Source organism: Fundulus heteroclitus, chromosome 2 (assembly GCF_011125445.2).
Source record: "Fundulus heteroclitus isolate FHET01 chromosome 2, MU-UCD_Fhet_4.1, whole genome shotgun sequence".
Taxonomy (NCBI): domain Eukaryota; kingdom Metazoa; phylum Chordata; class Actinopteri; order Cyprinodontiformes; family Fundulidae; genus Fundulus; species Fundulus heteroclitus.
Window position 1 is genome coordinate 38,364,765 of NC_046362.1, and position 144,179 is coordinate 38,508,943.

At 42.4% G+C, this 144,179-nt stretch overlaps 4 protein-coding genes and 1 long non-coding RNA gene across 7 annotated transcripts; 3 read left to right on the forward strand and 2 right to left on the reverse strand.

Moving 5' to 3' along the window:
- The first annotated feature begins 2,644 nt into the window (after positions 1-2,644).
- On the forward strand, positions 2,645-4,292 carry LOC118565152. Its single transcript, XR_004932215.1, has 2 exons — positions 2,645-3,578; positions 3,771-4,292. It is a non-coding gene; the product is annotated as an uncharacterized LOC118565152 (long non-coding RNA).
- Positions 4,293-5,183: 891 nt separating this feature from the next.
- si:dkey-246g23.2 (solute carrier family 66 member 2) lies at positions 5,184-58,748 on the reverse strand. Of its 2 annotated transcripts, XR_002428186.2 has the most exons (6): positions 58,425-58,748; positions 54,957-55,202; positions 54,721-54,854; positions 18,261-18,477; positions 12,901-13,117; positions 6,532-6,617 (listed from the first exon to the last, which is right to left on the reverse strand). XR_002428186.2 is itself a non-coding variant. In XM_012862938.3 (5 exons), exons 2-5 carry the CDS (start codon positions 55,163-55,165, stop codon positions 6,443-6,445), a joined length of 735 nt encoding a protein of 244 aa, XP_012718392.2. In that variant the 5' UTR covers positions 55,166-55,202; positions 58,425-58,734; the 3' UTR covers positions 5,184-6,442. The 2 variants fall into 2 exon arrangements, 1 of the variants encoding a protein (XP_012718392.2); XM_012862938.3 differs by lacking the exon at positions 12,901-13,117 and having other exon boundaries at positions 5,184-6,617; positions 58,425-58,734.
- Positions 58,749-59,839: 1,091 nt separating this feature from the next.
- Positions 59,840-61,957, forward strand: hsbp1b (heat shock factor binding protein 1b). The gene is made up of 4 exons (XM_012862908.3): positions 59,840-60,002; positions 61,062-61,128; positions 61,209-61,335; positions 61,413-61,957. Exons 1-3 carry the CDS (start codon positions 59,958-59,960, stop codon positions 61,328-61,330), a joined length of 234 nt encoding a protein of 77 aa, XP_012718362.1. The 5' UTR covers positions 59,840-59,957; the 3' UTR covers positions 61,331-61,335; positions 61,413-61,957.
- Positions 61,958-62,567: 610 nt separating this feature from the next.
- zgc:173742 (DNA topoisomerase I, mitochondrial) lies at positions 62,568-94,756 on the reverse strand. Of its 2 annotated transcripts, none has more exons than XM_021316660.2 (20): positions 94,642-94,756; positions 94,298-94,425; positions 87,135-87,189; positions 86,814-86,860; positions 84,857-84,976; positions 84,687-84,783; positions 84,474-84,601; positions 84,281-84,396; positions 82,192-82,313; positions 80,029-80,151; positions 79,751-79,938; positions 78,523-78,667; positions 76,673-76,816; positions 76,348-76,533; positions 70,760-70,828; positions 68,231-68,345; positions 67,608-67,735; positions 64,688-64,782; positions 64,283-64,432; positions 62,568-62,906 (listed from the first exon to the last, which is right to left on the reverse strand). In XM_021316660.2, the coding sequence occupies exons 2-20, from the start codon at positions 94,411-94,413 to the stop codon at positions 62,804-62,806; spliced, it is 2,247 nt and encodes a 748-aa protein (XP_021172335.2). In that variant the 5' UTR covers positions 94,414-94,425; positions 94,642-94,756; the 3' UTR covers positions 62,568-62,803. The 2 variants fall into 2 exon arrangements, with proteins under 2 accessions (XP_021172335.2, XP_021172334.2); XM_021316659.2 differs by having other exon boundaries at positions 84,212-84,396.
- Positions 94,757-97,481: 2,725 nt separating this feature from the next.
- Positions 97,482-119,357, forward strand: mlycd (malonyl-CoA decarboxylase). The gene is made up of 5 exons (XM_012862974.3): positions 97,482-98,089; positions 106,691-106,803; positions 110,198-110,354; positions 111,092-111,244; positions 118,097-119,357. Exons 1-5 carry the CDS (start codon positions 97,544-97,546, stop codon positions 118,640-118,642), a joined length of 1,515 nt encoding a protein of 504 aa, XP_012718428.2. The 5' UTR covers positions 97,482-97,543; the 3' UTR covers positions 118,643-119,357.
- Positions 119,358-144,179: the final 24,822 nt, after the last annotated feature.

Below are 144,179 nucleotides of genomic sequence, written 5' to 3' on the forward strand. Positions count from 1 at the left end.
CTGCTGACAGACGGGTGGACGCTGCAACGGGAGAGGAGATCACAAGCAGAGAAACAGCTCCATTCGCTCTGAAACAGCCTGACTTCATCACAGGAGGAGCCATTAACTTTCTGTCGGCTTGGCAGAGAAGACGCACGAGTGAGAAAGATTGAACCTGCAGAGGGTTATTACCGGACTGGTGGTAAACTAATTCATGGCTATTATAGCCGCTCAGCCACACGGCCGTGAATCACAGCCATCTATAAAGCTCAGAAAGCCTCACTGTCACCACTTTAATGTTTCACCCTGCGTGCTGCAGGACGTCACCGATTCTCAGAGTCAGTGCGTGATGCTGCAGGAGACCAGAGGCGTGCAGACGCGTCATTATTAACCCACATTCATTTATTTCCCTCTGGTGTCCAACAGCAGAAGCATCGGAGCTCTGCTTCAACCATTTCCAGGATTTATTTTCTGCTTCGCCCTTTTAAATAAAGGACTTCAAGGTTTCCCCCGACATCCCCACTTTATTTCCCCGTCCTCATATTTCCACAGGGAGTTGCTGTTCAGACAGCTTTGATGCGCAGGAATGACGCCGCCTGTGATTCAGAGCTGATATTCCTGCTTCAGCTGATTCAGCTTTTATGTCCCATAATTTATAGATATTCTCTGAAAACTACTGAGTTTGAATCCCTGAATAAGAGCTTTCCTTCCCTTTTTCAACAATAAAATTACTCTTTTTACAAAGTCATAAATTTATCCTAGAGTGCTAATAAAACCCAGCGCTGCAACAAATACTGGAATATAAACGGTTTAAATTTAATGCTTAAAACAGTTAAAACATTTGAGCTCTGAGACTTTTTACAGATATTTACTGACAAGAGCTTCTAAGACAAGACTGAAATTCATGTTGAGAAAAATACATGAACTGATATGTTCTGATAAATGATTGATTGATAAATGATTAGAAACAGTAACATTTTAACTTGTTTTTCCTGCAACTAAATTATTACAACATTTTAGGCTGAACAGTGCAAGCAGAAGTATTCACACCCGTTTGCCACATTGCAACCACAAACAGTGTCTTTCTTCAGGATCTTATTTCATATAAGGACTGTAAAGGAAAATAATATGTGGTGTAAATGCAATCTGAAACGTGTATTTTCAGTCTGATACCCCTAAATAAGGTTTAATCCACAGAAGTTAAGCTATTAGATAACCAGAGTCCAGTTGTGTGGAACTGAACCAAATTTAATCTGGATCCAAACACAGCTGTTCTGTTTCTGGCCTCAGAACCCTGCAGCAACTAAAAGCTCAGAATAATAATAATTATTAAAAAAAATCCAAGAAGAAACACAAATGTTTAAGGTTTTAAATATTTCTGCAAAACTCTACAACAACACAGCCCAAAACCCTCATTTTAATGTTTTCAACAAGAGTAAAAACACATTTTGCACATTGTGACCTTTAACACGAATGGATTTACTAAACCAGAAAGCAAGCGTAACAATCTCTCGCTCTGCCCTTGGAAGGAAAAGACCACACAGCATCCAAATGTGCGGGTAGAGCCAGGGAGGCTGCTGACCTGAGCCGGCGCTGAGGGAAAACAATAAAAGAGATACACATCTGCCGATAGGTGTGCACAGAATACAGAAAACCGCTGCAGAACGACGAGACCTGAGCAGACAGCGCAGGAAACATGATAAATATGCACAGACCGCAGGAAGGAAAAAGACGAGCGAGCTGATGGTGTGAAGCACATCACTGTAGCTCCATGATTTAATACCTCACCAACAACGCTGAACGCAGTAAACGCTGCTGCTGACTTTTAGATCCGGTGTTCAGGCTGACCGTTCAGACGGATAATAAAGTGACTGCAGGAACCAGAAACCTCAAACCTGGATCACCCGACTGCGTCACGCGTGCAAAAACTGCTGATCAGCTGCAGGAAGAGCTCAGCTTCACATTGAGCTGCTGTCAGAGCAACACACAAATGATTTTAAGGCCTGAAACCTAAAGCCTGAGCCGCACCACAAACACGGGAATAAACGTTTGACCTCTGGAAAAAACGACTGAAATGTTCCTGTTTACCTGTAAAGGCAGAGATGAGGAATGTATGAGGAAAACATGGCTGACGACATAATTAGGCGGGAGGTAAAAAGATCTGAGCAGACGTCCTCGCCTCACTCAGCATCCCTCTTTGCACGCTCTGCAGCCTCTAGACGCCGTTTGTGAGGCTGCGTGAAGGAACAGGCGGCTTAGATAAACTCATCTGTTAAACGAAGGATTTCTGGATGAATAGGGAAACGTTTGTTTCATTAGAGCCGTTTCACAGACCATAAACAAACAGAGCCTCGTCTAAATGAGGAACAGTTAAATCCTGGAACAGTTTGGCTTCAGAAGAACGCGGCAGAAACACACCTCAGCGCTCCGGGTTCCTGTCAAAGCTCAGTTTCTTCCAGAATATTCAAATATCAGGATGTTTTTAACAAACTGACTTCTGCTGACTGCGAGGTTTCCTCATGAACTTAAAAATTTCAACAGGGGAATTTGAGCAAGTTTCAGCCGTCATGCTACCAGCCTGAAGGCAGAGATTTCCCTAGATAGATTACCAGTCCATCACAGCCCCCCCCCCCCCTCCTGCAGTACATGTTAAATTACCAATTAACCTTAATGGACTGAAGAAGCTGGGATAGAGACGACATCCAAAAGGACTAATTTTACTCCAGCACTGCGTTTGTGCAGGATTCTCGCTCCAACTTATCTCAGGGTAAAATTTTTCACGCCTCTGTTTAAAATCACTAAAGCTGAATATATACAGTAACACACAGCCTGGGACCAATTAGGGCAAATTAGGACGACATTTGCATATTTCTGTAAGACATCAGTCTGCAGGATGAATTCTTGATGTTTGGATATAATGAAATTATTGAATTTATCCCACATTTAAAGGAATTAGAGTTTATTGGGGTTTTTTTGGGATCACTTAAAACACTCAACGAGAAGAACTGTTTATCGGTGTAACGAATAACTAATTTTATTACCAACAAAGTCAGATCAATTAACCAATGACTTAATCACGTTAAAAAACACAACCAAACTAAAAGTTTAGTTTAACCTAAAAGTCCTTGTGACTAAAAGGGCAAGTTTGTGATAAATGTATTTAAAATATTACTAAAGCGACTAAAGAACCAAGTTTTTTTTAAAAGTGTATCTGCCATGGGGTCTAAGGAAAGGTTCTGGGGTCTAATTTAGAAGTTAATAGTTATTTTACTCTGAACCAGGACCACCAGAGACAGAACTGGTTAAAGCGCCTTACTTTGGTCCGCTGAGCTTCTGCAGCAGCGGCTCCTCCTGCAGCAGGTCTGGTTGGAGGCAAAGCCGGTCTCTTCTGGGTCTGGGCATCTGGATGTCCACAAATTCCACATTTGGAGTTTTGTGACGAGCCTAAAGGCAGTTACTATGTGGCAATCGGCACAAATAAGATCTTAAAGGAACTTAAAACACAGATTTGAGAAATGTTTCGAAGCTTTCAATGGTGGTAATAAACATTTACCCCGACCAAATCTGACAGTAGGACCCTGGTACAGACGTCTTGGGCGGTTGGCTGTTTGTTTTATTTAGAAATCTTTAAATCCTTAAATCCCTCACCAGACCTATGAGTCTTTGGATCTCACCACAGAGCCAGTCTGACTTCAACAGTCAGGAGCACCAAACTAAAACTTTCAGGTCTGAACAGGAAATGAGGAACGATGTTCTCATCATTTTATTACGCTTTACTAAACACTTTAAAGGTCCTTTTTTCAGTTGACAGATATCAAAATGCTCGTTAGATAGTTCCCGTTGTTTCATAAAGGACAGCTGAGACAATATTTGGTGAGATATGATATTTCAGACGCAGCGCATTGAAACTCTGATCACCAATAACATATTTGCACCGCTGGATGTTTCCTGCCTGTAACGCTGATTTAGCTGCTATACATCTGAATAACTAAGAGGCTAAAGCTTAAAACGGAGGTCTGGTGTTGGTGGAAAAGAACAGAGATAAAAATATAAGATGATGTAATGATACCATGCAGATATAATGTCTAAGTGAGACGTTATATCTACATGGAATCAGGAATACAATGTGCTCCTACTATTGTTGAGAGGAAGTCTTTAACAGCTCCTTAAATTATTTAAATGTAAACTATTGTACACAAAACCACACACCAGCGATTCAACCATGTCATTATTTAATAAACAAGTATATGCATTACTTAACAAATGGAAAAGTTTGTAGGAAAACTACAAGAAACGTACAAAAGATGTAAAAACCCTCACATTAAAATAGGGTGTACTTTCTTTTAACCATGACCGTACATCGTTCTGTTTTTAACTAACCCCAACCCCAAAGATAAGAAAGCTTAAGTTAATTTTCTTAAGTTAATTTTCCATTTCATAAAAATATATTTCTTCAAAATGTTAGAATTCAGTCGCCAAATGAACTCCTGCAAGGATGAGTGGGAGCAGATGATGGATGAATATCATCATTTATGTATCCAGTACAGGGGTGTGCAAACTTTTCGGTACATGGGCCGAAATCGTCAAGTCAAAGGAACACGAGGGCCAAAAAATAAATAATAATAAAAAAAACATAAAAATTATGTTAATTTTTTACCTGCTCTACAAAATATGATAATTTGAAATAAATACATTAGATTTTCTGTAGGAAATTATTGTGTAAATTATTGCAGATTCAAAGGTGAAAAAAGAGGGTTTTGCTCATTTGTTAAAAATAATAAACAGAAATCTTAGCCATAATAAACAGAACAGTATTTGGGTCCGTTGTTCTGGCTGTAATCACCTAATTTTAATAATTTAATTCAAAGGCTGATTTTAATGCACCAAAGTCTGCATTTGAGTGATTAAATATCATTGAATAGATGTTACTGTGAAATTAAAGAGAATATCAAAAGTGTGTTTATTAATAGATGAATACTTTTTGTTGTACTTAACATTTTCAATTGTGGGATTTAAACTTGTCTGTAATAATTTTGCCTAATTAAAAACTAAAATCTTCCATCTGCATCAGCCACCTGTGCTGCTGGACCAAACATTTATTAAAATACAGTTGGGGGGGGGGGGGGGTCTAGTAGAAAAGGTTCAATAATTCAATGGAGGAAAGTGTTAGTGTTATATACTATACTATATACTAATAATATACAAAGAAACATTCTGACCTTTTCCTCAGAAAAGAATAATAAAGCAAAAAATAAATCAAAACTCATACAGACGTAATAAAACTATAAGGAAAGCACAGATTACGGTTGTTAGGAATATTTAAACCACATTAAAGTAAGAGCCAATGAGAATTTATCTTTACAAACAAGCACATCCTGTTTATGAATAAAATGCAAAGGAAGTTGCTTGAAAGATCAAACATTAAACCATATCTCTGCTGGAAAATCTAACTTTAACTAACTTTAATTTAGTTTCACTCTTGGTTAAATACTTTATCTACACGCAAAGAAATGAAGGGCCCTAAAGTTCTCCTCACAGACTTTAGTTGACTAAAACCAGACTTTAAATGACTAAACTGTGATTTTTGACTGAATTACAATTAGTACTGAAAAACTTACTAAAGTAAAAAGTTGCAATGAAATTTAACGCTGATAATTAGACATTTTCAAACAACTTTTCTACGTCTGAACGGCTGAAATGAATAAAAAAACGTTCCTTACTGGTGTTCTTCTTTCTGAAGGAGCAGAAACTGGAGAACCGCATAAAAGAGAAATGCCACAAATACTAAAAGATACATTTAGATTTAGAACAAAGAACATAAATCGACCTTATATGCATTTATGTTGCATGTTAAATATTTTGTGATTGTGACTCAGTATGAAAACTTTCACATGGCCTCGGTTCAGAGACAAACCCAGAATTAGTCTGAGTCTGACGTTTGACCTGCAAACCAAGCTCTGCTTCGTCCCGGAGCCTCGGACTGATCCCAGCAGCAAACATGGATTTCAGCTACAGACCAGAACATCAACACGCCTGCAGCCTGATTTACAGGCGGAGAACAGTCCAGAGGAGAGAGGGCCGTGCAGCCGGAGCTCCATCAGTCAGACGGCCGGTTCCAGCGCCGAGGTTCTGCTGACGGACCGGTCGTTGCAGGAGCCATTACAGCAGCACGGCTGGTGCTGTTAGGGAGCTGCCAAGGTGATTAATACTTCCCTCCAAGGTTTCCTCGCCTAATAACACTGAAGGCTCCAAATAATAATCTGCAGCGGGCCAATAATTAGTAGAAAAATAACTAGAAATGCATTTAAACACCAGGTTCTGACTGGGTTTCCTCCAGGAACAATTTTAGTTTTGGCTGAGTCTCTGATGCTTAATCAGAGAAAAGGTACTAAAAACATTTACTTTGGCTTTTTCTTCTTATTCTCACGTCCCCAACACACTTCTTCTCCCAGAAGGGTCCTCTTTACCGGGGCCTGGCCCAGGGGTCCTGGCTGTAGAGCAGCACCTGGAGCAGGATGGCCACGTCGGTGAGGATCTGAACTGAGCCACAGACCCAGAACTGAGCCGGGCTTTCATTCATCACAAAGTAGGTGGTCTTGAAGACGTCGCCTGCCGTCCAGAGCAGAACCATCTTTACGCTGCAGCAGAGGAGACACAGAGACACATTCACAGTGGGAGATCTCTTCATCAAACTTATTATGCTTTAATATAAGAGCCGACTGGACCTCAGGACGCAGCAGACAGTGATGTTTCCTAAAGGTTTCCTGTCGCTTCATGCATGCTCAGTATGAGGGATTGCTGCAAAGCCATCAACAATGCAGACGACTGTCCACTGTGGCTCTACGCTCTTTCAGGAGGAGTGAATGCTGCTTGGAGAGACTTGATGCAACCTGCTGGTTTCCTTATAGAGGACATTTTTGACCAATCTGTATAATCTGACTAAACTTGACTTTGTAAAGTGCCTTGAGATGACATGTTTCATGATTTGGCGCTATATAAATATAATTGAATTGAATTGAACTCTTTAAACTAAAAAACATAATTCCAGGATTTTATTCTACTGTTGTCGTAAAGCTGCATGTAGAAAACTATTTTAAAGAGTTAAGTAAACGCTTACTAATATCTTTTGCTTTATTGTTTGATTTTTAATGTTACTAATGAGCTAATGTGAATAGACCAATAACACTACAGTTAACATTTGGAGTTGATCAACAATTCCTTTTTATTGTGTAATTATTTTAGGAATAAGGTGTACATTTATTCATTTATTGGAAAAACAAAACAATTACCAGGGGAAAGTAGATACCAGCAGACACAAATAAAAACGCAATAGAAGGTCAAGCAGAGCGGCTCCTTTGCTGGCTGTGCATGATGGGAGGAAATGCTAAACTGATGCTAATATAACTTAGCGCCATGTGGGGGGGGGGGGTTAGGACATGGCACAGGGTGGCTGTGGCTACCCCTGGCCCCCCCCGGTGGCGCCATTGGCAGCAGGACCACCGCCCACCTATGGGGCCCACTGTTTGGGTCTGAGACTTGGCCAGAGGAGCAGAGAGACTTTAGAGCATTTATCCAGGGTGGTAGGAGAGAGATGGAGTGAAGGCAACACATCCACCAGAGAAGGTCGTCCTCTGAAAGGAGAGGAGACCTCTGAGAGACAGCGGTGGAGGATGAGTGTGCGGGGGGGGGCAGAGGCAGCCTAATGACTGTGGGGACTCCAGCCCCACTCCATCCTTCAGTTCCCCTTGAAAAGTCAGATGAAAGTCCTCGGGGCTTCCTGCAGACCCAGAGGAGCCCCTGAAACATCGCTGGGATCCTGATAAGGTGACTGGGACGTAGGAGCAGAATCAGCGCTTTTCTTCCCTATAATTAGTTCTACATTAACATTAATTTACAAAATCTCAACATCAGAGAATCTTAACTAAAAAGAAATTTGCTTTATAATAAGTTCATAATTGCTGAATCGCAGCTGAATGTGCTGTATGAATCAAACTGGTTTTGATTATCTGGAGGTAAACTGATGGATTTGACTTCACCTGATAAAATGTTCTCTATGGTTATGTGTGCATGGTTGCTGTCCTGTGATTGGCTGGCGATCCTCCAAGTAAACCACACGTAAGGTGGAATGTAAAAGCAAACAAAACAGCAGGATGCGCCACAATCCATCGCTCTGTGTTTAAAAGTCGACTTTCTACCTTTACACAGCCTAGAGACGCCATTCAACCTTTTCTCTCCCCATCTATCCGTACCTCCCATCCTCCTCCTCCCTTCCCCCTGATGAGACCTCAGCTCTGCCGTTATGCTAATTTCTTTGCTCAGGAGACAATAAACACAGCTAATTAGGCCGAATCATTCACAGTAAAATCAGGGGGAGCTGGGAGTAGAGGAGTGGAGCCAGAGCTCCAGAGTTTAAGGTCGTTGAGTCCTGCAGACAGACGGGCGTCAGATTTTCCAGGAGTGTTTGTTATGCTGCTCTCACATGGCGGACACGCTATTTGCAGGGAGGCTGGTTGCTCAGTTCACACTTCATGAAAGACAAACAAGACCAGACATCTGGACCTGCTCCCCAGCAAAGCCCTGACTAACCAGTGGGAGAAGAGGCGATAATTGCATTGATCCAGAAAGCGTCTCAGAAACACCAACCAGGTTCTGTAAAAATACCCAAAACCGTCCAGGCGTTCGTTTTTTTTTTACTTCCTGTTCTCACCAAAGCCCAGAAGCAGGACGAGCAGCCACACACTCAGTCAGTGAGCTCAGCTCGGTTCAGCCTGTACTTGTTCTTTATCGATTATTCTGGCCTGAGCTTAAAAGGCCAGAGATAAAAGAGAAAGGAGTGAAAGATTTCTGAACAGGGGAACAGAGGACCCTGGAGATGGGAGGTAACGGAAAAAAGACACCAGATTGATGACAGTCAACAAGATGATAAATGTAGAGAAGCATTAAGAGTAAATCTCCCCAATAGCTGCAGAGTGAATGAATAGAAATACCTTTATTGTCCCACAATGGGGGAATTCAGGAGTGAAAGTGTCAAAACACACCAGATTAAATAATATGACTAAAAAGCTTCTTTTTAAGTTAACCTTTGCAGCAGAAGAGAAAGCCCTTTAGAAAGCAACAAGATATCGCACAATTATTGATAGCTAATATTCAGGGTAAATATATATATATATATATAAACACAAACGATGTAAGAAAACTGCAATATGCATGATTCTACATATAAACATTGCTAGAGGAGCTAAAGTACACGTGGCTTCATGTCTGCCGGTGGTTTTGTGTTCTGACCAGCAGGTTCTAAATGTTCTCATCCTCCTGAGCCTGTTGCTCCAAATCAAGTTCAACCTGCTTCCTCCTTAGACCATCATCTATCTCTGTTATCGTTTAATACTGCCTACTTGTCCCTGCATGCCATCCTGTCAGGACAGACAAAGATGGATGAGTGATGGCTGAGCGTCGCTTGCACAGCCATTTGGACGTTTCATTTCTGCCTGATGGTTAAATTCAGGATTGATATGAGCTTAAAGTGAACTATGTAAAAACCCAGCTGCAAAACTGCAACCTGAGAAAAACTGCTTTTTAATTTCCTAATGTGTTGGTTTGTTTCCTGCTAACATGTTCAGACAAAAGCTGAAGCGTTGCTCTCAGCATCTCTGGGAACATCCAGCTTATCTTCTGCAACTGCTGAGATTATAAATACACTAGTGATGCCAAATTTAATCTATTGCAGGCTTTACGCTGTATGTGGGACCTAAAGAGTCTCCAGGGGGGAGGATTAGACTACCCATGTAATTTCCAGATGATACTGATAGAAAGCTCCATGAACAGCAGGCGTCAGAACTTCCAACCCAAACACGTTTATGTCGGGGTGAAGGTTGTGCCCACACTGGTTGCCTAACGAGTGCACGCATGTAAGCGCCCACACATCAGGGCTGTGCATGAAGCGATTTTACAGCAGGGCTGCAGCTCTCCCTAAAGGGGGGGGGGGGCTGATAGAGAGACAGAAATCAAACGGCCCCAGCAAGAGAGGAGCCGAGCTGCTCTTAACCCACTAACTATGAATTATGCATGTTGATCGATCGCACACAGCCCAAAGTTCCCAACCTGACAGAGGAAAGATGGATTCTACATCCCGAAATGAAACTGAAATAAAGCGAGGAGAAAAGGAGCTAATACACAAAATGGGCTTTAGAATACTTTAAACACAGTCTTTCATTTGGAGAAACATGTAAACAAGTCAGAATTTACGATGTTTTGTTGGTGGCAGTAAGATATGTAATCCTAAACACACATTAAATATTTGATGAACCAGTTCTTTGTAAATATTGTTTTTACTAAACTTCTCAAGAAATGATTGCTGCCAGAAACATTAATAAAAGGAAGTTATGTAAACTGTTAACTAATCTAGCAACATGTTGCCCGCAGTATGCAAGGTTTTTTTGTCAAGCATGTCCTCGGCACCCTGGGTAGAGTAGTGGGTTCTTTTATAGCTTCTTCCTGATGATTAGACAGCAGGAGGTAACAGGAAGGCTGCATGGATTACTGCAAAGATGCTCTTTTATCTTTTTGAAGAATCCAAACTCAGTCTGTGCAGGAGCTTCCTGGGTTACAAAATTTAGGCAGTCTCTGAAAAATCTTAACCAGACCCTCACCAGATGGATTTCTTTTCACAGAGTTCCATTTATCCATCTGGGATTGCTCCATTTCAGAAGGAGGCGCCTCATCAAAAATACTTGCATATACACAGATAAAGATGTCCGTCATCTTTACTGACGTGCTACAACCTCAAACCCGGTCAGGAGAAGGGAGAAAACATCGTTTCCACTAACAAAAGCCTTCAAAGACGCTCTCTGGTGCTTTTCTAAAGAATAAATATTCGGTAGATTGGACACCACTGATGAAACAGCAGCATCAATGTCATCGCTAGCTTCCCTGCTGCGAGCCGCCATTGTTGTCTGAATCCAAGCGGTCGCTTAAGTCATGCAGTCCATGCTCTACAGGTTATACACACACAGACTGCTGTTCCAGTTAATAATGTAAACTACACTAATAATGCTAATTGCTAATATGAGAGGCTATAGATAGTTTAACATGAAAATTCAGTCTGATCACAGATAATAATGAAGTTATGTTTAACTGCAGAGCTGTGAATTCACCCAGTGTGACGTCTCCTCTGCTCCAAATAGAAATAATTAATAACCAACATTATGCCTCCATCTATAGATACAATATATAATATAGCTGAAAGAAACAACATCCTCATATTGTTATTTATAGTTGGTAAAGAGAAACTGGATCTGTTAACGTCTTAATCTCCATGTTAGAACCTTTCATTGCATCTCTACTCATGTTTAACTGATCTTCCCTGAATAATTAGAAGATTAAACTTTAACCTCGCCAGATATAAAGTTATCATTTTGCAGAAGACTGAACCCAGCGTTGCCCTAAATGTGTTCTTCAGTGTGGGACAACTGCAGAACAAAAATCTCTGCATGTAGAGTATCGCAAAGACAAAGATGAAGTGATGTGTCAGCGTTTAAATGAAACCGTTTGTAAAGCCTTTTCTAGAGCTCAGGTAAGCTTAAAAATGCCATTTCAGTTAATATGAAATGGCACTTTTAAGCTCCTCAGGGAATCACATGAAAAAATCTCCCAAATTCACTTTAGTATTATCTCTTTCTACTAAGGCCTTCCTCTTCTACTCTTCTCAGCCATGTTGAAAGTATACACAGAGAGCAGCGGAGCTACAATGAATAGTTAAATGCTAAGCTAACTGCTAAGCTAACCGCTAGCCTAGCCGCTAAGCTAACCAGATACATAAACACTAGAAATGCTCATGCGCAGACAGCAAGTGAAAACCAACAAGGAACGATGTTGGTTATGTGAGAATGACGGCATGTAGGACAACCAAGAACTTAACGGACAGAGAGCAGGACCAAAACTGACCAATCGCAGCTCATTGGACCGAACAGCAGTGATTGGTCAGAGGTTTTACAGGATTACCAACTATAGTTTTACATCTGATGTGATGCAAATGAAGAATAAAAGTACAATTTGATGAAATTAAATATACTGTATGTCACGGAGCCTGTAAAGGTGTAACATAGTTTGCACATAGTCTGACAAAGACTGCAATAAAGAATAAAGAATGAAGGATGATGTTGGTAATGTTGGAGTAAAAGAAATAGCTGCATGTAACTGACATGTTATCCCACAGGGATTTATTTTAATTATTTGCTTTGTTCAACTAATGATGTAAGAGCCTCGGTTTCTGAATCTAAGAAATATTCTTTTGGGGTAAAAAAAAGAGGTTTTTTTCTCATTAATATTATTCACAGGATTAATTAAGACACAGCTGTTATCTTTTCAAGCCAAAATGCCTAGTGGGAGATAGGCTCATGCCTCAATGTAAAAATTTAATAGCGTAAATTATTTTAACAGAAAATGTAGTATTTGTATGAGTTTGAGGTTTTAGTCTCAATTTCTACACAGTTTCATGCATCTTAGGCCCTAAATCTATTCACTGTTTATGCACTAAAACTTTCATTAATCTGAGTGCTGCAGTTATGACCAGGTGTATAAAAAAATACAAACTAACAATCCTTATATTACGACCACCTGCCAGATGCATGGATTACATGCATACATGTAATCTAGTTTATAAGAATTAAATTCTCTAGATCACATGCCACCTCTGGAACAACACGTTGGTCTCCTCTGGGAAACAGCTCTGGTCCAGAGGCCACAAATTACTTCAGGGTTAGCAGAGTGCCAGGATCAAATCCCCATGGGGGCAAAACTGAAAAGGTAAGAGGTAGCGGCGTACCTGGCCTCTAGCTAATGGCTGTGAGACCCCCATTAAGCTGCTGTCACAGAAACATGGAAACTGGACCACCATTAGAGCCTGAAGGGTGCCACCCTGACCTGAGAACGAGGCTGGGCCTGTGAAGGCGTCAGACTGGAACAATGGTGGATATGAAGATGAATATGGAGCAGATACAGGACAGATCATGTGTTGGTTTGGGTAGAGGCAGCAGTTCTTTATCTGTCAGCAGGCGTTACTGTCGGTGTCGCTCAGAGACTACAGTTATTGCTCATGTCCTGCGTTCTGTGTCGGTGCAGAGCTGCAGCAGGAGAACTGCTTTGGAAACAAAACAGATAAACTTCAAGGAGAAGGAGAAGAAACATCAAGAGGAGAGAACTGAGCAATAAATTAAACAAACTGTAACTGAAGCGTTTAGATGCTGCTTCCACCTGAGTAATATCTGCTTTAAAAAAAAAACTCAGAAACTTCCTAAACCCTTTTCTTCAGAAACACTGAGTCGGTTTTCCACACAGCTCCCCCCTGAATAACGCTTCCACCCATAAAGGTTGACAAGATCCACCGCAAAGAAGCTCAGCTATTATACAGATATACTAAAAATTAAACATAAAGCCCATTTAAGGCGTTACAGACACTGATTTGTCATTTTTATTATGAAAACATTTTAATTATATGCATCCAGAAGAACTTAATCCTCATTTGAATTTAAAGTGAACATATTTATCTCACAGAAATGACTTCATTCATATTAAATAAAGGATAAACTAGATTATTACCTACAGGAGCACACAGTCCTAAATGGATGGTGGATATTTTCTGCCATTTTGGCAAATTTAACAGAAAGATTCAATTATTCCCAGACATTTAATTCTCAGATATAAAATGCCGACTCTTCTGAAGAAGCATTAGCATAATATGTTTACTACGGCTGCAGATGTTAAATAAATAGATTTACATTTGTAGACATTTACTGGGGAAATTTGCATGCAAAAGATGCTTTATTTGCTGCATTTAGTTTTTATAACGGGGGGCAAATGTTATCATCCAACAAGCTTGGATGGTGAGCTCTGAGCTCATACTGACAGAAGACTATTATGGCTAAACTGAATCTATTTGTTATCCAGCGGTAGTTTTAGATCGCGTCTTACAGCCTGTCCCAGCCTCACAGTCACGTTCGTTCTACTTTACTTTATTTTCTGCAGTTTATGGAAGATTTCATCAGAACTGAGATTCAAACAAATGCTGTTTTTCACCAGAAACACAGTTTCCTCGGCTGAATCCGGCCATAAATCCCTCAACTTGGACAAGATTAACTAACAAACGTTTTTTTTTAACCATCTTCAAACATTACTTTAGGCTTTTTGCCCTGACTCTGGGGGAATGATTCTGTGCATATGGAGCCATTTAAGCCCAGAAACCATTTGGAGGGAGAATTAACAGACTGTACTTTAATACAAACTCAATCCCTCTGAGATTTCTTTGTAACCTTGTACAACTTCATGCAGATCAACAGTTTTTAATTGTGTGCACATTTCCAGATGCCACTTGTGAGCAGCCAACTCAAAACACCGGGGTTTATTTATTTCATTGTTTTAATTAAAGTAGCTGCAAGCTTTATTGGACTCGTGGTGTTAATTAGTTTTCGCTGAAGCCACCAGTGTTTGGGAACTTACTCTGTGAACAGATGAATAATGGAGAGAAATGAAGCAGATTTCTGTTACAATCCTAACTTCAGTGAATCGTCACGTAGAAACCCATCACTGCACAACTTCTACCTCCTGCAGGTGCAAACCTCTCCATCCTTTTCACAGTCGTGTTTTTCTGCACTTCATCCTGTTGCACCTCTATTGTTACAGCTTCGCATCACCTCTCTGCTCCTTCCTTGATTTCCCCTGAGTGGTGGGATGACTGTGAATGTAAGTGCACTTACAAAAAAGTCAATAGCAGCGAAGCTTTGGTAATCAGACTATGTGTAATTGGACATAGGTGAATGTACGCCGCCTCAGCTTTTGCACCGCATACAGGTTCCCCTGGAAAGGTGAGGATCGTCTGATAATATAGTCCAACAGTCACTGTAGGAATGGGCCTTTTGTGACTAAAGAACTTTATTCTTATCAAGAAGACATTAGATAAAGTTATTAGACAACATTTACATCACATATGTTAGATCTCTAAGATCATTTCTGTCTTGTGTGATGAATGCCTGCGTTCATGTGTGTAAAACTGAGAAATGATGTTCTGAAGCTCATCATCCGTCATGCAGAAGACCTAATTCAGTGTTATTGCGTGTTTAATCTTGCTGGGATATTCACTCTGAGCCCAACTGGCACTCATCAGAAGTGGAGGCCCGTCTGCACACCCTGAGGACATGTTCAGTTTGTTAAATTACTGCGAGAGAACAGGAAGTCAGCGCTAGACTAACGCTTCACTTATTTCTGCTGTGAAAAATGTGCGCAGGAATTTAATTCTGAGGAAACATGCGAGGCGACCTAAACATGACCGGCGGATATAAAAGAGAAGGAGACGAAATGTGCAGAGAAGACACTGCATCTCTTTCTGTCTCCTTCAGGCGAGGATGAACCAAAGTTTCTGATTAACTGAACGTGTTTTACTTATTATCTCCATCAATTATAACCATGGTTTCTTCTCACCTTTTCACCATTTTTCCTCATGCATCGCCACAAGTGAAACAGCAACATGGGTTGGAGAAATCCTCCCAGAATGAAAGCATTCAGTAAAGTACACCAGAGTTTCCAGGTATTTAAACTAAACTATCACACAGTTTAATAGGATCTATGTGCAACAGCTGCTGCTGCTGCTAAAAGAAGTTGTTACGCTTCAGAACGTTCCCCAGCAGATTTTATTTACTAAATTCTGGAGGCTTTATGACCCGGCCCATATCTGTAACAGAGCCGGACCGAGCAGGTTTAATTTACTCTGCGATCATGACATGTTCTCAGCAGGTCAGTATTTTAAAGGTGCACAGCGTAAGTTCCTGGGTTTTTACAGACGTCTGCCCCCTCTGACGACAAAATAAAACGACTCCAGTGTTGTGCACGAGAGAAGAGGAAAAGATTCTGCAGCTGCAGAAAAGCAAAAAGCTATCAATATCAAAGCTAGCCCGCGTTCTAAAGTTAATGCATTGATTACTACGGAGACTTAACAAAGTTGCCAGATGAATGAGAGCGTGCAGCGCATGTGCACGCCCACATGCACGCCCCCCCCCCCCCCCCACCACCACTCTTGGTTCCACAATCCCAGCTGTAAGCTCTGAAAGCACGCACGGCGCTGTGACCTGTTGGATAGAGATCTGGATGGATTTAATCTTTCTTCTGAGATCGTGAAATCCTTCAGAGCTCATCATGAGACACGGAGTGATAACAGGACTCTTGAGGAAACGGTCAAGGTCAGCAAATACGTGTTATAAGCAAAACTCATTTAGTTGCATGAGGTCAGAAAAGCTGCATTTGCAGCTGATCCAAACTGAGGTTCTGTACCATTAGACACGTAATTGATCCTAAAGTCATCTCATCTTTCCTTTCCTTGACTGACTTCCTTTCATTTTACTCCTTATAAAGAAGAAAGTTAATGTGATTGAAGGAGCAGAGCCAGGAAATGATCTAAATCATTCATGGTTTTGTTCAAGCCACATTAAAGATGCGAGGGCATTAATCTAAGTGATAGTAGAGTATGTTGGCTGGATTATCTCTGTGAAAATAATAAGAAGGAGCATCAAGTAGTAAAAGATAGAAATGTAGAATCCAAGCCTCATTTTAGCGCAGCTAAAGTTATCTACTGACCAACTTCTAACCTGCAGGTGAAATGCTGCAGCTCTTTGTGGCTTTTTCTAACCACAGCTGGATTTCTTCAGACGTCCAGCAGAGCATGAAGCTGTTCACAAACACACACGATAAGCAGGCATCAGTTTCTGCTGCCAACAGCTGAGCAGCATAATGAGGAAATAATGGTGACAATTAGCATGAGGTTCTGTCCCATTAGGGACTAAATTAACCTCCCAGATATCTACGTGAGAGCGGGGCCGACCTCTACACATTCTGACAGAACCGTCAGAGGAGAAGCCGTCTTCCCACTCTGGTCTCTCCTCGCCTCGGGGGAAGGGTGAACTTGAAATGATTAAATCAATGTCCCAGGACTCACCTTCAGATGCTGCATTGATTTTCTCTGTCCAATGTGTTTTAAACTAGTGTGTCAGTTTATATCGTCAATAATACATTTATAGATATCAGTAAATTAAAAAAATGGAAATTCATCGTTGTTTCAATCCCGATAAACTCCTGTAGACGTGCAGCACACATTCTTTTAGTAATTCAATTCTAAAAAGGGAACTCAAATATTACATATTAATTTATGTATGGCTTACAGCTAAAGAAAATCCCATATAATCTAAAAGGAGCAAACAGAGCGCTGTAATCAAGCATGTCAGAGAAGAGATGAGTGGAAGGAAACACTGTGGTAGAAAATGATGGATTGATGCAGGAATTCATGCAAACGGAGCCCAGACCAGGTACTGAGTTCAGATGGCCCAAAGTTCTGTACGGAAATCCCTTTTTTGAGGGTCTGATAAAATATTCTAATTATCCCAGAAATAGATTTCTGGGTTTCCACTCACGATACGCCAGAATCAGTTAACAGATCAGTATTATAGCGAGTGTAATAAATTAAAACAAAACGTCTTGATGATGCTGGATTCATTCTAGGGCTGAACGATTTTGGAAAATAATCTAATTGCGATTTTTTTATCTTAATATTGCGATTCATTTTTTCTGTTTAATTTATCATGTCTTTTTAAACATATACAAACAACAAATCAATCTGTTTCATCGCTGTGCAGATCAGGTGCTAAAAGAGCCACTGCGTCTCAACTCGGAGCAGAAATGATTGAGTTCTGCCTACAATATATTTTAACCAAAATTGCGATTGGATTTTGCATTTTCTCTGCATTAACCACAAGACTCAAAAATGGTCTCTAGATAAAGATGTTTGTAAACAAGAACTATTTAAAAAGAGAACTTTTAATGTTTTTATCAATCAGAATATTACTCAAGAGAACAGATTTTTAATTGATTTGGACATCAATTCTTGTTGAACATAAAGTGCAACCAACAAACAAGTCTATGTATTAAACTGATTGACCAGAACTTAATGCTATGTATGATTATATAAACTCTAAAACAAGTAATAAAGTTAGATTATCTCACTGCTGCAACTCTCTTCCCTTCCATGTGGAGCAAACCTACTTTAAACATATTCCGACACCTAAAGGACGCGTCGGATCCATTAATTGTTACATAGCCAAAAATTGCAGACCTCTGCGATTCGGAAATTGCGATTTTTTCAATTGCGATTATATTGAAAATGCGATTAATTGTGCAGCCCTAATTCATTCCACATGAAATGTCTGTTTCCTAGACCGACAGCAGTGAGTCAGGCGGAGCCGTACCTCATTCCTTTGGTGGAGCGGTTGTGGAGGTTTTGCAGCAGCTGCGGGACGCCGAGCATCGCCTCGAACATCACCGCCAGGGAGCCGAGCGCCTCAACAAACATGGCGGAGTCCAGCAGCAGCAGGGTGACCACAGCCGAGGCCACGGTGAAGCCGAAGCAGAAGAGCAGGTAGTCCTCAAAGGCACTCCACCTCCAGAAGTAGTGCAAGTCCCAGTCTGGAGAAAAAGGTAAAGAGAGGAAAGAAATCATGTTTCTGGTCCAAGCTTTTAATCTGGATTGTTGACAGGAAAAAGTTAATATGAATACATGACAGGTGGAGCAGATGGAGGAGCGGGAGCGACGCTCTGAGGGGGATTCAGAGCGTAGCCATCAGACAGCAGAGCCTGTATTATGTTATAATGTGTATTATGTTATAATGTGTATTATGTTATAATGTGTAGAAACTGAAGCCCAGCAGCACCAGGAGCGTTTCAGGAAGGGATCAACATGAATCTGCAGAGCCAGCACTCCTAAATCAATCTGGTTTAAATGCAGAAGTTAACGGACCAAAGATGAAGTCAGCAGTGAAAAGTTATTACGTTTCTATTCTTTAACAGTTGGCCTTAGGGAGGTCCAGGCTGTATATTTATTTATGTTATTACCTCAGGTTTAAGCTCCTTTAGTCACACACATTGTCCTTTTCCTACCTTTGCAAATATGTTAGCACAGGTGGACAGAGAACTGCATTCAGACCATGCTCACCAAACAAACAGCGTCGGTAAGCATCCTGTGCAGCAACTAGAAAAGGAAGGATGTCGCAGAAACATGCCACATCTACCACATTAACATTTCTATCAGCCATCAGCGACTTTATCAATGGACCATAGCGTGAGGAGTCTGAACATCTCAGGGAGACGGAGTACGACCACTGAGCTGTGAAAACCAGCTGACATCAGCTAAAGGGGATTGATGGCTAAATAAGAGCACATTAGTTAGAGTGGTGACTGAAGCATGGCTACGGATGCTGCAGAGCTCCTGGCCGCTCCACATACAGCTGTTACTCTAATGCTGGGAAGACCTCGCCTGCATGTTGGTGATTAATGCATTCAGCGCCTAACCACCAACTGTTAATGGTTGTGTGCAAAGCATCACAAAGCAGGACAGCATGTGAAGCAGCGTTTTAGGTGAATGCTACTCGTCTTCCAGTCTGATTACACAGAAGATTTCTCACATTTAATGATCACAGACAGTCATTGGGCCAATTTCCCTTCTCACATCTGACACAACAATTCCCATTTTCACAGACTCGCAGTAACACAAAATATGCTTCTTGGGTTCTTTAAAGGAGCAAAAGTTCCTGTGTTTTTGCAGACGTCGCCCTCTCTGGTGACAAGCTGAAATTACACCAGTGTTATGCTCCTGCATGGGAGACGAGGAAAAGCATCCGCCGCTGCGACTGCGTGGGTCTTTTGTTTCGAGGCGTAACGTCTTCAGAGGTAAAAAAGCTGTAAATATTGAAGTTAGCCGTGTTCTCTCGCTAATAAGTCAGCGGTGCAGATATTCATTAAAGTAGCCTCATGAACCCTGAGGGTTCGGCTTACCTATCCACCACCGATCAGAACCCATGAAGGTAAAACTGATCAGTTCTGGTCTCCAGCTGACCTATTAGGGAAATTCTGGTTGAAGCAAAAATAATATATTGGATCTAGATTATGAGTGGAAGGCCAACCCAAAGGTCACGTCTAACAATAAGCTTCCAGTAAACCTAAATGTTTATTCGGTGTATTTCCACTATGGCGACGCGTCCTGAAATATTTCCACTGATGCTGAGAAGTTGGCTTCTGTTTGCTGTTTCTGACCTGAACATAGTAAAACTAGCAGCTCTGGCACAAACACAACAGTGAAACCTTTCCTGTTGTTCTGGTAGGAATATCTGTTCATGTCTGCAAACATGCAGGCAGCGTCACAGAGCTGAAAAGATGTGACCGCCTGCAGGACCAGGAGACAAAGAAACCGAGCCCGGTGAAGCAGTGATTTATGACTGCATCACAGCAGTTACAGTCTGAAACACGAGTTTAAACAATAAAACCTTTCTGGAATCTTTGACAGTAATAGATTTGGAAATTAACTGCAGCGATGCTGGGGTTATGTTCAGCCGCTGAGCGTTTGTGTGGGAGAGGGAATAAAAGCCAAAAACCTGTGATTTTCAGCAACAAAAGTAGAACCAGTGATCCGTTTACAGCGGCCTGACTCTATAACCTGCATGAGATTCTCCCAGAGCAATAACTCTGAGAAGAAATATCCTGGTTTGTACACAAAAAAAACAGAAAATGAACTAAAATAATCCTTTACAGCTCCACAGAAGGGAAATCTCTGCGTTTAACCCATCCCTTCAGGGCGCAGCGTGCCGCCATGCTGAGCGGAGCACAGCGATCAATCTGGGGTCAAGGGTCATGCTCGGGGACCCAGAGCGACAGGCGAGTATCGAACCACAGACCTTTGGGGACCTTCAGCAAACGCCGGCTCTCTAACCACAAGGCCAGCACTCCTGCATCCAAATTAGCATATTATCATTCTACCGACAATAATCACCGGTCAATCTCTCCATAATCTGGCATCACAGCGTCTGAACCAACAACTGAACCCCCGCTCAGCACAACACCCGTTAGACCAATCAGATGGTAACTGAGTTTGGGGAAAAATAGACTTTCTCCCCTGAGTTTTGTTGTATTCGTGATAATGTATACAGGATAATCTATTCTATATCCTTTATGTCTGACAACAGGTCAAAACTGAAAGAAGTTGTTTTTCTTTATCAGTGAGGGAAAAGGAAACAGGTGGGGGAGGGGAGAAGTCCCTGGCCACTGCAGCACCGTCGACATTTGTGTCAAGGAACGTAAATTGTTAAAAACCTGAAATCTTTTTTTGACTGGAGGATTTATTCCCTCTGGCCCCATGACAAGGAATGTTGAATTCTGTGATTTAAACAGTTAGAAATAACATGAAATCTGAACTTTGTAGGAGTTTAATCTGGGAAAGTTAAGGTCTATTGCTGGGGGGGAAAAGATTCAGGGTAGGTGCAGAAGTACAACCTTCTTATCCAGGAAGGATACTGGGATACATTTCCACCTGGATTATCTGTTTTTATCCAGGTAGTTGTAGTGAAAAAGCAGCGACTAAAAAGCTCCAGAAAAACGTCTCTAAATCCTGTAAAATGTTCCTGATGTGGAAATGGACCTTTAAAGTCACATCAAGAGAAAGACCTGGAAGGCAGAATTAATTCAGGTTGTTTGCAGAGCTCGAACATTTAACATAAACATACTTTGAGCACTATGAGCAGAACAAAAATCATTTTTTGTTACATGCAAAGCCTAAATTGGTGCTTTGTGCACCTAAACGGTGTAAACAGTCCTCCGCTATCCTCAGAAGGTCCGGTGGGCCAGCAGCCTGGAGAGGAAAACCTTAGAGAGAGGGCAGGCCGTCCGCTTCAACACGGCTTTCAGTCGCTGACGCCGTTTCTCTCACAGACATCCAGTAGCTATGTGTTTCCTCTCCACTGTCGCCTCATGCATGCTCAGTATGAGGGATTGCTGCAAAGCCAGCAACTGTCCCCTGTGGCTCTACGCTCATCCTGCAGGTTAATGACTGTTGCAACCTGCTGGGTTTCCTCAGATGGAAACATTTCACCAGCCTGTCTGGAGGATTTGATTGAACTGACTTTGGAAAGAGCTTCATAACAACGACGCGTTTTGTGAATTGATGCTATATAAATAAGTCTGAATTGACTAACAGAAGACCCTGAAGGTGTGCTGTGGTGCCTGGCACCAAGATGTCAGCAGCAGATCCTTCACCTCCTGGAGGTTCTGCGGTGGAACCACCCTGGATTGAGATGTGGGGAACATTGGAGGTGTTCTGGTCTGTGTCAGGGAGCAGGAATCAGCTGGAGGAGGAAACAGCCATCAGCAATCACCGTTTCTATGAAGGGTTGAACCTGATGCTTGATCAGATGTTATGTGTCAAGGTAACATCCACCTGGGGGCCCTGTAGTCATAAATATCACATTATCCATGCGTTGGTCATTTGCACCTCGTGATGAAACGTCCGGTGAGCTGCGGCGGCGGTTTCTCACCGGGAGTGAGACGCGTCGCATCGAGTGCAGAGCAGCATGTTTGCAGCAAACAGCCGATGTGATTAATGGATTTATTGCCTGCAAACGACACATTGCCCACAGCTGACAGGCAGAACAAGGTGTGAGGAAGGAGAACAACACACACACACACACACACACACACACACACACACACACACACACACACACACACACACACACACATACACACACACACACACACACACACACACACACACACACACACACACACACACACACACGCGCGCGTTCTGTCACAAATGATGACATGAACTGAAGCTGCAGACTGAATGAAGACTCTTTACCATCCATTCACAACACCTCTCTCCTCTGCTGATGGCTCTTTACTTCAAATCACAATCAGAGTGGATGCAGCCGCTGGCAGCAAGCAGAGGGGGGGCTGCAGAGCCTGGAGGGCCTCTTATTTAGCCGACAGATAAAAGCTCCATGGGTTCTGAGGTGGTGGAGTTCTGCTCTGCTGACAGCAGCAGCAGCTGCCGTGACAGCAGAGATATTTTGAAATTACAACCAACTTCCAGAGCATTAAAACTTTCCTCTGAGTCTTTAACGTGTTTCATCTTCCCTTCTCGCCTTGGCTTACTCTCCCCCATCCTTTTGTAAAGCCTATCACCCCCCCCCCCCCCCACACACACACACACACACACACACTCAGATGTTGGCGACACTCTCCTCTTGTTCCTTTTACTTCAGTCCAATCTATTTTCATAGGCGCCTCAGCAGCATCCCTTGGTTTCACGCCCGCTCCCTCTCCACTGCGTCTCATCCCGTTTCATCTCTCAGCCACGCCGCCTCCTGTGTTTACCTGCATAATTCAATTGCCGGAAGACTTTAACAGAAGAGAGAAAGCTCTGCATCATTCATGCAAAGCATCCCTGTTGATAATGTCCTGCACTCGTGTCCTGCATCGACCGGTTCCCTCCTCTAAAACTCGTCGTTAGTGTTTGGGTGGCTTTAACGACGACACGCGGCTCGGCCTTCTGCAAACTGAACCCCTCTGTCTGACGGGCATTATTACTCTGGCCACACGGACGACAGCGAGGCCGTCTCCGCTTACATGGACCTCATTTAAAATCAAACGGTTCAATTACTAAACCGGCCATGGAAGCAGCCTGGAGGACTTCAGTACCTGTGAACAAAGTTAGTTTAAGAAGTTACCCAGCTGGGAGAAGGGAATGAATTTGTGCAAGTCCAAGACGCTGGAAGTCTGGAGCTGTAATAGATTTTGCATTTGCAGTTGTGAAGCAGAAAAGTCTAGACCCTAAGTCAGCAGCGTTGGAATCTAACGAGCCGTGGAAACGAAGGAGGAGATGAAAAAAAATTGAAACACGGAGGTTTAAATGAAGGGAAGGAGGAAAGTCTGGAGTCAGAGAGAGGCTTTACTCATCAGGCCGAGCAGAAAGAAGGGAGGAAGGGAGCAGACAGATGGAGAGATGGAGATTGCTAGTGACAGCCTGGAGATATGCTGACTCAGCACAGAAGGAAACGCCTCAGTTCTCTTGAGCTCTTTTTGTTTTTGAGATGTGTGAAAGTGGCTTTTTGTAGTCTGTCTGTTTCATGCTCAGTTCACTATTTGCAAATAGACAAGATCTGAAGAGGCACATGAGCAATGCAACATGGCCTTTAAACCAGCAACCAGCAGATCACGAGGAAGAAGGAGAGACTAAGGTGAGCATTTGTCTCTCCGAAGCTAAAAATGAACTCTGAAAACTTCACATGGGACGAAACGCGCAGCAATCATCAAAGGAAGAGAATCAGAGATGCACCAACAACTGGAACCAACTGGCAGATTTCCTTTCCACCATCACCACATGCATGTTCAGGAGGAGTGATTGCTGCAAAGTTAACGAGTTGATGCAACTGGCTGTGCTTCCCAGGACAGGAAACTTTTCACCAACTGGAACAATAGACTAAAGTGTTTTACGACTAAGATAAACGGACCTGAGAGGAATTCTCAGCTTGAGAGAGAACGAGACTTTCAGCAGATAACAGGAAGGCTGAACAAGTCCAGCAACGATGCTCCGTTTTTATCTGGTTAAGCTTCCCACCTCCGTCTTTCACTGAACATGATTGGCTTTGAAATCTCTGCAGCTTTTTGGAAATCTCAGAGTTAAGGTATGGATCCGTATTCTTAAAGGAACATACGAAGCAAACTGACGTTCCAGCAACGCTAGTGGTGCACACTACTAATATAAGAATATAAGGACAATTTAAAATGAGAACTCTGCCATAATCTTGTCTTTGTCTTAAATTAGTAAAAGCCTGTTCAGTAAATATTATGATTACTGTTCTTCTATCTTTTACTATCATAGTTCCTGAAGACAAATCTGAATCTGCCTAGATTAATGTGAGCAGGGTTAAAAATGGCCTGATAACTGTGATCGGTGCGTCTCTGTGACACACAGCTCGGTTAAACAGGTCTGAGGGAGGACAGGAAGAAAAGGTCCAGATAATATACTCAAACCTTCTTAACTTTCTGTGTTCATTCTGAATTATTAACAGCATAGACAGGATTGTTCAGCCATTACCTAACACTAAAAGAGACCGTCTGACCTCTCAGTGAATGCATCTGGTTCATACTGGCCCAACTGGAACCGCACACACAACAAATCTGCCTCTTCTATTAAAACATTTCGGTTTATTAGAATAACTCAAATTTTTACGCTTGTTTTTTATGTTTTGTGGTTGTTGACCCTTGAAAGGTGCTATGAAAAGAAAGTTTACTTACTGATTAAAACTCATTTCATTTCTTTAAACTTCAAAGCTTTTTCAGAAACTAAAAAAGTCAAAAACGTTTCATATCTATTGCTGTTCTTATCGTCTACTCCAATGTACGTTCCTCTTATTGTATTCTTCCTAGGAAAGTTCGTTCCTCCAGCGGATTTTGTGGTTAAGTTAACGCACAGGTGTCAAACTCAAGGCCCGTCAAAGTAAGTTATCTGGCCCTCAAGAGCCAAAAAAAAAAGGCATATAATGTCATAAAGTAGAGGCATATATCCTTTTAAAGTGTATAAAGTGGCTAAAACTGTGCCTCCTGTAAGTGTAACTCACCCCAATATCAACTTTTTTTGCAGATAAACTGTATAAACCAGGCCTAAGGTTGCTACTTTTATGTTAATGTGCATTTTTTTATACTTCTATCTGAACTGGAATGAAATTATGAAATGAAAAGTATCGTCTATACACGTGCAACCGGCCCTTTTAATGACTTCATGACGCCAAAGTGGCCCCGTATAGAAATAAGTTTGACACCCCTGAGTTAACAGAAGGACCGATAATTGCTGCTCTGGGTGAGTTTTATATTAGAGAGGTTACTTTTGATATAAATGGCAGCAACTCTGGCAAACTGTGCTCGTTGAAACAAAGAACAGCGTTCCCCTAATTGGCCTTTTCAGAGCAGCAAAGGCTCCAAGTTAAGATGTTCTAGCTTGAATTAGCCGAGGAACGGAAGCACAGAGAACCGTGTCGCGTTTAAAGGAAAAGTTAACGGCAGTACAGAAAACGCCTCACAAGTAAGTGAACAATTAAACATTGTTCACTAAGTGCAACAGAAGACTGGTGTAATTATCAAATATGATTCTAATTTCTACGCTTGCACAAGATCATTGCCATTTATTGTGTATCAATAGAGAAATCTTTTAAAAGAAAAACATCCAGATGCTGTAGGATCAGTGATGAGACCATTTCCAATTCTGTAAAACTGACACAATCATTCAAAGTTTTTAAGTCAGGTTAAAGAGAAATAATATACAGTATATGTATGTTTTACTACCTAAGAAGACATATCTGTGTTTCTGATTATATGTGTTCATCAGCTGCTGGATGAAAAGGTTTGAAAATGTTAGAAAATGGCCAAAAACAACAATAAATAAAACAACAGTTCTTTGTTTGGCTCAGATTTCTGGGTCATGTTAGTTTTAAAACCGCCTCTCTGGTTCCTGTTTTCTGCTGGTTTTGTTTATCTGGGTTTGGATTTGCTGGAAGTGTCTCCCTCTGTCTTTAGCTTCTGTGCAACATAAACTAACAAAAGGAAATGAAGTAACAACAAACCACAGTGTTGCTCTGTAATTACAGCCACATAGCAGCCGCCTCAGTCATCACGCTTTGGACACATCTGCCGTAAAGTCTGCCAGCAATCTGTCATAAATAAATATTTACAGAGAAAAAACGAATATTTATTAACTTAATGAGTCGCATTTTATAAAAGTTATTCTTGCTGAACATTCAAACGACAAATCCAAATGTTACAGGTTTGCCTGAATGAGGGGAGGATGGATGGATGGAATGAATGAATGAATGGATAGATGAATGGATGGATGGATGGATGGATGAATGGAAAAATGGATGGATGGATGAATGAATGAATGAATGAATGAATGGATGGATGGAGTGATTGATGGATGGGTGGATGAATGGATGGATGGATGATGGAATGAATGAATGAATGGAGAGATGAATGGATGGATGGATGGAGTGATGGATGGATGGATTGGTGGATGAATGGATATATGAATGGATAAATGGATGGATGGATGGATGGATGGATGGATAGAGGGATGATGGATGGATGAATAGATGGATGGTGGATGGCTGGCTGGATCCCTGCCTGCCTGCCTGGATGGATGGATAAATGCCTGGCTGGCTGGGTGGCTGAATGGCTCCGTGCCTGCCTGCCTGGATGGCTGGCTGGCTAAATGCCTGGCTGGCTTGGTGGATGAATGGATCTCTGAATGGCCCCTGGCTGGCTGCCTGCCTGCCTGCCTGAATGGCGTGCTGGCTGGCTGGATGCCTGCCTGAATGCCTGCCTGAATGGCTCCCTTCCTGCCTGCCTGGCTGGATCCCTGCCTGCTTGCTGGGTGGCTGGCTCCCTGGCTGGCTGGATGGATGGATGGCTGGATGCTCGGGCTGATGGCTGGCTGCCTCGCTGCTGGGTGGCTGGCTGGATAAATCCTGCCTGAATGGCTGGCTGGCTGATGAATGAATGCCTGAATGCCTAAATGCCTGAATGCCTGAATGCTGCCTGCCTGGCTGGCTGGCTGGCTGGCTGGGTGCTGGCTGGCGGAATGAATGGATCTGGCTGGCTGCCTGGCTGGCTGGGTGGCTGAATGCCTGGATGCCTGCCTGGCTGGCTGGGTGGCTGAATGCCTGGCTGGCTGGCTGGCTGGCTGGCTGGATGGATGGCTGGCTGGGTGGCTGTCTGTATGGCTGTCTGGCTGGCTGGATGGATGTCTGGCTGTTGGGTGGCTGGATGGCTGGCATGGCTGGATGGCTGGCTGGCTGGCTCGCGGGCTGCTGGCTGGCTGCCTCGCTGGATGGGTGGATGGCTGCTCCTGCTGAATGCTGGATGCTGGATCCCTGAATGGATGGCTGGTGGCTGCATGGATAAGTGAATGAATGAATGGATGGATGGATGGATGGATAAATGAATGGATGGATTGGTGGATGAATGGATATATGAATGGATAAATGGATGGATGAATGAATGAATTAATGAATGGATGGAGTGATGGATGGATGGATGGATGAATGAATGAATGAATGAATGAATGAATGAATGGATAAATTAATGAATGAATGGATGGATAAATGAATGGATTGATGGGTGGATGAATGGATAAATGGATGGATGGATGGATGGATGGATGGATAGAGGGATGATGGATGGATGAATAGATGGATGGGTGGATGGATGGATAAATGAATGAATGAATGGATGGATGGATAAATGAATGGATGGATGGGTGGATGAATGGATAAGTGAATGAATGAATGAATGAATGAATAAATGAATGAATGAATGAATGAATGAATGAATGGATGGATGGGTGGATGGATGGGTGGATGGATGGATGGAGGAATGAATGGATGAATGGATGGATGAATGGATGGATGGGTGGATGAATGAATGGATGAATGAATGGATGGATGGGTGGATGAATGAATGGATGGATGGATGGATGGATGGATGGATGGATGGGTGGATGTATGTATGGATGGATGGATGTATGTATGTATGGATGGATGGATGGATGGATGGATGGGTGGATGTATGTATGTATGTATGGATGGATGGATGGATGGATGGATGGGTGGATGTATGGATGGATGTATGGATGGATGGATGGATGGGTGGATGTATGTATGGATGGATGGATGGATGGATGGATGGATGGATGGATGGAGGGATGGATGTATGGATGGATGGATGGATGGGTGGATGAATGAATGAACGCCTTACCTGTTTGCGGTAAGGCGTATTGCGTCACTTCCTGTTGTTGCTGTGTGAACGACGGAGCTCTGCTCCAGGCTCTCTCGCTTTTTATCTTTAAACCTCTTTGCTGTAACATCTGTTTCCAAACATAAGCACTTTTAAAACATTGTCTGTGGCTGCTCATCACGTTTGGGAACTCCTCGTGTTTCACACGGTTTGTTCTTTGGCGTGATAATAGGGCGTTAGCCTAGCTTTAGCCTAGCGCTAGCCTAGCGCTAGCCAAGCCTTAGCCTCATAATGGCTTCTCCGGCTCTGACTAAGTCTCCTATCTGCTGCTCTCTGTGTCAGATGTTCAGTTATTCCTCTGCCTCCTTTAGTGATGATGGTACATGTAATAAATGTAGTGTTTTTGTAGCTTTGGAGGCGAGGGTGTCAGAATTGGAGACCCGGCTCCGTGCTGTTGAAAAACCAGCTGATAGCCGCTCTTTTGCTAGCGCGGAGCCGCATAGAGTAACTTCACGTAGCGAACCTAAAGCAGTAGCACCCGAGCAGCCTGGTAACCAGGCTGGCTGGGTGACAGTTCGTAGGAAGCATAGCTCTAGATTACAGACCCCAGATCACCACCAACCCATCTGCGTTTCTAATAAATTTTCCCCTCTGAGCGACAATCTCGCCGAGGAGCCGACCTTAATTATTGGCAGCTCCATAATAAGAAATGTGGCACTAAAGAAACCAGGGACCATAGTTAAATGCCTACCAGGGGCCAGAACAGGCGACATAGAATCCTACCTAAAACTACTGGCTAAGGATAAGCGTAAATACCGCAAAATTGTTATTCACGCTGGCGGTAATGACACCCGGTCACGCCGATCAGAGGTCACCAAAGTTGGTGTTGCTTCGGTTTGTGAGTTTGCTAAAACTATGTCGGACTCTGTAATTTTCTCTGGTCCCCTGCCTGATCTGACCAGTGATGACATGTTTAGCCGCATGTCATCATTCAACCGCTGGTTGTCTAGGTGGTGTCCAGAAAACGACGTGGGCTACATTGATAACTGGAGAACTTTCTGGGGAAAACCTGCTCTGATCCGGAGAGACGGCATCCATCCTACTTTGGATGGTGCAGCTCTTCTTTCTAGGAATCTGGCCGGATTTATTAGTTCTCCTAAATGCTGACAACCCAGGGTCCAGACCAGGAAGCAGAGCCGTAGTTTAACACACCTCTCTGCAGCTTCTGTACTGTTACCCACCCATTACCCTATTGAGACGGTGTCTTTCCCACGGCCAAAACTTAACAGATCAAAAACTGATCTAAAAGGAACAAATCATAAAAACCTAATAAAAATCAATATGGTTCACCTTGAACCTAAAAATAAAATAATAAAATGTGGTCTATTAAATATAAGGTCTCTCCCTCCAAAGACTTTGTTAGTTAATGAATTGATTTCTGATAATCAGATTGATTTGTTTTGTCTCACAGAAACCTGGCTACAAGAGGACTACGTTAGTATAAATGAGTCAACCCCCTCCAGTTATTCAAATTTCCACATTCCCAGATCTGTGGGAAGAGGAGGAGGAGTGGCAACTATCTTTCAGTCTGATTTATTAATTAGTCCCAGGCCAACTAATAATTACAGTTCTTTTGAACATTTAACCCTCAGTTTCCCTCATCCACACTGCAAAGCAATAAAACCTCTTCTGTTTGTTGTTTTGTATCGTCCACCAGGCCCTTACACTCAGTTTTTGGATGAGTTGTCAGATTTCTTATCTGATTTGGTGTTAAATACTGATAAGGCTATTATAGTGGGTGATTTTAACATCCATGTTGACACTGAATGTGATAACCTTAGTGTAGCCTTTAAAACTATCCTAGATTCAATTGGTTTTGCTCAAAATGTGCATGAACCGACGCACTCTCGGCTCCATACTTTAGACCTTGTGCTGACATATGGCATTGATTGTGAAGAATTAACAGTATTTCCTCACAACCCTGTCCTGTCTGATCATTTTTTAATAACATTTGAGTTTAATCTAACTGAATTCTCCACCCCCAAAAGAGGGTTCCATTATAGTAGATTTTTATCGGATAATGCTGTATCAAAACTTAAAGAGTCTGTCCCCTTCTTAATATCCTCAGTATTGCAGAAATGCCCTGTAGATGGCAGCATTGCTGTTTCTTCCCATTCACAAATCGATACCTTTGCTAACAATGTGACTTCCTCATTGCGTTCTGCATTAGACAATGTAGCTCCCTTGAAAAAGAAGGTGATTATTCACAGGAAGCTGGCTCCTTGGTTTAATTCAGAGCTGCGTTCCTTGAAGCACAATGTTAGGAAATTGGAGAGAAAATGGCGCTCTACACACCAAGAGGAATCCTACTTAATCTGGAGGGACAGACTATTGTTGTATAACAAGACCCTCCGCAGAGTTAGAGCAGCATATTTTTCATCATTAATTGAAGAGAATAAAAATAATCCTAGATTTCTCTTTAGTACAGTTGCCAAACTTACCCAGAGCCACAGCTCTGTTGATCCATCCATTCCCTTAGCTCTCAGTAGTAATGATTTTATGGGATTCTTCATAAATAAAATTGATGCCATTAAAAATAAAATAATTGGCATCCTCCCAAACATGATTACCTCGTCCTCAGTAAGTGAGGCAGCATTGGAGGAATCTTTAGAATCTGCGCAGTGTTTGAACTGTTTAGAAGCAGTAGAGCTTTCTGAGCTATCTAAAATTTTAGCTTCATCTAAACCTTCTACCTGTATGTTAGACCCAATCCCAACCAAGTTGTTTAAGGACATATTCCCTTTGATCAGTGGCACTATTTTAGACATGATTAATCTATCCTTAGTAAATGGATATGTACCACAGGTTTTGAAAGTAGCTGTTATTAAACCTTTACTTAAGAAACCTTCTCTTGATCAAGATGAGTTAGTAAATTACAGACCTATATCTAATCTTCTTTTCTTATCTAAAATTCTTGAGAAAGTAGTTGCTAATCAACTTTGTGAACATTTACAAAGTAATGACCTACTTGAGGAGTTTCAGTCAGGCTTCAGAGCTCATCATAGCACTGAAACAGCTCTGGTGAAGGTCACTAATGATATTCTCATGGCCTCAGATAATGGACTTGTGTCTATACTTGTCCTGTTAGATCTCAGTGCTGCGTTTGATACAGTTGATCACAATATTCTCCTACAAAGACTTGAACATACTGTAGGGATTAAGGGGAAAGCATTAGGCTGGTTTAAATCTTATCTGTCAGACAGATTCCAATTTGTTCATGTTAATAATAAATCTTCCTCAAACTCTAGGGTCACTTGTGGAGTACCACAGGGTTCAGTCCTTGGACCAATTCTCTTTACTATATATATGCTTCCGATTGGCAAAATTATCAGACAGCATGGGATTAATTTCCACTGTTATGCTGATGATACTCAGCTATATTTATCCATAAATCCTGATGAATCCAATCAATTACTTCAACTGCAGTCATGTCTTGATGACATCAAAAGCTGGATGACTTTAAATTTCCTGCATCTAAATTCTGACAAGACCGAAGTTTTAATCTTTGGGCCAGAGTCCTCAAAAAATAAACTTCTTAACCAATCACTTAATCTGGGTGGCATTAACCTGGCCTCTGGTAATAAAGTAAAAAATCTTGGTGTTATTTTTGACCAAGACATGTCATTTAAATCCCATATTAAACAGGTTTCCAGAGTTTCCTTTTTTCACCTCCGGAATATCGCCAGAATTAGAAACATTCTGTCCAGGAGTGATGCTGAAAAACTGGTCCATGCATTTGTTACTTCAAGGCTGGACTATTGTAATTCTTTACTATCAGGAATTCCACAAAATGCAGTTCAAAGCCTTCAGCTGATCCAAAATGCTGCAGCAAGAGTTCTGATGAAAATCAACAAGAGGGATCATATTTCTCCAATTTTAGCTTCCCTTCATTGGCTTCCTGTTAAATCAAGAATAGAATTTAAAATTCTTCTTCTAACATATAAAGCCCTTCATAATCAAACTCCATCATATATCAGAGCTCTGATTACCCCGTATGTTCCTAACAGAGCACTTCGCTCTCAGACCGCAGGTCTGCTGGTGGTTCCTAGAGTCTCTAAAAGTAGAATGGGAGGCAGATCCTTTAGCTATCAGGCTCCTCTCCTGTGGAACCAACTCCCAGTTTTGGTCCGTGAGGCAGACACCCTGTCTACTTTTAAGACTAGGCTTAAAACTTTTCTTTTTGACAAAAATTATAACTAGTGACTCATGTTACTCTCAGCTACCTTTATAGTTTTACTGCTATAGGCTTAGGTTACTGGAGTATATCAGGATCTAATTTTCTCACTACATTGAGTTCTACTGTTCTTCAATTATGCATTATGTGTTGTCATTTCTGCTTTAACTTTCTGTTCTCTCTCTTTTATCTTCATAGTAGGTACACCTGGTCTGGCGTTCTGTTAACTGTGACATCATCCAGAGAAGACGGCTCACCCGCTACTACCATCTAATGTAGAACAGATTACTAGATCAATGTGTGCTTCTGTGCTTTTTTGTCTCTCTTGTTGTGTCTCTGCTCTGTCTTCTGTAACCCCAGTCGGTCGAGGCAGATGACCGTTCATACTGAGCCCGGTTCTGCCGGAGGTTTTTTTTCCCGTTAATGGGTGGTTTTTCTTCCCACTGTCGCTTCATGCTTGCTCAGTATGAGGGATTGCAGCAAAGCCATGTACAATGCAGATGACTCTTCCTGTGGCTCTACGGTTCCCCAGGAGTGAATGCTGCTTGTCGGGACTTTGATGCAATCAACTGGTTTCCTTATATAGGACATTTTTGACCAATCTGTATAATCTGACCCAATCTGTATAATATGATTGAACTTGACTTTGTAAAGTGCCTTGAGATGACATGTTTCATGATTTGGCGCTATATAAATAAAATTGAATTGAATTGAATTGAATTGAATTGAATGGATGGATGGATTGATGGAAGGATGGATGGATGGATGGATGGATGAATGGATGGATGGATGCCTGCTGCTCTCTGAGCGATGAGTTCAGTGCAGAAGACAAAATATTATTGCAATGACAAATATTTTTTTCTTTCTAACAACAAGAGGACGATGAAGACGTAAATCAATGACTGAGATAAAAATACAGAGAGGTTTTCTTTTATTCTTGGTCTGTAACGTGAATCTCTGTGAGGAAACCTTTTTTCTCTGACTTCCCACTGTGGGCAGCTGTGACCTTGCCAGTGAATCACAGTTTGCTTCTCATATTTTTGCATCAATAAAAGCTTCTGAACTCGCCGTATTATTCTTCCCAGCCTCACGAATAAGATGCAGCTTCATTAATTAGCTCCTCTGGAATCTATAACCCAAAACAAACAATCTGTGACCACTTCACTTCTGTTCCATTATTTATGAATCCAGCAATAATCCCTGTTTCATGAAGATAAACAGGGATACTTGAGGGTTTCCTGTCAGAGTCAGAACCGTTTCCCTGACAGGGACCCTCCACCTTCACAGTCTGCATACCAAAGCAGCTACTTCTACGCAGCGTTTAGTAAACATGCATGGCAGAGAAAATGCAGAATGACTGATAGTCCACCACTGTGTTAGCATGAATGCTGATAGAACGCCATAAATCAGCCGCTCCAGTTGTCCTCACAGCTAAAACAGTTGTTTCAGCTTCAGATTCACAAAAAAAACACCAGCATACTGTCAGACTCCATCCTCCATCACCATCAAATCTACCTTTTAAAATTCATTCTCACTCCAGCGCTTCTGTCCATTTTTGCCCCAAACAGCCAGCGGCGGACGCCTGCAGCTCTGAGATAAATGAGAACGAGCGAGTCAGCTCCTGCTGTATGAAACTCTGGTACACAGATTAACTTCCTGCCACCGCTCCACTGGCCTCCTCAGATTTATTTACACGGTAGGGCTCAAAGTTGGTATTTCGGGAAATTAAATATCTAGAACAACACCTGCAAAGAAAAAATAAACTTCATCATTTCTATCATCACTCTTTTTCTGCAATTTATTTAACTGAAAATTAGCCTTAGTGAATAATTCTGGCACGCTCTGTAATGTGCATTGTCCCTTTTGAAATAAACATAATCAATAAGATGCAGCTCTACTTGGAAGTTACAAAGAAAAAAGAGCAAAGATGAAAATGTTGTTCAGTGTTCAGGTTCAGAATAAAACAAATATTTATGTAAAGCTGGTGAGACTGACGCTAAAGCTCTAAATTACCTGCATCTAAAATATCCTTTCACCTCATAAGCAAAGTTAGCCTTACTCTGGTCTCCTTACATCAGTTCCACATTCGGACACTTTGGAAACAGTTTCCTCGGGTGTTACAACATATCCTGGCTCTGTCAAACCCGATGACCTCCACTGTTGTCCATCTACTTTTTCTATCGGGTTTAAAGAAATGTAGCTTTAAGCAAATATTACCCAGCATCCTCTTTGCCTACATCTGATCTGGTAGCACATGGAATCTCATTCCCAGCTAAACCAAGCTGCCACTAGTGTTTAAAACTCCTCAGCATTAATGTGTCAACTCAAAGATGTCACACATATCAGATATACGCTCTACAACTTCTAAATGCTTGTAAATACAGAATAAATGTCACCTGATAAAGGCGTTTCTTAATGTCGTGATACACCATGCAGACACATTGTCTTCACTGATGAAGATTCACACTCCTCAACATGGCTCATTCATTAGTGTTTATCATGGTAGAATATTAAGCTTTATTTTCCCATTAATCCAGCTAATAATTAGCTGTGTCATCTTCTTCTTACCTTTCTTCTACTTGTTATGATGCAGTCAACTCTCACTGCTCAAAAACGTAAACACAGTTATCTGCATTTTTATCTGTAAACAGGTCGCCACTGTGTGATTCTAAACTTTTTACTTTTACTAATGTAACCACGCTTTCCAGGTTTATTTCCGGCGCCGCATTAGGTGGAAGGAGACCAGACTGGGAGCAGGACCTTTATTATAATTTTTTTATTAAACTTACTGCCTGACTGTCCTACGGCAATCCTCGAGGGACATTTAACCAGCATGTATAAAATAGGAAAACCTTGTTTCTAAACAGCAATGATGAAGCTGATTTTTATCTATGCTTTTCAATTAAAAAATAGAGCACATTAAATATAACAATATTGATATTATTGATGTTACAACAATAAATCTCATGATTTATTGGACTTTTGTTAAAGAGTCTGTTGTCAGGGGGAAAAGGACTTCCAGAAACGCTCAGCACTGTGTTCCAGGCTTCCAGCAGTGTTGCCACGGCCGCTTATTATCAGCGACTTTGGCCTTATTCATTTATACTGTTTACAAATTTGAGGTAATATAGCTGGTTGCTTTATTCTCTCACAAAAACTGACAAGACTCGCACTCAACGCTTTTTTCTATATGCAGTGTTCTCGGCACAGAGGGAAAGAATATTCTGCTTATAAACTTCCACTGCCGTGTAAAAGTTGAAGTTTAAAAGAGATTTCATCCTGAACTAAAACAGCGATCCCCTCAAACATTCAGCACCATGCGTTTTCGTTATGCTCCATGTCTGCTTGTGCCGTCTTTAGTCTGAAAACGTGTGACATCGACTGAGTGGCAGCCAGTGGTTATCGTTAAATGTTGAGCGTTATTTTCCTTGAATTTCCTTGCTTATCATCTGTTTAACAGTCGTGAAGCTAATATTTTTGTTTGCAGAATATGAGTTTGAAAAGCTAACTTTTTGGTTAGCTGTGCTCACCTCTGCCCCTTGAATTTAATTGATTTGTTTTATTTGTCCCACGTGGGGGAAAATACGTTTCACTTTTTTTATCTTAGTCCAAACCTTTTATTGCCAGTTTCATTATGTTGTCTAATTCTTCAGTATTTTGTGGCCTTGTGTGCCACAGACTGTTTTTAATTGGTGTATAAAGACGAGTTAATCAGAATCAATCCTTAACTTGCTGCTAGAGAAATTCTACAATCTTTCTATTTTGCTTTGCATTTGATTTAAATCTGTAAATATTTCATTAGTTCAAGATCAGAGGTCTAGTTTGTCTGCAGGTTTATAGCCTTCAGAAGTTTCTCTGTGAAGTTTATTACTTCTGGATTTGCTCTCTGCAGCAACATCAAAGTTTTATGTTACTTCAGAGAGTTGTGTTGTCTTCTGGGTGAAGCATTTTCAAAAGTTTTGACAGTATAACAAGTGAGAAGATTTGCTTTATGGTGTGAGCTGAGGGATCGTCTCACACATTGTTTTATTTCATTTACAACTAACAACCAGCAGATTACAGGAAAATGATCCGAATCTCATTTTTCACCAGGAGTAAAATAAAAGAGATTTAAAAACTTACTAACATCTCCTTTTTATGCCAGTGTTTTATCGCCTCATGTTGTCAGAGTTGCTCAATAATCCTGTACTGAAACTAAGGTGATAGTGAAGAAATCAAGTCTAATCCAGCAGGAAAAAAACTGCACTAACATCTATAAATAAGCCTTCACTGCCATCCTTACCTCAAGAACTATATGGGGATAAGTGCCTTGCGTAGGGGCACATTGACATGTAATAAGATAGAATCAAACCTACAACCATCTGACTGCAAGACAACTAGTCTACTGACTGAGCCAGAGTCGTTATTGTTCTCTATTTCATATTTGGGAACGTTAAGGTTTTTCTTTCAGCCACAGTGAAAAAAGCTTTATATATGGCACATTTCTCCCACTGCAATCCAACTTTATTTATAAGCACTTAAAACAAACACAGAGGCCAAAGGACAAATATAGAGAACACCAACAGAACCAATAAAATGCTAAACTAGTAAAAATAAAAACATACATGAACATAAAACCAACACTTTACTGGGTTTTAAAAGCCAGAGGGAAAATATGTTTTTAACAGAGATTTAAATACGGCCTGGGAGGATGCCTGCCTAACGTAAAGCACCAGACCAGTTTAGACCCAGCTACAGAGAAGCCCGGTCCCCTCTGAGCTGGGGCCTGATTCTTGGTACTGACACGAGTTAAAGGTCCAAACACAGGTCCTCTGATGTGATGTGATACCAAATACCATCTTTTTTTTTATTAAATTCTACAACATTACAACATCTAAAGCCAGAGGCCAACCTAACTGTCGCACATTTATGATGCCATCAAGTACAATTGGTGCACTGCATTGTCTAAACATCCAAACAACTCCAAGGTCGATTAAACATTTTTGTATTTTCAAATGTTAGAATATTCTCGTTCAGGTGTTGCTGTGCCATTTCTGGTGGTTTTACTGTTGTAAAGTCTATCACCTACATTTTCCCACTGTGAGACAATAACAGCATATTTCTACTCTATTCAGTTACAAGCTATACCTGATTATCCTTTATTTACTGCAAAAGAAAAATCTCACATATTCTGCCCATTTTTTAAAATCATACAAAATAATAAAATCCAATTATTTTCCAAAAGTTTGAAGCTTTACATTGAACCATGATCTCTGTGTACTGTTACACCTCCAATGTAGATAGCGGCTAAAATGCTATATTTAAGGCTACCGGTTGCTTTGGTCTTACATGCGTTCAGTCAAGAATCTCTTCATTTGGACTTATAATCATAAAGTCATTTCCATCACATTTAGAACCAAATAAAACCGACATCATTTCAAACCAAGGACACCTGAACAGAATCACGCTTCTTAAATAACCCCAATCCCACTTCCAACAGTACAGGAAATACGCCCCCTACCAGAGATAAGCACAGAGAACCAAGTAAATGGCTCCTACAGTAGAAGTTGTGCTCTTTTGCAAGAGTTTGTTCAGAAAACAAAATACAGAAATACTTTAGAAAGTAACTTTAACAGTCAAACATCAGTCGTATAGTTAAAAACGTCTTTGCAAAGGAAACACATTCCTAAAACAGAAACTCGAGGCAGACTGACTCGATCAATCCCTCCAAAACATTTTTAACATTAAAGAAATGCTGGAAATGGCCAAAATTACTCCAATCAGCCAAATCACAGCTGAGGAACAAATCTGTGCAAGTAGTCCCTCCATCAGGTTCGCTGCCCTAAAGTGGCGGGAGCACATTTTGTCATTACACAGAATAGAACTGATATAAAACGGTGCAGACAGGCAGAATTGCTGTGGTAGAGCATGAAGCCGGGTGAGTAATGGAGGATAACTGAACGGAGAGAAAAGCTGCTGTGACCTGAGAGCTGAGGATGGAGGAGTGGAGTGGATGGAGGTGAGGAGGTGAAGCATCGGTGGAGTGCTGCTCACATCCTGACACACGCTGGGAGAACAATGTCAGAGGAGAGAAAGATCAAATCAGCTTCCCTTTGTCCAATTGTTCACTCTTCCTTTGGCACTTTGTGTGTCTGCTGTGGCTTTTTGTCTCCTTATTGTCTGTTAGGCAAGGAGACACGATTCAAAGTCAGGTTCTCCTGTGTGAAGGCGATCCAGAGTGATAACCTTCAGCTTCCGACCAGAGGTGGAATCAGGAGGTCCAGATAAAGAGGGGGGGGCAAAGGGTCCGCACTGCTTAATAAGGAAGACTGGGACAAACGTCGTCAGTGTGGGGCTTTCATCCGGTGAAGATAAGCAGGTTTAAATCAGAGACAAGGTGACTATGGTGGGCTGTAGGGATCATTAAGGCTCTGATGAGATTCAGCAGGACACTGTGTGCAGGTCAGAAGATCTGCTGATCATTCAACATGACCTTCATGGGGTTAGTGTGGGAATAAAAAAGCCTTTTCACCGTGCAAATCACACATTTAACACCTCATTACACAGGCTGCATTTATTTCATATCATTTAATGAACCCTCTGCGTCTTAGACAGTGGAAGGTTTTCTGTTCTGTTCGAGCACATTTCATCAGACTTTACTTAAGCTGCCCAGAATTTTTCTTTGAGTATTCCCACAGTATTAAAGACAGATGAACTCAAAACAAAACCTGAATGATTTCATTACTTTGACCAAACCCAGTCATGCCATGTGCAATCAGTAATTAACCAAAAGCATATTAATAACCAGAATAACCAGAAGGGAATGCGATAAACTGAATAACTCCTCTAATTTCAGAAAAAAAACCCAGTAAAAGAGTAAAAACAAAAGTGAATTTTAGAGGAGCATCTACATTAGAATAAATCTGCTGAAGATAAACGGAGGCAAACAAACTGAGTAGCAGAACCTGAAGTATTAGACAGAGTTAAAAAGTTTCAGCAGCAAAACTGGAAGAGGACCAGGTTTATGATAGCTTTAAAATAAGTTTTAAATTAGATTTAAATCTCACTGGATGGCATGTCACACATGGATGCTCATGGCTAAACAGAAACAGATTCATTTTCTGCTTCAGCGACAAAAAATAAATTGAAAACATCTTAGAGCATCACGACTTTAACTGGCAAGTGATCCAGAAAAACAGTGGTGGAAACACACACAGATATGTCTTCCTGTCTTTACAAGGACTTTGCATTGACTGCCATTCTTTTCTATGACCTGACCCTAACAATTACCAATATGTACCTAAATCTAAACCTAACCTAAACTCAGTTCCCACCGTGTCCTAAGGCTAACCACTAAACCATAATAGCACTTCTTCATGGGGCCCACGTTTTGGGGCCCATAAGGTGAAGTAAGTCCTCACAATGTAGCATGTTGGAAAACCGGGCCTTACACTGTAACAAATACCAGAACACACACACACACACACACACACACACACACACACACACACACACGCGCACGTCTTTGCCCTCCTGAGGGTATAATTACCACATTACCCAGCATGTCCACCGCTATTAGCATAAAATCAACTTCTTAAAATATCATTATTTAAATAGAAAGTTCATTGACCTCCGCAGATATTAATCTTTGTTCTCTTTTCTTTTATATTTCTTTTAATCTTTGTCTTTTTATGCTAAAATGACAATATGTGTCTACGTAAACAAATCTCTGTGTCAGCAAGAACATATCATCAAGTTTCTATAGGAAGAAAGAAGTTTACAATGCTGACAATAAAAACGAATGCTGCAATAAGCAAAACTAAGGCTACGTTCACGCTGCAGGTCTTGATGCCCAATTCTAATTTTGTTTTTGCTAAAATCAGATTTTTATGAGGTGGCCGTTCATATTATTATTAAATGCCGCCATCAGACTTCTGCCTGAATGGTTTAAGACCGCAAAGCGACCCGCGTGTGCAGAAACCAGAAGGAAATTGATCGGAATTTATCTTTTCATCACACCGCCATGAAAACGACGGATATGGGTCACATGTCCCTGCAGCGTGAACGTAGACTATGAGTCTACAAATATAGATTATATGACATTCCCAATACATCCGTCGTAAAGCTCTGCCGATACCAAGTTTACCAGAATCAGAAAAGAACAACAATGTATTTCAGGATTTCACTAAAAATTCACAAAAATGTTTAAAGATAAACAAAAATATTATGGAGCTGAAAGCTTAAAAAGCTTAAAATGCTTTTTAGCATCTTAGTGGGAAGCCCTGAAACGTAATTTCTGGTCAATCATCCCCTTTAGCTTCCTAAGTTACTGATTTAAGTCTGAATTATTTCCTGGATAAATGATTACATTAATAAAAATTAAGTGTCCTAAAGGTATATGATTTTTACTTAGCAAATCTTTCTTTAAAATGTTATTTTATCAAATAATAATTGTTTTAATCAGGATTTGCATTCTGAATGGGTTGAAACACATACCAAATGTTCTAAATTAGTTAAGCTAATTTAACTTCATTCCACATTCTTTAAGATGAACTTTAGTTCTCTAACTTAGATTCAGTGAACCAGGATTCACTGAATCATTCTGATGGTTTTCAACCATTTTATTTGTCCTTTGTTGCTTATTAGCTTTAATTAAGTTTCACTAGCCTAGTAGAGAGGATTTGTTGACTGAAATATAGAGTTAATTCAGATGAACAGCATTCTATAGTGATGTTCTCTGGATGTTAATTTTATTTCTGTTAATAAATTCTTGAACTTAAAGAGAAGTTGTCACTCATTTATTCTACATGTGTGCAGAGTTTGCTGTCAAAAGATTGCCGGCGCTCGAATCATTCCTTTTAACTATTTTCCTGATATCAGCTGTTAGGGCCGATATTCACCAAACAATACCCAACAGACCCAGAGTTATGTATTAAACAGTAAATAACTTAAAAACATACGCAATGGCACCAGATAAGCACAAAATTATTCGTACCCCTGGCACATTTCAGATTTCTTTATTCAACCTGAGACAAGTGTCTATCAGAAGAAAAAGGTGCGTACTATAAATTAATCTGAAACTGTCATACAATTAAATGAAAACAGCGACTTAATCACTTTTATTACTATTTGATCTCCATATTTCATCATCAGTAGTTATGGTTTTGTTTGTGGTGGGAAAGAGAAGCAGGCCTGGATGAAAATGCACCACATGGGTCTGAAATCAGAGAAACTGACCCGGAGCCTCGCTGCTGTCCTCCACATCTCCTCCTGCAGTTCCACGGCTGTCTGACTCTATGATGCCCTATGTTCTCTGTGACTGTGCAGTTTGTCGAGCCACATTTGTTTCATGGCTTCACTGCTCAGCAATGCATGTCTGTGTTTGGGGTCAGTCCTGCAGACACCGATGTTCTCAGGAAGCACAGTGTGACACGCTGGAGACAAATGAGAGCAGCCTGGGCAGGATTACTGTCTCACAGACGGCAGAGCGCCCAGGGCACAGATTCACCTCTCCAATTAGTGCAGCAGGAGAGAAGGCCCCCTGCTACATCCTCCACAAAACACACAGCCGTGGGTTTCTGGTCGGCTGCAAAACGGATCATTCCTGAATTTCTCACTATCAAAACTTTTTGACTTCTTGCTTCCTGACAAGTTTGAATGGTAAGTGGAAATTTTAACATAGTGCAGCTTAAACCAGGGGTGTCAAACTCATTTTGGTTTAGGGGCCGCATACAGCTTAATCTGATCTCAAGAGGGCCACACGAGTAAACTCTTTGCAAGATTATATAGAACTAATAAATGTGGAGTTGTTGTTGATTTTTATATTAAGTTAATTTCACTTTTACACAATATATTATGAATGACCTCAGCGTTTTTAAGAAAAGTATGTGCAATTTCAACAATACTTTTACTCAGTTAAACATTTACTTGTGCATTATGCATAAGAACTGATCACAGTGATTATACAATGTTGAAAAACATTTATTCATTTTTTTGGAACTTAAAAACACTGTCCTGCATGACAAAATACATCAAACAGATAAAAATTAAGAAATGATTTGAATTTTTCCACACCTGAAGCTTAATCTGCTAATTAAAACACAGCGCCCCTTGTGGAAAATATAGGAACTGCATATTTTCAATTAAACGAAGTAACGTTTTTTTCAATAATTGTTTTATCATTCTCTTCCTTTTATCTTGTCCACTTGTGACAGTCAAATCTGATGAGCTCTTATTGGCATCTTATTGCCACATTGCCAGATAGGACACTGGGAAATTTTTTATAATTTTTTTCATTTATAATGATAATGCATTTAGCCACAGGGCCGGACTAAATTGTTCGCCGGGCCGGATCCGGCCCGCGGGCCGTATGTTTGACACCCCTGGCTTAAACTCACATAAGGCATCACTGTGGTGTAATTGGTTATTTCTTCACTGATATGGCTAAAATACACCAATAATCAGTGATACATTCTTTATATTTCCTTTAAGGCAAGGCCATGTGTGTCAGTGCTGGATAGAACATGAGAGGGAAACTTTTCTCCTAATGAGCAGGCCTGGGGTGTTTTAAAGTTTCACTCCTCGGTTTCCCGTCTGATCGGCGCTGATCTGAGCAGAACAGATGCAGCAACAAAGCTCAGAGAGGCCAAGATCATTTTACTTCAATGGAGCAAAGAAATAATGAGCTTAAAACTCATACGGTTCAATATAATTCAGGCTTAATCCTCCACATGAACAAGTCCAGGACTAATGTGCAATAAACCGCCAGGAGAAAATATTAATAAAACAACCTAGCCACCAATATTCAGTAACCTGGCAGAGTTCAAGGAAAATTTAATACTGAGGTGTGATAAATATTTAACGGAATGTGAGAAGAGAAAAAAGAAGATGTAATAAAGTTGTAATAATAATGGAAATAAAGAAGAGAAAAGTCACAGTTGGATTTCCCCCACGTTTTCTTTCAGCCACGTCAGAATCAAACAAATCAAGCCAAGCAGCAGCTGATGGACGGTCTGGGCTGTTTTTAACGCTGCTCTCTAACGAGGAACACACAACTGGGTCAACTGGGTCGAGCCATGGATTTCTGACCCGCATCAGCGAGGCTATCAGGGCAGAACCGCCGGGACGGACTGGGATAATTTACTGAGCGGCAGATCTCCCGTCTGAGTTTCTGAACGGCTCAGCTTGACCTGATCAAAGCCATTAAGGTGAGAACACATTTATTTCTACAGCTAACATGAAACGTTTCATCAAAGCTGCTCTTGTTCAATATTTCAGCTCTGAGGCGGATATCAGACGGCGCCCAAGAGGTCAGAACCAGAACCAGCTTTATCTGCCAGATTCGAGGAATCTGACTCTGGAGTGTCCAATGCTCACAATGTGCTCACTTCAATAATGCAATAATAAAATCAATTAGTCTGCAGTGTAGAGCAGGGCTCTTTACAAAGTCAAATTGCTCCCTTTTTTCTTTAATTTCCTAACGTTGTGTTGAATGCAGTTCTAAATGAAACCAGGGAGCCATCTTCCTGTGAATAATCGCCTTCTTCTTCAAGGGGCCAACGTTGTCTAATGCAAAACGCAACGAGGAAGTGACACCATCAACAAGAGTTTTTGGTACGTGTTCTCATAAAATTTATTCTTGCAATTTTATGACTTTATTCTTGTAATTTCGAAAAATGAAAATAAATTAATTAACTAAACAACCCACCCCTCCAAAAAGGGGGTCATTGGTCTCTGGCGTCGCAGGTTTGTAAAGCCCTGGTTTAGAGGACACATGTGAACAAACTGAACGAAACAGACAGGAGAAGACAATATTACAATGATGCAATGAGCAAAGGATGCTGGAAAAATATTAATACTATTATTGTTATAAATGGTAAATGTCCTGTACTTGCATCAGAATCAACCCCCAAAATAAAACTCTATAATGTAAATACACATTTTTACACAGTTTCTACAGCAGCTTTCACCAAGAGCTGCATTAAAGGGGACATACACTTAAATCCTTCCTTTTCACATTTAAATCCTGCAGCTGTCTATATAAAGTGGAACTGCAAAGCTTTTGGTCTGAATTCGTCGGTAATTTACGTTCTCCCTTTGGTTTGGTTTGTAAATTCTCCTGCATAACGTGACGGCACACTGTTTTTGTCCTGCGCTGTTATATGTTAACATTTTGATCACTGCTGCACTTTATATTGCAATGTTGCCTTATTCCACCTGGAATCTGACTATACTCCTACAAGCTGTATGCAACAAAATGTCATTCTCTATGCACCCTGTACATACAGAATGACAAATAAAGTTGTCTAAGTCTAAGTCTACCCCTGTTCTGAGGTTTGTCTGAGAGCAACTGGTTTTGGTGCCGTCTCTTTAAATCTAGGAGGGACTTCACACCTCGCCCCCCTACAGGTCGCAGAGCGTTCCTCTTCACCCTGTTCGGACATTTTTTTAATCTGCTGGAGGTGGGGGTGTGATGAACAACCAAACATTTTGATTTATTCACTTATAGCTTCAGCTTGGACTACAAAATCGCTAACAGAGATGAAAATGGTGGATTTCACAGACTAATAAGCTGGAAGTCCATGACCTTGTTTGGCTGTTTCACAGCAAATACTGTGATGTAATTGTTCGAAATACATAATAGAAAACAGAGAAAACTGAATGGCTTGTAAAATATGACCCAAACAGAATGTAAAGATGCAGCTCCTGGAGACACTGCATTTAAATATTATTCATTCCTAGAGACGCCAAGGAAACAACTAAATGTATTTAAGGGCTGAGAAAGTGAATATTGCATGATATGTCCCCTATAAGGTGTTGTCACGTGTTATATAACACACTTTATCAGCCATAGCACCTCAGATAATTCATTTCCCGTGTGAACAAGTGCTGAATTAGTTGTTATTTTTATTTTTTTCCAAGCCAAAAGGCCACCAGTCCTCCTGCGCCTTCATCAAACACAAACCCAGCAGGCAAAACACCGACTCATGAAAACAACCTTGCCGATTCGAAAGGCAATTATAAAACTTATCTTTATATTAGAAAACTGTTTTGCTTCCCTTCTGAGCGTCTATATGAATACTAACGAGTAAAATAATTATCTGAGCAAATATTCCCTCTGAGGCGCGTTGTTGGGCTTTTCCTCGTTTGAATTTCATGAAGTTCTGCAACAAGCCTGAGTGCTAACAGAGCACCTCTCACCTACCAGGCTTCATTTGACTTGCTAATGCAAATGTCTGTTATCAGGAGGTTTAATTAAAAATGCTTCATGATGAAAGTCAGAACGCTGTGTTTGCTGTAGGGAAATGGAAGCAGTGTGCGTCTGCTCTTATTACGGCGCTTTGTCCTGCTGCAGCGCTGTGGACTGCTGCAGACACGGCGTGACGGTGCCGCCGTCGAGGCTCCGGGCGGCGGCTCATTTAACCTGTCCGTCATGCCCCGCTCAGCGCCGGCGCCGCTTTTCCACACTGAGCCCAATCCCAGCTGGGCGTGAACCAATTTGTTTTAAGTGGAGAGGTCCGAATGTAGAGCTGTTAGAAGGGTGCTGCTGCCTCCGCTTCCCTGACAGCTACGCATGGAAGCAAAGAAAGTGGCGCCCGTACATGACCTTTCATGACCTCATCGCGCTGTAATTCCCATTTCTGCAGCTGAACGAACGCTCGCTGAATCCTAAATGAGAGTAAGTGGGTTCTATGATACCGTTAGAGAAAAAAAACATTTGTTAACCTGTGGAAATACTGGGTTTTACACGAGATTTTACAGCAGGATGTAAAACAGAGCCGATTCAAACATCTTAGGCTTATTTAGTTTGTGATGCAGGGTTTTTTTTGCACAAATTAGCAATATTATTCCATCCTGACCTACTGGGTCAGGATGATTAGCCCCTCAAGAAGTGAACTTGTTCTAGAGCGCCAGCACCCACCACTTCTGTGCAGTGTTAACTTTAACTTTGTAATGCTGGCTGAGCGTTTAACACCTGGTGTTCAGAGAAAGACCATCATCCCCACAGTCAAACATAGTGGGAGGTTCTGAAGGTCTGGTACTCAGAATCTGGTCCAGCTGGAAAGAATCATGAAGTGATCTGTGAAGATTTAGTGAGAAAACCTAAAAACCCTCAGCAAGCAGAACTGGGTCTGGATCATCACCTGGTCTTTCTACACGACAATGATCAAAATAAAGGTCTGTGGCTTCAGGTGAAGAACTACCTCCTGACGACCAACATTTGCTCTTCCTCCAAACTGAACTTCATGTTGAGGATGTGTTGAGAAAAACTTTGCTCTTAGCCTTGGAGTATGATTCATATAATGTTATTCATCGATTTTGCACCGCAGCTTCCTGAGGCGTTAATGTCTCTGTTTAGTCTCAGAGAGGGAGAGACGCCGGGACGTCGGGCGGTGAAGGCCATTGCTGAAAAACGAGAAGGTTTAACAGGACATTCCTCAAATAACCGGAGACAGCCCGGGTTTCCTGGATGGTCAGACAAGCAGAGCGCAAACTAGAATGGCAACAACCGCGATACTATTCATTATGGAAGATGACGACGTCCCAGGAGCTTAAAATCCTCGGAGTCTGCTTCTACACCTGCAAAAAGAGAGATAGAAAGAACAACAGAACAAACAGAAAAAGTAACACAGGTACAAACAACCAACACCTTCATACCATAAAAAATAAGCAGCGCTATTTAATCAAGCCAAAGCTCACTATAGGGTTTACCTGTAAAGAGGTGCATCTGTGAACACCTTTAGGTGTCTGACAGAGAGCGCTTGTCTATGTAAGGTTTATGCATAACAAAAATGCTCAATAGTGGTTATGAGGAGCCAAAGACCCCCCCCCCCCAGAGCACCGAGGCTGTGTTAACGAGGTGTACCTAATGAAGCGGCCTGTGGACATATAATGTAGAACTGAAGCTGATCCGGTTTATTGTGTCTCTGCATCAGAGTGCTGCTCCTGCATACGAAGAGTTTCCTGCAAACTGAAACCACAAATTTAAAAGATCTACTCGGATTTTTTGTGTCTGCCTGTCTAGCCTCTTCTTGGTCACACAGAGCAAAAGAAAGTCACTTTAATTACAAACACTATCAAGACTTGCTCCTAATTAGCGCTCTTACAAACAAGACTCCGGCTGTTTTTTTGTTGAAATTCACAAACAGGAGCTTAAAGAAAAAATTGTTGAGTGGTTTCAAAGAGACAAAAACTTAACATCAAAAGTTTAGACAAAGTTTATCCTAATTTAAATTACCCTATTGTTCTCTTCCCACTTCAGCCAGTAGAGGAGGGTGCTGTACCATCATTTCACATTTTAACCTTTTAATGAACTTGTGGTTATTCATGAGCTGATTCAGCTCAAACCTCCTCAATAATTCTGCAAAATTACGCTGTAATGATCATCAACATCACATTAGCCAGTTCAAATTTTAATGGTTTTTAGATGTGTTCTCAGCTGTGTAACCTTTCATTTTCACTTCATTCCACAGTTTCATTGCACAAAGCCTGGGGTCACATTTGCCTTTCAACCCCAGCCCCCCCCCTGCTGCTGTGTATACGCCCAGGACCGTGGGCCCGCAGGCCGCCACTGTAAGTCACTGCAAAGTCATAACTGTAAGTCAGCTCAGTGACAAGATCATTACAAAGATCCAAGGCTTTATGATCTGTTAATCACTATACTTAAAGGAGCAGTAAGTGAAATGTCACTATTTTAGATGTGAAGGACTAAAGGTATATTTTTAGATTGAATATGGTATGACATTCTACACCATCTGTGTTGTTCTCATGTCTTTTGTTTACAAAGCCTGGTGAAACAAGCACAGCAAGAAGAAGAAGAAGAAGAAGAAGAAGCCCTGGGAGACTGCTTCAGCTCCACTGTGTGGGATGAACTCTGCTATCCTCATGGAGAGCACATAGGTTCAATTTAATTTGATTTATACAGTTCGTCACAACACTTGTTATCTCAAGGCTCTTTCCAAAGTCAGACTCCATCAGATCCTCAGGTTGGTGAGAAAGTTTCCTCTCTAAGGAAACCCAGCAGGTTGCATCAAGTCTCTCCAAGCAGCATTCACTCCTCCTGAAAGAGCGTAGAGCCACAGTGGACAGTCGTCTGCATTGTTGATGGCATTGCAGCAATCCCTCATACTGAGCATGCATGAAGCCACAGTGGAGAGGAAAACTCCCCTTTAACAGGGAGGAGAACCTCCAGCAGAACCAGAACCAGGCTCAGTGTGAACGGTCTTTTCTATTCTTGATTTAACAGAAAGCCAATGAAGGGAAGCTAAAACAGGAGAAATATGATTTTCTCTCTGGTTGATTTTCATCAGAACTCTTGCTGCAGCATTTTGGATCAGCTGAAGGCTTTGAACTGCATTTTGTGGACTTCCTGATAGTAAAGAATTACAATAGTCCAGCCTTGAAGTAACAAATGCATGAACTAGTTTTTCAGCATCACTCCTGGACAGAATGTTTCTAATTTTGGCGATATTCCGGAGGTGAAAAAAGGAAACTCTGGAATTTAATATGGGATTTAAATGACATGTCTTGGTCAAAAATAACACCAAGATTTTTAACTTTATTACCAGAGGCCAAGTTAATGCCATCCAGATTAAGTGATTGATTAAGAAGTTTATATTTTAAGGACTCTGGTCCAAAGATTACAACTTCTGTCTTGTCAGAATTTAAATGCAGGAAATTTAAAGTCATCCAGCTTTTGATGTCATCAAGACATGACTGCAGTCGAAGTAATTGATTGGATTCATCAGGATTTATGGATAAATATAGCTGAGTGTCATCAGCATAACAGTGGAAATGAATCCCATGCTGTCTGATAATTTTGCCAATGGGAAGCATATATATAGTAAATAGAATTGGTCCAAGGACTGAACCCTGTGGTACTCCACAGGTGACCCTAGAATTTGAGGAAGATTTATTATTAACATGAACAAACTGGAATCTGTCCGACAGATAAGATTTAAACCAGCCTAATGCTTTCCCCTTAATCCCTACAGTATGTTCAAGTCTTTGTAGGAGAATATTGTGATCAACTGTATCAAATGCAGCACTGAGATCTAACAGGACAAGTATAGACACAAGTCCATTATCTGAGGCCATGAGAATATCATTAGTGACCTTCACCAGAGCTGTTTCAGTGCTATGATGAGCTCTGAAGCCTGACTGAAACTCCTCAAGTAGGTCATTACTTTGTAATTGTTCACATAGTTGATTAGCAACTACTTTCTCAAGAATTTTAGATAAGAAAAGAAGATTAGATATAGGTCTGTAATTTACTAACTCATCTTGATCAAGAGATGGTTTCTTAAGCAAAGGTTTAATAACAGCTACTTTAAAATGCATAACAGACTGTATCAATACTCTGCCTTTCATGACAGTTTGTTGCTTCTCCAACGGCAAACCAGGGATGAACTGTGACATAAAAGCTTTGCTAAAGGAGAATAAAAGAACCTTCAGGTCAGGAAAGAAAGAAAAACAGAGCTGTACAGAAAGAGTTGAGAAAAAATATGAGGGGGGAAAAAACAACTAGAGAAAGAAAGGAAGCGAGAAAAGTGAGGCATAACGTTAAAAGGAGAGAAAAGGTGAGAAAACCAGAGCAGAGAAAAACAACTAGAGAAAGAAAATGGAGGCATCGCTATGAGAGAACAACATCAGTTATGTTTGGAAAAGCCTGAAAATGATTTCAGGAAACAAACAGAAGTTCCAGGCTGTAGGTGACTACGCTGAGTCAGCGCTTCCTGATGTTTGCTACTATCACACCTGAATTTTCTAATTTTGGGACAATAAAGGCATTTCTATTCTATTCCATTCTATTCTATTCTATTCTCACCTCCCACTTGGTAAACTCCCTCTTTGATAACGTTGAGATACCACCTTCCTCCCAATCCTCAGCTCAGAAATATCACAACATATTCATGACAATAACCACCCGCCTGTCTCCTCAGTAACGTCCTGGAATCGCTACCTGGAAGGACTCCTTACCTTTTCTTTTGTGTTTATATTTATATTAATAAAAAACTTCCATGGTTGCTGCCTGCACAAAAGCTACAGGGTGATATTGGTAATTATATTCAGTATTCTTATGAGTATCGATATTGAGTTTGAAAATGATGTAATGTGATGTAATGATGACATTTCAAACCTAATTGCTAACAAGCTCAAAATAACTTCATTTGAACAGTTTTTCAGAAAAAGCAACAAGACTATTCTCTATTATGAGCTAAAGCACAGGAGCAGGAGGAGCAGCTGCTCCAGGAACTAATGGGTCGTGTCCAACTATCACAATAATTAGGACACGTCAGCATGACTTCAACTTTAAATGGATTTCTGCTTCTCTAGGATACAAAAAAGAGGAGGTGACAACTCCTAGCAGCAAAGCTTAATACTATAAACAGCTTTTCCCTTCCATCTGTCTCCATCTATCTTCTGCATCTTCTGCTCCCACACCAGCTACCTCCATGTCCTCTAACTCCATCCATGAACCTCCTCTCTGCTCCTCCTCCAGGTTCACCGTCCGTCCTCTGGACACGTCCAAACTGTATCAGTCCGGCTTCATCTCCAGAACATCTACCATGATCTGTCCCTCTGAGGAACTCCTCCCTGATGCTCAACATCCTCGTCTCTTCCAAACATAAACCTCAACATCGTACTTGAAGTTAAAACAGCAGAAGAACATTGTAAGCCGGGAATGAATCAGATTTTATACTTCAGATAACGTCTAAATGTTGATCTCAAAACTATATTTCGTCAAAGAATAAACAGGACAGCGAAGCACGGCGGCTCCAGGTTCATCAACACAGAAAATAAACAGCCTTTCCAATTCAATAACATTCTGCTTCTGTTTTGTACCTCAGCTTTTCAGCAAACATGCGATTTAAAACCCAAACACGTACTTCTTATTCAAAACCGTCCTTAAGAATGAATTATTCAGAATTTAGTAAACACTATTCTGTCTCATTGCTGAGCTTCGGAACAATGGCTTCTGCTGCATAAAAGCATTCAGACTCCACAACAATCCGCAGTTCTGCAGCTTTATCTGCAGGAAAGACGGGAAAACGTCGCTGGTTTTAAAGCTATGAAGCATCTTCATCTTTGCTCTATTAGTCACTTGGTTTTGCTTGTGTCTGGCTCCAAAATGTAGAACGTGAGTAATAAGTAGAGAGCAGGCGTTGGATCAGGGAAGACTCCAGCGTGGAAGTTGGCATTCACAAATGTCAGGCTGCAAAGAAATGTTTCTGGAGAGGAAGATCTGGGCTCTGACGAAGAGGCAACAGGAGGGCCAAGAAGCAGGACGGCTGAGCTCTGGAGGAAGGTGTAAAAAAGAAGTTAAAAGAGTCGGTCCTGAGTTAGTGACTCAGAAACAACAAGAACTGAGAATGAGCAGGAAGGCAGCATGTTTAAAAACCTTTGTCCACGTGGATTCCCTCAAATCTGAGCCTGATCAGCTGGAAACAGAGACAGATGGACGAGGCGGGGACAAGATCCTGTCCTGGTCCATCTCTGTCCACATGCTGGCAGCCATGGCAGACTATTATAAAACATCACTGCTGGTTTCTGCTCAGTAGTTTTATATCAGAGAAATCTGCAGCTGCAGAGGAACAACATGTCCACCAACAACAGCCTTCATATCTGGACATCTATAACAAGTTCCAGGTGATTCACTATTATCACTTAGAGAAAGGAGCCCAGCTCCAACAGTTACAGCACATCAGAAATCACCTGGAGATTCAATACCTTTAAAAGTGGGCGGGGCCTGGTGGGCAGCATGGTTCCCCGAGGTTTTCACAACCAGATCAAACGCCAGATGTTTCTCCCTGAAAGCTGGAAAGCCTGACGGCGTTTCGTCCAGGAATGCTGGGTTGAAGGTGCAGCTGCTTTTATCCAACCATCTCTTTACTTTCAGCGCTTTGCTTCCTACAGACGGGCTTTTTCAAGGTAACGGCTAAAGATGCATCGTCTCTCTGTTTCCATACTTCATACAATCATGTACCCATACGCACAGGAGCAGAACATTTACAGATAAGAACTGTGTGAAGTTCGACCTTCAGAGAGACGACTCGGCCCACGACCAACAGGAGACGCATTAATCTACTCACCGCCATGAAAGAAGGAGAAAAACTCTGCGATGTGGAGCTTCGTAGAAATAGGAGTTCATGAGAAATTTTTCAGCTCCTCACAAAGACTCAGAGATGCCAAGGAAAAGGATGACGGTCTCTTTCAAACCTTATTTAAATACGGAGACGTTCCAGTTTCCTACACAAAGAGCAATATTCCATAAGGCACAACATATACAAAATAAATTTATGTTTTTAATAAAACAGTTGCTGTGTTACAGGCTTCTTCGTCATCATCATCTTTATTCATAAAGCGTTTTGCCACCAGCTGACACAAAGTGCTGAACATTAAAAACAATAAAATGACACCAAGGGATAAAAACACAACAATAAATTAAGAAAATCGCTACAAAACACAACAAAACAATTTAAATACAGATAAAAGCCACACCAGTAAAAAGGAAGTGGAATCAAATCTCAGTAGGGTTGAAGGCCAGAGAGTAAAAGTTGTTTTTTAAACGAGTTTTAATGAGGGGGGGTGTTGTAGGTGTACAGGTAGAGCGATCATAGCTCAGGGGCCCCAGCAGAGAGGCCCCGTCTCCTCTGGAGCCACCAGCAGACACTGGTCAGTGGACCTAAGAGACCTGATTTATCTCCGTTAGGATAAAATAACAGCAGACAGAACTTCAGCTCAGACGCTTCCTCAGTATTTGGCTTCTACACTGAATGACGTGGGTCAAACATTTTGCTTTGCTTCAAAAACCTTCTTAACATACTTTGCTGGGATTTTGGCCCATTCCTCCTGACAGAACCGGTAAAACTGAGTCAGACCGGGCCCCTCCTGATGTAACGGCGGTCATGATGGTCAAACGTTTCAGTTTTTCTCCTCACACCAGAGGAGACGTCCTCAAAAGGCAGGCGATGATTTTGTCTTTAATTGTTTAAGAAAAAGAACGCGGCCGTCTGCCGGCATCTGGAAACTGGAGCCAAGGCTGAACCTGACGTGATGAGCTCCACGGTTTTCTTCCTGATATCTTTGCATTTTTCTGAGGTGTTTCCTTAACAAACATCCACTCTCTGCCAAGTGTGGGAGGAGTAGGAATATTCGTTTTTTCTTAATAACGTTTGTAATAAAACAGGAAGAGTCTGATTTAACGTCAGATGGTGAGAAAAAGAACGACGATGCGTCTTTCTAAGGCGTATGTAAAGATCTGGTTTCAGCTGAATGAGCTCACTGACTCAGCTTAAAACATTACGGTTATTTCATGGATTGACTCTGTTCTGCTGCACATTTAGTGTGAATAACCCCTTATTTTATTTATTTACAGCGTTAAGACTGAAGAAAAACCCTGAACTGTGGATGTTTATAACGGTGTATTTGATTATTAGTGGTATTATAAACACAATAATGTAAAAACATTAAAATCATGGTCTGTCAGCTCCATTTGCTGTGTAAGCTGTTCATATAGCGCCCTCTTCTGGTCACCTTTAGTACTAGCCTTACACTTAGACAAACTTTGTTGTCATTTTGTACACACAGAGTGTATACTAAAGAACAATAAAGTTTTGTTGCATACAGCTTACGACAACGTAATGAGATTGCAACTGAAATAAAATAACATTACAGTGCAGCAGTGATAAGAATGTAACAGTGCAGGAGAAAAGCGTTTTTTAAAGTGTGCAGAAGAATGTTCCACCATGTTTTTAGTGCAAAGATAATGGTGCAAAAAGGCATTCATTTCTCTCATTACATCTCTTAGTTTTAAACCTTTTGACAAACAGAAAAGAGAAAGCTGCATGCCGCAGCGTGAGGAGCAGACGGCGGGTTACCTGTGAGCCGATGCTGCTTGGTGCTCACTCGGTTGGTGCTGTGGACGGTGCAGCAGAGGTGCAGCATGGCAAACATGGTCAGGATCATCACCACACTCTGGAGCAGCAGCGTCAGCTCAAACTGCTTCCCTATCCTGCAAGAGCAAAACCCTGAAGATGTTACAGCAGCGCTGCACCTTTAATCAGGAGTGATTAAAGGTGCAGCGCATGAGGAGTGATTATCTCCTCATGTTCACCAGAAGAAGATGCGCAGGATGTTGGCTATGAGCAGAACCAGGCAGACTCTGGTGGAGAAGCCCTCGGTGTTGCTGCTCCTCTGGATCTCCTGATACTGAGGGACGTACGGCAGGGCGCCGCCAAACACCATGAGGAGGGACGCCGACAAGGACAGCAGCGTCCAGGAGCCCTCGCCGTCTTCCCCCTGGAGAACCACCTCTGCATCCATCACTCTGGAGGAACTTCAGGGCTCTCCTGAGGAGCACCTGAGAAGGTGACAAGCCTCTCGTGTCAGACCAATCACACTTCAGCAGTGATTTCTAACCGGTGTGAAATTAACTCTTCCTGAGTCAAACAGGATTAAATGCATTAAGCAGATTAAATCTAAGCAGCTGTTATGTCCAGACCACCTCATTTAAACAGTTGCCCTCACTTTAAAGGGAAAATATTGTCAAATTTTAGTCATAAAATGTCAAAATATTGAAAGCATAAACCAAGCAAATCATAATTATTATTAAAATCATTTTTTAAATGTTTTATCATTCATTGTGTTCAAACAAAACAATTAAATATAAAAACAAACAAGTCCTCAACGATAAGGAGCAGAAAGAAGAATAATCTTATTATAATAAACTTATTTTATGACAACAAAAAAGCATTTTATTCATTCCTCTCTGTGAAAGAGGAGCAGAGCAGCACATTAGTGTAGATGATGACATGTCAGGACATTTTTAAGCTGAGGGACGAGGACGCGACCAGATTTATGCCACAGACACACAGCTTGAGTAGGGCAGGCCATTTTATATACGCTAAATGTAATTTAATTTTTACACATAAAATTACAGATAAAGGCTCACTAATAAAGTTAATTTATTGAACAGAAAAGATTCACATCAATCCTTTAATGATCTAGCAAGGACCACCAACACTAGATGGTCTATCTACCCAGCAGAGCGTAAACGTAACGTCTGCATTTCCAGCGTTCTGATTGGACGATCAGAGCGTGGGGCCGTAGGATTTGTGCCCCACAGCTGTCTGCTGAGAGCGTACTGGGCATGCTCACTGTGATTCCAGATGTTCGTTATTTAAACAAACGTTGGTGGGTCGGCCCCAATATCAAGAAGCCTCAGGAGGATTTAGCTGCTGAGCTCGTCAGTTTTCTGGCAGACTTAGATATATAGACACAAATGTTTATAGACACAAATGTTTGTTGTTAAGGTAATATGTGATTTTTACAATATTACTATATAAAGAACGATCCTGTCCCGCTGATTATTACATAGAGCTGCACAGCGACATCTTGTGGCCCCACTGGACCCGAATGCAGAGACGCTGCAGATAAAGAGCAAACCAGTGATGCTGTTTGTAAGAATTAAGCTAATTAAGGGGAAAAAACATCACATTAATTAATGTCTTTTAATTTGTCCTGTTTCAGTACAAAAAGTCTCCTGGTGTCACTGAGCTCAAACAAACTGGAGCTCTCTCCTTCTGCAGTTAGCAGCCATGATTAGCTTCAGCTACACTTTTCTCCTCCGTCTTAGCTTTACATTAGCCATCCATGCAGGGATTGTGCCAGGCTCACTTTACTCACAAGGTAGCTGCCAAAAAAAAAAAAAAGGAGGACATCTTTAAATCAGCCAATTTAATAAACTTACACCCTAAAAGTTGATTTACAAGCAGTTTCTGGTTTCTCTGGTGCTGCTGGCCCGGCCACACCAGAGTAACAATACCGGCCAGAATCTGAAGGATACCAAAACGTCAGCGAATCAAATCACATCACTGAGCGCTCCAGTGAATTACAGGCCATATCCCTCCATAGTGTGCCGGTTTGCTAGGTCTCCATCTAATGCCCTCAGACATTTCTCATGATGTCCTCCTTCTCACATATAAAGATTATTCCCTCTCTGAGGTCCAATCGGACACTTTAACGTCTCTTTCCGTGTCCTGGGTGGACATTGGGTGATCAAATATCTTTAGTAACTTTCTGCAGCGCTCTCCGCTGCCTTGCGCTCACTTATTTGACTCATTTCTGGACTTTAGACACGGAGATGAACGTAACTATCTAAACGGCACCAGGCAGGCCCCAACCAGGCTACACCTGCAGGTCATTGCCTTCCACTTTGTCACGGCCGTATTTAAACGTTGCAAACACACAAACAGAGTTTTCTCAGTCATTTGGAAATTGCTGATGAAGACAAAATTAAATAGCCGGTGAAGTTGGTTTCTTATAATTAAGTCTCTAAATATAAGCTCTTATTTTAAACTACAACAGGACTGGGAGTAACACAAGCAGGAGGAAGTAAACTGATTATATCCAGAAATTACATAATTAATTGAGTTAATAAACCTTAACAGAGCAGAAAAATGCTTCTCAGTTAGAGAAGATTAGTCTCTAAAAGTATATTTATCTAAGTCTAAAGCATTATGTTTCTGCATTTTGCAGATGTTTCTACCCAGAGCTATTCTAAATAAGGATTTAATGATGCCGTTGGTATAAAAGCTACTTGGAGAGAGGACTAACCAGGTTCTGTCAGGGGTGACGTTACAGAAATGGGGTTCAGGCATAGAGGGAAAAGCAGAAAAGATCATTTCAGCAGCGTTAATACAGGCGGGAGACGTTTGATGCATTTCAGGACTGAGCAGCAACAGCAGAATAAAGATGACAGCTGGAAATAGAAGTCACAGATCTGGGAAAGGAGAACGTGTGAGGCAGCATGGAGGGAAAGGTCAGCGGGCTGACAGTCGGGTGGGGGGGGGGGGGGACCATTGCTGCTGTTTACAGAAAACTCTGAGCTGCAGATTCTATGAGAACTCTGGGAAGTACAGGAAGAAACCTGAGCTGTGCGGGGCCAGCACACACATGCCTGCTGGCTTATTTTAGATTTCTGCATGACAGGGGAAGCTTAAAATATTTTTGTTTTTTAGTCATGGTAAAAAACAGAAGTCTTTCCACACTGAGCTGCAGGACAAAAGGAATAATAAAAACTGTTCTTTAACCTGAGCTGTGAGCACACAAAGACAAGGCAAGGCAAGGCAAGGCGGGTTTTATTGCAGGTAAAAAACCTCTAAAGTTATTGAGAACTTTAATGTCTGCCTGTAAAGAAAAACATGTATAAAGATAACAAAGCGCCTTCAACCCTGCAGCGTGGATGAAAACAGCGAGAACTTTTCTTAAAGTTAAATATTCTCCAGCTTTCTGCTGAGAATAAACCCGCAGCAGCAGCGCTGGCCCTCTGAAGGTTTCTGGAACCAAAGCATAGTTTGGAAGGGAAGGGCCAACATGCCTAAACTTCTTCCAACACAGAACTGCAGCACACCAACTCTGCCGGGCGCACGTCGCAGAAAGCAGAGATATTTTTATTTTTATCTGGGTTAAACTGGTAATAGTAATATTAATCTGTCAGTCTTTCTGCGGCCAAGGATGAGGGAACTTTATCTCAGGAGGAAGATTTCCAGGACCAGTTCCTCCAGTCAGCAGCTTCACTCACCTGTCCTCTTCATCCACCTTCCTCCAGAACCTCTGAGGCTTTTAAACCAACCGGGATCTTCTGCTCCAACTTTCAAATCTCAGCTCTCAGACTAAAGACGCGAGCGCGCGCCCCGGCGCACACGGGCGCGCGCGCAGACCCCCAGCAACGTCTGTTTGGTCTAAAAACGGCAGTTTTTATTCTTTTCTCCGCCGGAAGCCATTCCTGCTGCAGCAGGAGCGATTTACAGGAGCCGGACCTCATATGAGAATAAACGCTTCAGGGACGGGATGAACAAAACTAGACTGTACTTGTTCCTTTACCAAAACTCCATCTTCCACACATAGACATAGAAGTCTAGATGCTGCGCTGCCACAGCGTCGCCATATTGAGAGTGGCGATTTTTGTTGGTGTATAAAAAAATATCTGCATAAGGCTGCTTTTGGATCAAGCTGTGGCTCTGTAAGGCTCTTCTTCACATTAGAGAGGAAATAAAAAGGGGAAAAACGGGATTAACATAAAAGTATTTTTTGTTTATTTTGTTGATTGTTGATTTTTCCATAAAAAGACCTCATTGTGAAACAATATTTTCCTCTTTTTTACTTTTTTGTCACACTAAACTGTTTCAGATCATCAAACTTTTAATCAGACCCGGGTAGATAAAAGACTAAAAAATGTAAAAGAATAATTTATTTATTAAATGGTAAAAATCTCAAATCAACCATGGCACAAAGTGAAGAGCCATAAGTCTAATAACTGGTTGTCCCACCCTTGGCTGGTAACGAGTGTCGAGCATCGCTCTAGAGGATTATTCCCCCTCGGCCACCATATAGGGTTCCCAGCATGACGGTTATTCCAAAGCATCTCTATCAGATTGATGCTCAGACTTTGACTAGACCTCTGACTTGACAGCATCTCAGTTATTGCAGATCTCCAGTGACCGTGTGCAGATCATTAAATGATCTGGTGAATCTGGAGACCAATGACACCTCAAGAACTTATTATGATGTTAAATAAACCAGTTTAAGAGGATCTGAGCTTTGTAACATGGAGCGTTATCCTGTGTAGCCTCAGGGTTCTGTTCTTGCTGACAGGAGCGGTACCTAGTGTGGTCTGCTGGAACGTTTCACATGTTGTCAGTCTAAATATGTTATTCTGTTGATATTAGAGTTACTGTTGACTAGCATCAAAATGCCCTGGCCCCCACTAAGGCAATGTCCAAGTATCTATCTCTCTGGTGTGCCCCCCATTGAACTTAGTCGTTAGTGGGGTATGAACCCATTGAATCCTGGTACAATGGCTCTGAAACAGTCCAGCACATATGTGCCACGGATGAAACTTTGGAACTTGCCACTCACAACATGGCGGACGCGCTCTCTTATCGTACCGCACTCTTGTATTTCTAAGCTTCCTGACGAGCATCGCGACCTCGCTCTTCTCGCGAGACCTTGTTTGTTGTGGAGCGACAGAGCGGGTGACAGTTGCGACCAGCTACCGTGGCTTTAACGCTGATTTTTAGCCCCGTGAAGACTTTGTTTCTACGCGTTTACCACCATGGCTGAGACGGACCCGAAGTCGGTGCAGGACCTGACCAATGTGGTGAGTCGTGACGTAAGGCGAGCTAGCGCTAGCGACGTAGCGTTAGCTGACGCTGCTAACTATGCTAGCGGAGGCAGAGCTAGGCGGCGAAGTTTAGCCCCAGAGTGACACATCCGCAGCATTTAAAGCGCCTTAGCGGTGGTTGTTGACGCGGTGAATCTGCTTTTTATTTATAAGAATAACTGTTTAATTTTATAAATTCATCTCTTCGTGTCATTTGTTCCGACCCAAACCCGGTAGCCTTGCGCAGCAGCCAGTTTATTCTGCGGCGGGGTTCTGCATTCGTGTGAAAGTTTTGATTTGATGGTTTTAATGAGTGAAAATCATCTGTAACGGCGGTTTGAGCGCGGACGGACCGGAGTTAAAGGCGTTTATTATATATTATATTATAACGCCCCCGCGTCAAACATCCACCCTGACCGGAACACGAACATGTCAGAGTGAGGAGAACAGATTCAGCGATTAGCATCCGCCTTTCCTCCAGCTCTACACACATCTGGGTGATCTAGATCTACGTCAGGGGTAAACCGCAGTAAAAATTCAGGCCTGTTAACTGGAATATGACCAGATAAACGCTTTTTTTATTATTTTTCACTTTACACAGCAGCTTTAATCTGTTCTGCAGGCTGGAGAGACTCTCCACAGAAGCTGCAGGCTTGGAGGCGCTCCCTCCCTCCCAGGTTGCTTTGGCTTCCTCTTAAAGTTTAAATCAATTTACTCTCATTTCATACCACAAACCCTACAGGCTGTGATTAGGAACACCTTCACTGTCTTAAATCACTACAAAACCTCTGAACCTCACATCTTCACACAATTAAGGAGGAAAAAACAGTTTTTTAAGAAGCGACAAACTGCAGGAATGTGCCTGCTGCTCTAAACCGCATTTTAAGTGAATTATTACAGAGGCATCTCCATGGTTACCCATCTTTTTCAATTGTTGGCATGGAAACAAGGAGGAAAACGGAAATCTGACCCCCGGATCCGACGCTGTGAAGTGGCAGAAATGAGACGAGCAAATATTTCTGCAGGTTTATTGCAACTCTCGTCTTTTTCCTTCAGGTCCAGACTTTGCTGCAGCAGATGCAGGACAAGTTCCAGACCATGTCAGACCAGATCATCGGGAGGAATATCCTGTTATAGCAGCTTTTAATGCACAGCTAGTTTTATCTTTAAGACACTAGACACTGACCTTAACCAGATGATTACTTGACGAGATGAGCACGCGCATAGACGACCTGGAGAAGAACATCGCTGACCTGATGACGCAGGCGGGGGTCGAAGAGATCGAGGCGGCGCCAGAAAAGCCCAAAGAGAGTCAAGGGTCATAATGAAGGTGAGCGGGGAGCCGTGCGTCCCTCCAGCCGCCGTCAGGACCTCAGGTTTTAACGGGATGTGTCTTCTGTCCCTCAGGCTCCTGAAGACGGCGTAAAGTTGCTCCTGAATCCCGGAGCGGCTCTTTTTCCACTGAAAACGACTCGTTTTGGTTTGGTGTAACGTTGTGTGAAATGCTTTTTCTATATATCGAGTGTTGTGACCCGGTTCCAGTCCAGACGCTGTGAGCTAGACTAGTTTAATGTGTTCCTCTGAACTCAGACCCGGAGATCATCGAGCCGCCATCTTTTAACGGTTTCAGCCCAAACGCCTGCAGGCTCACCGGGCCGGTTCTGTACCAGCCGGGCCGGTTCTGTACCAGCCGGGCCTGCGCCACCAGAACTGTTCCACCACGCTGTGGGCTGCATTCCACCAGTACTCTTCTATTAACACTGAAGTTTGTAACCTGTGCTTAATATTTAACTGTTTGGTAATGAAGAAACGTCGAATACAGCGACTTTAAGGTGCTTCTGTGTCTGTAATGTTTTACCTGCTGCCAAGGAGACAAACCTCGTTTCCTTCAGAGTGTTTTTATGCATTTTAGTCTGCAGAACGTTTAAGATTAAAGCCACTAAACTCCTGTATTAATTATTCACGGCTGCAGGTAACCTACCGCTGTTATACGGCTTTAAATCACGATTGTAAATGTGTCTTTAGGGTTCGTCAACGTTTCCCTTTACGGTCCAGCACAGAGGAAACGTGTCTGTAGAAAAAAAAAAGTATATCGGTAAAATAAAAATCATGTATCGATATTTAACAAATTCAAAACATTTTCAGTGCAGCCCTGGGCATTTTATGCTGTTGCTTAGCAACCTATTTTTAAACACAAACACTGAATTCAAACTCAACCTTTTATTCAACCAACTTTTTACCAAAAGAAAAAAAGAACCCTCTCTGAACTCTGAAGGGGGCGGAGCTTCCTGGGTCTGCGTTGTGATTGGTTGGATGTAATGATGTAAAATGAACCTACATGATGGGCTAGAATGCAAAAGGAAGGAAAACTTATTCTATTGAACTTTTTATTAACCCTTTGTGTTACCATATATATTTTATTGAAGTATTAAGCAACCTGGTGTCTAACCCGTCCCTCAGGGAGCAGCAGTTTGTGCTCAGGGGCCCAGTGACAGACCGAGTTTCAAACCAGGAACCTTTGCAGCCTCCCTGCCTTCATCACGTTTGCACGTTTCATCTTCATCGGACCCAGCAGCACCGGCCCGTTTCCGTCAGATTCTGTTTCATCTGAGAAATGAAACATTTTCCAACGACGACGTTAAATTATCTACGAGGCTTTGATCTACAGCAGAAACCTTTATTGACACGAATCCAAACAACCAACAGCAAACAAATTAATTATAGAGCCACTTAACGTGCTAGAACCGGGATTTTACAGAACCGGTTCTTCAGGTCCGTTTCCTCGTCCGGCTTTAAAGCTAGAACTCAAAGTCGGCCTCCGTCATGTCGATGGCCCAGGCAAACTTCTCCCGTTGGGTTTTATTGTAGATCTTCTCTATCGGCACATCCATGTTCTTACACCTGGACCAACAGAGGAGAACAGGCAGAACGTCACTTTAAAACCTGCGTTTCATTACGGCTTCTCTGAGCGGGTCTGGTTTGTCCAGAACCTTGTGGGTCGGTGCCTAGTTGGTCAGTAAATCAGGTCCGTTTCAAACCAAAAAGCTCAGAATCCAAACATAATTCTGAACTAAACCCGCAGAACTTCACTTGGCTTTAAGAACCAAACGTTTTCATCAAGCGGGTCCGCTGTGGTCAAAGGTACCGGTGACGCCATTAAAACAGCGGTTCTGAACGGATTCATTCAGAGCAAGTTGTTCATCTGGACTGAAATGTTCCTCAGCCCTCATTTGGACCATCCAAGACGGAACGGTTCCAGAACGTTCTCCAAAGTCCAGAATTTTACAGAAACAAATTTCTAGACTTCTCTGACAATTTTTAAGGCGTGAAGACGGAGACGTTCCCTGTTGGGTTCTTGGTTCTTGGTGACCCGCTGGGTCGACGCTTCTTTGGCATCCGGGTCAAAATCCATAACGGATGAATCTGAACGGATCGTCTGCGACTAAATTCTGATTCTGATCATTGACGCTTCCTTCTCGCAATAAAAATTCCTAAAACGATTAGAACTGGTCTCCTTGCACCAGAACCACAGGTCTGGGTCTACAGGGTCCAAAGCGAGGCCCATGGGCCAATTGTTGGACCCGCAGCGATAAGATGGACCTTTATGCAAAAAGAAAATCATTAAAATGTTTTATGAATCTTTTTTTTTTTTGTTCTCAAAAGGAACAAATATCCAGAGGTTCTTGCTGGAGAACCGACTCGGGTTCTGCCACTCAGTGACCCAGGCCCGGTTCCTGTTGCTGATAAAGAATTAGACTTTTATTAACGAGGATGCATCAGCTCTACGGCGCTTTAAACAGTAAATCGCTGCTTTGTTCAAATATTGCTTCATTTATTCTTGTTCTTTTAATTAAAAAAACCTTTCAGCCCAAATTTTAAATTAGCCAAAAAAAAAGGTTTTGGCACCACTAGTCTTTACGTTTTAAAACTGATGTGAAAAAATATTGATTTAAAATTAAATATTACTGGCACTTTTAGCATCATTCTGTTGTGAAAATGAAAAGTAATTATTCCAAACCTGCATTTATTATCATTATTACATTTAAGTACGGTAAGTTATTAGGAGCCACTGTGGAAGGTCCAAAGAGCCACTTGCGGCTCCAGAGCCACAGGTTGCTGACCCCTGGTCTAGAGGGAATATTTACGTTTAAACCGACTTTATTGGACTAAAGTAAATCACTGAAAACAATCTTTACCTTCATAGAAAACCAGATTTCTCTGTTTCAGAAGGATGAGAAACACTGAATAGGAACCAGAACCTTCTGGGTTTCCCTCACCAGGCCACGCTGATGCGAGGGTCCAGGTAGTTGAGCTTGGAGGTACCGAGAGCGATCTGCTTGTTCTCCTCTCTGTCTGTGGCCTGGACCTCCATCTTCAGCAGCTGCTCCTCACAGCGCTTCACCGCTGCCTTCTTCCTCTCCACCAGGCTGACGAGACACAGACCAACACCGGTACCGCTGAGCCCAGAAACTCAAAAACTGCCAGGAAACTACGTTTAAAGGTCTTATAGGAGGAAACGCCAGCAGGTCATTAGTGAAAACATCTGAAAGGAGGAGAAACCAGCAGAACCTTCTTGGTCTCGTTAGCGGTTCTGTTGAGACTTTTAAAGCAGCGAAGCGTTTCTCTGACGCTTTCTGCTCCTCCCGTCTTTCTAAACGTCTGAATGTTGCACGGAGTCGTACCTCTGCAGCTTGGGGTCCCCTTTGCTCTTCGCCTCCTTCTTGGCCTGTTTCAGTTCCGTCTTGGCCAGAGCCAGCTGCTCCTTTCTGGCGTCGATCTGAAACGGGACAGCAGGAGCAGCGATGACACGTGAACACATGAACACGCTTTAAAATAACACTGGTGTGTTAAAAACTGAATAAAGCTCAATATTAACAGTTTCTGCTCCTAAAAACTGCAGATAAAGCTGCTGATTCTGATCCACATGGGAGAAAATGTGTCTAATTGTTCCCAGACCGCAGAAAGTGAGGAAAATGCAACGTCAGTGTTTTTCTGGCTAAACTTCCACGTTTTGGTCCTGCTGGTCGCTGCTGGTGTTTCTGGGGAAGTCGTCTTTTCTAACGTTTCAGGGCGATTCCTCCAGCCTGAGGTAACATCGTCTATGTGAATGTATCCAGGCTCTCTGGTAAGAGAAAAAGGCTTGACAGCAGATTATGAGCAACGTCATGATGCCTGCTGAGCCTCAACCGTTTACTGAGACTTTAAATCTGAGTCGGCCTCTGGATTCTAGACCCAAAATTAACAACTTTGCTCCCTTTAGAGTTTCAGCGAACGCTAACTGCTTCATCCAGGACTTAGTAACTGCAGACCACACGTCCACATGTGAATCAGGCCCTCCAGAGCCAAAAAAGGCACAACATGTCATAAAGTAGAGGCATTTATCCTTTTAAAGTGTATAAAGTGACTAAAACTGAGCCTCCTGTAGGGAATGTTGATATTTTTTAAACTGTGTAGTAACAGCATCCTGCCACTAGATGTCAGTTTTCCTACAACACATTAAAACCCAGAAATGTCCAGAAAGAGAAGAAGTGATGCAGAATGATGAGTTTAAACTGTAACTCACCACAATAACAACTTTTTTCCCCAGATAAAATATAAACTGGGACTAAGGTGCTACTTTTAGGTTACTGTGCATTTTTTATATTTCTATGTGAACTATAAATCTATACAGGTGTAACCGGCCCTTTTACTGATGCCATGATGCCAAAGTGGCCCCATGTAGAAAGGACACCCCGGCTGCAGCCAATCACAGCCTCTCATCTGGCTCTGATCCATTAGAGTCGCTGCCGGCTCCTTTCCACACGTCTGTAGTTTCTACTTTAAAGCATCTTTCTCCGTTTTTATCTCCATCGTCATTGTGAACGTGTTGCTTTCCTGGCTGAGCCTCACAGAACCAGCAGCAGACATGTTTGGTTTTCTCTAACTTCATCACAGCTACTGGTTTGGTTGCAGGACCGATTCCTGTCAGAACCAGAGTGGATCTGGACCAGACCCGGCTGCAGAAACAAATTACAGGGGGGGCATTCCATTTTTTTAGGGGGGCACACTTTAAAAAGAAAAAAAATTATATATATATATATATATATATATATATATATATATATATATATATATATATATATATATATATATATATATATATATATATATATATATATATATATATATATATATATATATGCTTCAGGCTGAACAGTGGCTCTGTGACTACTGTAACGCACAAACAAATAGTAATAGTGTAGTCAGTGTTGCCAAATTTGGCATCCAACCAATTAGGCTTTTGAACACATTGAGCTGGAAAAAAAATAGCTTATGGGCAGATAAAAAATTTCGGAAGCTTTTCATAACATTCGTTGGGCTTTTAGAAAGAATTACTAACAAAATATATCAAAATAGTCATTATCTATTTTTTAAATAAGTTGAATCTGTCGATCTGACATAATCAATGAATAATAGTTATAATGAATAATATTGTTATAATAAAACAAGAAAAGAATAATGGTTAATCAAGTGTTTCGTCAGTGTAAACACCCAAGAGGGGTTTAGTTCTACTTATCAACTTAAAAATATTTCATGACTGCGTGTAAGAGAAATGTTTAATTGAGCTATACTGAGAGAAATTACGTTTATATTAAGGTAGATTTACAGCTCATGTTGGGAAGCTATTTCTAACTTATTTTTTTCCGGTTGATATATCCTGATTGTTAAAGAGATCTTGTGTGTTATTTGGTTGTCTGATTGTACATTTTGTTTGTAGCCCATATGCGCAGTTTTTTTCTTTGCTTCGGCGCAGTTGTGTGCTAATGGCATGTTCTTATGTGTTTAATAGTTCTGTGCTTTTAACATGAGAGAGTTTGAGATTTGGGCTTGTTTTTTTATTTTAAGTTGGGCAGGTTTTATGCTGGTTTGGGTTACTGGAAACTAACAGTGACATTGGGTAACCTGTAGCACTGTGTCTTAAGTTAAAAGTCCAGCATAAGCTACACGCTAATAAACATGAACACTGGTGTAAGGCTGAACACTGACTGAAGTAACAATTCTGACTAGAACAGGTTCTGTAATTGCAGCAGCTATGGAACAAGGTGCAGAACAGCTTGTGCTCGTAGCCGTCCTAGCTAACCCTGCTAGCTGTCTAGCTAACCCTCCTAGCGTTAATGTTTACTCCAGTTTAGACTTCAGTGCTGGCATTTCAAACAGAAATTAATAACGCTCCTTCCAGCTCGCTCTCTGTTTCGTTGTCACTTCCTTTAATTGTTTGGTAATCAGACCAAATTTTCATCCCGCTCTACCGACACCAACGGTGACCACAACCGAACTGCGGCGGCGGCCGGCGGGCGGCCACTGAAGGCTATGACTCGGTGTCCCGCCCCACTCCAGCTGTGATTGGCCAGCATGCTGCAGTCAGTCGTTGATTTGATTGGTTAAATTGTATGATTGGCACATCAAAGATAGTACTAAAAGGACGATGGCCACTCCGAGGTAAAAAAAAAAAAAAAAAAAAAAAAAAAGACAGCTTCCAGTCCAGGGCGGGCACAGCTGTCTCACAGGGCGGGCACGGCCCCCCAATGCCCGCCCATGCCGCCGGGTCTGATCTGGACTCACCTTGGCCTGAAGGTTGGCCATCGACTGCTCAAAGGTCTTTGGCGCCGCCCGCTGGTGGTTACAGAGAATGGCGACGGCTCGGTTTGCCCTGTTGTAGGACAGCAGCTTCTCTGCCACGTTGTCCGACTCTGGAGGAACAACGAATCTCGTTAAAACACCTAAACTGAGTGGAGAACACTAAAATCCTGCTGACCACGTCACACGATTCCATTTATTCTCCATGTCCTCGCTTCACCTCCTGGACCTGTTTTTAAGTGTTACTGCTGCAGATTTAAAGGTGGTTTGTCTCTCCTGCAGCCCCCCCACCCAGCAGGAGCACTGGCCACCCAGAAATGAGCCGACTGACACTTCTATCTGAGCTGATGCGGGCCGAGGAGGCAGCCAATGGGACCCTGATAAGGGCTGCAGGCTGGGCTGGGGTGCGCGGTTCTGACAGCGGCGATAAAATGCATCTGCCAGGACAGAAAAGGCTGACTGACAGCAAGATATCGAGGAGAACGCTAAAAATAAATGTCTCAAGTGTGAAGGTTTGAGTGATAGGTGGAGAGATAATGAGCCCGTTTAGGGTAACGAGCGTTTCATGTAGGACGGCCCTGTTGAACGGTAATGAAGGAGCTACTCACTGTTGGTGAGCTCTTTGAGCTGCTGCTGCAGGGTGATGGAGGCGTTATACGTCCTGAAGACCTTCGCAGTGAGGCCAGGCATCAGAGAGCTCAGATGTTTGTTCAGCAGGGCCGTCTGTAATGATGACAAATGGCAGCTCAGCCCAACACACATCAACATAATCCCCGCCACCAGGTGGCACTGTGGCGCTGCGCTCCTGGAGCTGGGTTTGAATCTTAGCAGATAAAACATCAGAGCAGATTCAGGAAAATCCCAGTAAACGTCCTGATCTGCAGGAATTACAGAAACCAAAGCGGCTTGTTTGACCGTCAGAGACGTCTAGAGAGGCGGAGGGACAGAATCAGAACCACTTCCTGCACACCAGAACCTCAACAGCACATGTGCTGGAAAAGTCCAAATCTATTAATCTATTCAGTCCAGATCTATCCGCCCATGAAGCTCATAACGTAGTTAATAAAGTTTAGTCTCTGGTTATTTAGTCTCCTGGCTGACGGCTGCTTCAAAAACACGCCACATCTGGACCTTTAACGCGTATAAATGCTCAGAATCAGGCTCACCAAGCCATGACAGCTTTATCTGGGCTTTCCCAAATAGTTTAAAGGCAGAATTAAAATAAAATGCTGAATAAGAAAATGCAGAAACACTCCCCTCCTTATAACAAATTCTTTGACTAAAGTGCAAACGGCCCTAAAACAGGAAACGATGTGACCAGAAACAAAAAGATGTTCTAACGGCGTCTTTCATGGACGAGTCCCTAAAGCCAGTTTTTACTGAGACGTTTGTCTCCAGAAGGCCTAACGAGGGAGTCTGTAGTCCAAGGAGCATCGATGAAGACCTCTGAGCCTCCGCTGCGGTCCCCCCCACGCAGAGCAGAGGGCGGCGGTCGTCTGGAGGGCTTTAGTGGGCAGAGCGACTCCTGCTGTCCTCGTTTCCATCAATAAAACCAACGTTTCCGTTAAGATGCAGCAGAGACACTGAATCAACTGAAGTTACTGAGACGATGGTAAATCTTTATTTCACTGCAGGCGGTAAAGGTTCAGCGCTAAACCAAACGCTGAAGGTCTGATCGTTTGGACTAAACATTAATTCTCAGTTTAATCACAAAACAATCCACATCAGACCAGGAAGCCGTTAAAAATCAAACAGACTTAAAAATGTGATGAGGGAAAGAGCAGACCTGCAGTGAGGCTGATATAAAAGTCTCCGTAGACTTTATTTCAGCCTTCTACTATTAAACACTAGATGTTTATGAAAGGTTTATGTGTATTATCTAATGACGCGTAGGTTACCAATGAAGCCATCCTGCTTAATAAAATCAGAGCTTTAACTAAGCAGCAGCATCATGGCTGAAATCAAGAAAATCATTTCCTGCAGCTCTGAGCTGCTTTTTTTTTTTAGACCCTCGCCAATTTTAAACAAGTTAATTAAAACAGAAGGAAATCCCCAGCTCTCCTCCTCCTTGAAGAGGAAGACGTCCCTGTTGCTACGTTTCCATTCAAATGTGCACATTTTCACCAGAATCTACAGGATCTCAAAGAGGAGCATGCAAACATGTTGCTCTGCTGCCAATATGCAAATCTATGAAGATGGTTGTGATGTTCACAGCCAGAGACAGACGGAGCCATGAGGAGATGATGAAACTCAAAGCAAAGCCAGTTAATCCATCACCGCCCCGCACAGATCATGTTGTTCTTTTTTTAACCAGATTACATCAAACTATCAGAGTAATATTAATATTACTAGGACAGAAAACTGGATCTCATTGCTGACCGGGTCAGACGCTGGACCACTGCAGAGCTGTGAGATCTACAGGACCTCCAGGCCGTCTCCTCTGACAGGAAGTCAAACCTTCCCTCAGACTCTGTTCAGGTAAACCATGAATTTACTCCATTTGATAAAAGTTAAACCTTCAGAGCAAACGAAAACCTGAACATTAACGCTCCAACTCCAGGATTTCCCCTGAAGGGAAGCCATTTCTTGTTTTTGTCCTTTCTTTATTGAGACCTGATTGTCACCGTTAGCCGGACCAACCAACTGTTGCTCTGGTCGTCTGGTCGCCTGCAGCGGCAGCAGAGAGGATTCTGGGTGAAAATCCATCCACCCAGCATGTTCCCTGTAAATGTTTGCCCTCAGTTTGGTTTTTATCTGCCACAGTCCAGCCCCTGCCTCTTTTGAAACTGCTCTCCTGCTTTCAGCCTCTCTGCTCCTGATATTCTCGCTCCTCTCCTCACCTCCCGTTACCTCGCTTAAGCCCTTTCATCTCCCCACACCAGCAGCTCATCCTCATTCAATCTCATCGGCTGCACCCGGCAATTTTCTCCCTGCTTTTTGTCCATAGCAAAGATAGAGAAATGTAATTCTATTTTCCTTTCACCGTTCTCTCCACATTCTCTCTTTACACACCCTGAAGCCCAAAGTTCAGTTTGTCCTCCACTCAAAGGCAGCCATTATTCTGCCCGCCATGTTTGTTAAGCAGTTCGGTGGGGTTCTGCGTAGCGTTGCTCGGATTTTAACATCTCAGGACTCACGTTCAGACGATCAAAGAGTTCATCTCCAGGCTCCTTGTTCTCCATGAACAGTTTAAGGTTCTTAAAAACCTGCAAAAATCAGAGAAAAAGTTTCAGTCTTCAACCAAACAAGCATTTCCAGAGTTTTAATGTATTTAACAGGAAACGTGTCTGAGGAGTTCAAAGAGCAGAAAAGAGTCTGGCTGTTGGTGGTTTTCAGAGCTGCCGTTTGTCCAGAAGCCCTAAAACTGGAACGACGGCCGACGTGAGACTCACAGAATAAATCAGGTTCTCAGAATAAATTAGGTTCACAGAATAAAATCAGGTTCACAGAATAAATCAGGGAAACAGGAAAGACGAAGACGGACCCACAGTAGTCCTCATCCAGTCGACTTAGAGAGGTTTTCAAAAGAAGATAGAAAGATAGAAGAACTAGACCAAACCAAAACAATTACCTGATATCACCAAACTGATTGACATTTAACTCTAAATAAATAAATCAAATTAAAAGGTGATATTAGCTGGCATTAAATCATGAACCAGATGCTTCCCTGTTTATGATAGAGCTTAAGAGGAGGAGCCTCCATGGATCTGATTGGATTAAGACCCGAGGAAATTAGATACCAAGTCAATTCTTCCAACATTTTCTGAGGGGCTTCAAAGGATGACGTAACAACTGCACTGCATTGTGGGATACTGGGGCATCGGGAAACCGGCTTCTTCTTGTTTACAGGGCCTTCATCCAAAACGCTGTCTTTGTTTTCTGGTTTTAAAAAGTTAAAAACATGGTGCAAACCTGCTGTGTCATTAACTGTTCACACAATCTGTTCAGGAAAAACAATAATAGGTTGAGATTTATCATTTACCAGCATGGAGCTCTGAACTAACAAACAGATGCTGAATGGACTCTGGATAGCAGCCATTGAGACCAAACTTTCACTTTAAATGCCATAACCTGATACATGTGGTGTGTTCAGGGCATTTTCAGACTGCTAAGTTTAAATCAAAGCTTGTTGTGCTGTTTCACACGAAGCTTAGCAGGCTGCTAGTGCTAGCCAGTTAGCGCTAGCCTAGCCCCCTGAGACTAGCAAAAAGAGTTTGAGTAAAGGAGAGCCTCCATTGCCTCTATGAATAGATTAATTTAGACATTACATCATAAACTGTCCTGTGATATTTCATTATAGCTGAGCATTTAAAAGTAATAATGGGTATGCGTCTTTCTCAAAGCTTGTTATACCATTTTACTCAGAGCGTTTAGCAGGCTGCTAGCATAGCCAGTTAGTGCTAGCCTAGCCTACTGAGGGTAGCAAACAATGTGAAAGCAAAGAACATCCTTTGTGAATATTACCTGCTTCTTAAAATAAATTAAGTGATTAACCCCTAAATATTACCAACATAAATGCAGAATGGATGCGAGGCTTAAAATAATTTTAAGCACATTTGTCCGGCAGACATCGGAGCGGAGGAGCAGCGCTGTGAGCTGAAGCCGTGTTGTTTCCATATCTAAGAAATGACGAGTTTTCTCTTGAAGAATTCAGAGATCTGGACCCAAAGCTGCTTTGGTCATTTCTGAATTATTCGCTGGTATGAAAACTAACTATTGATGAGACAGAAAGCCAGCTCAGCTTGTGAGAACGGTGGTGGGCGGCAGCAGGTCATGTAAATCCTGTCTAGTTATTTCTGCTCATTTGAAGCAATCCCACAGATCGTAGACACTTTTTCACGATAACGAACATTTAAAACCGGGTCTAGCTTGTGTTTTTAGTATGGTTCACTTTCTAAGCACTCTGCGTCTCTAGTTCTCACAGCACAGCATCCGAATCAGCAATGTAGACAAAAGCCGTTGCCCTGGAAAATGGCGACTGTATCCCACAATGCATTGCAAAATCCTGTGCCCCTTTGAGCCCCAGTGGTTTCATCCTCCTCCTCCTCGAGTCAAACAGCCTGAAAGAAGTCTAATCAGATCAGGGCAGTTTTAAAACAATACCACCAGAGATTAAAGGTACAGCCAACATCAATATTCTGAAACATTATAGAAAATTAAAGTCAGCGGTTTTTGTTTCACTACTAATGTCCTCCCCCCCCCCCCCACTCCACTATTAACACATAATTTTGAAGAAGCCGTTGCTTCACTGTTAAACTAAGCCCAGTCGGTTCTGGCTTTTAAACAAAGGTTTTGATCAATAACTATTCAGAAGGAAAATTCAAAGAGACGCAGAGCAATGATGTATTGGCAGCTCATTATTCAGCCTATTGTTACCTACTTCCACAGGACCTGATCCATAAATTACACCCGCCGCACATTACTGGTGCTGCATTGTGTGCGTTTGAGACGTTCCCTTATAACCAATAATGTGTCCTTTTCTAATATTACCCCATGGTCACATAAAATATAACACCCTGTTCAAGCTTCTGGGCTTTCCTGACATATTCAGACATATTTCCTCAGTTAAAAACAACATTTTATAAAGTTATTTTGTTTAGTGATTGGAATAAAGGTTAAAAAGTGTTAAATGTGCCTCTTCGTCCTCCTGGATCTCGCTTATAAACTATTTACTAAGTCGTGATGAAGCGTCTGCTGGTGAGGCAGCGCCCATCCGGCCATGTTGGCCACAACTATATTCAGATTAAAAGGTAAACGTAATGTAAATGGCGATGAATGAAAGCTTTGGGTTGTAACTGGATGGCCAGTGTCATTTCCTGCACCCTGCAGGGGTTTTAATGTTCTGCCTGATTGGTGCATTCGGTTCAAGGGTTTTAAAAGAGCTAAATAGGTAAGAAATTGAAATTCCATCATTTGATTCTCGTTCCGTTTTATTCCAAGTGACATTTAGCAGCAATCACACTGATTTGCCAGGGAATTGATGATGCTAAAATATGCAGAGACTAATTAATTCCAGCAAATGTGATGCTTTTGAATGCACTCATTTGAATAATTATATGTTCTGCCAAGAAACAAAACACTTTGGCTGTCAGGTGTTAAAATTTCTCTGGAACAGAAGATGGCACGGGGCTGACATCAAACGAGGGGTTAGAAATTTACATGCAACCTGCCGATGAACAGGACCGCTGTTAACCAGCGTGGAAATAAAATGAGATTTTATTTCCGTTTTTGCCTTTAAGGCAGGAAAATCATAGCTGAGTTGATGTGTTTATTAAGAACAAATAAGAAAATTCCTGCAAATAAAAATCTACAGGGTTCCCATTAAAATCTGAGGTTGGATACAACTTTACAGCCTGGTTTCCTGCTCTGTATCAAACTCCCCATTCATGACTCCTGATGCCATTTAAAACGGCTAAATAAGGCTTTTCCAAGAAGGTATTACACAGAACACTATTGATTTTAAAAAAAAAGGGCAATTTAGAGAATTTCTTATTTGATTTGCTGCATACCTGCGTCTGCTTTATAATGGGTAAAGAATCTAAAAGCTATTAAAACGTGAATGCCTCCATATTACTTTATTCCCACTTTCATTTCAGTGATTTTAATCCGATGGGACCCAACAAAAAGCTTATTTCTCCATCTTTCCTGGAAAGAAATGCCGGAGGAAGAATGGCTGATAGAAACAAAGCAGAAATGAAGCTCAGCTAAAAGCTATTAAGCTGCACTGAGGACTATGAAACGTGTGAAGCAGCGGGGAGATCCTGAATGAGCTTCAGCAGCCTTCCTGTCATCAGTCTTACACTGAAAACAACCTTTGAACGGCTCAGAAACGTCGTTGGGAGAAGCACACGTGGTTCTGGATTTCACTACAGGGGAAGAAAAAGGTCTTTAGACACCAGCCTGGTGGCTGATTCGTCTGGAAATGTTGCCAACTGGGGGCTTTCAAGCTTGACTTATAATAATAGGCCTTTTCAAATTAATTCCTGCCTTTGTTATTCTGACTCTTAACATTTTAGTCTTTCTATAAGAACCGATGATTCGGATCAGAGGTCCAGAGTAGAGTTTGGATTACTTAAAGGAGACAGATGATGCTTTTTAACGACTTCCCCGTTAAATCATTCAGTTGTGGTCTTCATGAATTCTACATACATTTTACCACTTATTGTTTTTACCTGTACAGTGTCCTTGAGTGTTATGAAAGGCGCTTGAAATAAAATAATAATAATAATAATAATAAAATATTATTATTATTATTATTATTATTATTATTATTATTATTATTATTATTAATATTATTATTAATATTATTATTAATATCATCATCATCATCATTAATAATAATAATAATATTATTATTATCATTATTAAAGATAAAACCACATGAAGCCGTGACAGTCGTGTGAAGGAGGCACTTCACATAAAACTGGACCTGGTGGGCATAAAAAAAAACAGAGCCCGTGTAAAGGATTATTTCCTCGTGTAAATCTGACTTTTATTTTGAAATTATTTTACTTCAAAAGCAGCTGCTGCTCTGGTAGCCTCGTTAACGCCACTGGCAGCTCCAGCTAAAGCGGAACGACTGATTTAATGATAAATGGACCTATAAGTGATTATTGCACATTAATAATGTTGTTTAGAGTCTCAGGCTGAGGGAGTTCAGACCCCACAGAGTCTGGTGTTCAGCAGATTGGGAATATTTAGGCTCTGAAGGACCCGGTTATGTCAGAAAGCTGCGATGCTGCTCCAGGTGGGACCTTGTAAATATCTTCTCCAAGTTTAACTCGTTTTTAAACTATTAGCCGACCAGAATTAAAATGCATCACGTAAACAAACCGATCAGAATATTGTGATCAGATTAAGATGATTTATAATCTGATCAGTGTGTAAACGCTGGTCAGGATCAAGTTAATCTGAACGTGGCAATCTGACCTGAGCGCGTCTAAAGTAAACGTGATTTATTTCTGTTCGCAACATTAAAACAGCTAAAATGATTATTTATTCAGTAACGTTTCAGCCGTAATCAGAAGTTGGTGCAAGTCCAGCCTGGACACTCAGAAGACAAATTAACTCCTATAATATCGCTTTCTTTACTTTTCCTGTTCAGCAAAGACAGAAATTCTTCTTCTGTGTTTTTTTAGGGAAATTTACTAACTGCGCATGTCAGAGCGGTTCTATTCTGAATAAAGCCAGGTGCATAGAAAAGCACATCATGGTTGGATTAACTGTGCACCCATATTAACAGCACAATCCGATTATTTTTTGATTTTTAATCAGAATATTTTTCAATCTGATCATGAAATTTTGTGCATGTAAACATTGACCTTAAGGTGTTTTATTTCATGTTTCTCAACATTAAGCTATGATGCACATTTGCATCTTGATGCCTTTTAAAAATGTATTTTGTTTTAACCTCTTCCTAGAACCGAACCGGTAAGTCTGGCCTAAGTCCAGCTAACCAGAACCGGCCACCCTGTGCACTGTTGGCTTTATTACTCGTTTGCCTTCTAATGCTACATTAAACCGTTTGGAGTTTTGAAGATTTCATCAATCTGAGGGTTCAAAACCTTCAAGACCTTTTAAGATTGTTAAAAACAGAAAGCTTTGATGGGTCAGATCATAGTTCTGGTGAGACGTCCCGACCCACACAGACATTAAAGGTCATTTAAACCTGATGAATGACCTTCACCCAGCGGCCCAGCCACAGCTACTGATGCAGTCCATCTACCTTCTTGATGACGGGGACCTTGTTGTAGTAGCGAATGGAGTCTTTGCCCAGGAAGTCGAACTCCACCACGCACTCGTTCCCATCCAGCTGCTCGTGTAGCGTGATGTGCTCGACGCGCAGCGAGCAGCAGCCAACCGTGTCGGCCGTCTCTCCCTCCTCCTTCTCGTTTCCAGCCCTCAGGGCCAGCTGGTTCACAGCCACAACAGGAACGGTTTAACAAACACCTCAGCCACACTACAAGCACTCTAGTCTAATATAACAGAGCATTTGGTCCTTTAACATGATCAGAAAACGTGATTAAATGTAGACGAAGCTGCTGCGGCACCTTGTCTATGAAGTACAGAGCCACGGCTCTCTGCCTGGTGACCATCTGTCTGGACCGGAGGTCCTGGAGGTACTCGTTACGGATGCTCTCCACGCAGGACTTCAGCTTCCGCGCCACCTCGTATTTCTCCCAGTCCTTCTCTCCCTGCATGTTTAGTTTGACGGGAAGGGAAACAAAGTGAGTGAGAAGGGGAGATGGAGACGAGGGAGGCCGGGTGAGGTAAAGGAGGCGCCGAGAAAAAATGGAAACCAGAATGGAGGAAAAGGGCAAAAGTAAAACACCCTGAAAATGAAATGTTGAAAAACTTCAAAATAAAAGGTCAATCTTTATGATACTATCATGAATAAATAGCCTGAAACAAAGACTAAAGCTTTGATAAAATTCTCATTACCTCCTGTTTGCTCCGGCTTCTCAAACGTGACGAAGAAACAATTAAACACTGTTATTACGATGGGAACAGCCGAGTAACAACATTTCCACATGAAAGACGGAACCGATGGAGGACAGAACCCAGAAAGAGCTGATTTATTGGCTCCGCTGGTGGTTTCAGAGAAAATCTGCATTTAAAACCTACAAATGATGCCCTGCAGGTAATATCAGCCCCATTAGATGACTCGGTTTTCTGATAAAAGTGCGTCACTGGGAAAAGGAAGTTATTTTTAAGCCCACTTTACGCTGCCGCTCCTAAATGCAATCAAAGGCAACCCGCCGCCTTCAGCAGTCAAGCAATTATTAAACTACACCTGAGGGTGATTTAAGTTTTCACCCATTCCTGACCTCAGAGGTTCTTTAGAGAACATCCATGGAGAACAAGGAGCCCAGCAGATGGGTCAGGGAGGAAGTTCTGGTCCAGTTCAGCCAAGAGTCCGGTGATAACTCTGGGGCAGCTGCAGAGATCCACAGCTCAGGTGCAAGAATCTCTCGTTTTACAGCTACTAGTCGCGCACTCTGGCCTTTATGGCAGGAAGTCGTTGTTGTTGGAATAAAGACGCTTCGTTCAGATCAAAACAAATTTAACTGTTAGATCCCCAAGTTAGACACTAAAATTTACCGTAAAAAGACCAACTTCCCTGTGAAACACGGCGGTGGCAGCATCATGATGTGGAGAAGCAGAGAAAACCTGTCAGAGGCTGCAGGTTAAGGTTTGCTTTCCAGCAGGAGAACCACCCTGAACATGCAGCCAGAGCTATTATGGGATGGTTTAGGTCAGAGCAGATTCATGGGTTGGAACGTCCTAGTCAAAGTCCAAACATAAAAGTTGATGACCTGAAAACTGGAGTTCGCAGATGTTCTCCAGCCAATGTGACGGAGATCGAGCCGTTTTGGGAACGGTCTGTTTCTAAACGTTTGAAGCTGATAACAAAGATCAACTGCAGCAGGAGGGGGCAGAATATGCAAGCCGCACTTTTCAGATTTTTATTTGTTAATGCTTCTGGAAACCCTTTTCCTTCCACTTCCCAACTATGTGGCCATGTGTGTTGTTTTATGACATTAACTCCAGTAATATAAATAGTTTTTGGTTGTAATGTGAAAAATTTAGAAAAGTTCAGGGAGTTTAATCACTAATGTGAGGTTGTATAAAAACAGGCGCAGTCTGAAGCAGACTGGGACGCTGGGTGACCAACCATCCCGTGCTTCTTAAACATTTAGATATAAACTGCAGAAAACTGTAACAACAGACTTGCTCTCATTTCTTTAAGCATGAAGAAAATTTAAATCTTTCAACATAGCAACTATTTTCACCCTTAAAATGGAGCTAACACAGTCTTTAGAAGTGCGGTTGCTGCGAGTAATAATAGCATATTGATACAGATGAGTTGATTTAGCGCCGCTTGCTGCAGAGCGACTACCTTCAGCTTGGAGTTAGCATTCAGCATAATGTATTTAATGGAGCCCTGGATGTTTTCCGTCCAGCTGGCCAGCCACGTCACGGTGTTGTCATGTCGGACTTCCTTCCAGTGGTGACCAGCAGGTGGCAGCGGTGTGCTGGAGTCTCTGCCAAAAACACAAACATTAAGGTGCAACTTTAAGCCTTATGCCACTTAATCTCATGCTTAAAAAAAATGTGCCTGGAGGAGGCGGAGCCGCATTTATGCCAACATGGCAGTTTCTCCTGACAACAAAAAAACGTTTCAACCAATAGTTACACTGATCAGACATTCAATGCAACACCCTCGTAGGACCTGAAGAGGGCGCCACACAGACGGGTTTAGACACAAAAGCAGGATTTTAACAAAAATGCAGTAATTTGCGAAAATAATGACCAGGATATGTGGACAGCACTATAAGACCACCAGTTCATTAGTAAAAAAAAATAAAAATAGTTGATTTGGGGGAGAGTTACCCTTTAAAAAAAGGTCATGGCTGCAACTTTTTCCATCCAAACGAAAAGTTTTTCAAAAATAATACAGCCACAGAACATCTGGAGTGGTGCAGAATAAAAACACTATTTTACTGAAAAACAATTCACTCATAAATCTGTTAAAAAGTACGACTTTGGTTAGCAACAAAGCTGCTCCGCTCAGTGGATATTAGGAGCATTACAGTACACTGGCACTACCTGAGGACCCCTGAGCCGTCTACAGACTGCCTGACTGTAATGTCTAAACTAGAAGTGCATTCATGTCAGGCAGCCTGGAGTACGCGCTAGCAACAATAAACCTAGTAAGTTAATTCAATATAAAGTTTATTTTGGCCTGATGTTAGAAACAGGGCAGATTAGTCCAGCTACTCTGTCCTCCCACAGAGATGGATGGAGAGCTGTGGAGGTAGAGGAGTGATATTACACACTTGGGAAGAATATTTAGTGCGCCTTATCGTCTGAAAATACGGTATATAAATAATTGTTTTATAAATTTAGACAGGTAAAATTTATACAGGTTTACTTCTGGCGGAGGGGGTGCAGGGGAGGCAACGGTGATGAACCACAGCCAGGAGATCGTTTATGGATCATTTTCAACACTTAAACGATGTAAAAGTGTCGGTTCAGAAGGAAAACATTTTTAATTTTAATATGTCCTTTAAAAGGACGCGTGTCTCGTTCCGTCTACATTGTGTCACTAAACCAAAGCGACTCACTTGCCACAGTTGATGATGACGTCTTCAGGCTGGATGCGTTTCTTCAGCATGCCCTGCTTGGGATGCTCGCCTCGTCCCCGGAACAGACCTGGAGGCTCGATCTTAAAGTTCCCGATCCGCTCTCTGTGGTGATCCAGCAGGCAGTAGCCATATTCATCCACTATTTTCTGATTGGCTTCTTTTAGAGCCTACAGCAAATATCAAAGTCTGAACTGTGAGTCCCTCAGAGCTTCAACGCTGAGACTAATCAGAGGAGGGAAGGACAAACGACAGATTACCTGTTTCTCCTCTTTGCTCAGGTTCTTCCTGGCTTCCACCTTGGCTTTGTGCATGGCGTGAATTTCACTGAAGTCACACTTCTCAAGGTCTTTAATCAGGGACCTCTCGTCAGGAGTCATTTCCTAGCAGCCAACAAAGGTGTTACACTGATTTATGTCCTCACCTGAGCATAGAGGTCACCGACTCCCTGGAGAAACTTTTAACATATAATTCTACATAACTGATCATAAAACCTATATTGTGCTGCTAAACTACCTTAACTCGAACTATAAGGCGCACGTTAAATCCTTAAATCTTCTCAAAAATTGATGGTGCTCCTTATTTATGATCACTGATGTGTTTACTGACTGATTTTATGTGGTACAATGAGCTCATAAATCTGTTAAAATGTGTAAGTAAGACTTTGGTTAGCAACAAAGCCGCTCCGCTCAATGGATATTAGGAGCATTACGGTACACTGTGTCACTACCTGAGGACCCCTGAGCTGTCTACCAGACTGCCTGACTGTAATGTCTAAACTAGAAGTGCATTCATGTAAGGCAGCCTGTAGTACGCGCTAGCAACAATAATCCGGTGAATATATATAAAAGTTTTATAAATTTAGACAGGTCCAGAATTTATTCAAATAGATTTAATAGTAAATCTATTTGAGCTTCAAATAGATTTTCATCTGGTTCCGATGCCAACGTCGACACAAAAGGATTCTGTGTGCTGCTAAACTTGCTGTAAATTTAAGTTACTGCAGCAGCTGTGCTCTCAGTATTAGACGTTATAGTTCTTCTAAATGGACTTCTCAGTTCTTTCAGTCCGTTACATTTGGTACTATAGTGATGTAATTTAGGGCAAAATTAGCTTAACGTCTAAAAGGTCCAGAGCACAGACTGTAGCATCACAGCAACCAGCTCTAAACCAATCCTAAAGTGTAACTCAACCTCATGTAAAAGCATTTCATCACCAGGCGCATTTAAAAGACTCCAAAGTGGGCGGGGATACGCGGGAACGGGAGGAGATGTGTTTTTTTTTTTTTTTTTTAGATGGAGCTGCTTTTATGATCCACAGCAGCAGAGCTACCGACGTCACTCTTTCTGAATTACGTCACAGCGACCAAAACCAAAGTTAATTTATCAACCAATAGCAATACAGATTTAAAATTCAATGCCAGACCATCACTCAATGCTAGGAGGCGCCACACGGATGCAGGGTTTCATTAAATATGCACTAACTTGTCCAAATAATGACCAGGATATGTAGACAGCACTATTAGAAAACCCTGTTATCAGTTTATTGGCAGAAAATGTTGATTTGGGGGCAAGTTTCCCTTTAAGGTAACATCAGGATGCAGAGACGGCACCAGTTTATTACTCAGGTTCTCCATGATGGAATATCCTGAGTAGTTTCTAAGATCACCTTCTGTCATCAACAAATGAAGAAGTGTCAGAGTTGGGTGGAACATACATGCTTTAGCCAAAAGTATTCACGCCGGTGGATTAGGAATGGGAGCTCACTGAAGTTTAGACCAGAGTCAAGGCAGGGGAGCGAATACTTTGGCAGCGTTCAAAATGAGCAACGTCATGACAAAGTGTGCCTAATTAAGTGGCCACTACGGGGCGGTTCTAATAACCTCCAGGCACTGCTGCAGTTCAGCCGCCATGACGGCTCCGTTCAACAAACCACTGATTCCTCATAATAAAGCTCTTCACATCTATTTACACAGTAAGCACTTCTATTTCTATGCATGTTAGAAGATGAGATGCAGGAACAGTTAAAATGAGCGTTGTGCGGACACGCAGGCTAAGCATGAATGACAGCAGGCGGTGGGCGGGCACCGAGGGCAGTGGAGCGAGGAGGAGGTTTTTCCGGCTATAATAAAACACCATAATTGGATTTGTTCATCTGCAGGGAAGCTAGTTGTCTGGATTAGCATATCAATGCTTTCACATAAATCGTGTTTTCAAGAGCATTGAGCATTAAGCAGCACCAAATTAATTCGCATGATATGCCTGGAGGTTGGCACGATGTTTTCTCTACAGGGAGACGGCGAGTTCTGCACGCTCAGCTCCGCCTACGGACAGACAGAGGCCGCTCTGAGCCTCATCAGCAACCTAATGCTAGATCTACGTGTTATAGAAGCTGCACAGGTCTGAGGTTGGGGGGGGTCGTACCTTCCTCCAGTCTTTGAAGAAGTTCTCACGGAACACCTTCTTGGTTGTGTATTCGTGGTCCAGCATCTGGGCGAAGAAAACTGCCACCTCCTCGGCGGCCGGGCTCAGCTTCACCTTCTCTCCTGAACAGAACCAGACGTCTGGCCTTCAGTTTCTCTTTAAGGCAGCAGCTCTGAAGGAAACTGCAGCGCGTGGAGAGCTGCCGGACTAATGTGTGCAGCGCTAGACCCAAAGACGTTCATCCTGCCTGCAGGACGCCGGATGAACGGATCAAACCCGCTCCTGTTACGCGCCGTCGTGGCCAGGCGTGGTCACCTGAACCAGAACCAGAACCTTTAGGCCCGTTTACCAGGGTTCCTACAGCGTAAGGCAAGTTAAATTCAAGACTTTTTAAGACTTTTTAATGCCACTTGAAATAAAAAGTTAAGACCAACTTCACGATAAACAAGATAAACCTGGTTGCGACAACTTCACCCAAATGTTTATTTTAACATAAACCATTACTTTCTGGCTCAGTAGACATGTTAAAGATTTTGAAAAACATTCCATATAGGAAGAAAGCTAAAAAAAAAAACCCACAAATTACAGATATATTTTTAACAACTACTGAACTGAATTCACAAACTTTGTTTTGTTCCCTACTAAAATAAACTATAAATCAGTGCCAACTCTTTTTCACAGTTATGGTCCGGCCGCAACAGTTTTTATTGGTTCCGCTATCGGGACGAAACCAATAATGGTTACATTGAGCCGTTCGGTAAATTTAAAAAAATATAATTGTATCAATTATTTTACTGTTTGGTAAGGATTACAAAAATAAAATCCTATATATGACGTGGTAACAATTTTAAGACCTAAGAAAGACTGATTTAAGACATTTTAATGCCAATTAAGGCCTTAGTTTTAAGTTACAGAATTCAATGCCTTTTAAGACTTTTTAAGGATCCGCAGGAACCCTGGTTTACACTACACTTTTTTAACCGAGCTGAGCCGAGCCGAGTCTGAGCTTGGATCAGTTAACCAGGCCAAGACGACCGTTTACACACCACACTATCCCGGTTCCTTGGTTGCTCCTCGCCTCCTAGTGGTGATCTGCGGTACTGCTGCTCTCTGGGATTGAAGGAGGAAGCAGCAAATCAAAACAGCAGCGCCTGTGACATTCAGGATGTTATGCTTGATATTGTGATATTTCGGTGTTTGCGGAGAGTCAGGGGAAGAAGATTGGTGAATTTATTTGAGAGAGTCGGCTTTTGAGACGTGGATGAGACAAACAAACGTCTAATGAGGATTTACAGACGCAGGAAACAACGACAGACACTGAGGTTCATCACACTGCTAAGCAGAAAATCATCTCTGGAAATAGTGTGACACGGTAAGGAAGCTAGTATTATTATGAATGTCTGAAATTTGTCTGAATGGAGTGTGAATCGGGACGCGCAGCCAGACACGCCGGAAAACCCGCAGACAGTCAGCTGACTGTAAGGAGATGACGCAGTCTGCTCATGCGCTCCTCGTTATCAGGTAACCAGGATAAAAAAAAACAGTCTGAGACCTGCTCAGGAACTGGTCTGCAGTTAGCGCGGTCCGGTTATGTTTAGCGCGGTCCGGTTCAGTCTGCTGACCGTTTACACACAAGAGTTATCTCGGTTACTGAGCTCGGACTGGTCTCGGCTCGGTTAAAAAAGTGGAAACGGGCCTTTAGAGTAAACGTTGCAGGTCACCGTGGTCCTGCTAACGTCTCCGTCTCGTTACGACTATTTTAAAAACGCGTTTAGAACGACCAGACGGTTCCGTGAACACTTTAATGTCCTGTCGGGAGATCTGAGGTTCTGGAAAAACCCGTTTGGGTCCATTGAGAATGTTAAAGCTCAACAGACTTGGGTTTAGGAAGCCAGAGGAAACTAGGATAATGTGCTGCGCTTTGAAGCTCTCTGGGGAATAAAGATGCTGTAAGTCCTGCTAACTGCAGACAGGAGGAAACGGTGTCAGACGTTAAAAGCTCTGCATTCTGACCCCCCCCCAGGTCTGCAGCCTCTCAGCAGGAGAAAAGCTCGCTGGCCTGTAATGATGATAACTGCTCTGAGCGGACCTTTATAGAAGAAGTTAACGCTGTCGGGGAGAGGCTGGTACTCAGGAGGGAAGTAGGGCCCTTTGTGTTCCAGGAACTTCCATTTGACTCCATCTTCATACTTCTCTTCCTCCCACCTGGCAAAAAGCAACAGCGTGAGAAAAGCAGGAAGCAGGCGTGTCACGGCAGGATGAAAAGGGCAGGATTTCAAAACCATCTCCAGCGGTTCTGCTCCTCCTCTTCCTTCTTTTTTATCTTCAGCCGTCTGGCTTCTTCTATCTCTTCCCTCGTCTTCTTGGCTCTTTTGGACACTGGATGCTCTGCTTCCTCTTTCTTGACCGTCTGGGCAGAGATAAACACTTAAGATGTGGGTTCAGACGCTTCCACTGTCTGTAGAGATGGAGGAAGATTACAGGAACACCTTTACCTTCTTCTCCCTTTTCTTCTGGGCCTTTCTCTTCTCAGCTTCCCCTTCATCCTCTTCTTCATCGCTAAGGTGCCTTTTTCTCCGCTGCACCGGTAAGCTGCAAGTGATTTAAAAACCGAGAAGTGTAATAAAAATGTTTAAATAAAAGGTAAAAAGCCAGCTAGACTTACGTAGAGGATACGGCTAATTGTGCAGATTCTTCCGCCGGCTCTTCTTTCACCCTCTTCCTCTTCAAACCTTTTTTCTTTGCAGTGAAGTCTTGATCCGGCGGCTCTGATTTCACCAAGTCACTGATCACACAGAAAATAACAGGATTTATTTCTCTGAGCACCAGTCCACACAGTTTGTAGCTTCAATAAGTCACACATTTGGGTTAAAACGATCAGATTTATTACAAATACTGGAGCCTTAGGTCTTAAAATACCATTTCAACAATCACATAAGTAGAGTTTTCATTTTATTCCTCTGAGACTTCATTTAACATTATAAGATGAATGTATTTCATGTTAATTTGATATTTCAAAGAGAAGATTCATGGCAGCTTGATTTTCACCATTTGCAACATGACCAACACAAAATAGTTAATTATGGCATAAAATAAAAACAATAAGCACACAAAGATTTACTGAACACAAGTACTCACTCATTACTGGCATAATTAAACATCATGGAAACAGTCCTGGCAATTATATAATCACAGCTTTTAGACAATTAGCTTTTAATTTTCACAGCTAAGAAGAAAATAAATCGATGGGTACGGCAAGAAGAAAACGTTAATGCTGATCAGGCAGCTGTAGACCTGAGACACGGTGTAACGCCGTCATAAAGGGCTGGGAGGGAACAGACAGAAAAAAGCTAAAAGGCACATAATTGTCAAATTGGTTGCTGAAGTCCAGCCTGACGCAGCGACTGCTGCCCCTCCACCGCTGATGGCTTCAGATGGACGTAATGAGCCTCCATCAGATGTTTGGCTCTCTGGCTCTCTGGTTCTCCCTCCACAGCGGACCAGCTCAGACACACAAACAACGACAGAAACTCTACGTTGTCTAGCCAACGAAAATAAAACCTGCTACTGAAATTAAACTAAGAGGCAGGAATGTAACAAAACCTTTTAACAATGAACCAGAATTAAGGACAAAATGTTTTCAGGGCAAAGCATCCTGATGAGAGCAGACCGACGCCTTAGAGCAACCAGTTATATCGTATTTTCCTACAACAGGAAGTAGAATCGCTGTTGAATCCTCTAAAGTAGATCAGCTGGTTTCACCCAGAAACTCTGGTCAGACCTTAAACTTCTGCACCAGTTAAACTGAATAAACGTGTCCTTTAATACTAAATTCAACATGAATTATAGATATGATTTAGAGACAAGCAGCCAGATGCTGACACCTGGATCAGAGGTTCCCTCTGCAGCTGTCGGGCTTATTAAGGTCATTAGGAATAAGACAACGATCTTTATATCGTCACAAAAACTCAACCTTTGTCCAGCTCTCCAGGTCTAAGCTGTTTCTGATAAGCTCTAATGAGAATAAATAAAACTGGAGCGGTGCTAAAAAGTGACCAGTTCCTTTGGCTTTTACAGTCTGTGGTTCTAACAGCTTCGTAGTTCTCCAGGCCTTAGCCCCCCCCCCCCCCCCCCCTGCAGAGAACCACTGAACCAGAACATTTACCACCTGAAGCTCTGAAGGGGATTCTCCTCTGAAATGTGGCTTATCACGGCGGGTTTAGGTTAAATCTACATCTTCTAAATGATCCGCTAACGGCCCTGAAGGAGCGGCGCTGTGAGACGGATTAGCCGCAGCAGGCCTCCGGCCAGAGTCCGCCACTGAGGCTCCGCCCTGCTGAGGATGCAGAGATGAAACCGTGCACGCTCATTCATTACCTCCATGACAGGCCACACATTCCTCCTCAGCAGTCAGATTTAAGTTTAGACACAGCTTAACGCATTATACAGAGTGAAAACGTCTTTGTTCCACAAACATCTCCATCTCCTTGGCAGGGAGAAACTAAGAATCAGACATAGTTTAATAATCCCAGAGGGAAATTACTTAGAAGAGGGGCAGCGTAATCTTCTGGCTGCTCGTTGTCGGCCTTTAGCATCTTTTAGCGTTAAAACTGGTTCCCTACCTGGAACTGCTGACCGGCTCCAGGCTCTCCACCTCAGGTGTCTTCACCTGTAAGGAAGACGGTGAATTAAAGCTCAACAGACCATAATATGTTCACAATGTTCTGACCAACGTTCCACGGCTGACCGTGTTGCATCGCACTTTAACTCGTGTTGCAGTGTTTTATCGTCTAACAGAAAAGCTTCGTTTAAAAGCTGGAAGCTGCACTGCCGCTTTAAAGCTCTATGGCAAAACAACTCGACATAAAATGACGTCATGCGTCTCCGTAAAGGCTACTGCTGATTCACTGTAAGATAAAAACAGACAGAAATGAGGCTTTTACCTTCTTAGAGGACCCGGCAGAGCTCTTCTTCTCTTTGGACTTCGCTGACTTCAGACTATTTAGCAGAACATGAGGACAGAAGAAGAATGTGAGGAAAAGATGCTGTTAACCAGACTTTGTGGCCTTTATCAGGGAAAACCAGCTTGATTCTGGCTTTTATTATCCTTCAGCACCAGCCCTGGGTTTAAATCAAACATATATAGTGTTAATTCTGTCTGCTCATCCAAAAACCTGCTTGTTTTAAAGCATCCCTGGTTGATCCTGGTCACCTCCTGCAGGTGATAAGCAGGTTTTGCACCAACAACCTCAGCTGCGCTCAGTTTTAGGGAAACAGTCCCACTTGCTCTCATGAATTAAAACGGTCTAATGCTGCCTAAACATCATTAGATGTGCAGTTTATTATAAAGTACGCACAATTAAAAAAGTTGATGACAGCAAAATGTTTCGCTTCTCTGTTTTTAAAATAATTTCTGTGTTTAATTTGAGTTAAATGAATTTTTGTTTTCCTCTAGAAAATCCTGGCAACATTTCCTCCCAGGTGCAAATAATAAAAATCATCCTTTCAAACTTTTATGTGCAGAAAGCGATTAAGTCAGAGAAAATAATTAAGAAAACTAATTTCAACGCAGCACAAAGAGGTGAGGAATAAATGTTTGCTGAACTAATCCTGATCTTCAGCCACAGCTTCCATGCGTCCAGGTAGGCGCTCCACCTGTCTTTCACCTGATTGGCCAATCAGAACCAATCAGAAGGCGGTAAAGCAGGAGGTGAGGAATGGGACGGCAGTCACAGCTGCTGAGGTCCAGACTGAAAACACCTGCAGAACAAACGGATGTTTTCCTCCCACCAATGATCCAAATCACCTTTTGCTGATTAGAGAAATTCATTTCTAGGATTTAAGAAATTTAACCGTCTGAATTCTGAGGAGATCTGATGTTAGCGCCACCTGTTGGTGTTTGTTCGCCCTTTAAACGGTTAGTCTTTAGTCCTGTTCTGTGAGCCATCAGCAGGTTAAATGTGTTTTAGTCCTGAAATCAGCAGGAACCGGTTTGTTGGAGGAACTGCAGGTCTTGTGAAGCGGATCCTCAGCTGTAGAGGTCTGGGACAGTCGTCCTGCTGACTGACACAGAACTTTGCTCACTAGAAATTGTGGGTAAAATAAATTAGCTAAATAAATTAGTACCAGAACTGTTCCTCCAGGTTAACAAGAAACAGAGTCACTGATTTGATATTTTTATCATCCATATCATCCACTTCCAGCCGACCGGCATTCTGAGGATTACAGTCTGCTCTGTGTTTCTCACCTGAAGCCAGAATAACGCGCAGCGTGAACCAAACTGATACTTTGAGCTTCAAACAGAGCTTTAAAGGTGTTTTAGCTGATGTCAGCCTCTCTGCCCTCATTTTAGAAAATGTCTCCACGTTAAGCGTCAGATTAACGCACGCCTCCCAGGGCGGACGTGACATGAGCTACTCCACGCTACGGTCATGTGGACTTTATGTTTCTTTTAGCTAAATCTGAGTCCATGACGGAGGCATTAAGCCGAGAACGACTTCTGCAGCCAACCAGCATCACTAATTCAGTCAGAGAGCCGTGAAATACGACCAAGCTAGCCGTCAATAAGCCGCCTGCTGTGTGGTGGCAGCGCTGCTTACAGGTGTCTATTCATCCCTCTGCTCTCATCAATTACACGAGCCGATGACAGATCATTCTGCTTTCATTTGTCTGCTCACATATGCATGGCAATAAACGCATTTGATATCAAAGTAAATTAATTTATTCATATGAAGATGGAGTATGCGCTGCGTAATGAATGGAGGCTCTCAGCGCCACCAGCCTTTCTGACAGTGAAGCATTCTCTGCGTCTTCACGTTTAGCAGCATATAAATGATCTTATTTATCAGCGTTTCAAGCACATAGCCTCTAAAGTTAATTTGTCTCCACATCTGAACAGCCTGAGCGGCAACATGGATGTGAAACTGGGCTTTGATGTGAAGATACGGAACAGATGTTGGATGAGCTGCAGAAAGATCAGAAGCATCGGTTATTAGGGAGCTGCAGTCACGTCGCTGATTAGTTATCGCTTCCCGTCTAACGTCTCCTAACGGTTCTACCGTCTCCAACTGTCTCCAAACGTCTCCTAAAGTCTCCAAACGTCTCCTTAAGTCTCCAAACGTCTCCTTAAGTCTCCAAACGTCTCCTTAAGTCTCCAAACGTCTCCTAACGTCTCCTAACGTCTCCAAACGTCTCCTAACGTCTCCAAACGTCTCCAAACGTCTCCTAACGTCTCCAAACGTCTCCAAACGGTTCTAACGTCTCCAAACATCTCCTTAAGTCTCCTTAAGTCTCCTAACGTCTCCTAACGGTTCTACCGTCTCCTAACGTCTCCTTAAGTCTCCAAACGTCTCCTTAAGTCTCCAAACGTCTCCTAACGGTTCTACCGTCTCCTTAAGTCTCCAAACGTCTCCTAATGGTTCTACCGTCTCCTAACGTCTCCTTAAGTCTCCAAACGTCTCCTAACGGTTCTACCGTCTCCTAACGTCTCCTACTGGTTCTACCGTCTCCTAACGTCTCCTAATGGTTCTACCGTCTCCTAACGTCTCCTTAAGCCTAACGTCTCCAAACGGTTCTACCGTCTCCTAACCTCTCTAAACGGTTCTACCGTCTCCTAACGTCTCCAAACGTCTCCAAATGGTTCTACCGTCTCCTAACGTCTCCAAACGTCTCCAAATGGTTCTACCGTCTCCTTAAGTCTCCAAACGGTTCTACCGTCTCCAAACCTCTCTAAACGGTTCTACCGTCTCCTAACGTCTCCAAATGGTTCTACCGTCTCCTAACGTCTCCAAACGTCTCCAAACGGTTCTACCGTCTCCTAACGTCTCCAAACGGTTCTACCGTCTCCAAACGGTTCTACCGTCTCCTAACGTCTCCTAACGGTTCTACCGTCTCCAAACGGTTCTACCGTCTCCTAACGTCTCCAAACGGTTCTACCGTCTCCTAACCTCTCTAAACGGTTCTACCGTCTCCTAACGTCTCCAAACGTCTCCAAATGGTTCTACCGTCTCCTAACGTCTCCAAACGGTTCTACAGTCTCCAAACGGTTCTACCGTCTCCAAACGGTTCTACCGTCTCCAAATGGTTCTACCGTCTCCTAACGTCTCCTTAAGTCTCCAAACGTCTCCTAACGGTTCTACCGTCTCCTAACGTCTCCTACTGGTTCTACCGTCTCCTAACGTCTCCTAATGGTTCTACCGTCTCCTAACGTCTCCTTAAGTCTCCTTAAGTCTCCTAACGTCTCTAAACGGTTCTACCGTCTCCTAACGTCTCCAAATGGTTCTACCGTCTCCTAACGTCTCCAAACGTCTCCAAATGGTTCTACCGTCTCCTTAAGTCTCCAAACGGTTCTACCGTCTCCAAACCTCTCTAAACGGTTCTACCGTCTCCTAACGTCTCCAAACGTCTCCAAATGGTTCTACCGTCTCCTAATGTCTCCAAACGTCTCCAAACGGTTCTACCGTCTCCAAACGGTTCTACCGTCTCCTAACGGTTCTACCGTATCCTAACGGTTCTACCGTCAGTGAGTCAGAGCTGCTGGTTTGGTTCCCGCCGCTGGATCTGCAGTCGCATTTAAAAACATTCCTATCTGCCACCGTTAGGTTTAAAACACACGTTAGGGCACAACGTCAAACTTTCTGACTAAATCATGATGATTTATCTCAGGATGAACAGATGTTTTTTTATTAGCCCAACAGGCTGTAAATGTCTTCAGGTGAGCGATGGTTTTCTGACCAATCACAAGGCTGCGTTCAGGTCAGGAGGTGTAAAAACAGCACGGCGCGCTACATTTTCTCCCTTACAGTTCACATAATGTTGGGAACGCATCACAACACAAACGTTAAAAGGTAGAGCTGGACGATAAATCACTTTAATAGATTAATTCAAATTTACAGTTTAAGATTTCATTTTTGGAAAAAGGGGATTTTATTTTGCCAATGGACTCATTTGGCTTCCATGAATGGAAAAGTATGCGATGCTGAAGATGTTTTTAGGAAAATATGTGGAAATATTATTTACTATAACATGAGACGCTTTAATTCATTCACTTATTTTTCTAAGCTCAGCTCATTGTTTAATGCCAGCAGCAGCAAACATTTAGTTATATTTTCATTGTTTACAACAGCAGGGCGGCCATCTTGTTTTAGTTTGGACTTAGTTAAACTTTGAATTCAGATCAACTCCCGGAGGAAATGCCTGATATACAAACAAGTTTTCAAAAATAGTTTAGTTTTTGTGAAACAAAAAGGAAAAAAAAAAAAGATAAATTAATAAAACCAGAGGTTTTGTTTTTTTAAAATCACCCAGCCCTAACTGAAACAATCCCCGAATGACTCGATCAGGATATTTTCTTGAGGTGTTGTTAAATCGTGTTTAATTATTGTATATATGTTTTGGCCAGGAGTCATTTCTGCTGCACATCACTTCCTCTGGTGATACTAGCTGCTAGTACGCTGCACGCTGCTAACAGGTGGAGGCCAAACACAGTCAGCCGCTATGGATGGAGGTATGGGGGGCAAAAAGAAGCGCTGAGAAAACAAAGTGTCAAAAGTTTGGGATCATTTAAAACTTAGAGAACAAAACAGTGAAGCTTGTTTTCTGCTAAACTGAATGAGCTTTCCATGATCGCTGGTTCTGGATGCTGCAACAGCTGAGCAGGTAAAATCTGCTGCAGAGGCCGACCGACCCCAAAACTATTTGATTTAACATTTAATTTCGACAACTTTTAGGTTTCTCTTAAAACACTGAACACAAAAACATTCATTTCCAGATGTTAAGATCCTAAATTAAGAGGCGAACTTCCTATCAATGTCTGCAGAATGACAGGAAATGAAGTGATGTTTGATATTTAAAAGGCAGCGGTTATAATGCTGATGTGTTACTAGTTTTCATTTCTTGACCGTTTTTGCACCAGAAACAACAAGAATTTAATTTGGCTCTTTATCTCACTACCAGTTTTATTTAATTTTGGTAACATTCTTTTTTATCTTAAAAAAAATCTGTTTGAAGATCCAGGAGACACTTTATGCACTTTTAGTTTGGGAGCATTTTTACAAACAGTCAATTAGCTCTGAACTGATGTTAATTCAAACAAAGGGTTGAGCTTCACACACCATGTTACAACTGTTTATTTTAATTATTTTTAATATCTTCAGGGTTTTTTAAAGGGATTTTAATTGTTAACTTGCATTTTCTCTTATGTATTTCTATCACTCATAAAATAACCTTAAGTAGCTAAATGAAGCATCTGCAGAATGTGCCGGTTACTCAAGCTGCCATAAGCTCGACCAATCAGGAGAATACGCGATTATTAAAACAGTCCTTAGCTGCAGCCCTAATTAAAAGGTAATTAAGAAAAAATCAGATTTATTTATTATATAATTTACTTGTAAGGCTGGTTTTGAAAAACAATTCAAGCAGAGCGACTGATGTCCCAGTCGTCTCTGCTGCTTTTCCTAATGGTGAGAATTTAGAGGTAAAGATCAGAAAAATGTAAATATTAGGAAGAAGTTTGTCAGATAACGACCTCCAAACACCTGCAGAGGTTTTCTGAGCCTCCAAGAGATCTCAGTGTGGGCCAGAAGGCAGCGCCATCATGGGGCAGACTGCTGACTGCACAGTGACCCCACCCCCCCACCCCCACAAGGGGCCATTACTAAAGAAGCTGGTTGTTCACAGAGGGCTGCATCCAAGCATATTCGTAGGAAAGTTGAGTGGAAGAAAAAAGTTCCATCAGCCTTTAGAGGATTGTGAAAAAGAATTTGGCGCTCAATGTCCGCGCACTCATGGACTTCCCTCATGTCAGGCCAGTCCTGACACAGATGCTGGAAGCGTCTTACCTGGGCTGAGGAGTTAAAAGGTCCATAATCCAGGTTGCCTGAAGTCCAGCGTAAAGTTTCCACAGTAAGGTGTGTTTTTGGGTGCTACATCGTCTGCTGGTTCTGGTCCACGGTGTTTTCTGAAGTCAATGCAGTCTTCTACCAGAACATTTCATTGTTCTGCTGACCAGCTGGACGAAGATGCAGATTTCGTTTTCCAGCAGGACTTGGTACCGGCCCACATGCCAAAGGTACCAAACACGGGTCCAGTGACCATGGTGGTACTGTGCGTGACTGCCCAACAGAACCCAGAACCCCAGAGAGAATCTAAGGAGACGTTAAAGCTGCACGTCTTCAGGCTCAATTCCAATTGTTTTTGCTGAAATCAGATTTTTTTTTGAGGTGGCCAGTCATACTGCTATTAAAAATTGTAATTGTTTTTAGAAGTGTGCCTGAGCACTGATATCAAGGCACCCCAGGCTTCCAGAACACCTCAGCAGAACCGCAGGCTCATCTCCATGCCACGCCGCATGGATGCAGGAAATCGTACAAGCAAGCATTGAGTAAATAAAATATATATTTTCATTAGTCTGACATGTTTAGAAATCCCTTTTTCAAAATGACCCGTTATTAAAATTTCCTTAGATATAAAACTTAGTTTTCATTATCTGCATGATGCCTGAGCTAATCCTCAGTGATCTGGGTCATCAGTAAACTTAAATCTTTGGACCAAGATGGCTTCTTTCACCTCTAACATCTGCTCTCCCTGTCCAACATCTGGACCTCATGGTTGTCAATCTATAATCACCTAAATTACAACAAATATTTCACCCTATACGCGATCGAGCTACGACTTCTTACTTTCTGAAATGTGACAAAACATATTGAACTTTTTCCACAATATTCTAATTTTTATGATGAACCTGTATATCTTTCTAATGTAGCAAACTCACCTTGCTGCTGAACAAAGCCATCAGAAGTTGATTAAGCAATTATTTACTGCAACCGCTAGACAACAACAGATCATTGATCTGAGAACATTTGATAACGCAATATTTAAAAAATAAATAAACATATATACATATAATAAATGGTGGTTTTGTCTGACAGCTTTTCACATATTCTGGTGTAAATTTAGGGACATAAATTACTGCAGAATTTTATTTTTAACCTACAAGCGTGACACTTTGAATTAGATCATGGATTTTGACAGAATTCCTCTGAAAATGTAGCAGAAGTGCTGCTCTTTGCCCCACCTGCCAGCCCCCGGCTCTCACGCGCCGTCTCACCTGTTCTTCATCACATCTCCACCGGAAGCGGAGCTCTTACGGTCACTCAGCCGTTTCAGCGTCGTCCCTTTTTGCTTGGTCTTTGCGTCTCCTTTGGCGTCATTTTCGCTTCCCATTTTACCCAAACGCTTAAAAAGGTAACACACATTTCATTTAAATACGGTTCATATACATTTAAACAGACAAGCCCCCCCAACATCAGCAGCTCAACTAGCAACATTAGCTAAACCTGACGCCTCTTTACAAGACTCAGCCGCATAAACGATTGCAAACAGTTGAAATACACCATAGTTACAATTGTATTTTATTGCTGATCGGGGGCAATAAAAAGTAAATAAACTCACCGCTTGGAAGTTCGGCAAAAAAAAAAGAGCGATATAGGCTGTTTTCCGCGTAAAACACGAACTTTAAAATAGCCCAACGGCTGACAGCGCACGCAGCAGCTGAATTGTGATTGGCCAGCTGGGAGGAACCACGTGAGCTTTCAGTTTGACTCCATGGCTGCGATGCCTGCATGTCAGCGCCGGGGGCGCTAGAGAGCTGAGAAAGAACTGGAGGAGGCGAGGCCGGAAGGCTACGCTTTATTTTCCAAAGACTTTTTTTATTCAAGTTTACATGAACATTCCTCTCCATTGTAAAAATAATACATCGTGCAGTTTCCACCATTGCGGGTATAAAACATAAATGAAGCATAAAACATAAATGAAGATTTACATCATCACATTTGCCAGGGGAAGTACAAATTTACAAAAAGATATTAAATTGTTTACACACATTCACAGTTTTTATTGCCTTTTGATTAAGATAATATGTAATCGGTTTGACATATTGCTTGACCTCATTGTTAAAAGCAATAAAAGATGTTTTGGAATGCGCAAACTTACATTTATGAATGTAAAATTTTGCCAAGAAAATAATCAAATTAATAATGCGAGTTTAATTTGGCCTAGTTCTGTTGAGGTCATAAAAACCAAAAAGGACATCCTTCCAAAATAACTTGAAATCTTTCTGAATTTTTTCTGCAATAAAATTACAAATGTTAGACCAGATCGAGATTTTGGACAAAAGGGCAATGCCAAAATAAATGGGTAACTGTTTCAACACTCATAGAACAGAAAGTGCACATTACATTAATGTCTTTTTAATTTTTTTTTGTTGACAATATGATCGTTAGACGGGTAAAACTTATATTTCTTTAATTTTGTTGGTCAGCAAATATCGGTTGCAGAGCCAGACTTTCCTCCAGTCAATGTTTTGCACAAATTTATTCCAGTATGAAACTACATATGGGAATAAAATCTGTTTTGAACAGAGATCTATTTTCAAAAGACTCCACATCAGCCACACGGTTATGAAATTACAAAAGATTACATTTTTCAACAGCTGCTGCCAGGTTCTCAGGTGTTCTGCTAACATGTTGTGAATTAATTGGAAATAAGTAAACATGTTTTTCAGGTTTCAGCTGTAGTCCAACATTTATGTTGCATTCCATTCGCCTTGGAAAAATGAAATAAGAGTTGAAAATAGGGAAAACGTAGGGGAAATGGAAAGTAAAAGCATTCCAGTCAATATAATTGGAGAAGTCAAGATTCTAAAATAAGAAATAAATAGATAAAAAAATTAAAAGGTCAGGATTCCAATATGGCGACAGCCAGAAAAGATGTTGTTTTGTTTGTGGTACCCGTTATAAATGTCCTTTAAACTGTGCTATTCACATGTAAACACTGTTTTTTATTTTTTCGGTCCAGAGTTCCAGCCGCTAGATGTAACAATTATTTTAGATGCACTATTATAACTGTCTTGTAATTCAATTCAATTAAATTCAATTTTATTTACATAGCGGCAATTCATGAAGCATGTCATCTCAAGGCACTTTACAAAGTCAAATTCAATCATATTATACAGATTGGTCAAAAATGTCCTATATAAGGAAACCAGTTGATTGCATCAAAGTCCCGACAAGCAGCATTCACTCCTGGAGAAGCGTAGAGCTACAGGGAGAGTCATCTGCATTGTTGATGGCTTTGCAGCAATCCCTCATACTGAGCATGCATGAAGCGACAGTGGAGAGGAAAACTCCCCTTTAACAGGGAGGAGAACCTCCAGCAGAACCAGAACCAGGCTCAGTGTGAACACTCATCTGCGTCCACCCACTGGAGCTTAGAGAAGACAGAGCAGAGACACAGAAAGCACAGAAGCTCACATTGACCCAGGTGTACTTTCTATGAAGAAAAAAGAGAGAGAGCAAAAAGTTAAAAGCTGAAATGACAACAGTCATTTCAATGTAATGCAATGCAAATTTGGAGAACAGCAGAACTCAGCAGAGTGAGAGAAATAGACCCTGATGTCCTCCAGCAGCCTAAGCCTATAGCAGCATAACTATAGAGGTAGCTCAGGGTAACATGAGCCACTCTGACTAGAAGCTTTGTGACAAAGGAAAGTTTTAAGATTAGTCTTAAAAGTAGACAGGGTGTCTGCCTCACAGACCAAAACTGGGAGTTGGTTCCACAGGAGAGGAGCCTGATAGCTAAAGGATCTGCCTCCCATTCTACTTTTAGAGACTCTAGGAACCACCAGCAGACCTGCAGTCTGAGAGCGAAGTGCTCTGTTAGGAACATACGGGGTAATCAGAGCTCTGATATATGATGGAGCTTGATTATTAAGGGCTTTATACGTTAGAAGGAGAATTTTAACAGGAAGCTAATGAAGGGAAGCTAAAATTGGAGAAAAATGATCCCTCTTGTTGATTTTCATCAGAACTCTTGCTGCAGCGTTTTGGATCAGCTGAAGGCTTTGAACTGCATTTTGTGGACTTCCTGATAGTAAAGAATTACAATTGTCCAGCCTTGAAGTAACAAATGCAATCACAATACAAAATAATACAGCATTTAAATTTTTGGCACTGAATTCCAAGCTTTCTCAAGGCTTTAACGACGTGTTGATTACTTAAAATTGGAGGAATATATGTGTTACTCATTCTTACAGATTTTTTTTTATTTGCTCCATCATTTTCCTTTTAGGAATAATCGGATAGACGTCAATTAAAAGTTATTTTACAAAAAAATGTTAGAACCATTGAGTCCGGATAAAAAACAACAATAAGTTCTCAGTTCTCTCAAGTTTACTCTCATTTATCAGCACAACCAGAACCCGTCTAGTTGTTGGAGTAAAAGGTGCGCTGTCTCTTTAAGAGACCCGGAAGTGGTCCTCTCCGGTGTCCGCTGCTCGGGTTGACGGACAGCTGCCATGATATCCAACCCTGTAGCACGGGCTGTCCGCGGCAGTGCGAGGTGCTGGCGACACCGAGCTGTGTTTGACGGGCTACCGGTGGCCTCAGGCGTCAGCGGCTGGCGCTGGCGCTCTGCTCCGACCCGCAGGGCTTCCTCGGCTATGGAGGAGCTCCTGGCGAGGGTGGCGGTTCCTTTGCCTTCATATGAAACGAGAGATAAATCCCCACCTCCGCCCGAATCGACCAGCCTGGAGTTCATGAACTTCTACAGAGGACTGGAAAAGGAGGACAAAGCGGGTTTCCTGTCCAGGCTGTCGCAGGACTGCGGCGTGGACCACAGAGCCGTGTCGGACCTGGCCGCCAAGCTGCTGGACACCCAGCGCCGCGACCAGGCCACCATACTGCAAGCGGAGGACCGGCTCCGGTACAGCCTGACGCCCCGGTACAAGCAGCTGTTCAGCCACGTCAGCCGGGTCCCAGGCGGGGTGAAGTTCCTGGTGGACCTGCGCGCAGATCTGCTGGAGATACTGGCGACGAAGGCGAGCGACAGTCCGCACATCAGGGTAAAGTGTGTTTACTTTCTGTACGGGTGCTCGGAGGGCTCAAACGCTGCCGCTCGCGTTTCTGCGAATAGCTGCGCGGCAGAGAGGATCCGCGTGACTGGAGCCGCTGTGGCCACAAGGTTCACGTTTCATCCCCGCTGATGTGACCTTTAGTCCGGTTTAGCTTCGTGGAAACCCGTGATGTGTCCCTCCGTGGCATAAATCACCTTCATAGAGCCTTCACAAAGGATTGGCACCCTTCAGTGCATTTTATTGGGATTGTAAATTAAAGAGTAACACACAATAATGCATAATTATTCAATTCAGTTCAATTCAATTTTATTTTATTTATATAGCGCCAATTCATGAAACATGTCATCTCGAGGCACTTTACAAAGTCAAGTTCAATCATATTATACAGATTGGTCAAAAATCTCCTATATAAGGCAAGGCAAGGCAAATTTATTTATATAGCACAATTCAGTACAGAGACAATGCAAAGTGCTTTACATGATTAAAATATAGGAAAATAAAACAGAATAAAAGCAAGTAGGGATAGTGTAGAAACAAAAAAGAACATTTGAAAACAGTAAAACATTTTAACTTGAACATTCAAAGGCAATTTTAAACAAATGTGCTTTTAATCTCGATTATAAGGGAACCAGTTGGTTGCATCAAGTCTCTCCAAGCAGCATTCACTCCTGGGGAAGCGTAGAGCCACATGTAGAGTCGTCTGCATTGTTGATGGCTTTGCAGCAATCCCTCATACTCAGCAAGCATGAAGCGACAGTGGGAAGAAAAACTCCCCATTAACGGGAAGGAAAACCTCTGGCAGAATTATAAAAAGGATAGCGATTTATGAAGATAATCACGAATTAGCAGTTTTTTAAAGAAATATAAATTGAAAAGTGAGGCATGAATGTTTACTCACCACCAGTTGCGTAGCCAGGAATTGCCTCTCAGCCAGGCCACATAATTAGAGCTGAAAGTAAATTTATTTGTAAGAAGATACAAGCTGAGGAGACGAAGAAAACACCTTCTGTGTTAAAGTGAACATCCTTGAACTGACAGCAGAGAAAAAAGAATCAGAATCCATCACCTGTAAGACGATTTAGAGCCACAAACACGACAAAGTAGCTTCTGGATCGTTTAAACTGCGGCAGCCTGTCAGTCATTATTTCCGTTTCTGAACGCGACGTCACTTAGACGTCTTTTTAACGAATGGAAAACTTCTGCTAATTTCTTTTATTAAACACAGTATCACGGTTAAAAAATGGGGTAAATACGGTTGGTCGCAGGATCTAACTGCTGAGTTTTCCTCTGACCTGCTCCTCTAGATTGTTGCATTTCACAACCTTTGTCGTCGCCTTTCACAGCGACAGGTTTGTCATCGCAGCCTCCTCCCAGACCAGACGTTATTTCCCTGTTTTTACGCCTCTAAGCGTGAAGTTTGAAGCTGTTCTCCAAGCAGATGTTTCATGTTTGTGCTCCAAGCGGAGGCATGGACTCCTGCTTCACCGTTAACCCATTAGCATTAGTCTTAAGCCTACAGGAAATGGCAACATAGGAAGTAGAACTTTTATTTATCTATCGTATCCCTAAACAACATACAGTCTCATGTGTTTAACAGGTATTTTCCAGGATTGTCCTCTTTAAATCCGTCCATCTTCCCATGAATTCTGACCTGCAGAAGAAAACCATGGTGGTGCCTCCTCCATGTGTCAGTCTGGTTATCCATGTCTGCAGTTTAGAGTAGTTCACAACTAACAGCTGTCCTGTAGATAGATTCTCCACCTGAGCTGCTGGTCTCTGCAGCTCCTCCAGAGCCACCATGGTCCTCCAGCTTCTCTGATCAATGCTCTCCTGGTCCAGCCTGTCAGTCCAGGTGGACGTCCATGTCCTGGTAGGTCTGCAGGTGGTCCATCCTCTCTCCAGGTCCACGTGATGATCAGAACTCTGGGAGGTTCTGTAGAACCTGACCTGCTGTAAACTGGACCAGAACTTCCTCCCTGACCCGTCTGCTGGGTTCCTGGGTCTCCATGATGCCGGATGTTCTCTCTAAAGATTAAATTAGACACCGATGTCTGATGGATCCATTTGCTGATTAGGGCTATCAGAGTCAAAGGGGCGATTATATATGGATACAAAGTTGTTTTTAGGTATTTGTATGTATATCCAGCCATTGGCTATGTCTGCTTAAACTAATTAATTCATTGAAACAAATCCAACCACATCTCCTGTCAGTTCTGTATTTTCCACTTTGAAGATTCAGAACATTTAAGTTCTGTTGGTTTTGGGTCAGGGGAGCCTGGAGGCCAGTCAGTGGCATCGGTTCCTTCTTCTTCCAGGAGCTGCTTGTCTACTGCATTACCATCATGCACCAGGAGGAGGCCTGGACCCACGGCACCAGCTAAGGGTCCAACACTGGGTCTAGAGTTCTTCCTGATACCTGATGGCAGTCAGGTTCTGTCTTTTAACCTGTACAGGTGTGTTCCTCCATGGAGACGCCTCCACAGACCAACTCTGACCCACCTCCAAACGGATCCTGCTGAACGGATCCTGCTGAACGGGGCTGCAGGCAGCATAACGTTCAGCTCAGCTTCTCCAGAACCTTCCACGTCTGTCCCGTGAGCTCAGAGGGAACCTGCTCTCATCTGTGAACAGAACGCCAGCACAGAACCTGCCGGTTCTGACGTTCTCTGGCAAATACCAGTGGAGCTCCACGGTACCGGGCAGCGAGGACAGGACCTCCTGGAGGAGGTCGGGCCCTCAGGGTTGTCCTCATGAAGCCTGATTCTAAAGGTTTGGTCAGAAAGATTCACACCAGCGGCCCGCTGGACCTCACTTTGTGGTTCTGGCAGAACCCATCCTGCTCCTCCTTGCACAAAGGAGCAGAACCCGGTCCTGCTGATGGGTGAAGGACCTCAGATGGTCCGGTCCAGTTCTCCTGGTTACTGCCTGTCTCAGATGGTCCGGTCCAGTTGTCTCAGATGGTCCGGTCCAGTTCTCCTGGTTACTGCCTGTCTCAGATGGTCCGGTCCAGTTCTCCTGGTTACTGCCTGTCTCAGATGGTCCGGTCCAGTTGTCTCAGAAGGTCCGGTCCAGTTCTCCTGGTTACTGCCTGTCTCAGATGGTCCGGTCCAGTTGTCTCAGAGAACCGGTCCAGTTCTCCTGGTTACTGCCTGTCTCAGATGGTCCGGTCCAGTTGTCTCAGATGGTCCGGTCCAGTTCTCCTGGTTACCGCCTGTCTCAGATGGTCCGGTCCAGTTCTCCTGGTTACTGCCTGTCTCAGATGGTCCGGTCCAGTTCTCCTAGTTACTGCCTGTCTCATATGGTCCGGTCCAGTTGTCTCAGAAGGTCCGATCCAGTTCTCCTGGTTACTGCCTGTCTCAGATGGTCCGGTCCAGTTCTCCTGGTTACTGCCTGTCTCAGATGGTCCGATCCAGTTGTCTCAGATGGTCCGGTCCAGTTCTCCTGGTTACTTCCTGTCTCAGATGGTCCGGTCCAGTTGTCTCAGATGGTCCGATCCAGTTCTCCTGGTTACTGCCTGTCTCAGATGGTCCGGTCCAGTTCTCCTGGTTACTCCCTGTCTCAGATGGTCCGGTCCAGTTCTCCTGGTTACTGCCTGTCTCAGATGGTCCGGTCCAGTTCTCCTGGTTACTCCCTGTCTCAGATGGTCCGGTCCAGTTGTCTCAGATGGTCCGATCCAGTTCTCCTGGTTACTTCCTGTCTCAGATGGTCCGGTCCAGTTGTCTCAGATGGTCCGGTCCAGTTCTCCTGGTTACTGCCTGTCTCAGATGATCCGGTCCAGTTCTCCTGGTTACTGCCTGTCTCAGATGATCCGGTCCAGTTCTCCTGGTTACTGCCTGTCTCAGATGGTCCGGTCCAGTTGTCTCAGATGGTCCGGTCCAGTTGTCTCAGATGGTCCGGTCCAGTTCTCCTGGTTACTGCCTGTCTCATATGGTCCGGTCCAGTTGTCTCAGATGGTCCGGTCCAGTTCTCCTGGTTACTTCCTGTCTCAGATGGTCCGGTCCAGTTGTCTCAGACGGTCCGGTCCAGTTCTCCTGGTTACCGCCTGTCTCAGATGGTCCGGTCCAGTTGTCTCAGATGGTCCGGTCCAGTTCTCCTGGTTACTGCCTGTCTCAGATGGTCCGGTCCAGTTGTCTCAGATGGTCCGGTCCAGTTCTCCTGGTTACTGCCTGTCTCAGATGGTCCGGTCCAGTTCTCCTGGTTACTGCCTGTCTCCTGGAATCTCCTCCAAGTTCTTGAGGCTCTGCTGGGAGACCCAGCGGACCTTCTGGCAGTGACCCGTCTGGACGAGCCGTCCTGGTGGAGCCGGACTGCCTGTGCGACCGCTGCAGGGTCCAGGCATGGCCTCATGGTACCAGCAGAGACTCTGAGCCGGGTCTGATGGATAAATGTAGTGCGTGGTTCTTGCAGCTGAACAGATGGACTTTGTGCCAATCACTTCTTTCTTCCTGTGTTGCAGGAAAGCACAGATGAAAAAGATCCTTTAACATTGTTTGATTCGGCACACGAGGAGGCAAGTGCTACTCTGCTGCTTTTACAAATTGAAAGAGCTGAATATAAATCAGGCATGTAATGAGTATTTTGAATGAATCTTTTGAAGACAGAGTGGATTGAAAGAAAAGGTAGTGGAAAGAACAAAAAATACATTTCTGTCGCAGTCAGGGACATGACTCCAGTGGTTTTTGCTCCCTTAATGTTACATTTTTTTTGGAAACTCTTATTTTTTTTTTCCTAGAAAAGCTGCTCTCATATACTGGATTGTTCAGTTTAATCTAATTACAGTTTTCACTTTGGTTCTGTAAAAAGAGTGAAGCAGCAATTATCCTCTCCATAAAAGCTGATAGGTAGGCTTGCTGCCGTCTGTTGTATGCACTTAGTTACTTAAAAATACAAATAAACTCAGCTGTAGACCCAAAACTACGCTTGTAGGAAAACATTTTAATTCTACCGTGTCATTATTAGTCCCGTCTGGCACTGAAACTCTAGGTTAGATAATATTGGTTAAAAGCAGAAATCTGAAGGCATTTAGTGCTGAGCGTTTCCTCCTCACAGATTTCTTCCCTTTCTGCCTTTTTTGTCACATTTAAACATTTCAGATCAAAAAATTATAACATCAAAGATAAAACGAATACGAAAATCAATTTTCAGATGATTATATGGGTTGTTTTGAGAATCTAAATTAAAAAAAGCTTTATTTATAGAATACTTTTCATACATCACTTGATATTTGATTTATCATCAGATGTAATGCTGTGATTTTAAATCAATCACACCAAAAAGGCTAAACCAATATATGTTAGACGAGTGAATAAACACAAAAGATACATTTACTCTTCGTTTATCTTATATTTTCTAAAATAATGCTAAAATTAAGAATAAAAAGATAAATAATATTAAAGGCAGATTCAGTTTAAAATTGTAAAATGTAGTTTTAGAATAAAACAATACATAAAGATGCTTAAAATTGGTTAGACTAGTAAAATAAATAAAGCAAGATACAATTATGAAGGTTTAGCTAAAAAGAAGTCAAAAAGGTGAACTTTTAGTTTTATGCTGTAAAATGAAAGGTTCTCCAGGTGTGAGCTATTATAAATCTTAAACATTTTGTTGTTCAAGATTTAATTTACTTTCCCTTTGGGATTAATACATTATTTTTGAATTTATTAAAAATGAGTTACTTGAATCCTCCTCTGATCTAAAGCAAACTTTGCATGTGCTGGAGTAAAATCTTTGATCCATCCAGGATTGATTGAGCTAAAAATGAGGAAAGGTGATTTTGGATGTGAAGCTTCTTGTAGCAAAAGGTTAACTGAGTGGAGGAAATCAAAGCGGGCTGATTATCAGTGAGGCTAAAACAGCGTCAAAGAGAGGAAGGAAGGCTGGATCTGACGGCTCGGCTCGCTCTGCCACCATTAAGTTCTTGTGAAAAATAAAATTTTAAATTTTTGATCAGTCATCTTCATCGAGTCATTTATTTTTGATGTTTCTTCTATTTCTGTCCACCTCTGAGCTCTTTATTCTGTTCAGTCCCCACTGGGAGGGTGAAAGATGATCCTCAGGGTAACCCCCCCCCCCCCAGGCCCAGCTGACTGGTGGCTTGTAGCCCACTGGGGTAAAAGTCTCGGCCTTTACTCCAGTGGGCTACGACACAAGCTGAGCGGAGACTTGTTCAGTCAGCGCCGGTGGGCACAAAGTTTTTATTGGAAGCGTTTTTAATAAGGAAGGATGCTAAATCTTCCTAAATGTTCCAGGCAGCTCCACACAAAGCCTCTGCTAGAGTAACCTGCTGCTGAGGATTTTTTCTCGTCCTGCATTTAAAGTGCTGTTAGAAATTATTCATCCACTTTACAGATTTCCTCTGTTTTTGCTTTTCTGTCCAATTTAAACGTTTCAGATCGTTGAATAAATTTTTATATCAAGCAAAGATAACCTGAGTAAATATGAGAGTTTTTAAACTTGTGTTATTCCAAACCAACCTGGCCCTTTGTTAAAAAAGTTACCCCCCCTAATCGGTAAGATTTCATCTACATCTGGTAAAACTGCCCAAGTCAGCTCTGTGAAACCCAGAGGAGGCAGAATGAAGAACTGGAAAACATGTTATTTACACAAAAGTAAGTTTATTTTCACATTATATCACAAAAATGCAAAATGTTTAAATATTATGTCACCAAACTGTATCAGGTTGCTCATTTGAACATTTTTTTGGGTTGCACATAAAATAGAAATGAGGCCATGAGGAAAATCAGCTGACTGCAGAACATTTCAGGTTCTGTTCAAGCCCACTTAAGCTCTAACACAATTTATTAAGATATATTCTCTGTTTATATCTCTAAAATTATTTATGCATCCATTAGGGCCAGACGATAATTAAACAACATTATATGATGATTGATAGACATGTGGTGTGATAGGAAAAAAAAAAAGAATAGATAAAAAGTTCAATAGAAGAAGATTCCAAAAAAAGTAAAAAACAAAGCAACTGGACTTGTTTTCCGTAGTTGAAGACGTTTCACTTCCTCTCCAGGAAGCTTTCTCAATTCAAAAAGTCTGAAGTAATGATGAGTACCAAGCTTTATACTGCTGCCAAAACAAAGGCCTTGTAATGACCTTTGTTTTGGCAGCAGTATAAGTGAGGAAGCGAAACGTCTTCAACTACGGAAAACAAGTCCAGTTGCTTTGTTTTTTACTTCTTTTTTGGAATGACCATGACCTGGATGACTGAGAATCTTCACCAGCAATAGAAAAAGAGTTTTCCTTCCCTTTGCTTTCTAGCCTATCATGTAGCTTAATCCTACAGCTGGTACACCTTCCCAACCAATCACAATGCAGACCCAGCAGAATGCTCCGCCTGCTTCAAAAGACTGATTTATTTTTTTATTTTTTTTGCAGTTTTGTAAAAAGGTGGTGAATAAAAGTTGAGTTTGTGTTCCTTATTTGTGTTCTGTACCTAACTTTACTGCATAAAATGGCTGCACTTAATTCTTTTGATAATTATGAATATGATTTCTATTTTAGGGATATGCTTTTTTTTCTACATGGTGCATCTCTACCCATTTATGCATCACTCTGTAGAATTCCTGCTGTCTGTTGGTGGAGGTGTCTAGGTCTTGATTATTGCCCCCCCCCCCCCCCCCCCCCCCCGCCGCTACATCAGCCCTGCCGTTATCACAGCTACCGCGGCTCCAGGCGCAGAAGGTCCTCGTCTCAGAGGCCGTATCGGCGGCCAGCATCAGGGTCGGCGCTCTCCTGATCCAGATCCAGGGTGAAAACGTGCCGCTTTATTTCGCCTCTAACAGAACGGAGGATTTCCTCCTTCAGCCCTCTCCTCTGTTGCCCGGTCTCCTGCCTGCCTGCAGCTTTGATCCGTCCCTTTCTAAAGACTTCATCTTCTGCAGGGTCAATGAAATACATATCTCAGTTGGACCTCCCTTTTGTGTGGTTAAAAGTCTGCTTCCCGCTGCTATAGAGCGGCTGCTGTCTCACCGCAGCTTTAGGGACGCACGCCGCAGCACAGCAGCAGGAAGGAACGTTTTGTTTACCTGGAAGTTCTTTCCTAAATCTCTCTGCCGTCATACATGTGCGTGGAGAGGAATCTTTGCAGATTAGGCTCTGAACGGCGCTCAGAGCTGTTGTTGTGCGTTAGCCGCTCTGATTGACAAGGCGCTATTAAAGAAAGCCCGCAGAGGAGTGGTTCTAAGGAGGCGTCTGCGCTCCATATGCTTGTTTGTGCGTTGGAGATTTGCTTTAAATGAAGTCTGACCTTTGCTGGAGGACAAGCCTGCTTTGAAATGGCAAGGTGTTTATTGAAGTGGCCCCTCTCTGTCCGCTGCGAGCGCCAGCGAATCACTATTCATGATGTGCAAACATTGAAACGGCGTGCAGGCCGCCATGGGAGCCTGCAGCCGGCGCGTTGTGGGAGATAAGAGCAGGGATACTTGGTTTCCTGCTGGCAGCTTTAAGCACATCTATGCTGTAATATTCTATGTTTTTAATTTGAGCTCTTTTTCAACATGAGAACCAGATAAAAACAAAAAAAACAAGGTGCAGGAATGATTTTCTTGCTTGTTTAAACTGGTTTTCTCCTTTTTGCAGGACCTGAACAGTACTCTGAAGAGCCTGCTGTCTGAGTGGTTTTCTGTGGGTCTGCTGCACCTGGAGAGGATCACCTGGGGGTCGCCCTGTGAGATCCTGCAGAAGATCAGCCAGTAAGGTCCTTCAGGGTTTCCACATCCTTCCCGTCTCTTTGGCGTTTACAGCTACTCTTATTTTCACCCCTGTGAAAGATTTGGTTAAAAAAAACAACCTTAAAATAAATTAATCTGTTATTGCAGTAGAATAATCTCACCAAAATATTTGAAAATAAAACCTTTGGTTCAAGTTTATTGATAGGAAATAAAACCCACATTAAAAAAGTTAGTTTTGTTTCCAATTTCACCGGCGCCTGGTCTGCTCCTTTAATATTTCACGCAGCAGAACCAGAGAGATCATCTCTCCTGGCTCCTCTCGTCAGCCTTCAGGGGAACTGAGATGACCATGAAGGTGGATTTCTATCTCTGAACCATTTCTGTGGTGATTTGGCCTCATGGGTTTTATCAGGATGCTGTAGATCGACCCATTTTCAGGCTTCTGCTGGTGAATTTGACTCGCCAAAGCACCAAACCAGTGAATGGCACTGAAATAAAACCCGCCACAGTCCTGCTGCTAATTGATGAAGAGATAATGAAGGCCCACTCTGCACCTGAACACTGAACAGATTGAGTTACTGCTCCAAGAAAACTATTAAATGGCTGTAATTTCTAAACTCTTCCTCTGCGTTCATCTGCCAAGCACTAACTCTGCAATTATCAGATGAGCCGCTCCACCAGCTGAGCCGCGGCACCGCGCTGTGGAAGAGTACGGCCGTGAAATCTGAGTCAAAGCTATTTTTTAAACAGCAGTCTAAATGCGAGTCCAGCATGGAGTCAGCTGGGGAGTTTCCTTTGTGTCGCTGCGTCAGGAGCTGTGGGGCGTGAATAAATATCTTCTAAGTAGCTGGAGCTGATTTGGCCGTACTGCCTGGAGGTCTGAGCGTTTGGATCGTCTCCTCAGCGCTGTGCAGTGGTGCAACAAATGGATGCAGGCCTGCAGGGAGTGTTAGCCCTGCTGCACAGCTAATGTCAGCCCTGCTGCACAGCTAATGTTAGCCCTGCTGCACAGCTAATGTTAGCCCTGCTGCACAGCTAATGTCAGCCCTGCTGCACAGCTAATGTTAGCCCTGCTGCACAGCTAATGTCAGCCATGCTGCACAGCTAATGTTAGCCCTGCTGCACAGCTAATGTTAGCCCTGCTGCACAGCTAATGTTAGCCCTGCTGCACAGCTAATGTTAGCCCTGCTGCACAGCTAATGTCAGCCCTGCTGCACAGCTAATGTTAGCCATGCTGCACAGCTAATGTCAGCCATGCTGCACAGCTAATGTTAGCCCTGCTGCACAGCTAATGTTAGCCCTGCTGCACAGCTAATGTTAGCCCTGCTGCACAGCTAATGTTAGCCCTGCTGCACAGCTAATGTCAGCCCTGCTGCACAGCTAATGTTAGCCATGCTGCACAGCTAATGTTAGCCCTGCTCCACAGCTAATGTTAGCCCTGCTGCACAGCTAATGTCAGCCCTGCTGCATAGCTAATGTTAGCCATGCTGCACAGCTAATGTTAGCCATGCTGCACAGCTAATGTTAGCCCTGCTGCACAGCTAATGTTAGCCCTGCTGCACAGCTAATGTCAGCCCTGCTGCACAGCTAATGTCAGCCCTGCTGCACAACTAATGTTAGCCCTGCTGCACAGCTAATGTCAGCCCTGCTGCACAACTAATGTTAGCCCTGCTGCACAGCTAATGTTAGCCCTGCTGCACAGCTAATGTTAGCCCTGCTGCACAGCTAATGTCAGCCCTGCTGCACAGCTAATGTCAGCCCTGCTGCATAGCTAATGTCAGCCCTGCTGCATAGCTAATGTTAGCCATGCTGCACAGCTAATGTTAGCCATGCTGCACAGCTAATGTTAGCCCTGCTGCACAGCTAATGTCAGCCCTGCTGCACAGCTAATGTCAGCCCTGCTGCACAGCTAATGTCAGCCCTGCTGCACAGCTAATGTTAGCCCTGCTGCACAGCTAATGTCAGCCCTGCTGCACACCTAATGTTAGCCCTGCTGCACAGCTAATGTTAGCCCTGCTGCACAGCTAATGTTAGCCCTGCTGCACAGCTAATGTTAGCCCTGCTGCACAGCTAATGTCAGCCATGCTGCACAGCTAATGTCAGCCATGCTGCACAGCTAATGTCAGCCATGCTGCACAGCTAATGTTAGCCCTGCTGCACAGCTAATGTTAGCCATGCTGCACAGCTAATGTTAGCTCTGCTGCACAGCTAATGTTAGCCCTGCTGCACAGCTAATGTTAGCCCTGCTGCACAGCTAATGTCAGCCCTGCTGCACAGCTAATGTCAGCCCTGCTGCACAGCTAATGTCAGCCCTGCTGCATAGCTAATGTTAGCCCTGCTGCACAGCTAATGTTAGCCCTGCTGCACAGCTAATGTTAGCCCTGCTGCACAGCTAATGTTAGCCCTGCTGCACAGCTAATGTTAGCCCTGCTGCACAGCTAATGTCAGCCATGCTGCACAGCAAATGTCAGCCATGCTGCACAGCTAATGTTAGCCCTGCTGCACAGCTAATGTTAGCCATGCTGCACAGCTAATGTTAGCTCTGCTGCACAGCTAATGTCAGCCATGCTGCACAGCTAATGTCAGCCATGCTGCACAGCTAATGTTAGCCATGCTGCACAGCTAATGTCAGCCCTGCTGCACAACTAATGTTAGCCCTGCTGCACAACTAATGTTAGCCCTGCTGCACAGCTAATGTCAGCCCTGCTGCACAACTAATGTTAGCCATGCAAGCCATTCAGTCGCGTTCACAAAGAATGAGGCCTGATGCTGATGCATTAATGCAAGTTAAGTCTTGCTTGGAGAACTGATAAGTCAGTTCTAATGCTCATACAGGTTATAGTAGACATGTCCATATGCGGCCCTCAAAGCTTTGGTCCACCTGCACAGGTGGCTGCGCCGATTTCAGTTTTTAATTGGGGCAAAATTATTACGGAAAAGTTAAAATCCTACAATTAAAATGTTAAGTACAACACAAAGTATTCATCTTTTAATAACCACGCTTTTGATATTCTCTTTAATTTCACAGTAACATCTATCCAATGATATTTAATTACTCAAATGCAGACTATGGTGCATTAAAATCTGCTTTCAATTATCAAAACGGGATAATTACAGCAAATGTTTTCAAGGAAAAACCGACCCAAATACTGTTCTGACATTGCTAGACCAAAAAGAGTAAAGTTTATTGTTCTTAGAGTTAAATTAAATTATTTAAAATAATGTGCAAACTGTATGACCATCTTTTAATACAACAAATGAGCAAAACCCCTTTTTTATTCTGGGTCTACAATGATTTACACATTCATTTACTAAAATAAATCTGACTAAATTGATCATATTTTGTAGAGCAGATAAAAAAAATTAACAAATTTTATACATTTTCAGACTTGACATTTTTTTTTCTTCCTGCCAGGTATGAAGCGGTGCACCCCATCAGGAACTGGACGGACCTGAAGCGCAGGGTGGGCCCGTACAGACGCTGCTTCGCCTTCACCCACGCTGCCATGCCAGGAGAGCCGCTGGTGGTGCTACATGTGGCCCTCACTGAGGACATCGCCGATAACATCCAGGTCAGAACCAGCCGCTGCAGGCCCAACAGCTTTCCCCTTCCTGCTGCAAGCAACTTCCACAGGTTCCACGTCTCTTAGCAGCACGCTGGTGCTTCACATCACAGATTTCTGATTTAGCCAAAGTAAAGAGTTCGGTAAGCTCTTAAAAAGTCACACAAAGTCCTAAATCTTTATTTTAGGTCTTCAAAGTTTTAGACACGCCTGCATTTCCAATTCATCTAAATTTGTCTAATTGATGTTTGACTTAATGTCTTTTGGATCATCGTTTAGGGCTGAAAAAGTCGTCGACTAATTTAGTAATTGGATCGTTAACTGGAGTAGACAGACATCTGCTGAAAGAACAGCTCACTCAGCAGTAATGAAGCCAAAACTGTAAAAATACATTTATTTAGCATTAAAGATGAAACACCCTTTGTCTCTAAATGTGCTCTATCCAGAAGTTGCAGTTTCAGCTTCAACTGGTTCAAATTCTTTAAAAGATCTGTTTATACACGTCTTGCTATCCGATTAATCAAAAGGAGATTGTCAATAGCTTTATCGTTTGTAAAAATAATCATTAATTAAATTTTTTTTCACCTTCATAATTAATATTTCTGGCACTGAACGCAATTAAGCTTTATCCATAAATGAACAAAAACACGTTTAGAGATCTAGAACATTCAAACCTGATAACTGTGTTTCTGCTGCTTTAAGGAGTCGTTCTAAACGTGCAAAGACGTGTATTTTTATCTCCTCAGAGTATTGTTCGTGAATTTGCCACGCTTGACGCAGAGGAGGACATAAACAAGATAAACTCAGCCATCTTCTACTCCATCTCCTCAACCCAGGCGGGCCTGCAGGGCGTGGAGCTGGGCAACTACCTCATCAAGAGGGTGGTGCGGGAGCTGCAGGTGGGTGAATGTAGGCGCTGCGCTGCCAGAAGATGCCTGATAAGTTTAAAACAATAAAAACGTTACTGGCAGCAAACGAGTCTCTGCTGAGCCAGGCGGCTCTCCTGAACTTCAGGGATGTCTGTCCCCAGACTTCCTGTTGGAGGTCATCACATCTACTGGCTTCCTGGCTCAGTTTTAGTGTGTAGAAAGAAAAGCGTCACATGAATAGACTAAATAAAATAAAACACTTTAGTTACGTTTAACGTCACCTTTAAGGATAGAGCTTCGTTCAGATTGCAGCTGTGCAGCTTTCACATCTCTGGCTATAATAACCGGTTTCATCAGTGATGGTTGGGACTGGAGCGTCGTAACGCCACCTTATCGTGGCGGCGTTGGGACAAACAGTCATGGATGTTGACTCCAGAGGAGCGCTGCGACTGCGTGATGCAGAATCAGAAACTCAGCTGTCTGCCAGCTGCCAGTCGCTCTCTTCACAGAAACGCGCTTCGTTGAACAGAGACATCCCAGTTTGGTTCTCAGAGCTTTTCAGGGTTTCAAGTATTCACACCCCTGTAACAAAGTCTGGCAGGAAGGAAAACGGCAGATTTTAAAAGGTCTTTTCATGGAAAGAAGTGTGAATTTGTCTCTAAGCTCGTACCTGCATGTCAGCGTGGCTGAAAACTAACAATAGTTTTCATAAACCAAAGGTTTTAGAAAACTAAATGTAGGACATTTACTAAATCTGTTGTTGCACTGAGTGAGTGCAAAACCTTCCTAAATGAGATTAGAACAAGTTGCTCATCTGACAGAGAAATGGCTTTTATCACAGCAAGTTTGCTCTCATTAGTGATGAATGTGTGAGTGAAAGCTGTGTGTTGGTGTGTAAGTGCCAGTGTGTGTTTTTTTTAAACAGGCTAACGTGAGTTATGGATCCAGTATTTGTTATGTTTTGATAGTATTCGTGCTCACTGGTTATCTTTTCCATACAATTACAAGCAAACAGGTCCAGCTCAACATCAACCTGACTACAGGTGCACATTAGTTCCTGTGTCATAAAGCCTGTCACAGATATTTCCTGCTTTTCTGTTGAGAGACAGTCAGATAGATACAGTGGAGGATTTAGATCAAACCAGATCAGTGGGGAAGAATGGCCTAGTCAAAGTCCAGATCTAAACCCAACTGAGAATGTGTGACCATATTTGAAAACTGATGTTTGCAGATGTTCTCCGTCCAGTCTGACTAAGGCTGAGTTATTTTATAAAGACGAGAATCAGCAAAGATTTCAGTCTCCAGGTTTCAAAGCTGGAGGAGACGAACTGAAAAACCTTCACAGGAGAAACTCCAGGAAATGTTTTTTCTACAGAGCATTTCCTCGATGGGACTGAATATGAACGCTCGCCAGTTTTAATTAGCAGAAAACGTAAAAAAAAAAAACAATATATCTCAGAGTTATTTATCAGTTTGTGTTGGTCTTACACATAAAATCCCATTAAAACACATTAAAGGCTGTAGAGTGACAGAATGAGGCAAAGTTTAGGGGTTTGAATAGTTGAATGATATCAGTGCTGTGTTAGCATAGTAAATGTTTCTGGCAGGATAAAGCAACGATCTGTGCGTCTGCTTTAAACGGACATGTTTGACAAACAGGCCGGGCTGCTTTTTATTAGACGGGCGGTAATGAAGTCTAATCCATCCCTCTCAATAAGGACACAAGGGCCCTTCATGTCGGGCCGCTCCTGCTCATTGTTTCATGATTGAAGATCCTAAATGGAACATCAGCAACCACTCAACTCACCAGATGGAGAAAAAGCACTTTGAAGCATATATCCTCATCAAAACCTGGTTTAGGCTCCTTCAAGTGTATTTATTCATGTAATAAGACTGTTGTGAGTGGTATTTACCTACAGGCTGAGCCTACAATGGGCATATTCAGAGGAGGCAGAGCAGCTTTCTGCTTCTGTCTTCAGGCTTCTTGTTTCAGCGAGTGGAAACCAGGTGATAATACGCTGTGTTGATAAATCACTTCAGGTCAGTGAGATTAGGGGATCCGTTTATTTGTTGAACCGTCTGCAGTGCAAGAAAACTCATCTTCTCTCCCTTTAGCTCCTCTGTCTTAGAAAAACGTCAGAAAAGGATGAAGTTTAGAAAGAGATAATTTAAATGCTGGCATAAACGCCGTGGCGTTATTTCATATGATGATGGAGGCCAGTTCCAGGTTCTAGTGGCGGCTGACCTTCATGAAGACACGGAGGAGAGGACCTCCTGCTGGTCGTCAGGCGGTCTAATCATCCTGACATTAAAGGCGAAGGGAAAAACAGAACCGGCTTATCGGTATTTTTTGGTGCACACATAAGGCAGAATATGCTGTTCAGTTTTTATTAAAATTGGCTTGCAGACGTGGAGCACTTAGAAAAAACGGCAGGCTGTCTCTGGGTTTCATTCATGTACTCGATCATTATAGGTAGATTATTTTCTAAATCCAGACTCAGGCACCTCTAAGAATTTCACGTGTGAATGATTGTTTGTACATTGCTATTTTAGCAGATATGTCGACATGTTAACTGTAAAGCAGTTTTAGGGATAAGAGTTCAAACATTCCTTCCATCATCTCATTACTTGTTACAGTAGGAACCAGGCAGTAGCACCAAATTCTGGCCCCTCTACACCACGTGTCAAACTCAAGGCCCGTGGGCCGATTCTGGCCCGTCAAGACAATTTATGCGGCCCTCAAGAGCTAAAAAAATGCACATCATGTCATAAAGTAGAGCCATATCTCCTTTTAAAGTGAATAAAGTGGCTAAAACTGAGCCTCCTGTAGCAAATGTTATTTTTTTTAACTGTGTAGTAACAGCATCCTGCCACTAGATGTCAGTTTTCCCACAACACATTAAAACAACCCAGAAATGTCCAAAAAAGAGAAATTGATGCAGAATGATGAGTTTAAAGTGTAACACCCCCCAATATCAACTTTTTTCCCAGATAAACTATAAATGAAATTATTATATCAAAAGTATCATCTATGCAGGAGCAACCGTCCTTTTTAATGACTTCATGATGCCAAAGTGGCCCAGTATAGAAACAAGTTTGACACTCCCGCTCCCTGTGGGTCTCTATCCATGTGTGAAAAGAAAAAAGGACTATCAATTTAAAATAAAAAATCATAAATAGGGTTTTAAGCTACAATCAGATCAGATTATATTGATGAGTTGTTCTTTCATTCACCAGCTAAAGTAAAGCATTTGCCTTGAGCATCTGATGCAAAACTCTCTAAATCGGCAGCAATACAGAATTTGTGTTAGCCTTTTAACATGTGAATAGCCCTACTTTTTAACTCATGCTCACGTTGTATTTCTAGAGCCATTCCAGTGATAAACTGCTAAAAAATAATGAAACATATGGCCAAACATTTTATTATTATTGACAGATTGTCTCTCAAATGGGCTCATTTTTGTGTTGCCATAGGCAGAGCTGTCAACCAAACAGTCATAACTAGCAAGTAACCACATCTATCATTTAGAGCAAAGATAATGTGAACGGTGGCAAATATAAGTCAAATGTGGAGTAAACATTACATATGCCTTCCTACAACAGAGGCTTAGATCAGCCTAAATACTTACTAAAACACACAGTAGACAGACAGATTTCTCAGGCGGGTCAAATGTTATGCTGATGGCTAAGATGAGCCGTTCTATTGGTGAAATACTAATAAATAGTCCTATAGCTAACATGACAGCGTTACATTGCAATGTTTAATGCGGTTTCTTGTTCAGCCTGTAGATGTCAACAGAACACATGAATTGTACTTACTGTTTAGTATTTTTGTACATCTAAAAAGTTAAATTCTCAAATACAATAAATTTGTTTCCACAACAGAACAGTTACACTGTGGCCGTATAACACACAACTCCCTGTTAGCACAGCCTGCAGTATATTGATATCATGGAAACCCCAGAGATATTCAGATCAGATTATACTAACGAATGTGCGCTGTACGTATCGGCCTAGCGTGCAACAGTGCGTGTGGCGTGATCACGGTGGGGCAAATCCTCCCAGAGCCAATAGAAATTAATTGTTGTGTCCAAAATAAAATAAAAAGGCTCTTACCATGTTTATGGCCTTCTTTCTTTCTCTTTCATCTCTTTCTTCCTTTGATACCCCAATTAATGCCTTTTGGGCAGCATGATGTCTAGCCCTCAGGTCATTTAATCTGGGCTCACTGATGTTTTGGTGGTTGCTGGTAGCTGTTGGGCGGTCTAAACCATTTTGCCATCCTACAGGGGGGCCCTAGAATGACCAATATGTCAGGTGGACTCTAACTTAAAGTTAATTCTCTCAGTTGATCTTATCAATATATTTGACATAAACTATGACACCAATTAATTGAATCCAGACACCCCAGGAATGCTATGAGCAACAAGTGAGGAATTTAAAGTCAGAGCAGCGTCAGCAGACGATGTGGCGTTCGGATTTAATCAGGTAAGCCGCTGCTGAAACATTTTGCAGCCTTTTTAGTGCAACTGCTGTGAATTTTACATACAGGCTGCACGTGTTGCAGCAGTTGCTCAGTAACATTAGGTAATCTCCTTCTAAACTATGCAGAGGCTCTGGCTACGTCGACGAAGATGAATGCTTGCAGCGGTTTCATTTCAAGCTAATTCAGCTAATAATTATGTGGCCTTTTGGGGACGGTCAGACTGCATAGATTAAACTTTCCTCTGAAGATGATCACGGATCATTTTGTTGTATACAAAAAAAAAAACAAGACTTTGACCCAATACAGTAACATTCGTTCCTACAGCCGCAGCATACCGGACGTTTTACACCTTTAATCCCAACATAAACGCAGTATATAAAAGCGAGTAACATCAAAAGCAACAAGCGTACGTGTTCTACGTGACAAGCAGAGAAACAGTTTGTCTCCGTACAGTTTTCACAGATTTATCTTTGTTTTATACGTCATCCTTTGGTAGGACCTGCTATGTTGGTGACGATTAGAACTGAGTGAAAGTCCGTCAGATCCGATTAGCCCGTCTGGCACCAACAACCACTCCTTGTTCAAAGTTTAATGCCCCCTTCCCCCCACTGTGCTGCTCGCTCTGATCTTCAGCCAATCACCAGTGCATCGAGTTCCTGTCGCCTGATTGGCTGATGTGCGATTGGTGTTGAACAGGTGTACCTGTGACACGGTCAGCTCTACCTTGGGATCTGTAGCTAAGCTGTGATCTGCAGAGATGCCGGCTCTCTCCCATAAAGGTGATGAGGACAGGATCGCCTCAGAGGATTCGCTGTAACGATGGATAGATGATGAAGCGGGGAAGGAAAGGTCACAGTCGTAATTTCAGGTGCAGAAAGAAAGTCTTGCTTGTCTTTGTAGATTTGAACCCGGACACGTCTCACTCCTTCCTCCTCTCCTTCACCTTTCCTGCTGCTTCCGTTCTTATTCCGACGCGCTCTGCTGTTAACTTGTGCTCTCTAAAATGGAAACCTAGCAGAGCCGGGTGTGAGGAAGGGAGAAGTACAACACAGCCGAGTGTGAAGAAACACAAAGCGGAGAGCCAGCACGGGGGCCTGAGTTTTAAATTGAAAGGTGGGTGAAATGAGGGGAAGCAAGAGAAAAATAAAGTGTCCCAGCAGGTGGTGTCTCACACATCCACTTTCATAGACAGCTATTGCCTTCCTGCCTGACATATTGTTCTCTCACTTATTAACGTGGACGCCTAAGCACCGAAATGTGTCTGAAAAGAAGAGTGAGACTTTATTTCTGCTAAATGGAAGTGTTGGCCAGACGGCAGAGAGCGGAGCTGAGTGGATGGTTGGTTTCAGATGAGACGGGGACACAGGAGGAGGACGGCATTACAGGTGAGAGTGCAAGGGATGAAGGAGTGGGAGAGGATCATCCATCACCATCAGCAGGCCAGGCGCACGCAGACGCTCAGATGATTTCCAATGAAGACCCAGACTGAGGGACTAAAGGAGCAAAAACAAGGACATTACGCTTAAAACTCCATGTCTTATTTCCCTTATTTTACAACTGGTGTCATTTACATTCAGGTTTCCTCCCTGTTGTCTCCATCTGTGGCACAAAACTACTCAGACAGCGGAGAAAGACGGCTTTAAGGAAACAAACTGTTTCCATGTGAATGCAAACATTTAGCAAACGTCATTTCATTTTCACTTTCAGTCGGATATTTTTGCAGAAGTGGTCTTGTTCCATCTTGGTTCATCCAGATTAATATTTCTTTGTTGGTGGATCTGCTTCCAAAATATATTCCTCCTCTGATTCCATCTATGGAAATCTGGGCAGTAAAAAATTATGAATTTTTGCGTTCCTTTCAATCCATGCTTTAAATGGAGAATATTAAGTGCCGGTGTTCTCCTTAATGTAATACAACTATGGGACAGAAACATGGGTAGTATGTTAATATAGATCTATACATCTACAGATTAACGGTTTCACTGTGCAGAAACGACAAAGAACAAAAGAACAAAGGCAGTTCTGAGTCAAATCCACATGACGCCGCTTTTAACTTCAAGCCTAATGGTGTTAACATGAGCATGAGAATTAACAGATAAAATCTAAACGTGTAAACCAAATGATCCTTAAAAACATAAAAGGTGATTCATTTTAGACGTAAGATTTCAATAAGCTTATTACGGTTACAGTTTCCTTCTATAACACACATTACTTCTCGGTATTGGGCCTCAGCAAACCCATCTCGTTTTAGCAATATTGTCTTGTTCGGTGTGAACGCACCCTAAACATGAATTGTCTTTAGAAAATGATGGAAGGCCTGTTTTTGATCTATTTAGGTCTCAAAGTTTTAGTATTAAAATGTTTTATGTCTCTAAGATACAACGCTTTTCTTTCAGAGCGAGTTCCCGCATATGGCCCAGTTCTCCAGCCTCTCACCCATCCCAGGGTTCTCCTCCTGGCTCCAGGGCCTGCTGAGCCAGTACAGGAAGGAGGGCCGGGGATCGGACCTGTTGTCGGAGCAGGAGTGGGCCGAGGTGGAGCAGGCCGTCGGCTCCAACCCGGGGACTCCGGCCGCGGACTCGCTGCGTAAGCTGATCGCCACCGGGGAGTGGACCCGCTCAGAGAAGCTGTCCCTGGCCCTGGAGCCCGTCCTGATGCGCCTCTGTGCCTGGTACCTCTACGGAGAGAAGCGCCGAGGCTTTGCTCTTAATCCCGTGGCCAACTTCCACCTCCAGAACGGCGCCACCATGTGGCGGATCAACTGGCGCGCCGACACCAGCCCCAGGGGCGTGGCCAACTCCTGCGGCATCATGGTGAACTACCGTTACTTCCTGAACGAGACGTCCAGGAACAGCGCTCTGTACCTGCAGAGCAAAGCCGTGGCGGCGTCGGAGCAGGTTCTGGGACTCGTGTCCCAGTTTCAGAAGAACAGCAAACTGTGACTCTGCCGCTGCCGTGTGTTCTCAGGTTGGACTTCTGTTGGTTTTAAAGACAGAAAGACTGCCGTGTTGTTTTATTCAAGCTGTCTTTGATGTTTGCCACATCTTCCCAAGTATCCAGCAGCAGCAGCGCCCTGAATGGACTTCCTGCCGCGGCGGTGGAGCAGAAAGTGGGCCATTTCTGACATGATGTAACGCGGCCCATCTGCTATTTGCCTCATTAGATTTCTAGCCAAAGCTGTTTGATATTGTGTAAGTGATTCTCAGAGCAGACTGCAGCTAATGAAGCAGAAGGCATCTATCAATGCCAAAGCATGTTGGTGGATAATAGCGTGTAATGGTGAGGCCGGTGTGCACCTCCTGGAATAAATGATGTTGATTCTTCCGTTGGGTTTCTGTGGTTCGCTCTGGATTCACCGGCGGTCGCTCTGCTTTTTGCCTTTAAAGCTCTTTACAGAAATCACAGTCGTCCTCTGGGAATCTTGCCTAATGATAAATAAACATGATTTTTTTTTTAAAAATCAGGTTGACCTTCTGTATAGAACTGGACTTTGTCATCACTGCGGTTCATTTTCCACAGAGAGACAGCCGTTCCCTTCAGAGATCATCACTGATGTTCTAAGTACTCGGCACCGGTGCCAAGCAGGCCTCGCATCCCATTGTTGGGAAATAATATATCACAGCAAGTTGACTGTGAAATTACATTTTATCTCTCCAAGGAGTCCAACTTTCTTTTTATTTCCACCCCCCCTCCCCCCCACCCCCCGCCTTACCTCTGTGCTGCTCGGTGTCCTAGAAACTAATGGAGTGAAAAATAAAGTGAAACTAAATGGTTAGATTGATGGTGTTCAGTTGTGAAGGAAGGCGGGAGGAGGACGAATAAAGTTGTTTAACGTTTGCCCTTGAGAGACGAGAGTGCGCGTGTCTCCGGAGACACCGGGGACAGAAAAAAGCACGTCTCTGTGGAGACGGAGGAAAGATCAGCACCATCACGCCGTCTCTGCCGTGGAGCCGAATGGACCCGCTGCCATGGAAACAACGCCGACATACCGCTCGCCTGTTTGGACTCAGCAACCGCTAATAATAGTTTTATCAGTTAAGCAGCTTTATTAATGATGGAACAATGTTAAGTGACTAATATTGGAACTAAAATCAGTGATTTTCTTCACACAAAACAATATAAATGTCCTTGAGGGCTAATTCAGTCCATGCAGCAGTTCTGCTCAGAGATTTATTCTCATCACTTGACTGTCTTTAATCTGAGTTTTTAAAACAAATCCAGCCTAAATTATTATTGATTACATTTTAATGCACACCTTATTTATTCTAGATATACTGTAGTTCACCTAAAATATGGAGATGCTTAACATTCCCACTAATATCAGACTGAAAACTATAAAATTTACTTTCATGATTTTCATAAACTGCAAAAGTAGGGAAAATGTTTAACCTTATTTTTCTGTCTAAGCGCTTAAAGTCCTAATTTTTAAGAATTAAAAATAATAATTCTGTTCCTCTGTTTGAATCTACATCTCAATGCAGACTTTATTGAAACGTATGAATCGGTTTGGTTTTGCAGCAAAGCTGCCTGGTCTGTATGTTTGCATGTTCTCACCAGGAACCAGCACTGAAAAAGATTTTATTTTAGTTTTAAAAAATAAAAAAATGGAAAAATCATGCATTGTGCCCTCATGTAATTTTTTTTCTGGTTAAAACAGAATTTTATTTACGTTGATGTTTGTTTTTAGAACAATACAAACACATAAATGGCAGAAAAAAAGGACAAAAAAGCATTTTTTCCACTTTCCTAAGCCCCTATTTTCTGTAGTGGTGGTCTGTGACTGTAGGTGGCGCTGTTTCTCAATTCTGTACATCTCAACGGTTGTGTTGGACGGTTGTTTTTGCCTAAAAACAAATATAAACAAACAACAAACCATTAAAATAAACCTGTATGAAAAATCTGGATAACTGAGTAAGGACACTTTTTATTAAGGTTTCATGTTTTTTTAGTTGCATCTCTTCAACGTTTGGGCGATGAAGTCACAGCAGACGTAACTTGAACAACGTTGAGTTGAGGTTGACAGAATATTGCTGTTCTCTGGTCATTGCCTGTTTAATATTTTAAATATATAAAAACATTTTATTCTAATCTCTGCTGGGGTTTTTAATCACAGAAAGAGGACCAACTCTTATATATATCATAATGTTTTTGTTCTTTAAAGCGGAAATAAAACGACTACTTTTTGTTTTTATTGCCGGTTTGTAACGAGAATATTCAAATATCAAAACATGCACAGCCCTCTCTGATATATCAAAGCACAACGATCTTTAAAATAGGGTTTGCAGCATTTCAGTTGCAGAGGACTGTTTGGATGTTAATATTTAGCAGCATTTATTGTATCAAGTTTCATGCATTAATATTTTCTGCGTTTCCAGAACATATTTTAGGAGATGAATCGCCTCTAACTGCCTTCAGCCTGAAGCTGGAGCTCACAGAGCGGTGGAGAGACTGTGAAATCACAAAGTTCACAAAAACTCGTGATCAAATATCAATCAGATCGGATTTACACGTAAAAGCTTTGCTTAAACTAATTTAGCTCTGATCTTCAGACCAATGTTGGTTTTCCTTTGGAGCAGCCAGAGTTCAACACAGTCTGGATGTTTTTTACCTAAACTTTTGTCATATTCACAGAACAGGGTGCTGATGAATTCGTGACCCGTGTGCTCCGACACGTCTTTCCTCTGAATAATGTCCCCAAACCTCTGGTTGTCCCGCCTCCCAGAACCAAGAAGAACCCGTTACAATCGACTCCAAGTTCTCTTTTGAGGAAATTTGTGCCTGGGCTAAAAATAATCGGGTAATACTGACGGGCCTTCTAATTTGCTGCGACGTGGTGTGCATGTGTGCATGCTGATGGTGCATTTCGTCATGAGGAAATAGCTTTACGAATGAAGCTAATCTATTCTTTACAGATCAAAGTGACCAGAATAGCAGAGCGAGGCGGCCATGCCGGTTTCACACTGAAATCGATTCTGATTAGCTGCAGATCTGCAAAGAGAGTTTTAAAGAAACAGGAGACAAGAATGTTCTATTTTTACAACAAATGATTACATGTAGAAGAAATAAACTGCTAAATAATTAAAAGGTACACCTTTGTACATTGCAGTGAAAGGTGTCCTCTGAATTGAGCCATTAGGGAGCAGCAGGTTGAGGCTCTTGCTCAGGAAGTCTCTGGGATTCAAACCAGGGAACCTGCAGCCTGCTCTAACCACCACTTTTCCTAAAGGGCTCATCCTAATTTACATATGGGATTTGAACCGAAGACCTGTTGCATCCAAAGCGAGAATGAAAGCCCAGACGGACAAGTCTGTTGTTAGGCTGCCATCAAATGAAAACGTGAAAGGTTAAATCTGTCGGCACCAGCTCTCTTAAGTGTGAACAAACTGAAAGTGCCACTGATCCAGTGTGTTAGTTACAGGTACAGCAGGTAATGTAGGGGAGATCAAAAACAGAAATGTAAATTAAACTTTTTAAAAGCACAAGCTTTAAGAATAAAGGTATTAAAATTGTCTACTTTTAAGACTAATCTTAAAACTTTCCTTTGTGACAAAGCTTCTAGTCAGAGTGGCTCATGTTACCCTGAGCTACCTCTATAGTTATGCTGCTATAGGCTTAGGCTGCTGGAGGACATCAGGGTCTATTTCTCTCTCTCTGCTGAGTTCTCCTACTGCTCTCCAATCTGCATTGTTTGTTGTTATTTCAGCTTTTAACTTTTTGTTCTCTGTCATTTTTCTCTTCATAGAAGGTACACCTGGTCTGGTGTTCTGTTAGCTGTGACATCATCAGGGGAGGCAGATCATCCTCTATTACCATCTAACATAGAAAGTACTCCTGTGTCAATGTGAGCTTCTGTGCTTTCTGTGTCTCTGCTCTGTCTTCTCTACCATAGAAAGTACTCCTGGGTCAATGTGAGCTTCTGTGCTTTCTGTGTCTCTGCTCTGTCTTCTCTAAGCCCCAGTGGGTGGAGGCAAATGAGCGTTCACACTGAGCCTGGTTCTGGTTCTGCTGGAGGTTCTCCTCCCTGTTAAAGGGGAGTTTTCCTCTCCACTGTCGCTTCATGCATGCTCAGTATGAGGGATTGCTGCAAAGCCATCAACAATGCAGACGACTGTCCACTGTGGCTCTACGCTCTTTCAGGAGGAGTGAATGCTGCTTGGAGAGACTTGATGCAACCTGCTGGGTTTCCTTAGAGAGGAAACTTTCTCACCAACCTGGAGGATCTGATGGAGTCTGACTTTGGAAAGAGTCTTGATGATGTGTTGTGGATTAGTGCTATATAAATAAAATTTAGTTTAATTTAATTAAAATGTTTAACATTGTACAAATGTATTATCCTTATGCTGGTTCTGTTGTATAATCAGCATTTAACAGTTGAATGGAAGTAAAGAGGAGCTACAGGGAGTCTTTTGATCAACCTAATGAACAGAACAAATCCAAAACAAAATTATTTATATCCCAAAGCAGGTTGAATAAATATGTGCAGGTCTGTGAAAAAGTAGATGGAAGATCTAAATGTTTCAAATCATCACATTTTATAATAAAAGATAAGATTTATTTGTGATATTGAATCAAAGATAACTTTTCCACTGATGATTTAATTAATTTAAAGCGGAACTATTATGCTTCCCTTTAAACAAGTTAAAACAGGTTTCACAAACATTTTAATTTTGTTATTTTTCACAAACTCGTTCTCAGAGGAGTTTTCACCTCTTAAATTCTGCTATTCTGAGCTTCTTGCAGAAAGAGCAGTTAATGGAAATAAGCGGCATCTGGTCACGCCACCAAATTCAATGTTTACACTCGCTTTTTATGAATGTGAAAATTAGTAGCTTATTGTTAGCATTAGCTTTTGCTAAACGACAAATCCTGTCAGGGTTTCTGAGGAACAGCAGATCTTTGGTTTTATCACAACACCGTACGCACTCCTAACGAAATTTATAGTTTCTAGTTATAGTTCATTATAAGAACTTCCACAGAGGTTTTCTTGGCATTTTTTGTTTTTTAACTGTAAGCATTTTGTGAGTTTTGCCTGGCATCCAGTTGCAGGGCATGGGCTCTGTTTCTGCCCTGTAGAAATCTACGCCGTGTGTTATTGTACTGCTGCACATTCTCCTGACATTTGAACCAAATCAATGCCGCCTGCATTTGTGGCTCGAGTCGCTTTTTACATCCAGAGCTTCAGCGCACACAGTGTAAATGTCACTGTGGGGTCTATTGGCTGCCGCGTTTGCAGGTAAGTTTGGGGGTTTCAGTTGATACAGAGCTGGGCTTTCCTGCAGGCTACCGACCAATCCTGTGTGAGAGTGTGTGTGTGTGTGTGTGTGTGTGTGTGTGTGTGTGTGTGTGTGTGTGTGTGTGTGTGTGTGTGTGTGTGTGTGTGATCCACTCAGGTGTGTTAATCCATTCATCCTGCTTGCTGTCCCCGGCCATCCTTCATGCTTCTCACCTCACATCATCTCCATTTCGCTCCTCCTCTGCATCTACAGCCTGTCCGGTCCTTTGGACTGTCTTCAAAGGGCTTCACGGTTTTGTGAGCAATCAGGACACATGCGGGCCACATGCACCCCCCCCCCCCCCCCCCCCCCCTTACCCACACATGAACTCCCTGAGATGCACACCACCTCCTGAAGCTCCACTCTGCAGTGAATAACCTTAAGAGGGCAGCAGAGTTTCACTCAGACTGCAGTTTAGAGGCCAAACACTTTAATTCTCTTGTTTTTCTGACGCACATAGACACAAAGTCTTTCTCCACGGCTTGGATCCCCTCTCCCACTGGCACAGTTGGTCTGAGATTGACAGATTTTCTCTATCTGGTTATAAGAGGTAATTAAAACTCATTTGGCTTCCTGATAGATGCCCCCCCCCCCACCCCCCGCCTGCCAATTTAGTCAGTATTACTTGACCCTACGTCTTGTATCAGATTAGATAATTGAATAAAACCAAATAAAAGGAGGAGAGGTACAGCTGGCATTACCTAAAGGTGACAGACCCAGGAGGCTAAATGTTGTTACCAGACGGAGAAGAGAGTTCACACTTTGATGCAAAATCACCTTTAAATATGTAAAAAAAAAATTTGAAAAATAAATAAATAAATAAATATGTACGGGCCTAAAATGCTCTCACAGAGCAGGTGATGCTGATTGGTTGATCTGATGAACACTAACATGCTGGATAGTCCACGTTTAGCTCCACAGTCATTCTCTTTGTCCTTTTCTCTGTATATCTGAAGAATTTGGTCCCTTTCTTCCTTCAGAATCACATCAGTTTTGATCAACGTGCCGCGGAGCAGATGCTAGTGAAGATTCTCAGTCATCCCGGTCATGGTCATTCCAAAAAAAAGTAAAAAATAAAGCAACTGGACTTGTTTTCCGTAGTGAAGACGTTTCGCTTCCAGGAAGCTTTCTCAATTCAAAAAGTCTGGAGTAATGTGGAGTACCAAGCTTTATACCACTGCCTAACAAAGGCCTTGTAATGGCTTAGATAACATGCAGATTCAACAGAAACAGGTCCACCCCTTAGTAATGGGCGGTCGTTGTTGGTCCTCAAAAGAGTGTCCTTTGTCCTTAAGTTGTTTGTGGACAGCAGAGTCTTGTCCTGAGGAGAATTGGTTTATCAACATTAGCAGAATATCGACAATGTTTTGCACATTTGTAATGGAAACACAGCTACAGTTATGTGTTGCTGTGTGTTGGTGTCACAGAAAACCCAAATAAATATAATACAGTTTATTGTTTTAACGTGAAAACGAAGAATACTTTTGCATGTGGCTGTAAATCACACCTAAATCACACGTTGACCATCAGCCACAAGCTTATTGAGAAGGAGGACACTGATGAAGTGATTATTTCAATTAATAGCAGAAATAAACCCAAAATGTCCATCACCTGCTGGGTTTGGAGGAGAGTCACTGAGTCTGACGTGAAGATCACCATCAGGACCGTCGGCCACGGAGGTGAAAACCTTGTTTTCCTGATAACTGAACACGGTGACTCCTCTGTAATAACGAGACGCTCCACCAGAACAACAGACAGGGCCAACGCTGACTGAGGCACTTTAAGGTCATGCAGCCTATCTTGTCTTCAGAGCAGAAAATGCTGCAGTTTGACAGGCAGCAGCTGAGAAAACGAAAAGGTTTGAAAGTTTCTGTAAAACGGAGCGAGCAACACGGTCCTGAGGGAGAGGCGTCCAGAAACAAGGATGTGACACGTTCTGCTGATCCAAACCTTCATTTATTTAATTAAATCTACTGATCAGTTTGGACATTGGTTCAAATTATCACAAAAACTTTGTATTTCTTTGTGGTCCTGGGGAGATCATCTTATCTACTGCTTGTTCCATAAGCCGGTCATTGTGCTGCGCTGGGAGCCAGGACAGGAAAGGCCCGATCGCCTTTACTCTTGACCCTGGATCGAGGAACATCTAGTAAATTTAGATTATTTAACCTCAAAGATCTTGTTGGTGTATGGAGGTGCAACGTATCTTGCAAACAAGGTGGAGCCAAGCCATTTAAAGTTTTAAAAACTATCAATAACATTTTAAAATCAATCCGATAAGATACCGGAAGCCAAAGTAGGATCGCCAACACTGGTGCTCTGGTTTCTCAGTTAGACGTCAGGCTGCAGCATTCTGGACGTAAACTATTGTGATTTAAAACTTCATACAGTGAAGCACAGTAATCCAAACGAGTTGTAATAAAAGCAGGAACAATTTTCTTAAATCTCTGCCAGCTGGAAGTTATGGGTGGATGGATGGATGGATGGATGGATGGATGGATGGATGGATGGATGGATGGAGGGAGGGATAGATGGATGGATGGAGGGAGGGATGGATGGATGGATGGATAGATGGAGGGAGGGAGGGAGGGAGGGATGATGGATGGATAGATGAATGAATGATGGATGGATGGAGGATGATGGATGGATGGAGGGAGTATGGATGGATGGATGGATGGATAGATGAATGATGGATGGATGGATGGATAGATGAATGATGGATGGATGGAGGATGGAGGGATGGATGGATGGATGGATGGATGATGGATGGATGGAGGGAGGATGGATGGATGGATGGATGGATAGATGAATGATGGATGGATGGATGGAGGATGGATAGATGAATGATGGATGGATGGAGGATGGAGGGATGGATGGATGGATGGATGATGGATGGTTTGAGGGAGGATGGATGGATGGATGGATGGATAGATGAATGATGGATGGATGGATGGATGGAGGATGGAAGATGGATGGATGGATGGAGGGAGGGAGGGATGGATGGAGGATGGATGGATGGATGGATGGATGGAAGATGGATGGATGGATGGAGGGAGGGAGGGATGGATGGAGGATGGATGGATGGAGGGAGGGAGGGAGGGATGGAGGATGGATGGATGGATGGATGGATAGAGGATGGATGGATGGATGATAGAGGGATGGATGGAGGGAGGGAGGGATGGAGGATGGATGGATGGATGGATAGAGGATGGATGGATGGATGGATGGATGGTTATTTTAAGGCAGGATTCAACAAGCAGGCACTTTTATGGTCATTCACTGTTCTTCTACTGAGATAGATTAATTTTTGTTTCTTCCAAACTCAATGACTAACAACTTCAAATACTAACTGTAGTATTGACCAAAAATAATAATTATAACTTTATTTCCTGTAATAAAACAGCCCTAGAATCTGCAACAAAAAGTTAGCTACTCATTACTGATTTTTATGGAGCAAACAGAAAATAATGAGCGTTAATTTCTAGGAGGTTTTGGTTCTAAAACTGAAGGTTAACATCTCATCTAATATGGAAATGTTCCTTTTTTGATCTCAGACTTTTGTCTTCATAGAATTTCACTCATAAATCACGTCCATTCAGGAAGATGTTTTTCAAACTTTTCAGGCAGCAGCTGAGCAGTCGATGCACAGCAGACTTTACCTAATTAGCATTATAACAGTAATATTCAGAATGAACTGAAAAATCAATCAAGAGAAAAATCTAAACGCAAGAAGTGTCAATTTTACACATCAGCTACTTTAATTAAATCAGTGTGTAACGTGGGCCTCCAATATGTTTAATACCAAAGGAAAAATCCGATAATATTGTGAAGTTAATTTAGAAAGTATTTCTGAGGAATCCATTATTCAGCTGCTTTCACACGTCGCCTGTTAAAAGCTCACAGGTGTGTCATTCACACTCCATCTGAACGGAAAGCTGTGAAACAGAACCAGGATCCGCCACTCTGTTGATTCATGCACCAGTTGTCAGAGGATTACCTTCGCTAATGAAGCAGAAAATAAATGCAGGGACACAATTTTCACCCTGAATAACGAGGCGGCGGTTTCTGCCGGCAGCAGTCGGTCTGGTCGCAGCGTCTTTGCGCTGCTCTGACCCATTAAGGCCGTGGCCTGCCCTCTCTCAGGCTCCTCCTGCATCTGGAGGATTGTTCTCTGCCGTCTCTCCCCCTCAGATCGACTCGTTGAGCGTCGGCGCTCTCCTCCCCTCGTCCAGACGTTGCAGAGCTGCACATAGAAAGGATACGGCGGCTCGCTCGTCTAAAAGGATGCGGCAGCTGGGCTGACACACAAGCCCTGCCTTGTGAATCCGTGCTTCTCTAGCGGTGGGAGTGAGGGAAGAGGAAGCCTGACAATGGTGTGATGAATTGCGTTTTTCTTGTTTTTCATTCGGCTGATTTATTTCTTCCTCTTACTGCATTAGCACACAGCCACACGTCAGCCCCCAACCCAACCTCTGCCACTCCCTGATCCGGTTTCCTGTGTGGCTCCTTCCTCTGGAGCGGAAGGCCCATGGCAGTGCTAATGAGGAGGTTAATTGGCCTTGCTGTGACTTAAGCAGCCTGGATAGTAATGGTGGTGCTAGCAGGGTGGGCTACAGGGGCTGTTTCCCCTTGAATGCATGAAACCTCCCTGCTGAGGAGCCTCTTTATCTTGGCATCATGCAGATAAGAAAAGAGACTTTCAGCATGAAGGCTTTCATGCACTCACACCTTTCCTGCAGTTCAATTACTCAGAGGTCATACTTCAGTACCGCACGCTGTCACTGAGTCCAGCCGTCTCACATCTTTGGCTGGGGAAACAAAAATTGGACAAAAATGAACACTGGACTGAATATTTGCATTTCCCTGAAGATTAAAGTTAAATATTTTTGCTAGAAAAAGGCCTTTGGTAAATATTCAGTATTTGCTATCAACTAGTGGAAAGCATATGCAGCCGTGTGACAAAGTTAGGACCCCACATCTCACTTAAGAGCTGTTCACATATTCAGCTCTAATCTTATTTTACATCTTTATGATTTTAAGATCATCCCTGTTTTTCTCATTGAACAAATCTATAATCAAAAAGTTTGCGCCTCTAGTAGCTATTATTACCCCTTTTCTTCTTTCGTCGATCTCTGCCATCATTTACAGGAATGTTTATCCCTCCTCACTTCCAGCATGAGATGTTTGAGAGTTTTCTTGCTTGTTCAGTTTCATGTCACGCTACAGCATCTCTGAGAGCGACGTGGGCTTTGACTAGACCCAGGACTTTACATTTCTGCATTCTTAGCCAGATCCTTGATGGATTTACTGGTCTGAAGGGTCCAGTTCTGCTCCAAACTGTTATTATTTCCATTTTTTTATTTGTTTTTTAACAGATGGTTCTCCCAGGACTGAAAGAGCCATACCTGGGTCACAAATGACCTGCTGATCACGGCTCCTCTTCACTTCACATTCTTCTTGATTTGTTGGCAGCCTTTGACACAAAGGACATCGCATCTTTCTCTCCGCCTACGGCACCTTGCAGGGTTTATTGCTGCTGCTTTGGAGGGTTTTTAAATTTACCTGATGGACAAATCTGAATTTGCCTCCACTAGGAGTCAGGTGCTTGAGCCATTTTACCCCAAGGATCAGTTCTGGGACCCCTTCTTTAAATTTTTTAGGGCTGCAGTGATGAGTCGACCTCACGGATGCGTTAAGTATAAACCGAGCTTTAGGCTGATGATGTCTAACGGTTATTATTGGGTTTATTTCAGCGTTTCATTTATCACTGAGATTAATGGTGGAGATCAATGTGAAGATACATGACAGGATAGTTTTATTTAACTTTAATATCTATGTGGAGTAATGGAGAGTGTATTTGGAAATTAATAATTGTCTCCTCTTCTTTAATGTTGATGCGGGTAATATTTCATCATTAAACAGAACAAGCCTGATTAATACTCTCCACTTTTTACAATATGGTTTAAAATCTTTGTAAACATTAAGCAATGTTAAAAGCTTGAAGGTCAAACGATTTTGTTTTTTAATACATTTGGATCTTTATTTGACGTTTTAACAGTAAAATACATCTATTTTGAGAGACCATAAATTTAATCTAGTTTAACTGACCATAAAATATTAATTTTAAATTTAACTAATTTAGTTTATTTTTAATGTTTCTATCAAAGTAAATTTGTTTATTGTTAAAAAAAATTAAAAAATTAAATTTGACATTCAAAGTTTTAACATGGAGGATCATTTATAAATGTAATAAAGGATAGTGACAACGAGAGGCGTCAAAAGAGACATTCAAAAACGACGAAGACGAAGAAGTCAGTCAAAATATTGACTCAATACTGAAGTGGTGATGGAGATCATACAAAAATAATCGTGATTAGTCGAATTATGAAAATAATTATTGTTAGAGTAGTTGGCTATTAATAATTAATTTGCAGCAATCCCTCATACTTAGCATGCATGAAGCGACAGTGGAGAGGAAAACCTCCCTGTTAAAGGGGAGTTTGTATTTAATGTCTTTACATGTATTGTATATAATGTCTCTGTATTCAACGTTCAAATCTGTCCTGAATTATCGTTAGAAAAAGACAAACATGACCTCTATACAAGTGGGAAGGTCAACTTGATCCACTATTCTTCATCTGGCTCCCTGCTTTGCAGTTTGCTCACCCAAAGCTCTGTCCACTGAACTTCTCCCCTCCTCCGTTCTGCTGCCTCCATCCATCTCAGAGCGGCGGTCGCTGAGGCCGCTCTGTTTGACCGATGAGCTGAACCATGGATCATTACCAAGTCAGGCTTTTACACCTAATGAAATCCTTGTTCGCTCCGTCCACAAATGCAAAGAGCCAAACAGGCCAGCACACATATTGATATGTGTGTGTAAGCTGGACGGCTTTCATTAATGCAACGAGAGGCAGGTGGATGGATGAACTGCTGTTCTCTCACTTCATGAAGAATCTTGACTATATATCCCCTGGTCGCCCTGCCTCTCTTCTTGGTTCTGATTAGAATATTTCTGATTAGAATATATAGCTTTATTGTCCTAAGTGGTGATGATATACTAAAGTTGCTAACTGGGTCACTGGGGGTTGCAGCTAGAGGCTTCCTGCTGAGGCAGCGGCGACACCAGCGCTTTACTCTCAGGTTCTTGGTTCTTTCAAAGAAAAATAATGTGTTTAAAAAACAAAACATGCGTTACTGAAACTCTTCTGGCCTCGGTGAAGGAGGACACTTTTTCTTTTGCTCTCCCTCTCCATATCTCCCCTGCTGGTGCTCTCTGTCTGTCGCTTTTGAACTCTTTCAGGGCCGTTATGAGTTATTTACAGATTCAGACTCTAAGCTTTTCAACGGAGTCAAACTTGTGGAAATCAAATTAAATTTAAAAAAAGATCTAACCTTTTGACTGTTGGGACTCTGCAGAGAAGATTAGGGAGAAAACAAGCCTCAAAGTTTCTTTAGCATCAAGCAGGGCGTTAACAAAAGCTGCTGATTTGAATTACTTTGCATTCCTTGCAGCTCCTCCCACCCCTGCAGTCAGTAGAGTCCAGATCAACTCACTGCACTATTTTGTTAAGTAAAGATAATTTACAAAAAATTACAACACCAAATTTAATGGTAACACAAAGACACACACTCATACGTGCAAATTAAAAAACTTAAACAGTTATCATTTACAAAAATGGTGAATGTCAAACAGTTTTTTTTATCTCTGCAAGCTGCTTCATGCATAACAGTATTGTTGCTTTTTAATTGCTCCTTCTGTTTTCTTAAAATTAACTTTTCAAAAAGCGTTTTATGGGCGCTTTTTAAGATAATATTTCTCGTAGCCATTACAATACAAACTAATATAAAGGAGCAACATTCAAGGCTAAACTGATTTTTTAATGGCTGAACTACCAAAGCATACTTGATGTTCTTCTTTGAAAGAAGAAATTGTGGATTCTGACCAATCAGATGTGAGAGCAGCAGCTACACCTGAGTCCTCCTGTGCTGCCATGTTTGTGGTGGTCCGGCTGTGGACTCAGCAGCTGTTTGTCCCGCCTTAAACCATAATACTGCAACGTGATTGGCCTGAATGTTTTTTTGGTTCGGTTCCGAATGCTGTTCATGTGCGGCCGGCCCGGCTAACAAGAGACTGGAGAACAACACAGAGATGGTGTGTGACGTTTAACCGTAGTCCATCTAAAAAGATTCCTTCAGGTCGTCACAAAACAACTTTTTAGTTCTTTCTGTCTAAAATAATGAAGTATTGCTTAATTCTCCTTTAACCTAAATATTACCAATGGCTTCTCTCTTCCAACTCTTCCATAAGCGCCAGATTTGTGGGTCCAGTCACTCACAGCTGTGCTGTGGACAGATTCTCCCACCTGAGCTGTGGATCTCTGCAGCTCCTCCAGAGTCACCATCCTCCTCAAAGCTTGGGATGTTCTGTAGAACCTGACCTTCCTGTAAACTGGACCAGAACTTTATCCCTGACCCATCTGCTGGGTTCCTTGGTCTTCATGGAGCTGGATGTTCTCTAAAGAACGTCTGGGATCAGAACCAGAACATCTGCAGCTACACTGAGGTTAAATCACACACAGCTGGACTCAGGTTAATAACTGGGTGGTTAATCTGGTTTAATTAAATCACAGCAGAGTAACGGGGGCTGAACACATTTTTCTGATCTCTGTTATTAAAGCGTTAAAGAGCCATGCTTCATTTCACTCCATTTCACATCTATACGCACCACTTTGAGTTGAACTAGCACATAAAATCATAATTATATAAGTACAGAACATTCTGTGAGTTAGCGGTCCATTACTTTCCATTCAGAGTCACTATAACATGAATGCTGGACGGAGGCCTCGGTACCAGGACCCAGGCACAGCGACCTGCTCAGCATGTTAATAGACAGTGAATGGCTGGATGATTAATAAAGGAGAAAAAAACAGCTAAATAATATAAATGGAATAACTGAAGGTCAAGTTTGACCTCATGTTGAAGTGGAATGATGGGAAGTTGAAGCTGCATGGAGACATAGATGTGCAGGGGGGGGGGGATTCGGTGCTGGACCTTCATCAACGACATGTAAACTGACAGGATTGTGTTTTAGCTTCATGTTTTACCTCTATAAGTATCAGATTTATTTTCCAGCATAATGTCTCATATCTCAGTGGTCGGTACGGCCTGCCTCACAGCAGCACATGTTCACATGGGTGGGTTCTCTCCAGGTTCTGATTGGACACCTACACCTTAACTTGACTGCTTCCTGTAAATTGCCCTTTGCTATGAGAGTCTCGTTCACCTTTAAAGTATTTAATCATCTTTGAAGGAGAGGAAGGCGGACACCCACAGAGGGAGCAGAGTTGGCAGCTGCTGCAGAACCGTGGACTGGAGGCGTTGGAAGACGTCACAGAACTGACTGACCCGTGATGCTGCTCAGCTCCTTCACAGCCGGACGCTAACTTTTCTCTGACCTTCTGAACTAAGACCGCCTTTGAATCGGCTGTTAGTCCGCTGCTGTCTCCGAATATGCAAATTATTTCTGATCCTGCTGCCAACCACTTCATAAAATCAACGGCACCGCTCTTTACTAAGCTCTGCCTGAACGGGAAATTCACCAAACATGTAAATCTTTGGGGTTGTAAATATGATCTTACTTCCAACACGGGTTTTCAGTTGCTGGACCGGTTGATAGAAAACACTCAGAACCAGCTTTAGTGTCCAAGTTGCTTCAGACAACAAGAAATTTAAGTCCGGTTCCACCTTTGCCCTCAATGAAGACATTTAGTACAAAACAGGAAAACAGAAATATTATTCTAATAAATATGAATACATTCATGTTCTTCAAAAAAGAGGAAGACATGGTTGGATCAGTGCAAATAGGCCTGATCTGGGTCCTCTGACTGGTCAGGGTCCATCAGAACCAGCCTGGGGGAGAACCTGTCTCCATGGAGGCCGGGTTCAGTAAACAGCGCTCTGTAGCGCCCCCTGGGGGTGACAGTCCAAACTGGTTCTGCAGAGATGTTAGCTGCCCTTTTCCCGATCTTTGATCTGCACAGACCTGATTGTTTCCTGTTTTGTTTCCTGCAGTTTGGACCGGTCCTGTTCTGTGGGTGACCCGAACCCCCCAGGGATGGAGGGACACAGGACAGACTGGACGGTGGCCGCGGGGGGGGGAAGACCAGCAGCTGCTGGGAGTGTTTGTACTACCAGCATGTTTAATAGTTTTCTTTGTCGTTCTGTAAATCGGCTGCTGTCGCTCTTCTCTTTTAACTCGTACATTGCATTTTTACCTGAATACGCCGTATTATCTATATCGATTTTAGATATTTGTCCCTTTCTGATAAGTTCTCTGCAGCTTAACTTTAAAAGTGTCTTTTTTAAACTCACATTATTTAACCTAGTGTGCAGGTCTGGTGTCTTCTGTCTATTTGTTCTCTCTCGCTCTCGCACAATGAAGGTATTTCTATTCTATTCTATTTAGGGAGACAGCCAGTGACCGTTCCTACATGAATGGCTTCCTGAGCAGCACCCCCCCCGCCCCCAACACCTGCTTCTATGATACAAACAACCACAGACAAACTGTTTGTCCAGATGTGATTTCTTTAAATTTCCTGGTGCAGCTAAAGGAGCACAGAGACACTCCACCTGAAACATGCTCCAGAATAAATTGCCCTTCATCCTGACTGACACAGACACATCCTGGTCTTCCTATTTTCAGCCACATGCAGGAGGAGCCCGGAGGCACAACGCTGTTTTTTCTGCACATGCATGAGAGCTGCTGATGCACCACCCAGCTAAGCTGCCCCTGTGAATCACAGCAACAATCAACTCTTCCAACACCTCAAACACTCTGCGTCCCTGCGTGACATCATGGGAAACGCAATAGGAAAGAAAACGCTGTTATCCACAGGGAAACAAGGCTGACGTTTCCCCAAACCACCATTAGAAGCCAGACGTCAGCGCAGTGAAAAGGACGTTACATTCTAGAGACTGTGGTCTGATAAAACTACAAGTGTTTAATGATCATCGTTACATGTGTAGAAAAAGAAGGAAACAGCATCCCTGATGTGAAGAACGGAGGTGGCGGCATCATGCTGCAGCAGGAGGGACTGGTGCGCTTCACAGAACATATAGCATCAGGAAGAAAGAACGTTATGTGGAAATACTAAAGCAACTTCTAGAGACATCAGCCAGGGAGCTAAAGCTTGGACACAAAAGGTTTTCTAAACGCAGAATAACGATCAGCTTACCACCAGATAGTTGAAAAGTGGCTAAAGGACAACAACGTCCATGTTTTAGAGTCACCATCATCATTAAGCCCTGACCTCAGTCAGTCATTTATATACAAACGTTCTGGTAGAACATCTGCTATGGTTTCCTTCCAATCGCTCTGTTTTCTACAGACACACATTCACTCCTCCAGACATGAAAGCATCAGAGCATTTCCTCTGCAGCCTTGAAATGGGAGAACAAAGTATGGCATTAATGGAGCTATCCCCCCCCCCTCCCTCCTCAGACCGTGCAGACACCACAAACAGCTCGTAACTGCTCTGCCATGGATGGTTTAACCACTGTGAGGCGAAGCAGATGAATAAATAAGTCGTCAGAAGACAGAAGGCGCTGACCAGAGATGTGGGGAGGGCAAAGAACATTCAGGAAGAACATAAAGAAATACCAGAGATACAGGAGATGCCAGCATGTTGTGTTAATATGGCATTTTGTTTCTTTTAAAAAGTCAGAGAGAACCAGAACTTTAATTTTTTTCCCTTTTGTCACATTTCTGTCAAGCAAATCTGTTCATTCAGTGTCAAAGTGTTCATGCAAGCACAACCTGCAGCGTTTCACTGGGATTAGATCTCAGCACACAGTGACATCCAGACAATTCTGATGTGGACAGAGAAGGATTTGTGGTTTTTAACCTTTTTTACACATAAAACTCTGAAAAATCTGGCATGGGTTTGCTTTTAGCTCTCACCTACTTTGGGTGTGGGCCTCAGAGGTTCCTTAGAGAACACCAGAGAACATCCAGCATCATGGAGACCAGAGAACCCAGCAGACGGGTCAGGGAGGAGGTTCTGGTCCAGATTACAGCAGGTCATGTTCTACAGAACCTCCCAGAGTTCTGATCATCATGTGGACCTGGAGAGAGGATGGACCACCTGCAGACCTACCAGGACATGGACGTCCACCTGGACTGACAGGCTGGACCAGGAGAGCATTGATCAGAGAAGCAGGAGGACCATGGTGGCTCTGGAGGAGCTGCAGAGACCCACAGCTCAGGTGGGATAATATTACCATTAAATACAAATTAAATATTTCCCTCAATAGTCCCACTGAGGGAAGGTGTGTCTCTTTAACGCACTCCTCAGGGAGCCGTTTGCTGCCACTCTGATTGGTCCACAGGGAGCAATCTGTGGTCGAGGGTCTTGCTCAGAGACCCTGAGGGACAGACTGGGTCTCAAACTGGCGACCTTTGCCTCGTCTCCAAAAGGGAAATAAACGGCCGGCTCTCTAACCACAAAGCCACCATTCCCAGTGGTTAGTGATGCGCTTCAAAAATCAGGAGCTTTATGCAAGACAGGAGAGATTCATGGATTGTTAAAGAAATCCAGTTTGCAGCTGAAGGGAAGATGGATGGAGCTAAAATCAGGAGAATCCTGCAGGAGAACCTGAGGCTGAGGTTCTCCTTCCAGCAGGAGAACCAGCCTGAACCTGCAGCCTGAGGTATTATGGGATGTAAGGGGTATCCTAAAATCCTGAATCCTTTTAATTCCACTTCACAATATTTCAGGATTATTTATCAGACAAAGCTGCAGTTTAATGCATCAAAGCTTGTGTTTGTGATGCAAAAACTGTGAACACCTTAGTGAGGCATAAGTAGAAGATGAAAAAGATAATTTTTACTCTTTAAACCCGTTTTAGGTGCAAAACAAAATATTCAAACAATGATTGTATTTTAATTATTGATTAAAAAAAATCTGCAGACAGAAATAGCCTATGGTTTACTATGAGCAGGAATTAATTCAGGTTTTCTCCACATACTGACGTAAGGAAGGAACAGCTGTTATCGCTTGAAACATGAAAGTTAAAGATGAAAAATACCGCAGGATGTAAATGTCTTTAAAGTAAACACTGTTTTATTTCTCTTTACACGATATACAAGAAAAAGCATATAGATAGAAATAGAAATCATATTGATCAACATAGATAATTATCAACAAATTAACATATATTTTAAGTGCAGCTCTGACCATTTTATACTGTTGCTTAGCAACCTATTTTTTAGATACTAACTCACAAACACTGAATTCAAACTTAACCCTTTATTCAACCAACTTTTTAACAAAACTGCAAGTTTTTTAAAACAAAGAAGAACACCTGCTCTCTGAACTTTTTGAAGGGGGCGGAGCTTGGTTCCTGGGTCTGCATTGTGATTGGTTAGGAGGATGCAACGACTGTAGTATTAACCCACATGGCTAGAATGTAAAAGGAAGGAAAACTGTTATTCTATTGAACTTTTTATTGATCCTTATTTTCTATCATTGATATATATATATATATTGTTATTGAATTATCGTCTTAAAAATGCATAACAGTTTCCTCCTCAGGGCTCCTGGTTGCTAAAGCAATAATTGTCTGGACGAGGCCTGAATGTCAGGGCGGGGTAGACTGCAAGGGAGAGAAAAGGAAACGTGAATTTAAAGCCAGAACCAGGAATCTGTCGAATAGTACGCCGCTTTCCATGAAGCAGGGGAGACCTAACTGGGGAAGAGTTGATGCCAAGAGAACTGAGTGCCTACTCTAGTTGGTGGTAGCGGCTGATGTAGCTGGCAAGAGACCCGAAGCAAACCTCAGCAGACGTGAATGACAAACAGATTGACCAGAGTCCAGGAGTCTTGGGAGTGCCAGTGGAATCCGTGAAGGGAACCTCAAGCCCGTCTTGGTAACACCAAGGTAGTATGAGGGGGAGCGCCAGAGCAGGATCTGAGCAATTGATTCCACTGGTTCGAAATCTTCTCGGGACGTCAGGACAGGTAAGTGCTTCCATGCACACAAAAACTGTGACAAAAACAGGAGATCAAAATTAGTCCAAAGCTGAGAGACGAAAGACTTACTAGCAGGTTTCCAAAGCTTGGTCAGAGGCCATGTCGTACCACGACTGGTTTAAGGCTCTGGCATCTTCCATCTGTCTGCGCGCCGCTTAAGTAGCCTGAGGAAGCTGCCTCTGATGAGCCGCAGGTGTGGGGGCACGCCCCCTCAGCCACTACCTGTGGAAGCAACCAGAGTAGAACACCACAGAACCCTGACAGAAGCTACTGTCACAGTGTCACAACCAAAACGGCCTTTGGCTGCAGAATAGCTGCTTCTCAGTTCATAGAACTTTCCTGTAAATTGGATATTATGTCGCAATGGTATATGTCATCAGATAAAGTGACATCAGCACCTCAATAACCAGTAAAATATATGTTTGCCAAAGAACTGCGGGGAACTTTGCTTCTTGGAAGTATGTAGTTCTTTATAAACACATGTAGGAAAAATAAAACTGGGTTTTAAAAAATAATTCTGTCTCTTTGCACAAGTTAGCTTAACTTATGGAGTTAGACTTCAGTTTCTATTGTTTTAAAAAAGGAAAATGCTACTCAATATGAAAAAGATCAGAGTTGAATTTATTTTTCCAGCTTTGTCAAATTGTCGGCTTCTTGGCTTGAACATTTCGTGAATCACTGTTTACAGTAAAGTTTGGGTGTAAAGGCGTAAAACATGTGAAGCATAATAGAACAGAGTTTGAAGGGACCGCCATGCTGTCATTGCGTTTGGAGATTTTAGGATGAATCGGATCAGGAAGGCGATCCTCTCTGACACGCTGTTACCTCTAGTGAGAAATAAAGCCACAGTTCTTGTTAAACTTGGAAAATAAAATATATTCTCATGCAGATTTTTGTTTTTCTACCTTTGGCTCAGACTGATCTTTACTGCATGTGAAATACTAACCGCTTAGAAACTTACCACATAACCTCCCTTCTTTGATGTATTCTTTTTCTGGCACTAATGGCTCATTTTTTTAAAAGTAGGATGACAGGAAAGGATGAGGGGGGGGGGGGGGGGGGGGGGGGGGGGCAAGCAGCAGGACCTCAGGCTGGAATGGAACCTGGTTGTGCTCCCTACCTCTATATCATTGGAGCACACATAGCCTCGCTTTTTAAAAAATCCTGCACATTATTGTCCCATCAGCTCATCTTGAAAGGTTCTACCACTTCAAAGCTGACTAATTAATAGATTTCACTGATCGTCGGTGATTGGCGCCTCGTTAGTGTCTATGTTTGCCTCTCAGACGTCTCTGCTGCCGCCGTCTCCTGCACAGTGTCTGGATTTGTGCAAACGATAAGCAATGTCACATTTAATCCCCAAATCCTGCTTTTACCGGCAGCTATTTGCTATGAAAGGTGCAAACAAACATTCCCCAATAGGACATTTTGCTATGATTTATTGGGGCATTGCTTCTGAGAGGGATGTTGCTGATGACTTTTAAAACTCAGTCCTCTGGCTACTGTAAAACAAAACATGATAGAAAGTAAATGGAGCGTGCCACTCCGTCATTTGGTGCGGTCGTGTATGAACTGCACGGCTATCGATCATTTCCTGTTCAGGAGCAGAACTTCAGAACCGAGTTCAGGCAGTTTTAGGGCCGCTGTCGACAGAAATGAAAAAAGTTGGACACTGAGTGACTCTCCGTGGTTGTCATGCATGACCTCCTGCATTTACGTAGAAAATCAGGACAGTGTGGAGCAGTTTACACGTTTTCATGTAAGATTAATTAAATAAAAGACAAGCACACATTTAAGAAAACTATGTGATTTGCTAATCTTACTTATTTTTTTCCTTCAGCGAGGCTATCAGCTAACGGTTGTCGGCGTGGCTGTAAAATTGCCTCATCACAAAGAAAATGGTATGAGCTCAGGCTGTGGAAATAATGTTTGTGCGGCTGCTGAGTCCTCCCATCTGTTTCCATCAAAATGAAAATGAGACAGCTCATTCATCTCCCTGTCAAAGTCAGACGCACACATCTCGGGGACAGGGACTGTTGACACATTCAGTATTCAATATCCATTCAAATGACTGGGTGACTACCGTGTTCAGTGTGTGCTTTAATAAATGAACCATGGTCGAGGTTATGAAACATCGCTTTCCTCGTGGGAATAAGGAAATGGCATTAAAAGCTTTTATTCTAAATTTATTCCAGGATGTTTTTGCTGTCGTCAGACAGAATTTTTGGAGGACAATAAGAAACCCAAACAAACCAGAAACCTGAATCAGAATTAAAAAAAACCTGATGTAGCTGTTTTATTTTATTGTGTATTTTATTATTTGTTGAGTGAAATGTAAAAATGTTGCAGCTAAATAAACCCTAGCCGTAGGTTCTCACGGTTTTAAAGTATGACATGGAGGAGATCAGCCTGTGGTTCTGGTCACTACGCTGGTGGTACCATGGTGGTACTGGTACCTCTGGCAGTGTGGGCCGGTACCAGGTCCTGCAGGAAAGTGAAGCCAGCATCTCCATGGAGCTTGTTAAGAGAAGGAAGAGTGAAGGAGTCCTAAAGGTGTCGCTCTGATGAAACCCAGCGGACCAGCACCAGCAGAACATACGACTCCTCAGACCATCACTGAAGGTGGAAACGTCGCTCTGGACCTTAAACGTCTTGGATTCTGGGCCTTTAGACTCTGGGTCTTAACTTCCAAATGAGATGAAAACTTTCACTTTCATCTGAAAGGAGGACTTTAGACCTCTGAGCAACAGTCCACATCAGTTTTCTGCTCAGACCAGGTGACCCGGTTCTGATGGTTCTGTCCAGGAGTGGGTTCCCAGCTGCAGCTCATATCCTGGTCTGTGCGTAGAGGATCTCCAGCCTCAGTCCGCTCCTCATGAAGCCCTGCAGCTCTCAGACAGATTTTGGTTGAAAGCTTTAGACTCTGGTCCTGCACCTTTTCTGCTACGTTTTTTCTTCCACTCAACTTTCCATGAATCTGCTTGGATGCAGAACTCTGTCAACAACCAGCTTCTTCAGCTATGATCTTTTGTGGCTTCCCTCCCAGAGGACGGAGTCTGTGACCGTCTTCTGGACATCTGTCCAGTCAGCAGAATGTAAAGAACTGAATTTTAACCTGAACAAGTTAAATTCACCTGATTAACTGAGCCCCGCTGAGCTCTGTAGCGTCAGAGGTGCACACTGGAGTGAATTTCTCCAATGTGAGATCAATAAAGCATATCTTATCTTATGGCTGATACTGTATCTGGAATATTGAGTAAATTTAGCGTAACAACTTCAGCAGTTTATCGTATTGCTGAAGACTTTTACAAAATAACCATTTAGTCTCGTTCTAAACGAAGACTCTCTCTCTGCTGTGGGTTGACCTCTTCTCTGATGAACTCCACCTTTCTTCTAACTTCTGATCTCCATTAAGCTTCCTCCAAAAGCACTTCTGATCACTCAGCCGCTCGGCTCTCAGCAGCCTGATCTCCTGGGAGGTTTCCCTAAAGGGAGGACATCTCCCTTTAGTTGTCTTCTCCCTCCTCATACATCGAATATTAGTTTACGTCTAACATCTTTTTAGCTGTTTTATGTGATGGTTTTTCCCAAATATTACCCTCTTTAATAAATATGTTTCAGACTCCTTTGTAATTTTTAAAAATCTGCTACAGAGCACTTATGAACCTCTCAAAATTGTTTCTTCTTGTCATAAACTGTTTCACTCAAATGCAACTTTGCTAGTAGTCACTTCCTGTTTAATTATCCCCGTTTCCACTATAAACTTCATAACCTACAGTAGTTACAGTGGGAGAAACATCCCAGTTTCCCATGAAGGTGTCACAGTGAGCCCAGGTTGACTTTTAACAGCCGGTGTCTATAAAGGAATGGGAAACCTATATAACTCATTTAGATAAATTGATCAGTTTCAGACATTAGGAAGTCCTTCTTACAGCAAGACGGTTTAAAAAATTCATCACTGTCGAACCCAGCTATGCATAACCGCATAAGATGTGGTCTGCATGGGAAATGTGTGGGCGTGATCTGGGGGCTGATTGCATTGTTTGTGTAGGGAGGGACGAGTTTGTGAGGCTTGAGCCACTGAGTAACTCAATTTAGTTTTTCATGGAGGCAAAACAAAAGCGTACAGACGGAGGAGCTGAGATCAACACGAAAAGCAAACAAATCACAGAAGGAATGAGAGGAAAATGGAATAGAAAAAGTAATCCTTCAGGTTTGATCAGAGCGAAGAAGTTGATGGGAGCCAGGGTTTGTAAAAAGTCCTCGTCCTGCAGGTGGTGGACAGTTTTGATGCTACAATGTCGTCAAGAATGAAGAATCTTTTATTGTCAGTGGTGACATTTTTACCAGGACATATTCCGGCTTAGGAAACACGCAATACACAACCAGCAATAAATAGTGGGTACAGGTTTATATATATATATATATATATATATATATATATATATATATATATACATATATATATATATCTATATATATATCTGGAGAGAGAGAGAGAGATTTAAGTATGCAAAATGAAACAGTCTTTAGGATCTGCAAGGACTCACACCGACTTCTGAAAGTCAGTCCTATTTAAATATGAGACAGTTCAATATTATTAAATCTTAATGTACAGAACTGTGCATGAGACTGTGCCATGAAACTTTCCTGATTGTTAAGAGTGTGCAAAAAATATGCATTCAGTTTATTGTAACGTGTAGAGACTCAGTCTTCTCAGCAGGGGGCGATAGTCCTGACAGCGTCTGAGTCTGTTCATTTTGGATTTGATGTTCCAAGTGGTCCTGAAGTGGTCCTCCGTGCTGCTTGGACCTCTGCTTGGCCTTCTGGACCTTTTTAAGTTCACATCTAGACCTGCTGCAGGCCAGTCTGTCTCCACATCTGAACGCTGCTTCCTGGGCCTTCAGCAGGGACCGAGCTGTCCAGCCATGGTTCTGGTTAGGACTCTGATCGTCTTTGTGGGGAGGACAGCATCAGAGCAAGATAGAGACAGGAAAGCAGAGATGATGTGTAGCTTTCTAAGTCAGCGCATCTTTAAATATGTCCCAGTCAGAGATTCCTAAACAGTCCTGTAGATCTGATCAGGCTCTTCTGTTCAGGTCTGGTTCAGATCTTTGGCTTCAGGAATCAGGTCCACACAGACATATGGTCTGATTAACCAAAGTGAGGAGGAGCTGCAGCAGCTTTATATGCTGCTGGGATGTTACAGTAAACTTGATCTAATAAATTACTGTCTCTGGTAGGAAACTTAATGAATTTATGGAACTTGGGGAGCACAGCTTTTAGTTCAACATGATTAACGTCTCCAGCAACGATCACAGCCGCCTCTGGATTACTGTTCATTTGGCCGGTATCAAAGCTATAGAGTTCCTCCAGAGCTAGCTTAGCGTTAGCTTTCAGCTTGATGCAAACTGCAATGATGATAACAGAGCTGACCCCTCTAACAAGTTTAAATATATATGTTGCTAACCAACCATGTTTCTGTAAAAATAGTCGCACGGCTTTCCATCTTACGTGCAGAGATTCTTCCCCGGATCTCATGGAGTTTGTTGGCGAGGGATCTTACAGGACGAGGCTCAGCAGTGCTGGTCTGTGTGGGTTATTTTCTCAATACAAGAGTTAAATGAGTTTAACTCCCTTCAGTCTTTATATATATAAGTTATATAAGTTATATACACTAAGCCTCCTAAAAAACAACAACATCAGCTACCATAACTATGCAGACGACACTCAGCTCTACATCACCATGTCACCAGGTGACTATGAACCAGTTCAGCCTCTGAGGAAATTCCTAGAAGAAATCAATGCAGGATGTGTCAAAACTTTCTTCAATGGAATAAAAACAAAACTGAAGTAATAATCTTTGGACCAATAGAGGAGAGATCAAAAGTTAGCACACAGCTTCAGCTGCTTCAGCTAGAAACCACCAATCAGGCCCGAAACCTGGGTGTAGTGATGGACTCACACCTGAACCTTCAAAAGCATCTAAAGACAGTTACAAGGTCGGCTTTTTATCACCTGAAGATAAAACATTTCTAGGATTAAAGGACTGATGTCTCAGCAGGATCTGGAAAAACTAATCCATGCGTTTATATTTAGTAGAACTGACCACTGCAACAGTGTTTTCACAGGTCTGCCTAAAAAGTGGATCAGAACGCTGCAGCTGATCCAGAACG

Bases quoted from the DNA above. Each gene is read 5' to 3' on its own strand.
- hsbp1b (XM_012862908.3), top strand. From the start codon at position 59,958: ATGGCTGAGACGGACCCGAAGTCGGTGCAGGACCTGACCAATGTG. The intron at 60,003-61,061 runs GTGAGTCGTGAC...TTTTTCCTTCAG, and splicing joins TGCAGGACCTGACCAATGTG to GTCCAGACTTTGCTGCAGCA. The intron at 61,129-61,208 runs ATATCCTGTTAT...CCAGATGATTAC, and splicing joins AGACCAGATCATCGGGAGGA to TTGACGAGATGAGCACGCGC.
- zgc:173742 (XM_021316659.2), bottom strand. From the start codon at position 94,413: ATGGGAAGCGAAAATGACGCCAAAGGAGACGCAAAGACCAAGCAAAAA. The intron at 87,190-94,297 runs GTGAGACGGCGC...TCTGCTAAATAG, and splicing joins GGAGATGTGATGAAGAACAG to TCTGAAGTCAGCGAAGTCCA. The intron at 79,939-80,028 runs GTAATCTGTCGT...TATTTGCTGTAG, and splicing joins TGAGCAAAGAGGAGAAACAG to GCTCTAAAAGAAGCCAATCA.
- si:dkey-246g23.2 (XM_012862938.3), bottom strand. From the start codon at position 55,165: ATGGATGCAGAGGTGGTTCTCCAGGGGGAAGACGGCGAGGGCTCCTGG. The intron at 54,855-54,956 runs GTGAACATGAGG...TTGCTCTTGCAG, and splicing joins ATCCTGCGCATCTTCTTCTG to GATAGGGAAGCAGTTTGAGC. The intron at 18,478-54,720 runs GTAACCCGCCGT...CTTTTTCTCCAG, and splicing joins CAAGCAGCATCGGCTCACAG to ACTGGGACTTGCACTACTTC.
- mlycd (XM_012862974.3), top strand. From the start codon at position 97,544: ATGATATCCAACCCTGTAGCACGGGCTGTCCGCGGCAGTGCGAGGTGC. The intron at 98,090-106,690 runs GTAAAGTGTGTT...TCCTTTTTGCAG, and splicing joins GCGACAGTCCGCACATCAGG to GACCTGAACAGTACTCTGAA. The intron at 111,245-118,096 runs GTGGGTGAATGT...CTTTTCTTTCAG, and splicing joins GGGTGGTGCGGGAGCTGCAG to AGCGAGTTCCCGCATATGGC.